This window comes from Kogia breviceps, chromosome 14, assembly GCF_026419965.1.
Source record: "Kogia breviceps isolate mKogBre1 chromosome 14, mKogBre1 haplotype 1, whole genome shotgun sequence".
NCBI classification, from domain to species: domain Eukaryota; kingdom Metazoa; phylum Chordata; class Mammalia; order Artiodactyla; family Physeteridae; genus Kogia; species Kogia breviceps.
In genome coordinates this window covers 84,452,223-84,557,871 of record NC_081323.1, presented here as the reverse complement: position 1 = coordinate 84,557,871, position 105,649 = coordinate 84,452,223, and the positions used below count along the sequence as shown (strand labels likewise).

Genomic DNA, 105,649 nt, shown 5'->3' with positions numbered 1-105,649 from the left:
TTAGACATTGTCTCTTCAAATATTTCTTCTGCATTTTTTTCACTCTTTTCTTCTGAAATTCCAATTACCAGTATGTTAGACCTTGGACGTTTACCAGCATCTCTTGCATGCTCTGTTCTTTCTCTCCTCTTGTATGTCAGTTTTGGTGTTTTCTAATTAACTTGTTATCAAATTCCTTGGAAATACCCCATGAAATCTACTGTGGTCCTTTGCTTTCTTCATATTCTCCAAAAAACCAACTACTTTGTTAGAGTAATCAGCTGCACTTGCACCAGAGCAGGGGGAAGGATAGCAGGTATGTGCCATTTCCAGATCCTGGACATCCCCAGGGACCCTGGGCTTCAGAGCAGGACCCAAAGCAGATCTCCACTGTGGGTCATGGGTCTGCCCTCTTGGTGGTCTCTGGTCACAAGGATGCTTCCAGGTAGCCTCCCAGGGCACAGTTGGCCTAAGCAGGACCCCTTAGGTGGTAGGTGAAGGTCTGGGGGCTCGTGGAGGCTCAAAAATCCCTCCCCATCGCCCAGGGTTGGAGGCTAGTACAGAAGATGGGTCAGGTCTGAGAGCTCCTGGAGGAAAAAGTCCAAGAGCGAGGGAGATTCTGAGAACTTGGAGGCAGATTTAGAGGCAGAGTAGGGTCCCAGGGACCGAGGGATGTTGCTGTCAGGCCAGGACCTCTTGAAATAGAGGACCTGTGGGTAGTGAAAGAAGAATCTATCAGTGGTTTGTGTTTCCTTCACTTTCTAAGGGGAAGGAGATTTCCAGTCACCGACGTAGGACCCAGCAGTTCTGTCCTACCTGTATCAGGCTGTCACTCATCAGCCTGTTGTCTGAGTCACCACCATATTTATTTGAAGGTAGCAACTATTCTTCATGAAGCAGAAGTTTATGTCTTCAAATAAAAGAAAAAAAAATAACAATGGTAGCACCTCTGCCTTCTTGCAAGAATGGCCTTGTTGCTTTCAAATAACTCTACTTCCCCTGCAGAAAACAATAACAAAAAGATAAACGAGAAAAAGTCATTTGGGGAAATCAAGAAACACAGTTCTAAAAACGTATGGATGAAAGAAGAAATAAAAATGGATATGAGATAACATTCTGAACACATAGTTACTTGGGGAATGCAATTAAAGCAGGATGTAGGAAATTTTATAGCCTTAATGCTTCTATTTGAAAAGAAAAAAAGGCTGAAATGGACTGAGCTATATATCTGTTTCAAAAAGTTAGAAAAAGAAGAGCAAAATAATCCAAACAAAATGGAAAGAAATCAATAATAAAGATAAAATGAGTAATTTCATAGAAAACAAACGAAGTAGAAAGCATAGAAAAAGCCAAAATTTGACTCTTTAAAAGACTCAGGACTTCCTTGGTGGTCCAGTGGTTAAGAATCCACCTTCCAATGCAGGGGACACTGGTTCAGTCCTGGTGGGGGAACTAAGATCCCACATGCCACGGGGCAACTAAGCTTGAGCGCTGTAGAACCCGAGCACCGCAACTAGAGAGGAGCCCACGTGCAGCAATGCAGAGCCTGCAGTCCACAACGAAAGATCCCACATGCTGTGATGAAGATAGTGCAACTAAGACCCAATGCAGCCAAATAAATAAATAAATATTAAAAGAAAGAAAAGACTCAGACAATTAATGAACTTTTAACAAGATTTATTAAGAGAGAAAGCATGAGTGGGCCGATACCAGGAATGAAAAAGGAGACATAACTAGAGCTTGTGCAGATATGAAAAGTTATGTCTGTGACAATGCATTTCACTATTTAAACAGAATAGACAAATTTCTAGACAATTATGTGAAAAGTGACTCACAAGGAGCTAGAGTGCATGGTCTTCAGTAGTTGTGGCTCACGGGCTCTAGAGCAAAGACTCAGTAGTTGTGGCGCAAGGGCTTAGCTGCTCCACGGCATGTGAGATCTTCCCTGACCAGGGCTTGAACATGTGTCCCCTGCAGTGGCAGGTGGGTTCTTAACCACTGTGCCACCAGGGAAGTCCCATGTATGCGTCTTTATCTTTAACGTGGGTTTCTTGTAGACGACATATAGGTGGGCAATGTTTTGTTGATCGACTTTGACAGTCTTTAGCTTTTAATTGGTTCTCTTAGACCAAAGTGATTGGCGTTCAAAGTGATTATCAGTATAGTTAGATTAATGTGTACAACATTCCTTACTGTTTTTTTTGCCCTTGTTCTTTGTTCCTGTTTTTGTCTTACACTCTTTTTCTGCTTTTTGTGGTCTTAATTGAGCATTTTATATGAATGCAGCACATATTATAGAAACATAATGGTTATTGATTTTATTTGTTCCAGGGACAGGAGAATGGTGAGGAGGCGGGAACTAACATTTATTGACGTTTCTGTGGGCTGTCTAGATACATAGTTCTATGATTGTTCCCTTTATTTCCCTTTACTTCTTTCATTATCTCTATGATTGGATATTTGCCATTTTAAAGGTAAGGAGACTGAGGTTCAAAGGTTTTAAAATTTCCTTCAGACCAGTGTCTAGCATGTGGCTTAAATCCAGGTCTTTCTGACTCCAAAGCCCATTTTCTGTCTATTGAAATACGTCATCTTTTCCGGACATTGTTTTGGAATTAGAAATTTAGGAATTTGACATGTAAAACTTAAAGACTCTCAGTTTTGTCACTTTTTCATTTAGGCCCTAAGAAAAAATTTAAAGCTCCCCAAAGCAAGGCCCCAGTAAGCAGCTCATCTGAGGAAAAAGAAGCTAGATTAGTGCCAGAGGTCCTGAGCCCACCAGCTCCTCCCGGGGCCTGTCCCATGGTGGGGAAAGAAGGGCCTGCACCCCAGGAGCCACGGCCTCAGGAGGCTGGAAGTGTCCTCTGTGACGATGGAGCCTCCAGTGAGCTGGGCCTGGAGCAACTCGTGGAGGACGTTGGAGCAGAGCTGGGGCAGAGGGAGGCGCCACGGCGCAGCGACGGCGCAGGGGGGCTCGCCGCGGCCGCCTGCGAGGAGTAGCTGGGCCGCGCCTGCTCCCTGCCCTCTCATCCCTTCTGTGGGGGCAGGAGGCAGAGCCTCTCAGAGCGCCCCCAAGAAGCTGATCAACGCTGGGTTGCTCATGGGCTGTGAGGTTGTTGGCTAAGGTCAGAGTCGTGCAGTTTATGTTAATAAACCAGGTTACGGGTTTAGTTGGTTTGGTTCCTCTCAAGCACTTGCTTGCTTTTTCTTCTCTCCCTCCTCCTCCGTGTCACTGTGGCCCATGGTGCTTTCTGGTAGGAGGCCTGTCAGTATGGGGAACTGGGAAGGTGACGACACCAGAGTCCTGGGAGAAGGACATCGAGAAGGGCAGGTCTCCGTTCAAATCTTGCCTCAGCCTCCTATTAGCTACATGGCCTTGGGAAAAGCATTGTAACCATTCTGGGTCTTGTTAATCCTGCGTCAGATGGTACCTCCAGTGCCATATAGGGTGGTTGATGATGCTGGAATTAGGTGATGCACGTAAGGCACTAACACGATACATGCTAGTTATCTTCCTAAGCAAAGTAGAATGGTTAAAGTTCGCTTCCGGACTGACTTACCCGTGTTTGGGGATTTATTGGTCCCTGGCCTGAGGCAGTCACTGACCAAAAGTACTAGGGGAGGGATCTTGGGTGTGAGCTATCTATTATGGTTAATTTATGGCAAGAAGGACAGAAGTTGAAGGTGATGTCAGCTTTCTCCTTAGATGCATTCAGGCAAATTTTACAGGAACTTTTATTTTTGTGGTCAAGGGCTAGGAGGTTGAAGACGGAACTGGAGCAGGTGGCTGTGTGTCTCTCAGGTCCTTGGTGGCCTTCAACACCTGCTGGCTTCTGAGTCGTCTGTGTCTGTCCAGGGTGATTATGAGAAACTGAGATCCCTGTGTGCAGCTGACTCTAAGCAGGTCCTCACTCAGTCCCACTCCTTAGGTCTTTAAGACAGTGTATAGGGTCTCTTCCTGGGGGCCCTGTTGGGGAGGCGGGTGGGGAGGCGCTGCTGGTGAGGTCAAGCTGGAGAGGGCGAGGGAGGCATAGACGATGCCGTCATCCTGGGGGAGAATGGAGGGGGGGGGCCAGGCAGCAGAGGGGGAGCTGTGCCATCTCAGCGCCGCAGCCCCACAGCTGATGCCCTGCCCAAACCACAGTCCCTCTGTTCTTCCACCCCACCTTCTCCAAACATCCCTTTAATTCTTTCAGGCCCTAATCTGAGCTGCTTACCTTGGTGTCCAGCTTGGGGCCTGTATGTTGTCCTAGAAAAAAATCAAGATGTGCCAGGGTTAGGTGGCCTGGCAGCAAGGGTAGAGAAGTGGGCAGGGGGCTCCAGTAGTGAGGTCATCTTTAGGTCAGGAACAGGGTCTGGGGGAGGGTGGGGGAGGCGGGGGAGAGAGGAGGATGCTGAGGGCACGTGTGTAGGGAGGGGGTGTATGTGGGGAAGGACGGCCCAGGTGGAGAGCGGGGATGATGGCGGCAGGACCTACCTTTATTCCCAACGTTCTCGTATTTCTCCTCCGGGTTTTGGAAGGATCCCCTGTGTGGGAACAGGAGGGGGGCGATGTGTCAGAGGCTGGGCAGAAAAGAGTTACCACCTGCATCGGGCTGGTTCTCTCGGTGGCGACTCTGTGACCTGCCTGGACACACGCGGAAGATGCAGGCAGAGGTTGGAGGCTCTCAGCAGGAGGCCACCTGGACGGGGTGAGGGCTCTTTTGCGGTGCAGCCCTGTCCCTGAGTGCTGACTGAGGTGGCTGGTTCCGGAGAAGCGGCTTTACTGCAGGGGCACAGGGAGGAGAAGCAGGAGGGGGAGCTTCTGTTCTCTCTGCCGCAGCGCCTCAGTTACAACTGGAGCATGAGGACCAGGAAGCTCATCTCAGGTCCCCTGGGCGGTGCTCAGGCCTTGGTCCCTAGAGGAGACGCCATCGCCATGGGGAGGGGTCCGAGGAGGGCAGCTGTCAAGAGTCAGGAGGGAGAGAAAAGAGGGAGGGGCTGAGAGAAGGAAAAGCCTGGAAGTGGAAGGAAAGATGGAGAAAGGAAAGAGGTGGGCCATGAGGAGGGTAAGAGCTCAGGAAAGGAAGAGGAGCTGGGGCCCGAGGAGAGGGAGCCAGGCTGGAAGCCAGGCGGGAAGTTGCTCTGCGGAAAGACAGAGGGCGGAGCAGCTGGAGGTCCCGTGTCACAGGGGAAAAGGACAGACTGGATGAGGGGCAAGAAAGAGGACAGAACGTGGAGGTGGTAGGTGTGTTCAGGAAGGATGAGGTGGAGAGAAACCAGGATGAACAGAGGAAAAGGCCGAGAACTGGGGATGAAGGAGGATAGGGGAGCCAGAGAAAGACAGAGGGAGATGTTCCGGGAAAGAGTCAGAGAAAGTGCTGGTCCACTGCTCTCGATTTTTTAAAGAGCTGGAGCCTCCGGAAGTGGAGAGCCTGGCCTGTTAGGGGACTTGGGAGGGTGTGGATGGAGAGTCCAGGAGGGGAGGGGCTGTGAAAGGCTCCCTAGTGCTGTTCTCAGAAGGAAACTTCCTGCTTCACAAAACAGCACCCCTCTCCCCGCCCTTGGAGGAGAAGCGCTCACCTGGCTGGGGTTCTGGCTTTAGTCTGCAGACATGTAGGGGGACCAACAGTGTGTCAGTGTGTCATCCATGGAGGCCTGTCTCCTGACTGCCTTCTCTGGCCCGTCCCACTCTGAGCTCATCCTTGGAGAGACCAGAGCAGCGAAGTAGCTCGGCTGAATCCCGCCTGGGAAGGGCCTGGGACTCTGAGCCTGCACCCAGCAGGCACCCTGAGGCTGCCCACGCCTGTCCTGCCTTGTCCTCAACACCCATCAGGAGAGCGGCTCTTCCCTGCACCCTGCGCCCCTTCACCTTCTGAATACATTGGACTTGCCCACTTCCCCCAACTCCAGTGACCTCTGCTCCACTCAGCCACACCCTGGGCCTTTTTTTTTTTTTTAATTACTCGAGCTGAGACCTCTGACCTAGTAAATGCTAGTATCATTTTTATGCTGCTACGGTCTTTCCTTCCAGCTCTCTTGTTATCATCCCTCTGTACCTGTGCTTAACCTCATTAACTCTTGTCTCTTGATGATCCACTTTCCTTCAGGTTATCCAGGCTCCCTGCTGAGTCCTCTACTCTCCATCTCTGCCCTCTCACTGGCTCCTTGACCTCCTGTGTTCCCCTGTCCTTCTGCCACACTTTCTGACACATCTTCAATCCTGGATGTGTCCTAAGGCAGGGAATGCTATTTGCTTATCCCAATATCCGTTTGCTTCTTCTTATTCAGTTACAGAACCTTGATTTTATTTGGAGTGGCAGCATGCCCCCCTACAGGTAGATGTGGGACATATGTGGGACCTAAATCTTGCCAATATGATATAAAGGGAAGTTGTGGGTAGGACTTCACAGATGCTCTTTAAAAGGAGGACAGACAGCTGGGGAATTGTCTTTTTGTCCTTTCCTCCTTTATCCCTGATTGGATTCAGAAATAATGGCTGGAGTTCTAGCAGCCATCTTGAACTATGAGGTAACCTTTAGGATAGAAGCCAGGATCCAGGACAGTGAGCAGAAAGGTAGAAGCCTGAGTGCTTATAGGTGGTAGCTTCTGCTCTCTGGCTCTACATCCTTTTATATGAGGGGGGAAAAAGTAAACTCTGTGTTATTTAACTTACTGTTCCTTCTGGACTTTGGTGCTAGCAGCTGAACACAACTTCTAACCAGTAATTCCTAAGTGTTTCTAAACCTGCATGCTTGAACACTGCTGGGGGGAAACATAATCCCGTGCAATGATGCTTGTACAGATTTATGGCTTCTCATCTGAGTTGGTCCTCAAATACCATCTTGCATTTCCTTAGTGACTACGTCACATTTTCTCTTTGTCTCTGACCCTCATCCTCACTCCCAGGACACAACCACTGTGGTTTTTGCTCTGCAGAATTAAAAAACAATTTGTATGCAATTGAATTTATAAACATTTTTATTCATGACTTTTTCATACTTAGGCTGGTCATCTTCAATCCATGGTTGTAAAATAGTTTCACATGCTTTCTGCTAGTACTAGGGTTATTTTTTCCTCATTTATATCTTCAATTTTGGTGCAAATTATGAGGTAGGGAGATAACATTATTCTTTCTCAGCTGCTACTCCATTGTTCCAGGACCATGTATTGAACTATTCATCCTTCCCCCTAGATTAGAAATGCTTCCTTTTAACCTACTAAATTCCCTCATATATCTGGATCTGTTTTCATCCTGCTTGTATTTGATTTTTCACTTTTATTCCATCTGTTTATCTATCATATGCCAGAATTACATCATTTTAATTATTGTAACTTATTAATTATAAGTCCTCATGCTCATATAGTGCTTATTCTGCACCAGGATCTATTCTAAATGCCTTTTGTTTGTCATGACAACCCCAGGGAAATACTATTTTTATTCCCATTTTACCTATGAGTAAGTTGAGGCTCAGAGCAGTAGTATCGTAGTGCCAGAGTTTACCCAGCCAGGGTGTGAAGCAGGTTTGGCTGCAGGCATGCCGGATTCTATGCTTTTCAACCTCTGAGTTTTACTATTTCACAGGGCTCATCTCTCATTGCAAATTTTTAAAAAATTATTTCAAATCAATTTTGGTGGGTGTTGTGGCATAAATAAGTAATGCCTTTAGCCCTGTAGTCTCTTTCAGCTGTGAATGCATACATCCAGATTTCTGATGGGCATCTCTACTCACATGCCACACAAATATAAACCATTCCAAACTCAAGAATCATCCTTGGGCTTCCCTGGTGGCGCAGTGATTGAGAATCCGCCTGCCAATGCAGGGGACACGGGTTCGTGCCCCGGTCCGGGAAGATCCCACATGCCGCGGAGCGGCTGGGCCCGTGAGCCATGGCCACTGAGCCTGCGCATCTGGAGCCTGTGCTCCTCAACGGGAGAGGCCACAACAGTGAGAGGCCCGCGTACTGCAAAAAAAAAAAAGAATCATCCTTCTCTCCCAGTCATGGTCCTTGACCTCCTATGCCCCCTATTTTACTTGGGCTCACCATGGCCTCACTCACCCAAGTTGAAAACATGGGACTAAGCCCCGCTCCCTCATCCTTCTATCAATCCAATCACCAAGTCCTATTGGTTTCCCCTCTTAAACTTTCCAGGATCTGGCCCTCTCCCTCCATCCACGCTGCCACGGCATTAGAGTGACCCCAGGCTGGCCCACCTCCTGCCCCTTTACCGCAGACTGTGTATCTGCAAGGCCAAGCTGAGGTTGCCACTTTGCTGCTTCACTTTGCCTCTGGGATCAGAGGCTCTGGGGTGTGATTTCCAAGGTCATCTTCTCTCATCTCCTGCCTCCTCCATAGCCCTGAGCTACTTAGAGTTCCCAGAATGGTTTCCTTCCCCTGGAAGGACAGTGACCTCTACAGCACCCTCACCACTTGCCTGGCTAATTCTTTCTTATTTTTTGAGACTTTTTTCAGGAGTCACTTCCTCTGGGAAGTCCTCCTTGATTACCCCTCCTTCCTCCCAACCTAGCTCTTCCTAAGTGGGTCAGTTAGCCCTTGAGGCAACTGTCCTCCCCGTATCCTCCTGTCTCCCAGTTCCTTGAAAGCAGGGCCTGTGCTTTATTTACTTTCGCATCTCCATTTACAAGCCAGGCCCTGGGAAATAGGTGTCCAACCAGTGCTTGCTGAACAGAGCCACCTTCCTGTCCCTTCTGCTCTCACCTTCCTTTTCCCAGGGCAGAGCGTCCCTCCCGTGAACCAAAAGCGAGGCCTGAGAAATGATTAAGTCAAGCATCCAGAACTGGAAAGTGATCAGGTTTATGAAGAGGGATTGGTCTGGAGCGGTGGTTCCCAAACTTGATGACACACAAATACCACCTGAGCAGATCATTAAAAATGCAGATTCCCAAGCCCAGACCTCAGGCCCATCAGGGATCTGCATTTTGTTTGTTTTTTTCTTTCGTTTGTTTGTTTTGTTTTCATTTCTATGGTCTTATGGGGGATCTGCATTTTTAATGGGCACCTGGATCATTCTGCTGCAGGAGGGTTCTGAGAAACACCTAGTTGGGAATGCTGGGGAGAGGTTGGAGGTCCCAGACCACTTACCTTTGCTTCTCTTCCACCTGAGGTACATGATCAATCCCAAAATCGCGATTTTGAGCATAGCGCCGGCCAATGACAACCCAACTATAGTTTCCATACTTGGGGACCACAATTCTGAACTCCTTTTGCCATCTGTGACCCTGAGGCCAGCTGTGGTGGTGATGGCGGTGGTGGGGCTTTGAATGGTTGTCTTGGTGGCTGGGAAGACATGAGAAATATGCAAATTCTTCACTAAAGGGCTGGGGGTATCTGGGTGAAGCTGTCACATCTTGTTCCCTAGTTTGGGGAATGGGGGCGGGTAGGGAGCAAGTCTCTGAAGCTCTCCCACAGGGAGGGGAGTTAACAAGGGCAGGTGCTGGAAGCTCTGAATCCTCATCACTCTGTTTAAATCCTGACCCTACCACTGATCAGTGCTGTGCTCTCAGAACCTCATTTGATCACCCACCCATAGGTGAACTAAATCACAGGATTAAAAAAATGTTTTTTATTGTGGTAAAAGACACGTAACATGAAGGTTACTATTTTATTTATTTATTTATTTTTTGCGGTACGCGGGCCTCTCACTGTTGTGGCCTCTCCCGTTGCGGGGCACAGGCTCCGGACGCGCAGGCTCAGCGGCCATGGCTCACGGGCCCAGCCGCTCCGCGGCATGTGGGATCTTCCCGGACCGGGGCACGAACCCGCGTCCCCTGCATCGGCAGGCGGATTCTCAATCACTGCGCCACCAGGGAAGCCCAAGGTTACTATTTTAATCATATTTAACTCTACAGTTCAGTGGCATTAAGTACATTCACACTGTTGTACAACTCTCACCACCATCCAGCTCCCGAATTTTTCACCTTTCTAAACTGAGACTCTGTCCCATTTAAATACTAACTCCCCATCACCTTTCCCCGAGCCTGGCATCCACCAATCTGCTTTCTGACTCTGTGAATATGACTGTTCTAAGTACCTCCTATAAGTCGAATCAAACAGTATTCGTCTGCACCTAATGTATATTGGAATGCGTTTCTAAGGTTAACTTATTAAGTCCTACAAACAGATTGCACCTCTTTTAACAGACCATTAAAAGATTACTGAATACCCAGCCAAAAGGAAAAAAACCCAAATTCCAATAAAGTCTTCGGGTTAGTGTGGACCAAATTCACTGTCCACTCTTATTAGAAATTATAATAAAAGTGAAAATACCATCCCTCAACTAAGATTTTATAATTTAAAAATTACTTAATCAAAGAAAAATTACTTAATTATACTAACATGTCAGATAAAATAAAAGTGATAGGAACGCATGTTAAAAACCCTACAAAGCTAAAGCTACATTCAAAGTTGAACTCACAGTATTAAAAACTTTCATTATTTTAGGGCTTCCCTGGTGGTGCAGTGGTTGAGAGTCTGCCTGCCGATGCAGGAGGATCCCACATGCCACGGAGCGGCTGGGCCCGAGGTTCGCGTAACGCAAAACAACAACAACAAAACTTTCATTATTTTAAATGTGAAGATATTTTTTAAATGAATGAAAGATTCAGTATCCAAGAAAAGAGTACCCAAAACGGAGAGGCGTTTCTAAGGAAATGCATAGTTTTCATAGAAAGTAATGAAAACCTAGATAGGATACATTTTTAAGGAAACAGAACAGCAGAAGGACTAAAAAATTCAGGAAGTGGTTATTTAGGGAAAAACAAATAAGAAAACAGACAAGACTCTTGCAAACCTAATAGTGACAAAGAGTCTGTTGAAATCATGAGTGCATGTGTGCTCAATTATAAGTTGAGAAATCTAAAAACCTTTGTGAAGTGGATGATTTTATGAGAGAAAGAAAAATTTAAAAGAATTAATTTAAGAAATAGTAAACTTAATGGATAGACAAAGAAGAAATTGAGAACAGTATTAAAGAACTACCTTTCAGGGCTTCCCTGGTGGCGCAGTGGTTGAGAGTCCGCCTGCCGATGCAGGGGACGCGGGTTCGTGCCCTGGTCCGGGAAGATCCCACACGCCACGGAGCGGCTGGGCCCGTGAGCCATGGCCGCTGAGCCTGTGCGTCCGGAGCCCGTGCTCCGCAACGGGAGGCCCGCGTACCGCAAAAAAAAAAAAAAAAACAAAAAAAAAACTACCTTTCATAGAGATTTCAAGCTCAGAAGCTTTAATGGATGAATTCTTGTGAAAATTTAAGGAGTAGATAATTCCCAGACAGAAGGTTCCAGAACATAGAAATATGGAAAATAAGGCAATTCTAATTCATTTTGTTAAATAGTAACATAAACCTTATGCTAGGGACTTCCCTGGTGGCCTAGTGGTTAAGAATCCGCCTGCCAATGCAGGGTCCATGGGTTCGATCCCTGGTCCAGGAAGAACCCACATGTCACGGAGCAGCTAAGCCCATGCGCCACAACTACTGAGCCCACGCACCGCAACTACTGAAGCCTGTGCGCTTTCAGCCCGCGCTCCACAAGAGAAGCCACCGCAATGAGAAACCCGCTCACCACAACTAGAGAAAGCCTGCGTGCAGCAACAAAGACCCAACACAGCCAAAAGCAAAAAAAAAACCTTATGCTAATCTCCAATCATAATCTGGATTGCTTCCGTACGCACCTTCAGGGATATTAGGGGTTGCCATTCCTGACCCTTTTTCCAGGGTAAGTCATCTTGCTTCTGGGTGTCCCCGCTGGTGGCTTAGTGTTTAACCACTCTGATCTCCTGAGCCAGTTACATTCATCTATCTGTTTCCAGTGTCCCAAATTTTGGTTTTGTCCTCCTAGCTCACAATTTTTTTGTCCTTGTTGGTTTTTGTCTTAAAAATTCCCTTTGCTGGGCTTCCCTGATGGCGCAGTGGTTGAGAATCCGCCTGCCGATGCAGGGGATACGGGTTCGTGCCCCGGTCCGGGAAGATCCCACATGCTGCGGAGCGGCTGGGCCCGTGAGCCATGGCCGCTGAGCCTGCGCATCCGGAGCCTGTGCCCCGCAACAGGAGAGGCCACAACAGTGAGAGGCCCGCATATCACAAAAAAAAAAAAAAAAAAAAAAAAAAAAAAAATTCCCTTTGCTGTCATTTTAGTAGATTTTGGGAGGGAGTGGAGGTAAACGTGCATATAACTCTCTATCTTGGCCAGAATTTATGCTTTACTTTTACAATGAAAAGTATAAAAAGTAAACATTCAAAAGATAATGTTGTACATTAATAATAAAAATAAAGAATGGAGAGGAAATTAGGGAATTAGAAAAGGAAGAAGAGGGATCTAAGGAGACCAGAAATCTGTCAGAAAAGGTCATTTAAGGCAGCGGTCCCCAACCTTTTTGGCACCAGGGACCGATTTCGTGGAAGACAGTGTTTCCTCGGAAGCGGGAAGGGATGGTTTAGTCGGTAATGCTAGCGATGGGGAGAGGCAGATGAAGTTTGCTCGCTCAACCGCCGCTCACCTCCTGCTGTGCGGCCCTGTTCCTAACAGGCTGCGGACCCCTGATTTAAGGGAATATGGAGGAGGTGCAGGAAATAGTAATCCAAGCCTGTCTTGCTTAATTCGGATTGTTAGTCACTACCTGTTCGCTCTTAAACGAGCATAGTGGTCAAGAAGGGGCAGTGGGGCTTCCCTGGTGGCGCAGTGGTTGAGAATCCGCCTGCCGATGCAGGGGACGCGGGTTCGTGCCCCGGTCCGGGAGGATCCCACGTGCCGCGGAGCAACTAAGCCCGTGAGCCATGGCCTCTAGGCCTGCGCGTCCGGAGCCTGTGCTCCGCAACGGGAGAGGCCACAACAGTGAGAGGCCCGCATACCGCAAAAAAAAAAAAAAAAAAAAAAAAGAAGGGGCAGTGGCTTTCCAAGAGGGGAGACAGGGAGAGTGTCTTTCCGGCCAAGAGCAGTAATCCATCATGGACATTGTTTAGAACTGCCAGCACAAGTGATTATAAAGAGCAAACTGTCTTAGTCAATTATTAGTTTTCTAAACAATTACAGACAACAACACCCTTATTGCCATTGCCTGTCAGAGAGAACCCCTCCCCCCTGCTCTGGAGTCAGATACACTGAGGTGCAAGTTCCGACGCCCCACTGAGTGACAGACAGAGATCTGTTAATGCCGCGTGTCCATTATTAGGTTAAAAAGAGGTCACGACACCAAGATGATGAGGTCAGTAGGTGAGGCCGAGCAGCTCATGGTTAAGAAGGGAGGCTCTGGGGTTAAACTGGGGTCAAACCCCACCTGCACCAGGAGTGACTTCGGGCAGGTGTTTGCTGTGCGAGCCTCGGTCTCCCTTCCTGTGACAGGAGGATGGCAGCAGGGCCGACTGTTACCGGGGTCATGGGGAAGGTTAGCCGGGGTTCAGCTGGGTGATGCTGCCAAGGTGTCCAGCCGGGACGCAGGGCACAGTCAGCGGGAGCCGCCGTTACCGCTGCTGCTGCCTCGTCATGACCAGGACAGAGGAGCAAGATGGGGGTGGACAACGGGGACAGTGTGACCAGAACCACACAGGGAGAGGTGGGGGGGAGGCAAGGAGGTAAAGGGGATGGACGCGGGGGAAGAGGAGATGCGAAACAGGTGAGGGGGACACGGGACGCCTCGGGCCACCATGGGTGGCCACCGCACACCTACTGTGTGTGGGGGCTGAGCTCTTGGCCGTGGGGAGACAGACATGGGGTAGCTGAGCCTCCACACGCGGACACGCGACAGAGGGGAGGCAGCCACATCCCAAAGACATCAAGTCACCTGGAGGACGGGGTGAGGGCAGGGGAGGGTGCAGCCCCAGCTTGGAGCGAGGAAGGAGAATAGCTGGGAGCCCCGAGGGCGGAGGCCTGAGGATGAGGGAGGGGCTGGGTCTGGAGGGCAGAGAGGAGGATGGGCCAGGGAGGCCAGCCAGGGCTGGGAAGGTGAAGGTGAGAGGGGTTGCTAGAGGCCTGGGAGGAGTGGAGGGGGCAGGGGCAGGAGTTTGAGAGAAGAGAGGAAGAGGGGGCCTGGGCCAGGCTTGGGAGGTAAGACCCCAGTGGCCTCTAGGAGCCTCAGGCAGGACAGCTGGACTCACTGGGGATGATGGTGAGTGTGGTTCCGGGGATGGACTGCCACATCCTCTTGCCGCTTCTCAGCGTGTCCAGCGCCACCTGGCAGAAGTACGTAGCCTCATCCTCCTTCCGCAGTTTCGAGATCTGGAGGGAGCCGTTCTTCCTGCCCTGTGTCCAGTGCAGGAGGAGCCGGTCCTTGAAATCCTTATGGATGAACAGTGGGGTCGTTTTGTAGATGTACTCCCCATGGAAGTGTTTCCATCTCCAGAATATTCTCACGTTGGGAACCTTGGCTAATTGCCAGGGGTAATAGAAGGAGAAGGGGATGTGGACGGAACCACCGATGGAGGCTGAGAGTTCCTTCGGTTGGTTCATCCCATAGTCAGTGTTTGGACTGGGTTCTGCCCAGTGACCTAGAGGAGGGAGGGAGAGGGAGAGACTTTGAAGGTGACCCCAGACCGTCAGCCACCCTCACCTACAGGGGGAATGTGCGACAGGTGGTAGGACTGGCCCTCTGGCCTGGGTGAGGCCCTCTCCAGGCTTGGGGCGGGGAGGAGGGTGCGGGGTTGGGGGTGGGAGGCCTGGCCGGCTACCCCAGGGGACACTTCTACAGACACCCATCCGTAGCCCCTCCCCGGGGGGGTGGTCCCTGCGGCCCTGGGCAGAGCGGGACTGTCCCGGCCTCTCACCTGCCTGCGGAGATGCCAGGGGCAGCAGCAGGGGCAGCAGCAGGGCCAGACCCATGGCCTTGCCCTCCTCCCAGGATGAGAAGACAAGCAGAGCCTTCAAGGCCGGAGGGGAGGCCTGTGGAGGGGCCGCCTGCGGGGAATCTCAGCACCAGGAGAGCGAGGACCAGGCTCCCTCAGAGGACTGAGGAGGGTAGGGGCCTTCCCCAAACCCGCCCACCCCTGCCATGACTGGCACTTCCTTTATCAATCTGGCTTCTTTTCCTGTATTGCAACAGGGCCTCTCTGTGGTCAGTGCAAAGGGAACCATGATCTAGGGCTCCCTGCCCCCCTCTGCACACTGAGGGGCTGGTCCTGACCTGGGCCAGCTGGGGCCTCTCCTCTCTCCCTCGGCTCCCTGCCTCTGCCACCCCCTTGGCATCTCCTTAGGAGTCAGTCTCTGTGTGTCTCTCTCCTTTTCTCTGCTTCTCTGAGTGTCTCTCTCCTCCCAGGGAAAGGGGCGACAGCAGGACCAGTTCAGGCTCCTTCAGGGAGAGGTCCACGGCCCTGAGTCCCTGCCCAGCTGCAGCCCCTTAGAGAGGAGGAGGAGGAGGGAGCTGCCGGTGGTCAAGCCTCCGCCCGCAGCCCAGGCACCAGGGGCACCCAGCATGCTAGTGGTCTCTCTCTCTCCAGGTAGGCGACACTGCAGTGCCCCCTTCAGTCCCCAGGCAGAACCAAGGCCCACCAGGCCCCTCCCGCGCTGCTCTGCTCCGTGTGTGCAGCCTCACGCCCTCCCTGAGGTGAGGAGGCGAGGGTGAGCGCAGGTTCCCACCTACCCCGAGGGTGGGCCTTCTGGAGGCCACACCTCCACCCGGAGAGGCAGGACTGGGTCTGCAGGGCCCTGTGTCCTCACACTCTGCAACGAGGGCACCGGGGCTCAGACACGCCCTGCCCCACGTCCAGGACTCTGAGGTGGCGGGTCCAGGACTTGAGCTCCAGTCTTGCTGAGCCCACAGAGCCCTCTGCCCCTTCTGGATGCTTCCTCCTGGCTGCACCACAGAATCTCTGGGCCTCACCGTCTGAGTGCAGAGCTCTAGCGGGTGAGCCCGGAGGCTGTACTGAATAACGCCTCTCAGGGGGTTCCATCTGCAGCTGTGCAACCCTGGCTCATCCAGAGCCTTCCCTGGACACAGGGGATGAAGGTCAGAGCAGTCAGGAGCCATCCTGGTGACAGTCCCCGGGACCCTCTCTGATGGAGGCCCTGCCCGCCTGTGACTGGTGGTGGGCGGGGTGAGAGATTGGGGGCTGGGAACTTTGGTGGCCCCCCAGGGCTGGCTGGGATGGAGGCTCTGCTCACCCACTCCCCAGGATGACATTGGCATTGGTTCACAGAATGGACCATGGGGGTGGGAGGACATGATTTGAACTTCCTTTTTCCTTTTCTCAGTTTTTTGTCCCAATCCTAATAGTTTTTTCCCACAGTTTTCTCATGGCCAGCCAGTGGTTCTGGCTTCCTCTATGTGCCTGCACTTGTAGGCCGCAGAGGACAGATTCTGCACTTTCATGGAACCCTCATATCTGAGTCAAGCCCTAAACATGCGTTTTCTCAGTTTCAGCTTTACGACATCCTGTGGTGATGTATCCTTATGTCCATTTTACCCAGGAAGAAACTGAGGCCCAGAGCCTTAATGTCATGGAGAGTCCCAGACTCTCCCATTCCTGTTGGGGGAACGGAGGATGAGCTCCTGTTACCAGTTCAGCCCAAGCATCTTTCACAGTGCACAGGGAGCTGACCTCACTGACTCTGGTTCCCTCCAGGTCTGGATTTGGACCGCACTCAGGTCTGTCTGCCTCGTGAGCTTGGCGCTTACCCGAGGTTGCCCCTCCCCCATCAACCACCCCCGTTAACCTCCCTCACTTCCCCTTCCTTCCACAGCCCATCCGTGGGGGCGGGGTCATTCATCGTGCTTCATTCAGCTGGCCACTTCCCAGGGTCTGGGGAAACAAAGGCAGGCGGAATGTGAGTGTGGCCCCTGAGGCGAGGCAGGACACAGGAGGCAAAGAAAGAGCACGGGGAAGGGGGAGGGACGAAGGGCAAGGTCTTGGTCTCTGCTCTTTCCCATGGGCTGTCCCCGGCGCGCGGGCCTCTGCTGACATCGGCGCTCTGTTTACTTCCTCTTGTTTTCCAGGCAGGGAGGGGCCCAGAGGAGGCTTCTCCTGCCCTGGTTGGGTTCAGGCGTGCAGTGAGCCCTCCAGGAACTAGAGTCCAGCTGGGAAGCGAAGACTGTCAGCTTGCTTCACTATGTGAAGCAAGTAGAGGGAGACCCAGGCCCCACAAAGTTGAAACAGGCAGGGATGACATCTCCCACTCCCCGTGTGTCGGGTGCTTTGCACTCGAGTTGGCTGTGTTTTCTTATTTGCTGTATTCTTGATGCTCTGACATCTGGGGCCTCACTGACCAGGGAGAGACTGTCCCTCCCAGGGCTGCCAGTTCTTAGAAGAGCAATGGACGTGCCCAGGAGCTCGCCTGTCATAGGCAAACCAACCAGTCCAGAGCCCACACTCCCCACCACCTCTTCCGTCTGGCTCTTATGCTCCAGGAGGCCCATGTTCTTCTGCCGTATTCCTCCCAGGGCCAGGTACCAGGCAACGAGGGAGAGCCCCTAATCCCCAGAGCCCGCAGACATTACTCATACCGGCTGATCCTAAACCTGCCTGCTCTCCCTTGCCTTGTCTTTCTCACAGAACCTACAGCAAAGGCTCCTGCCCATGTTTCCCCCTCCCTCCCTCTGCCTCCTGGCTGACCCTGGTGCCTCCCCGCATGGCCCTGCGGGGAGTGCTGCGCATCTTGTTTTTATGGTTTTGTGAATATAAACTGCTTCCTTCTTAACAGCCAATTTTGTGTCTGTGTGTCTCACCATACTTGAATAAAACAAATCCAGGCCATATCTATATCTTTGTTCCTTATCTATTTTATACCTAGTTTATATCTCTTAATCCCTTAATTATGTTTTTACATTTTTTAAGCAAAGTCTTTATTTTCAAGGAAAAAGTACATTTCTGTTTTTGGCATAATTCTTAATTATTTCCAGTGGAACCAAAACCTCCTGAACCCCTTTCAGTGTCATCTAAAACTTGAACTTCCTCTATTTCTGGGTAAAATATCTGTTCACAAATGAGCTGGGCAATTCGATCACCCTTTTTGACTTCAAACTTTTCTTTGCCAAAATTAAACAGTACAACACCCACCTTTCCTCTATAATCTTCATCTATGATACCAGCTCCTACATCTATGAAGTGTCTTGCAGCCAAGCCAAAACGTGGAGCTACTCTCCCATAGCACCCAGGAGGAGGAGCTATCTGAGTGTCGGGTTTCACAGGGCCTTTCCCCGTAGGTGGTACTGTGTCATCACAGGCACCGTACAGGTCACAGCCCGCGGCGCGCTTGGACCCCTTGGTCGGAGTGGTGGCGTGCTCTGAAAGCCGGGCAAAGCGGAGCCGCATGCCGCCCTCCACCGCAGGCCGGGCCCATTTGCTGGGGGAGATGACTTGTGTCTCTTGAGAGCAGGGCATGACAGGGCAGAGTGTCTTAATAGTGTTTTATCATATACATTTGTTTGTGTCTTTTTTAAGATTCCACATATAAGTGATAACACAAGAGTATTTGTCTTTCTCTGTCTGACATTTCATTGAGCGTAATGCTCTCTAGGTCTATCCACACTGTTGCAAACTGCAGAATTTCATTCTTTACATGGCTGAGTAATATTCCATTATACACACACACACACACACACACACACACACACACACACACCCCACATCTTCTTTATCTGTTCATCTGTTGATAGCCACTTGGGTTGCTTCCATGTCTTGGCTATTATGAATATTGCTGCTATGAACATTGGGGTGCATGTATCTTTTCAAGTTAGTATTTTCATGGATATGTACCCATGAGTGGAATTGCTGGATCACATGGTAGTTATTTTTAGTTTTTTGAGGAACCCTCATACTGTTTTCCATAGTGGCTGCAGCAATTTACCAAATCCAGGTTATGTTTAAAAATAGCTCTTAACTCTCCCAACAACCCCAAGAGGTAGGCAGGGTTTAGTTTGATCCTTATTTTTATGCAGGAAGAAACTCAGGTCCCAAGTGAGATTATGAGATTTAACTGAGGTCACATCACATGTAAATGTCCGCTGCGGCATTGGGTCTGAGCCCAGAGCCCGAGCTCCCTACCACTTCCCCACGCAGTGATGAAGGTCAACAGCCCTCTGGCCCTGTTAACAAGCAACGCTTCCCTTTTCTGTGTTGTCTTCCTGCTACACAGGGAGAAGCTTGAGGACTGACTGGGACACTGGCTCAGGGGGCTTTGGGTCCTTGTCACGTGGCACGGTGAGTGGGGCAGTCAGTGCTGACTGGACGTTTATAGAAGAAGGAGAGATCTTTCAAGGATGGGTGTCTGTGTGATGATCCATGTAGCTTTCCAGGCCGTGTGCAGGGGCCTCTGTGTTACCTCATCCCGTCCTCACTGGGACCCTCCAAGGGCGGTACTGTTACTACCCCCACTTTCCAGGTGAGGAACCCGAGGCTTGGGGAAGGGGAGTCATCCGTCCCACAGTCAACTCCAGAGGCTGCGTCTGTAGTTCCTGCTTCTGTCATATTCACAAGGTTCATCTTTGTGGGACCGAGACTTCCTCTCTTGTCAGCCTCCTTTTCGTGCCACCAGGATGCATTTCAGCTCCTGGTCAATCTGACAAATGCTGATTGGGCTTCTAGGAGATGAGAGTAGAGGGCTGAGAACTGAGGATCAAAGCTGACCCCCGAGCTTGCTGAGCTCCCAGGCTGGGAGAAGTGAAGGGTACTCAGAAGAATGGGACCAGGAGATCATTGTCTGCACTTCCCCTCAGAGCAGTGTGCTGGTTAGTGGTCACCAAACCATCTCCAGGAAAGGAGTCCTGCTTTGTAGGCTTTTCCAGTTTCCATGTGTCAAGTTAACTATTGTATGGACTGACTGACTGTGCCCCCCTCACCCCAAATCCGTATGTTGAAGCCCTAACCCCCAGTGTGGCTGTATTTGGAGATGCGCCCCCCTAAGGAAGTGCTTAAGGTTGAATGACGTCATGAGGAGGGGGCCCTGGCCCAATAGGAGTAATGTCCTCATGAGAAGTGACCCCAGAGTGCCCCCTCTGCGTCCTCCACGAGTCTGCACTCAGAGGCCATTGTGAGCACAGGGCAAGAAGGCGGCCGCCTACAAGCCAAGGAGAAGAGGCCTCACAGTGAAACCTACTTTGTTAGCCCCTGGATCTTGGGCTTCCCACCCTCCAGAACTGTGAGAAATAAATTTCTGTTTTTTAGCCCCCCTGTCTGTGCTATTTTGCTCTGGCAGCCTGAGCAGATAATACAACTACCAATGTGAAATCACTGAATGTGAGTCAGGAGGAAATGTACAGCATGTGTTATTGTACAGCCTTCCCACCATGAGGATACAATAGCACAGTAACCTCGAGAGCATACGTAGTAGTGAAATATGGTTTCTGTGGTCAGAGAGAAGGATTTTTTCTCTCTCCTAGTTTCTCTGTCAGGGTGGGCATGGCTGCTGCTGCTGCTTCTGGGTTGCCACTACTGCCATGAGAGTGCAGCTTTGGGACAGGATCTGGCCTCAGGTCAGGGTTGGGTGGGATTACAAATAAAACCAGGATTCTCCTCCTACTCTCTCTGTCCTAAGTCTCTGATCAGAAAAAGAGGGGTTTTGTTGGAGCTTTTTCTTCCTGTGCTTGCTGTGCAGTTCTGGGATTCAGGATGGTCTGAGTCTGAGCTGAGAGATATGGGAGGAAACCAAACCAAACCGAACCATAAACTCACTGCCACACCCTTCCATGAGTTTTGATTTCTCTCTCCAATCTGTCCGCTATTCCTTACTTTTGAGGGTCTTCCAATTGTTGCTTCATGTATTCGTCCAGGGTTTTAGTTGCAATCAGTGGGGGATAGATAGTGTGGAGTGTGTTTAGTCATCTTAACCAGACCTGGGACTCCTACCTTGATATTTTCAATCCCACAAATTAGGCATCATTGTTACTGTTCTATAAGCTCAGTATTACTTTTGATTTATCTGCATGCTTGCTTCTTTCTTCTCACTATTCCCTTTTGCACCTCAGACCTTACTTCTTTCTGTTACTTTTGTTTTGTCTGGAAATGTCTTTATTTTGCTAGAGTTCTTGAAAATAATTTATCTGGCTACATGATTCTCGGTTGACATAGTTTTGTTCTCAACACTTCAAAGATAACATTGCACTATCTTTTGGGTTCCAGTGAGAAGTTAGCTGCATATATTTTGTTAAAGATTTATTATTTTATTTATTTATTTTATTTATTTTTGGCTTCATTGGGTCTTAGTTGTGAAACACGGGATCTTTCGTTGCAGCGCATGGGCTCTTTGTTGCCGCACATGGGCTACTCTCTAGTTGTGGCGTGCGGGTTTTCTCTCTCTAGTTGTGGCGCACAGGCTCCAGGGCACGTGGGCTCTGTAGTTTGCAGCATGCAGGCTCTCTAGTTGAGGCGCGGGAGCTCAGTAGTTGTGGTGCAGGGGCTTAGTTGCCCTGTGGCATGTGGGATCTTAGTTCCCCATCCAGGGATCAAAACCCATGTCCCCTGCATTGGAAGGCAGATTCTTTACCAGTGGACCAGTGGATTCTTTACCAGGGAAGTCCCTAGCTGTCTATGTGTGGCTCTTCTGTAGATACTTGTTTTTTTAAAATTTTGCCTACTATTAACATCTCTTTATCTTTGGTGTTTTACAGTTAGACAAGAATGTTTCTGGTTGTGGACTTCTAAAATTTATTATGATTGGAATTTATTGGGCTTCCTGAATCAATACTGGAAACTTCATTTTCTTATCAAATACTGCTTATTTCCCAGTTTCTCTAGTCTCTCTTTCTGAAGTTGTATTATTAGACACATCAGACACTTTTTAACTCTGTCTTTTCTATTTGACTTTTTTTCCTTCATATTTTCCCTCTCTGTACATCCATGCTGCATTCTGACAACATCTTTGGACCTATCTTAAGCCAACCACAAATTTAATCTCCAGCTGTATTTAATTTGCTGTTTAACTTACCCATTTACTCTTTTATTTCAATTTTTGTATTTTACATTTGTAGAGTTTCTATGTGTGTTTTTCCCCCAAAATCTGCCTGGTCAGTTTTACATTCTCTTGTTTCATCATACTTCCAATATCTTCTTTTATTTCTTTAAACCTATTGATTTATGAACGATGCCATCTAATACTAATATCAGCAGTCTTTGAAGGTCTAACTCTGCAGTTAATTGTTTCTGTAGTTCTTTTGCTCATGATCAGTTGTTTTGTTGTGTTTGATGGTTTTTTAAAAAATAAATTTATTTATTTATTTTTCGCTGTGTTGGGTCTTTGTTGCTGCACACGGGCTTTGTCTAGTTGTGGTGAGCGGGGGCTACTCTTCATTGTGGTGCATGGGCTTCTCATTGCAGTGGTTTCTCTTGTTGCAAAGCACGGGCCCTAGGCGCATGGGCTTCAGTAATTGTGGCACACGGGCTCAGTAGTTGTGGCTCGCGGGCTCTAGAGTGCAGCCTTGGTAGTGGTGGTGTACGGGCTTAGTTGCTCCGCGGCATGTGGGATCTTCCCGGACCAGGGCTCGAACCCATGTTCCCTGCATTCCCAACCACTGCGCCACCAGGGAAGTCCTGTTTGATGGTTTTTTAATTGATATTTCATTTTACTTGGAACTTAATCTGTGGGAATTCTTTGAGGCCTAGGTGTAAGTGCCTTCCTCCAGAGAGGATCTGTGTTTACATCTGCTGGGGACAGGTATACTACCCATGAGGGTCACTTTATTTTTTTTTTATTTTTTTATTTTTCCTAAACTGTTTATTAGAATTTTACAAACATTACGTATATTAGCGGTAGCGGTGGAGCTGGAGAGTATTGCGCCTTCTCCAGGCTGCGCGGCGAGAACCACCGATTGTGTGGTGGAACTTGTGGCCCTTGCCGAGGCCGCGGCTCTTCCGGCCTGCAGACGTCAGCCCCCGCATCTCCCTGTGCTTGTGGACTGGTTTGGTGATCCACTGGGTGTCAGGGCATGAGGGTCACTTTAGATGACATTTTTGGCTTATATTTTTCAAGCCTCACAGGCGTTGTAAATTTTGGCCTACACCCTTGAGAGTGTGAGTGAGGTTTAGGGATGCTCTGAGGGAAGATATTTTTCATGCTTTTCTCTAAGGCTATGGCTGAAGAATCAGTCTCCACTACCTCCCCCTTCATTGCAGTTCTTTTACTTCTGGCTCACTTTCTGAGGGTCAGTGACTTAGGGGTCCTGGCTTTATGCGGAGGTCTCGTCTGATCTCCATCCTGCTCTGGCCCAGGCTTTGTCTCTTGTCACCAGAGATTTGGAGGCTGGCTAAAGCCCAGGCTTTACCTTTGGGCCCCTGGGGACTGGATGATTGATGCAAGGTATCTTCCAGGATACATTCATTTGCAACTTGCCTCTTATTCTTGCGATATTGTGATTGATAAGAAATATATATATTTGGTGATTCGGATGACCAAAACATATTTCTCATATATATGTGGTTTTCCTCCACAGTTCCTGACTCACAGCTCCCAAAACACTTGGAAATTCCTGAGCCATAAGAGCAATAGGAGCCATAAGAGCATCTTTTGTTATAATATTTGGTCTCATCCTCAGTTCTTGAAATTGCTTCAGAGCCATGAATGTGAAATGAGTATATTGTTATTTATAACAACCTCCTTTCCACTGCTACTGGGTTAAGGAGGTGACTTTTTTTTTAATGATTTTTTTAAACATCTTTATTGGAGTATAATTGCTTTACAATGGTGTGTTAGTTTCTGCTTTATAACACAGTGAATCAGTTATACATATACATGTGTTCCCATATCTCTTCCCTTTTGCATCTCCCTCCCTTCCACCCTCCCTATCCCACCCCTCGAGGTGGTCACCAACCACCGAGCTGATCTCCCTGTGCCATGCGGCTGCCTCCCACTAGCTATCCACCCTACGTTTGGTAGTGTATATATAAGGAGGTGACTTCTTAAACGTTCTGTAGCTTAGTTGCACCTGCGCAGCAGGACAGTTACCTCACCCTTTTCTTACCTCCAACCACATTTCCCCAAGCTCCCCGAACCTCATCTTTATCCCATCAATATCCTGAGCCCCACCCCTTCCAGGAGGCAGATTTCCTGTTTCCTCGTTTGGCCGTCTTGTGAATAAACCTTTTCTCTGCAAACTTTGGTGTCCCGTGGTTTGGCCTGCTGTGCATTGGGCGAATGAACCTGGTTTGGTAATGTATTTTTCTACTTTTAAATTGATTTGTCGTTCATTAGGTATTTTGAATTCTAATTCTCTGCTGATTATATATGTTGCAAACATCATCTCTCTGTACGAGGCTAGTTATTTCATTTTATAGTGCTTTTGAACTATAGAAATTTAAATCGAATCTTTTCAGATTTATCTAACTCTGTGTGTCTTATTTAAGAAATCCTGTCCTACTCCTAAGGTCATAAACACAGCCTCCTGCATTTTCTGTTTAAGACTAAAAGTTTGCTTTTCATATTTGAGTTTTAAGTCATATCGAGTGGAATTGGTTTTTGTGTAAGGTGTGACGTTGGAATTTAATTTTTTCCAGATGGATGGCCAGTTGTCCTGGCGATCCTTCCCCGTAGGATTGTAATGCCATCTCTCTAATATATAAAGGTTCCACGTGCGCAAGGATATATTTCCAGGCTCTCTTCTCATTCCTCTATTGGTGCCAAAGCCAGTGTCTTAATTTCAGTAACTTTCTAATTAGTATCAATATGTGTGAGACCTGGTATGCGAGACCCTCATCTAATTTTGGTTCTTCAAAATCTCATTTAGTCTAGGTGTTTTGCTCTTCCATTTGCATTTTACAATTTGCTTGCCAATTTCCATGATAAAACCTGTTGGGATTTTTATTGGTTTGGTATGTCTTTATGGTCTAATTGGAGGAGAACTGACATATTTAATTTATGACATTGAGTCTATTCATGACCATGGTATAAAACAATTTCAGTAGTTTTATATTTTTTCAAAAAGGTCTTACATTTCTTGTATTAGATTTATTCACGTTATTCCTAATAGTGTATTGTTTGTTGTTTTAGATAATTGTATCTTTTTTATTAATTCAGGTCTATTGTGATATAAGTTACATAAAGTAAAATTTATCCTTTTAAGGTGTTACAGCTCAATGAGTTTTAAAGGGTATAGGGCTGTGTAGCCACCATTACAGTCAAGACAAATAATATTCCAGTACCCTGCGTTCCTTCATGCCACTCTGTAGTCAATACTGTCCTCCCATTTCCAACTTTTGGCAATGACCACCCTGAATTCTGTCCCTATACTTTTGCCTTTTCCAGATTGTCATATAAATGGAATTGTACAGTATGTAGCCTTTTGAGTTTGGCTTCTTTCACTTAGCAAAGTACTTTTGAGATTTGTCCACATCTTTATGTGTATTGGTAGCTGATTCCTTTTTACTGCTGAGTCGTATTCATTGTATGGATGTACCATGACTTGTTGACCCGCTCACCAGTTGATCAGCTGAGGGACAATTTTTCCCTCCGTTTTGGATAATTATGAATAAAGTTGCTATGAACGTTAGTGTACAAATTTGTGTGAGAACATGTTTTCATTTCTTTGGGGTAAATACCTAGCAGTGGTATTATTGGGTCATATGGTACATATGTATTTACATGTATGAGAAACTGTCAAAATGTTTTTCAAAGTGGTCATACTATTTTTCATCCCCATCAGTGAAGTGTGAGAGGTTTACTTCCTCTGCATCCTCACCAATTCTTGGTATTGTAGTGGCATCTCACTGTGGTTTTAATCTGCATTTTCCTAATGACTAATAATTTTGAACTTCATTTCATGTCACTATTTGTCATCTGTATCTCTTCTTTGATGAAATATCTGTGCAAATCTTTTGTCCAATTTTTTAAAAAATAAATTTTACTTATTTATTTATTTATGGCTGCGTTGGGTCTTCGTTGCCGTGTGCAGCCTTTCTCTAGTTGCAGTGAGCAGGGGCTAATCTTCACTGCAGAGCACCGGCTCTAGGTGCGTGGGCTTCAGTAGCTTTGGCTCACGGGCTCAGTAGTTGTGGCTCGGGGGCTCAGTAGTTGTGGCACACGGGCTTAGTTGCTCCACAGCATGTGGGATCTTCCCGGACCAGGGCTCGAACCCATGTCCCCTGAATTGGCAGGAGGATTCTTAACCACTGCACCACCAGGGAAGCCCCACCTAGTGTTTTGACATTTGCATACATTATGAAATGATAAGTCTAGTAACCATCTGTCTTCATACAAAATTCTTACAATATTATTGAACATATTCCTTATACTGTGTATTACATCCCCATAATTTATTTTATAACTGTAGATTTGTACTTTTTTTTTTTTTTTTTTTTTTTTTTGCGGTACGCGGGCATCTCACTGTTGTGGCCTCTCCCGTTGCAGAGCACAGGCTCCGGACGCGCAGGCTCGGCGGCCATGGCTCACGGGCCCAGCCGCTCTGCGGCATGTGGGATCTTCCCGGACCGGGGCACGAACCCGTGTCCCCTGCATCGGCAGGCGGACTCGCAACCACTGCGCCACCAGGGAAGCTGTAGATTTGTACTTCTTAATCCCCTGTACCTCTTTTGTCCTCATCCCCAACCTTCTCCCCTCTGATAACCACCCATTTCTTCTGTTTCTGTGAGTCTGTTTTCATTTGTTTTATTTTTTATATTCCACATATAAGTGAGTTCATATGGTGTTAGTTTCTCTCTGGCTTATTTCACTTAGCATAATACGCTCTACATGCACCCACATTGCCACAAATGGCAAGATTTCTTTTTTTTTTTTTTTTTTTTTGTGGTACGCGGGCCTCTCACTGTTGTGGCCTCTCCCATTGCGGAGCGCAGGCTCCGGACGCGCAGGCTCAGCGGCCATGGCTCACGGGCCCAGCCGCTCTGCGGCATGTGGGATCTTCCCGGCCCGGGGCACGAACCCGTGTCCCCTGCATCGGCAGGCGGATTCTCAACCACTGCGCCACCAGGGAAGCCCAAGATTTCATTTTTTTATGCCTAAGTAATATCCCATTGTTTATATATACCACATCTGCTTTATTCATCTCCTGATGGGCACTTAGGTTGCTCCATATCTTGGGTAAATAATGCTGCAGGAACATAGGGGTGCATATACCTTTTCATATTAGTGTTTTTGTTTTCTTCAGATAAATACGCAGAAGTGAAGTTGCTGTATCATATGGCAGTTCTATTTTGAATTTTTTGAGGAATCTCCATACTGTTTTCCATAGTGGCTGCACCAATTTACATTCCCAACAGCAGCGCACTGGTGGGTTTCCTTTTCTCCACATCCTCCAACACTTATTTGTTGTCTTCTTGATGACAGCCATTCTGACAGGTGTGAGGCGGTAGTTCATTATGGTTTCAATTTGCATTTCCCTGATGGTTAGCGATGTTGAGCGTCTTTTCATGTGTCTGTTGGCCTTCTCTATGTCTTCTTTGAAAAAATGTCTATCCAGGTCTTCTGCCCATTTTTAATTGGGTTATTTGTTTTATGGATGTTGAGTTGTATGAGTTCTTTGTATATTTTGGATATTAAGTATTTATCAGATATATTATTTGCAAATATGAGCAATTTCATTTGGGCAGGGTGGTCGCGGTGCCCAGGACCCAGCGCTTCATCTGCTCCCTGGGCTCTTCCCAGCCGTCCCTGGAGGAGCCTGCAGGCCCCTGAAGGCAACTGCCTGGAGCCTCCACGCGGGGTCTGGGGGTCAGTACAGGGCGGTTGTGTCAAAATGTCGGAAGCCGAGAGAGGCCGGATGGGCGGTGGGCTTCCCGGAGGGTTGGCAGTGGGCGCGACGGGACCCCCGGGTGGGGAAGAGTGGCTCCGGGGGGCTGGGGACAGGGGACTGTGTCAGGGTCGGGCCAGGGGGCGAGCCCGAGGGTGGGTGGGGCTGGACTGGGGTCGCCGAGGGGCAGAAGGACGGGCTGAGCGCGTTCTCGCGACCCGCTGCTGGCTTGCAGTGGTGTGGGGAGGGGATAGTCACGGGGGAGGAAGGGTCCTGAGGACGGTCTGGGGAGGGTTGAGCTCGGGTCCGGGCTGCTGGGCCAGCTGCAGTGGGCGGGGGCGGGGCTGAGGGACCCAGCACGAAGGGATTGGGGGTCTTGGACGTGGGTTGGGTCACAACTCTGTCCTCCTCCCGCGACCCCACAGCGTCTCCCAGGATGCTCTCCTCTCCGGCGGGGCTGGCGTCCTCTGCAGAGGGACCTCCAGGGACCCCTTGGGGGCCGCCCGCCATTGGGCCCCTTCGCGGCGGGTGTCAGTGGCGCCACCTAGTGGCGACCCCGCGGCCGGCTCCTGGCTCTGGGCGCCCGGTTCAAGGTTCTTTTCTACAGCACTTTACTTCATTGTCACTGTTGTAATAACAATCATCTGAATCTTGTTCCTTTGTACACGACTTGCTCTTACTTGGAAAGTTCTTAGAATTTTCTTTGTCTTTGATGTTCTTATCTTTCATTATAATGCATCTACATGTTTCTCTTATTTCTTTGGTACAAAGTGGGCCCGTGCAATCAGGCCGTTTCTCTTTTTAAACTAAATAATTAAGTAACTTTAGTAAATTCTGGGAGATTAGTTTCTATTTGTATCAGTCAGCGCAGGAGACAGATGACATTCTCAAATTGAGGGAATGGAGGAGAGTTTAATAAAGGAACCATTTCTAAGGGAACGGGGAGGATTATGGGATGCCGACAAGGGAGGTGGAGCATCTTGGGCTAGCAAGAGTGGAGTCCTCGTTGCCAATATGCTTGAAGGAGCAAAGAGAGGGAACAATTACCAGAAACCGGAATAAGTAGCCCTAGTTGTAGGGGGAAGGCCTTTGGTGGAGGAAAACAGCAGCCCAAGGTGATTCAGCAAGGAGGGGATCTCCTCCCCTTGATCAGCAGGTGTCTCCCATTGGCAGGTCCCAATAGGAAACCAGAGGGCAAAGGCACCTGGGTGACGTGGTCCAAAGGAATCAGCCTCCTGGAGCTGAGTAATATTCCATTGTATATACACACCACATCTTCTTTATCCATTCATCTGTCAATGGACATTTTATTTATTTATTTATTATTTTAAAAGGTGAAGAGGACTCTTTTTTAAAAAAATTTATTTACTTTCTTGACTTTTTTTTTTTTTTGGCTGCGTCGGGTCTTCATTGTGGCCTGCGGGCTTCTCTCTACTTGTGGCATGCGGGTGTTCTTTCTCTAGTTGTGGCTCGCGGGCTCCAGAGAGCATGGACTCTGTAGTTTGCAGCACGTGGGCTCTCTTGTTGAGGCGCGCGAGCTCAATAGTTGTGGCGCCCTGGCTTAGTTGCCCCACGGCATGTGGGATCTTAGTTCCTCCACCAGGGATCAAACCCTTGTCCCCTGCATTGGAAGGTGGATTCTTTACCACTGGACCACCAGGGAAGTCCCCTGTTGATGGACATCTACATTGCTTCCGTGTCTTGACTATTGTAAATAGTGCTGCTGTGAACATTGGGGTGCATGTATCTTTTCGAATTATAGTTTTCTCCGGATATATGCGCAGGGGTGGGATTGCTGATCGTATGGTAACTCTATTTTTTGTTCTTTGAGGAACCTCCATACTGTTTTCCACAGTGGCTACACCAATTTACATTCCCACCAACAGTGTAGGAGGGTTCCCTTTCCTCCACACCCTCTTCGGCATTTATTATTGTAGACTTTGTGATGATGGTCATTCTGACCAGTGTGAGGTGATACCTCATTGTAGTTTTGATTTGCATTTCTCTAATAATTAATGATGCTGAGTATCTTTTCATTTGCTTCTTAGCCATCTGTATGTCTTCTTTGGAGAAATGTCTGTTTATGTCTTCTGCCCATTTTTTGATTGGGTTGTTTGAGGTTTTTTGTTATTGAGTTATATGAGCTGTTTGTATATTTCGGAAATTAAGCCCTTGTCAGTTGCATTGTTTACAAATATTTTCTTCCATTCTGTAAGTTGTCTTTTCATTCTGTTTATGGTTTCCTTTGCTGTGCAAAAAAGCAAAAGCTTCTAAGTTTGATTAGGTCTCATTTGTTTATTTTTGCTTTTATTTCTATTGCCTTGGGAGACTGACCTAAGAAAACATTACCACGATTTATATCAGAGAATGTTTTGCCTATGTTCTCTTCTAGGAGTTTTATGGCATCATGTAAGTTTGCATGGTATCATTTAAGTCTTTAGGCCATTTTGAGTTTATTTTTGTGTATGGTGTGAGGGTGTGTTCTAACTTCATTGATTTCCATGCGGCTGTCCAGCTTCCCCAACACACACCACTTGCTGAAGAGACTGTCTTTTCTCCATTATGTATTCTTGCCTCCTTTGTTGAAGATTAATTGACTGCAGGTGTGTGGGTTTATTTCTGTGCTCGCTAGTCTGTTCCATTGATCCATATGTCTGTTTTGAATACTGTAGCTTTGCAGTGTTGTCTGAAGTCTGGGAGGGTATGTTTATTTGATTGAATCCTCTGTCCCGACTATACATGAGAACAGAGACTGCTTGCTCTTGCTCTCTGTGGCATCCCCTGCACATTGCACAGAGCCTGGCACATAGTAGGTTCTCAGTCAGTATTTTTGAATAAATTAATAGAAGCCAGAGAAAAGCCAGAAGAATGGAAGTCCACAGGACTCTATGTCTGAGCAGTTGAGAATTGGGAACTTTGCTTTACAAGTTTCAAAAAAATATATGCATTTTTGTCTTTTGAGTTGAAAGGCAAAAACTGTGAGTAAATTTTTTAAAGTGTCCTTCGTTCTTATAAAAGAAATCTGGAAGAACCTGAAGGTGACACAGGCATCATTTAAGACCCAAGGTGTGAAGGTGTGGGTGTGACTGTGACAGGTTGTACCTTATTAAGGGAAAAGAACTCTCTCGCATAAGGATGGAGAGTGGGGTTTCGCATATATGTGAGACCATACGATACTTGTCTTCCTCTGTCTGACTTATTTCACTTAGCATAATGCTGTCAAAGTCCATCCAGGTTGTTGCAAATAGCAAGATTTCCTTCTGTTTTATGGATTAATAATATTCCATTATGTATATACACCACATTTTCTTTATTCATCCATTGATGGACACTTAGGTTGTTTCCATAGCTTGGCTGTTGTAAATAGTACTGCATGAACATGGAGGTGACATCTTTTTGAGTTAGTGTTTTCCTTTCCTTCAGATAAATACCCAGGAGTAGAATTGCTGAATCATATCAGTAGTCTCTTATTTGACTGAAGTTTGACTTTTGTTGTTCTTTTAGAAAGTCAGCTGTATTTCCTGGGTTATCACGTATTTGAAATGTTAGTCTTTTGCCTTCACAGCTGTGTAATACTTTAGCTGAGTGTAAAATTCTTTTTTTTTTTTTTCAGGACACCTTTCTCTTTAATGAAATTGTTCAGATGTGCAAGGGATTATAGGCATTTGTGATCACAGTAAGTGTCCTGAGATTGGAACCACACAACAGACCAGAAAAAAAAGATGCTATAGTCTGTGCCCATTCATGCTCTTCATCCTCCTTCAATATTAATAAAATGTAATGGAGAGTCCCTACCTTTTGTTGAACTCATAATTGAGTTTTAGCATTTTAGTGATTATTCTTTATGATTTGTAGGGGCCACATGGCCCATAATGCACAATTAGAGGTAAGATGCCCTTTCCAAGGTCAATTGGCTCTATACAACTTTTGTAAATATGACTGGCACATTACCCTTTTATTATTCAATTAGCTTTGGCAATCAGGAACTTAAGACATAATTGGATCACATCAAGTACAGTTACACTGCACAGGAATCCAAGAAAAGAATGTGATGAGTACACCACAAGTTTAATTCAGGGTTATCTAATTGTTTTATCCTAAAATACAGTTCCTCTCATCTCACTGGAACCCACACACTAAATTAAGGACTTCTGGCTGCCAGAATTCATTTGTGTTCTTGGATTTTCACTTTGAAAACTTCCAAAGGAGACAAGGAATCCTGCTGATAGCAGAGTAAGCCTCAGCTATGGAAGTCACACTGGTGGTAAATATGAAGAAAACCATATTCAGTTTTAATGAATACAAATAGCATAATGCCTGGACCAGGGGAGTCCAGGAAAATGTTCAGCGTAGTTCATGGGTGGAATTCAACAATTTTTTTTTCACACACACACACTGTATTTTATTTTTACAAGAGATAAATAGACTGACACCAAGCATTGTAAATGGATGGCCACAACAAAAGCAACAATGATTGCAATTACCAAACACGAAACACACTCATACTGTGTCATAATATTGACATTCAGTCCAGTCATCCTCCACTGTAACAGCTCCTTTACTTTGCAGTGAAAATTGATTTGTATATTTTTTGCCTCTGAGTCCTTGTGGGATTTTTTTAAAAAATTCAAACAGAAAGTCACAAAAATCATCCTCATCAGTTAACTCAGTCCCATGGAATTAATTTTTTTTTTCATCTTGATCTTTTGTTAGCACTTTTATGAGTTCATCAGTTTTCCATTAGAGTTCTGAAAATGCTTATTCATTCACTTCAGCAGTACAGTCAGTTACCAGAAACATGTACTTGTCAGAGTCTTTTCCATGAATTCCTTGAAGATGTGAGTGTAAAATTCTTGGGCGTTTTTGTTTTGTTTTTTAATAGTTTGTGGACTTTGCAAGCATTGTTCCACTATCTTCTAGTGTTCAATGTTGTTGTTTATTAATCTAAGTCAATCTAAAATTTTCTCTTATAGGTGACTTAAACCTGTGTTTCTTAAATGCCCAAAGGATTCTTTCTTTATTTTTAAATGTCAGTGATTTTACAAGTGATGCCCTGATGTTGGCTCTTTTGTGCCAATTTTTTTTTGGTATGCATGTAATAATACAGATTTCAATCATGTGAAAGAAAAATGGTTTGAATTAGAATAAGCTGAAAGATCCACAATCGTGTGAAGTGTGACATGGATTCAGCTCTGAAGTACAGAAACAAATAAACAAAACCCAGGAGCTTAAACAAATTAGAGAAAAATTGTGTGTCTCACATAAGGATAAGTCTGGAAGAAGGCAGCCCTGGGGGCGGGGGCACAGCAGACCTGTGATCCCGGTAGGAACCCTGGCTGCCTGTATCTTTCCTTTCAACCAGACTTAGCATTTGCTCTGTTTCCTATGGTCACAAGATGTCTGCTCCCTCCCAGCACCAGAGCTGCATCTTAGGGGGTCAGGAAAAGAAAGAGAAAAGGGCAAAAGACATTCACCAGCCAAGTCTCTCTGCCTGTTAAAGAACTTTCCTGAAGCCCAACTCAGAAATGTCATTGGCTTGAAGTATGTCACATGGCAATCCCTAGTTGCAAAATAGTCTGGGAAATGTGGCTTTTTCACCAGCCACTTTTGGTGGGGGCGGTTCACATGCGAACTCTATTTTATTTATTTATTTATTTATTTAACATATTTTTTTGGAGTATAATTACTTTACAATGGTGTGTTAGTTTCTGCTTTATAACAAAGTGAATCAGCTCCACGTATACATATATCCCTATATCTCTTCCCTCTTGCATCTCCCTCCCTCCCACCCTCCTTATCCCACCCCTCTAGGTGGTCACAAAGCACTGAGCTGATCTCCCTGTGCTATTCGGCTAGCTATCAGTTTCCCACTAGCTATCTGTTTTACATATGGTAGTGTATATATGTCCATGCCACTCTCTCACTTTGTCCCAGGTTACCCTTCCCCCTCCCCGTATCCTCAAGTCCATTCTCTAGTAGGTCTGCATCTTTATTCCTGTCCTGTCCCTAGGTTCTTCAGAACCATTGTTTTTTTTTTTTAGATTCCATATATATGTGTTAGCATACGGTATTTGTTTTTCTCCTTCTGACTTACTTCACTCTGTATGACAGACTCCAGGTCTATCCACCTCATTACAAATAACTCAGTTTCATTTCTTTTTATGGCTGAGTAATATTCCATTGTATATATGTGCCACATCTTCTTTATCCATTCATCTGTTGATGGACACTTAGGTTGCTTCCATGTCCTGGCTATCGTAGATAGAGCTGCAATGAACATTTTGGTACATGACTCTTTGAATTATGAAAACCATTCTATTTAGACAATAAAGCTATCAGTTGCAAAATATACACGTGGAACATTTACAAAATTGATTGTATACTGGGCCAAAAAGTGAGTCTCATCAAATCTCAAAAGATTTAAATTATATGAAATGTGTTCTCTGGTCACAAGGTGATTACATTAGAAATCAATAACAAAAAATATTATTAATGGAACATTATATCATGTTCATAGTATCTAATTTGAAACCAAAATGAACTACAAATTCAATATAATCACAATTAAAATCCCAAAAGGAATTTCTTTTTTTGTAATTCCACGGATTGATTAAAAGATTCATATGGAAGCACAAAAGATCAAAAACTGCCAAAGCCCCTTTAAAGAAAAGTGGAGTTAACATGGGTCAAGGACCTAAAAAATGTAGGTCTTGTCCACCAGAAATCCAGAATTATTACAAAATGAGAGTAATGAAGACTGGGTGGTACTGGTGCTGGTAGAGACAAATTCACTAAACAGAATAGAGAGCCCCCAGGCAGATGGACATATGGACACCTGATTTATGACAAAGATGCACAGCAGAGCTATGGAGAAAGGATGAACTCAGCCAGCAGTGCCGGGCCAATCAGGTTCCAAATATCCAAGGCTTAAAAAATTAGTGTTCTCTTGTAAATAATCAGAGAAATTCAAATTAAAACCGCATGAGCCACTAATACACACCCATAATTTTTGCCAAATATTTAAAAATGAAATCAAATGCTAGCAAGAATGTGGAACAACAAGAAACTGCTGGTAAAAGAGTAAACAGGTAAAACCACTTTTTAAAAATTGGCAGAATCCAGTAAGTCAAAGACACACCTACTCTCTGATCAGCAAAACCACTGCCAGATGACACCCTACAGAAACACACGCTCATATGGACTCAAAAGTTACATGCAAACCTGTTATATATAGGATAGATAAACAACAAGATCCTACCATATAGCACAGGGGACTATATTTAGTATCCTGTGATAAACCATAATGGAAAAGAATATGAAAAAGAATGTATATATATATATATGTATAACTGAGTCACTTTGCTGGACAGCAGAAATTAACACAGCATTGTAAACCATCTGTACTTCACTGGATCTTAGTTCCCCAACCAGGGATCGAACCCGTGCCCCCTGCAGTGGAAGCGGAGTCCTAACCTCTAGACTGCCAGGGAATTCCCCCTATGGTAGCAATTTTTATAGCAGTCTTATCCACAGTAGAATGTAAAAATATAGTGTGATACAATCATACAACGAAAGACCATATGACAGTAGAAATGGATGAGCTACAATTACATGAGACAATTTGGATGAATCTTAATGAATCTTAATGAATACTTAAATATAGAATACTGAATAGAGAAGCCAGACACAGTGGAATTCATAGAGTATGTTTTCATTTATATGAAGCTGAAAATCAGGCAAAACTCACATGGATTGTTTAGGAATGCCTAATAAGTTGGCAAAAGGATAAAGAAAAATGAGGGCATAAATACTATGAAAGTTAGAATCATGGGTACACCTAGAATAATGGGAGAGAGAGAGGGAGTTATAACTGTGGAGAGACACGGTACCAGAGGGCTTCTGGACTGAGGGTCATGTTCTCATTCTAATTTTGGATGGACGTTATATGGGTGAGCATTTTATAACAATTTGTTAAATTGTTTTATGCATTTGCTCTACGTTTTGTTATATTTTATAATAAAATTTTAAATTATGTGCACTCAATATATATACATATATACATATATAGTGTATATATGTATATATATATATATACATGCAATAATTATAATTTGTGTTAAAATAATTAGGAGAATGGGAATGAAGATTTCTGGAATTTTTCCAATGCCAGAATAATACTAGGTTCCTTTCTGGCCCCAAGAGGAAAGCATTACTGTGGAGGGATCAGGCGATTTTCCTCTTACCCAGGGGTCACTCTTATCATCACTAATGGTAAACAATCAGATACTTTGCATCCTCCGATGTACTGCGAACAGAATTTAACATCACTTATGCAAATGCTTAAGTTAAATCTATCAAGCCTTTAACTCTAAATTCCAGTTTATGGGAAATACAAGAACTAGAGGACAAACTAAATGCCACCATAAGGAAGCAATCAGAAATATCCAAAGGTGGAACATTTGACAGGACAAATGGCCCTGGCTTTTCCATACATCAGGGTCAAGAAAAGAAAGGACTGGCCTGCATTTTTTTAAAAATCAAGGGACAAAACACCAGATCCTGGAATGGATTTGGCTTTGAAAAAACAATTGTATAAACCCTTGAAGGACAATTGAGCAAATTTGATTATGAACTGGGTATTAGATGCAAAGAATCTACTTTTGGTTGTGTTTAAAGATATTCTGTTTTTTTTTTAAAGGTTTATACTGAAACATTTGGGGGTGGAACATCATGATGTCTGTAATTCACTTGAAAATACTTAAGCATGTGAAAATAAAGTAAAAAGTAACATGTCTGTATGCTGATGGGAATGTGATGGAAATAAGGCTATTGAGAAGCAAGATGATTTAGGAGGGAGAGGGGAAAACTGGTCGAGTGATGTTCTGGAATAGGCAAGAGGGGATGAGGTTTAGAGCTGAAGTGGAAGGACCAGTTGTAGATGGGAGCATGGAAAGTTTTTGCTTCGTTTTGTCCAAGAAAATAGGTTAAGTCATCAGCTGAGTGTGAGGATGAGGAATGTTTCAGGAGAGAGAAGTACGGTGGGATGAGTGCAGTGGCTCTCAAACTTCAGTGTGCATGAGTCGTCTGGAGGGCTTGTTGAAACACAGACTGAACTCCATCCCCAGGATTTCTGATTCAGTAGGTCTGGGGTGGGGCCTGAGAAGTTTTTTGTTTTTTTGCGGTATGTGGGCCTCTCACTGTCGTGGCCTCTCCCGTTGCAGAGCACAGGCTCCGGACGCGCAGGCGCAGCGGCCACGGCTCACGGGCCCAGCCGCTCCGCGGCACGTGGGATCCTCCCGGACCGGGGCACGAACCCGCGTCCCCTGCATCGGCAGGCGGACTCTCAACCACCGCGCCACCAGGGGAGCCCCCGCCTTGAGGTTTTAAAGTGAGACGATTCAGTGTGGTTGCACTTTTTATCCACGCATGTTCAGCTGCAGAGGTGTCGTTGAAAAAGAGGCAGAGGGTTGCATGAGACAGAGATGATCATCACAGAGCTGGCTCCTTATCGTTCTGGACTCAGCCCAAATGAAATGCCTCAGAAGCATCTTCCTCCTCCTCATCATCTGGAACTTTCACATTACGTTTTCTCACAAAATTTTTCATTCTTCGGAGTCGTATGTATATTTATTTTCTTACTTGTTTCTGAGTCTTTTCACCAGAGTTTTTATGCACCACGAAACAGGAATCTTTTTTTCTTGTTGGTCACTGCTATTTTCCTAGAACCTAGAACACTGCCTGGACATCACAGGTGCTTAATAAATATTTATGGATGAAAAGTAGAAAGAAAGAAAAGAAAAAGAGAGAGAGAGAGAGAAAGAGAAAGAAAGAAAAGAAAAGAAAGAAAGAAAGAAAAGGAAGGAAAGAGAGACAAGGAAATACGAATCACTGTACAAGAAACTAAATCACAGTATTAGTTTTGACTATGAAGAGAAAAATATACAATTATAAAAATATATAATTATAAAATATATTAGACGCAGGTTACTATGTCTAAAATTAATGTAAATACATTAGAAAGGTGGGAAGCGGGGGCTAGCTAGTTGCATTTTCTTTTCCTGAAGACAGTGTTTCCCAAATTCCCTGTTTGGACCGTGAATAGGTTGTGGTCGTTGGAACTTGGGCAGTGAAGATGCATACCATTTCCACGCCTGGACGTCCAACATCTCATGCAATCCTTTGTTCTCTCTCTCTCTGTCTCTGTCTCTCTCTCTCTCTCAGCTCATCAGTGGGCTGGGTGCAGAGGACAAGTAGTGACCTCTGGGGAGGCCCTAGGGGGCAGTGGAGACATAGAATGAAAGGGACCTGGGTTCTCGAGTAGCAGCTTGGAGGACAGCAGTGTGGAAGGCTGCTCCCAGAACCTGGCTGGACTTCAGGTGAGTTCAAAATAAACTTTTGTGTCAAACAGCCACTGAAATTCCAGGGCTATTTTTATTACTGCAAAAAAGAGAAATGTCAAAAAAGGGATTCATTAGGAACTACTAGTGTATCAGTCTGTGTCCAATCGGGAGAAAGAGATCACACATTAATTGGAACAGGGAAAGTTAACATAAAGAATTATTAACTGTAGCAGAGTAAAGAGAATTCTAAAGAATACTGCAGCGATGAGGAAGAGAACCTGGATTCTGAAATAAATCTTCAGCTGATTTGCTCTAAAGTGGTATTCACTCCACTATTTATTCCATCTGCTGAATATTCTTAAAGAATATTTCCATTTGCAAGATATCTACTGGGTTATTTGTAGGGTATAAAGAATTCAAAGTAAGATATACACTAATCAAAATAAAATTGACTCCAGGAGAGATCTGAGCTTCTGTTCCCACCTGGCAGCAAAACAGCAGGAAAAAATGGAGTGAAGAAATGCTGGTTGGCACTGCACTCCCCCACCCTAATGTCATTAGTGCAAAGTGTGGACCTGAACTTCCCCCTTCATCTGGAGGCAACAAGGCCATGGGAATTGGTGCTCCACTGACACCAGGGTGGCATCAGCAGGGCCCAAGGGGAGCTGAACATCCCCCCCCCCCCATCACCTGGACCTACATGCTACACCTAAACAGGGTGACTGCCTGCTAAATAGACCTGGGGTCTCACAATATAATACCTAAATTGTCCAGTATACAAGAGAAAATCACTCATCATACCAAGAACCAGGACAATCACAACTTGAGTGAGAAAAGGCAATCACCCAGTGCCAACACCAAGATTATTACTCAGATGTTGGAATTATCTGATGAGGATTTTTAAAGCAGCCATCATGAGTGTCCATCCACAGACGAATGGATAAAGAAGATGTGATATATATACGTAATGGAATATTACTCAGCCATAAAAAAGAATGATATGATGCCATTTGCAGTAACATGGGTGGACCCAGAGATTATCATACTAAGTGAAGTGTCAGAGAAAGACAAATACTGTATGATATCACTTATATATGGAATCAAAAAAAATACAAATGGGGCTTCCCTGGTGGTGCAGTGGTTGACCAATGCAGGGGACGTGGGTTCACGCCCTGGTCCAGGAAGATCCTACATGCCGCGGAGCGGCTGGGCCTGTGAGCCGTGGCCGCTGAGCCTGTGCGTCTGGAGCCTGTGCTCCGCAACGGGAGAGGCCACAACAGTGAGAGGCCCTCATACCGAAAACAAACAAATGAACTTATTTACAAAACAGAAATAGACTCACAGGCATAGAAAACAAATTATGGTTACTAAAGGGGAAAGGGGGAGAGGGATAAATTAACTGGACTTTTCTCAAAAGCATGATAAGCAAGTGCTACAATTAGTCTGATGCCAACTTTACAGTTGAGTTCACAGAGATCATGATCACTGAACAACTGGCTGGCTTTTCTATGTTACCTTCCTACTCTTCAGATACCTTCAAGACTTGTACTTGATTCTGGCTGCTTGGGATATACTTGTATTTAAAATAATCGCTATAGATATTATGTCTGTTTTTCTTTTCTAAATGGGAGATAAGTCACAAGTCCTGTGATAGTTTTCTCTTTTCCGTTAGTATTTTTTTTTTTTTTTTGGTTGTGTTGTGTCTTTGTTGCTGCACGTGGGCTTTCTCTAGTTGCGGCGAGCTGGGGCTACTGTTCGTTGCGGTGCGCGGGCTTCTCATTTTGGTGGCTTCTCTTGTTGCAGAGCATGGGCTCTAGGCACACGGGCTTCAGTAGTTGTGGCATTAAGGCACAGTCGTTGTGGCTCACAGGCTCTAGAGCACAGGCTCAGTAATTGTAGTGCACGGGCTTAGTTGCTGCACGGCATGTGGGATCTTCCCGGACCAGGGCTCGAACCAGTGTCCCCTGAATTGGCAGGCAGATTCTTAACCACTGTGCCACCAAGGAAGCCCTGATTGTGGGTAACTTTTATTTTCACCTTTTTGCTTATGCATGTTTCCTAATGTTGCTACAATTCTTCTGTATTGTTTGGTTTTTAAAATAGTTTTTAAAACGTTAACTGCCTTCATCAACAAACCTCCTCCATCTCTTTGCCCTAGGGATGCAGTTTCATCTAGGGACCCTACACAAAACCCATCATGCTTTCTTTTCTTTCCCATTTTTGCACCTTTTGGGCTCCCGTCTGCCCTGTCCTAAGCTGCGTCTAGTCCTAATGACAAAAGAATTAGATGTCACTATTTTCCTTAACCCCAAGACTCAACTGTTTCCTTTCCCCCTTACCTCCTCTGCCTTCATTTCTCCAAAACAAATAACCTCAAATCCATCCTCTAGAGTTGTATAGTTGAGGAGCTAAATGTGACTATTGACTTAAGAGAAAAACAGAAATGAAACCCACCCCATCCCTTCCTAATTCCTGAATATTTTACTTCTTCTTCTTTAGGGGAGAGGTGGATGGGTGGGGGTGGTCTTCTCCTTTCACAATCTTTTTTTTCCTTTTCTCTGCAAAGAAATACATAATACACCTCCACCACTCCCCTCAAAAATCCTGGATTCAGGTCATACCCACTGTTAATATCTAGCTACTTACTGCATATCTTGCATAACTTGCTTAACTTGTTTCTTCTGTAATGAAATTAATCATATCTACCTTATTTACATTACACAGTGGTTGAGTTGGTAAATATAACCTGCAAAAGCTCTGAAGACATAAAATGCACATTACAAATTCTGAATGAGGCATGATTCTTTGTTCTTTTTCTCCTCCTCTTATTCTTCTACTTCCTGCCTCCTTTGATTACTAGTTAGTTTCTGCTCTTTCTCCTTTCTCCTTTCCTCTTTCTCCCTCCTCACCAATCTCTTTTCTTATTTATTTATTTATAAAAATTGAAGTATAGTTGATTTACAATATTGTGTTAGTTTCCAGTATAGAGCAAAGTGATTCAGTTACACATACATATGTATATATGTATATTCTTTTTTTTCAATTCTTTTCCATTATAGTTTACTACAAGATATTGAATATAGTTCCCTGTGCTATGCAGTAAATCCTTGTTGTTTATTTTATATATGGTAGTGTGCCTCTGTTAATCCCATACTCCCAATTTAGCCCTCCCCGCCCCCTTCCTCTTTGGTAACCATAGTTTGTTTTCTATGTCTGTGAGTCTGTTTCTGTTTTGTAAATAAGTTCATTTGTACTATTTTTTTGATTCCACATATGAGTGGTGTCATATAATATTTGTCTTTCTCTGACTTACTTCACTTAGTATGATAATCTCTAGGTCCATCCATGTTGCTGCAAATGGCATTATTTCATTTTTTTTATGGCTGAGTAGTATTGCATTTATGTATGTATATATACATACATAAATGTATGTATATCTTTATCCGTTCATCTGTTGATGGACACTTAGGTTGCTTCCACGTCTTGGCTATTGTGAATAGTGCTGCTATGAATGTTGGGGTGTATGTATCTTTTCTTTTTTTTTCTCCATGTTTAAAAATACATTTTAATATGAGAAATAAACTACATCAAAATAACAATAGTGGGGCTTCCATGGTGGCGCAGTGGTTAAGAATCCACCTGCCAATGCAGGGGACACTGGTTCGAGCCCTGGTCCGGGAAGATCCCACATGCTGTGGAGCACCTAAGCCCATGTGCCACAACTACTGAGCCTGTGTGCCACAACTACTGAAGCCCACACACCTGGAGCCCGTGCTCCACCACAAGAGAAGGCACCACAATGAGAAGCCTGCGCACCACAATGAAGAGTAGCCCCCGCTCGCCGCAACTAGAGAAAGCCCACACGCAGCAACAAAGACCCAACACAGCCAAAAATAAATAACTAAAAAATAAATTAATTTTTATTAATTTATTAATAAAATTATTAATTTTTATTAATGTGCTATACAGTAGGTCCTTATTAGTTATCTATTTTATATATAGTAGTGTGTATATGTCAATCCCAATCTCCCAATTTACCCCTCCCCCGCTTTCCCTCCTGGTAACCATAGGTTTGTTTTCTACATCTGTGACTCTATTTCTGTAGATAAGTTCATTTGTATCATTTTTTTAGAATCCACATATAAGCGATAGTGCATGATATTTGTCTCTGTCTGACTTACTTCACTTAGTATGAGAATCTCTAGGTCCATCCACATTGCTGCAAATGGCATTATTTCATACTTTTTTTATGGCTGAGTAATATTTCATTGTATATATGTATCACATCTTCTTCATCCATTCATCTGTCGATGGACATTTAGGTTACTTCCATGTCTTGGCTACTGTAAATAGTGCAGCTATGAACATTAGGGTGCGTGTATATTTTCAAACTATGGTTTTCTCCAGATATATGCCCAGGAGTGGGATTGCTGGATCATACAGTAGTTCTATTTTTATTTTTTTAAGGAACCTCCAGACTGTTCTTCACAGTGGCTGCACCAATTTACATTCCTACCAACAGTGTACGAGGGTTCCCTTTTCTCTACATCCTCGTCAGTATTTGTTATTTGTGTTCCTTTTGATGATAGCCATCCTGACAGGTGTGAGTTGGTATCTCACTGCGGTTTTGATTTGCATTTCCCTGATGATTAGTGATGTTTAGCATTGTTTCATATGCCTGTTGGCCATCTGCATTTCCTCTCTGAAAATGTCTCTTCAGTTCTGCCCATTTTTTAATCAGGTTGTTTGGGGGTTTTTTTGATATTGAGCCATATGTGCTGTTTGAAAATTAAGCCCTTGTCAGTCACGTTGTTTGCAAATATTTTCTCGCATTCTATAGGTTGGCTTTTCATTTTGTTTATGGTTTCCTTTGCCGTGCAAAAGCATGTAAGTTTAATTAGGTCCCATTTGTTTACTTTTGCTTTTATTTCCATTACTCGAGGCGACAGATCCAAAAAGTATTGCTGCTATTTATGTCAGAGAATGTTTTGTGAACATTCTCTTCTACGAGTTTTATGGCGTCCTGTCTTATATTTAAGTCTTTAAGCCATTTTGAGTTTATTTTTGTGTATGATGTGAGGGGTTGTTGTAACTACCCACCTCTTTTTGTTTATTCCTTCTGCAAACGTAAATCAACGGCTGGGTCAGGCACGCTACTGGAATGCTTTGAAGAGCTCAACGCTAAAGTGGGAACCCAGCCTACAGACTAGTAGCTGCAGTATGAGGCTGTAATTTCTAGAATAGCACAGAGGACCCTGCAATTAATTCTGGGTACAGGAGAGTCTTCCCAGAGGAAGCGGTGGTTTGAAGAGGGCTTTAAAGAATGAAATAGTTCACAGATAGGCAGAGGAGGGAGGGAGGAGCATCCCAGACAGAAGTGCCACCTGCAGAGAGAGAAAAGCGGATAATCCCAGGAAGGCAGAGGCAGAAGATGCGGCCAGAATGGAAGATTACAGCCAGATCATGAAGTATTTTTTTAAACCTGACTAGCGAGTTCAGACTTACAACCGAATTCAGAGTTTCCTAGCTTTGTTTTCGTTGTGGTCTCGGGAGAGGGCTTACAGGATCACTGAGAGGTCTCCCCGTCAGGCGAGAGGGGGTTGCAGGGTACCAGCTGTGTGGGAATGATTAGCATCTTCTCATCCCAAACACTTCCCAACCCTGACCTACTCACCCTTTACTTCTCTCTTCCTTTGTTTTCCTCCCTCCTCTCTACCCTACTCCCTCTCCTTTCCCTACTTCCCTTCACCACTCTGGGCTCTCGGTGCATTTGGGGCCAGGAAAGCATGATCAATAGCATTAGGAATTCTGTGCAAGTGCACTGGTGCCCACGTGGTGGGTGTGAAGGGGAGGAGGTGAAACGGGTCCCCCACCGAGGATCACAGTTACTCACTTGGTCATGGGGGGAAGTGAAATAAAGCACAGGGAAACAAAAAATGAGAGCAACGGGCATGGCATTTGTGGGAGGGGTTTTCCCACCAAAGAGGCAAGAGGTAAATTCATGTCCACGTTCAAATTCTTTTTCATGCATGAAAAAAAACGTGGGTCTGAATTATGGGTTGTGAGAAAGTAAAGTTTCCTTCGCTGCTGCCAGGGTCCTGAGCAGCCTCTGAGAGTGATTCAGGGCCATCACCCACCACCCCAGGATGTCCCCCAATTGTGACAGGCAGGACCAACTCTAAAATCTCCCTCAGAACATATATTCTCAACAGGAGCAGTATCATCTCCAAGGGGATACAAGTGGTTTGGGGCGGGGGTCAGGGAGTGAAAAGAATCTTGGATATTATTGTACAATGGTTAGTGGCCCTCCAAAGAGCCACAGTACATAACCAAATATATGTTATATCTGTGGTATTAAGATTTTCTGAAAGGTTAGCCATTTAGGAAAATAAAATTGTCCAGAAAGTTTCCTAAGGGGCATGATAATTTTTAAAAAGTTGACAACCACTAATTCAGAGGAAGAAAATCAAATTCCTACATATGCCCCTGTGAGATCAGGCCCATTACCTCCCTGAGCACAGAAAGTTCCAGCCACACTGGCCTCTCTGCCCATTCTCCAGTACATCAGGCACACACATCCGTGCACACACCGAGCCTTGGCATTATGTTACCTCTGCCGCGGAAACTCTCCCAGGTTTCCTCCAGGCTTACCTCCTCACCTCCTTCCAGTCTTCCCTCGACTCTTCTCAGTGTCTCCTCAGAGAGACCCACCATGACTACCCTCTTTAATACTGCAGCACACTCTGGGTCCCATTTGCCCTGATCTACTTTGGCTTTTTTTTTTCCCCAATAGCATTTATCATCATCTTCTTCTTTTCATACATTTAATTCATGCATGCCATGTCCACGTATAAATTAGTAAGATTTTACTAGACATTGCACGTTAAACTTTGTGCATCATTACTGCCTGTATATTTGAACTTTACCACCACCAACAAACGACAGCAACAAAACCTTCTCTGACAGTAATGTCTCCCTGTTAAAAGCATTCATTTGTTAAATGTATCTATTTCAATCGTGCCACAATTTTGGAACCCCGCTTTTGCTTCTCTTTGGTTTTCACGTACTACTAAATTTGAGAAATGGAGGTGGCTTGGGCTTTAAGAGAGCCTGCATAGGTCAGGTGGTCTTGGTCCCCTCTTGGCCACAGAGAACCAAGGAAGTGGACTCTGCAACATTACATGGCACTTGCAGGCTGCTAGGTCCCAGACCCCAAATGCCTCCTACCCCAAGCTTCCTCCAAGATATGTTCTTACAAAGCACATTCCTTCCCCTTTGCTCAGTTATCCCATAATACTCCTGAGTAGGGGTAGGGGTAAAAAAAAAAAGGGAAAGTGGGAAGGATTACCCAGGAGTGCAGCCTGTGATACTGTGATTTATGATAAGAAATATATATTTGGTCTTTGTCCCATTTCTGGCACAGAGCCCCTAAAACCCTTAGAGTTTCCTAAGTGAGGAGAGCAACAAAGGTGTCTTTCGTTATGTTGATGAGGTGACTGTGAGGTTCTGGACTGGTTGTCATTGGAGCCAACCAAGGGATTAGGGGGTTGGAACTTTCAGTCTCACCATCCCCACCGCCTACACCAATGGTCAATGATTTAATCAATCATGACTGTAAGCAAGTCTCCATAAAAACTTAAAAGGATGGGATTTGGAGAACTTCTGGGTTGGAGATTCAGGAAGAATTGTGCACTCAGAGAGAGGAGGGAAGCTCCACTGCCCTTTCCCCATACCTTGCCCTGTGCCTCTCTTCCATCTGGCTGTTCCTGAGTTCCATCCTTTTATGATAAACCAGTGACCTAGCAAGCAAAACTTTCTCAGCGTTTTTGTGAGCCACTCCAGCAAATTAATCAAACCCGATGAGGGGGTTGTTGAAACCTCCAATCTAGAGCCAGTTGACCAGAAACACAGGTGTTAGCCTGGGCTTCGACTGGTCTCTGAAATGGGGGAGGTGGCAGTCTTGTAGACTGAGCCCTTAAACTGTGTAATCTGATGGTATCTCTGGGTAGACAGTGTCAGAATTGAGTGGAGTTTTGTTGAATTCTCAGACTCCCAGCTGGTGCCCCCAAGAATTCCTTGTTAGTGTGGGGACCGCCCCGCAACACACACACCTAGCAGTGGCGTCCAAGAACCCTTTTACAGGCCCAGGTATGAATGCTGCCGTGAAAACTATCACAGCAAATGGGCACCCGCCCTCTTGGGGTTTTGTGGCTGTGATGGTTCATTTTATGTGCCAATTTGGCTAGGTTGTGTGCCCAGTTGTCTGGTCAAACACCAGTCTAGATGTTGCTGTTGAAGGAAACCAGAATATATTGCCCCCAAATATGCCTCTTTGACATAAAAATTACTTCGTGCTAAAGGCGTTTTTACCAGTAGGTGCAAGAGGGATGCTCTGACTCTCCCCTTTTTCTTCCTGAAAGCAGGAGATAAGACCTTCATATGGAAGATGTGTCCACCTCCTACCAGAAGGAACGTAACATTCTTATCATCAAGGATGGGAAGTTAAGACTTGGAAAATTCTGTAAAACGGACCTTATTAAAATAATTCCTGTCTTTCCACAGTTTAGTTACTTTTCCACGGTCACCTCTTTGCTCAACCTGGTATAGAAGCATGTAGGTTTTACCACTTCTTTGGCAGAAACATGAAAAACAAAGCTATGTATTACTTAGAAATCTATCTCAAAATGATAAAGAAGATCAAGGGAGTGACAAACAAAATTTGAAATAATTACTTCTGGGGTAGAGAGGGGGATGGGATAGAGAGACACACAAAGGCTTTCAAAGAGTTGATTGTTGCCATAGACTGAATGTTTGTGTCTCTCCGCATCCCCAACCTGCCAAATTCATAGTAATCCTAGTTTGACGGTATTTGGAGGTGGGGACTTTGGAAAGTGCTTAGGTCATGAGGGTGGACCCCTCATGAATGGCTTGAACACCCTTGAAAATAGACCTGAGTGAAAGACTTGTACTCAGAAATAAAACACTGATGAAAGAAATCAAAGATGACATAAACAGATGGAGAAATATACCATGTTCTTGGATTGCAAGAATCAATATTGTGAAAATGACTATACTACCCAAAGAAATCTACAGATTCAATGCAATTCCTATCAAACTACCAATGGCATTCTTCACAGAATTAGAATAAAAATTTTTACAATTCATATAGAAACACAAAAGACCCCAAATAGCCAAAGCAATCTTGAGAAAGAAAAATGGAGCTGGAGGAATCTGGCTCCCCGACTTAAGCTATACTACAAAGCTACAGTAATCAAGACAGTATGGAACTGGCACAAAAACAAATATAGATCAGTGGTACAGGATAGAAAGCCCAGAGGTAAACCCACGCACATATGGTCACGTAATTTGTGACAAAGGAGGCAAGAACACACAATGGAGAAAAGACAGCCTCTTCAGTAAGTGGTGCTGGGAAAATGGGACAGCTACATGTAAAAGAATGAAATTAGAACACTCCTTAACACCATACACAAAAATAAACTCCAAATGGATTAAAGACATAAATGTAAGACCAAACACTATAAAACTCTTAGAGGAAAACATAGGAAAAACACTCTTTGACATAAACCACAGGAAGATCTTTTTTGACCCACCTCCTAGAGTAATGAGAATAAAAACAAACATAAACAAATGGGACCTAATTAAATTTTAAAGGTTTTGCACAGCAAAGGAAACCGTAAACAAGATGAAAAGACAACCCTCAGAATGGGAGAAAATATTTGCAAATGAAACAATGGACAAAGGATTAATCTCCAAAATATACAAACAGCTCATGGAGCTCAAAATCAAAAAAACAAACAGTCCAATTAAAAAATGGGTGGAAGAGGGAGGGTGACGCAAGAGGGAAGAGATATGGGAACATATGTATATGTATAACTGATTCACTTTGTTGTAAAGGAGAAACTAACACACTATTGTAAAACAGTTGTACTCCAATAAAGATGTTAAAAAAAAAATGGGTGGAAGACCTAAATAGACATTTCACCAAAGAAGACATACAGATAGCCAAGAGGCACATGAAAAGCTGCTCAACATCACTAATTATTAGAGAAATGCAAATCAAAACTACAATGAGGTGTCACCTCACACCGGTCAGAATGGCCATTATCAAAAAATCTAGAAACAATAAATACTGGAAAGGGTGTGGTGATAAGGGAACGCTCTCGCACTGTTGATGGGAATGTAAATTGATACAACTGCTATGGAGAACAGTATGGAGTTTCCTTTAAAAAACTAAAAATAGAACTACCATACTACCCAGCAATCCCACTACTGGGCATATACCCTGAGGAAACCATAGTTCAAAAAGAGTCATGTACCACAGTGTTCATTGCAGCACTATTTACAATAGCCAGGACATGGAAGCAACCTAAGTATCCACTGACAGATGAATGGATAAAGAAGATGTGGCACATATATACAATGGAATATTACTCAGCCATAAAAAGAAACAAAATTGAGTTATTTGTAGTGAGGTGGATGGAACTGGAGTCATACAGAGTGAAGTAAGTCAGAAAGAGAAAAACCAATACTGTATGCTAATGCATATATACAGAATAAAAAGGAAAAAAAAAGGTACTGATGAACCTAGTGGCAGGGCAGGGATAAAGACATACACATAGAGAATGGTCCTGAGGACACGGTGGGGAGGGGGAAGCTGGGGCAAAGTGAGAGTAGCATGGACATATATACACTACCAGATGTAAAATAGATAGCTAGTGGGAAGCAGCAGCATAGCACAGGGAGATCAGCTCGGTGCTTTGTGACCACCCAGAGGGGTGGGATAGGGAGGGTGGGAGGGAGGCTCAAGAGGGAGGGGATATGGGGATATATGTATGCATATGGCTGATACACTTTGTTGTACAACAGAAACTAATACAGTATTGTGAAGCAATTATACTCCAATAAAGATCTATTAAAAAAGAAAAGAAAATAGACCCCAGAGACCTCTCACACCTTCCACCATGTGAGAACACAGGACAGATGTCATCTGTGAAACAGGAAGTGGGCATTCTCCAGACACCAAATCTTCTAGCGCCTTGCTCTTGGACTTCCCAGCCTCCAGAACTGTGAGAAATAAATATTTGTTGTTTATAAACCACCCAGTCTATTCTTTTATAGCCACCTGAATGGTCTATGGCAGTAATATTCTATTTCTTAAGATCTAAGTATCTCTCTCTCTCTCATTCTGTGTGTGTGTGCATACATACACACTGTTATTAATACATAAAAGATTCAATAATTTAAAAAATCTTAGAAAAATAAAGTAGGTCTTGTGACCCAGCAATTTCACCCCAAGGTATTTACCCAACAGAAATGTGTACGTATATTCACCAAAAGACATGAACTGGCTCCTTCATGGAAGCTTTAGTCCTAATACCTCACAATTGGAAACTACCCAAATGCCCATTAGTGGTTGGATGGATAAATAAATTGTGTCACATGCACACAATGAAACGCTATAGAGCAATGAGAATGAACGAACGAAACCTCCACATGGCAACATGAATCAATCACACAACCTTGTTGCTAAACGAGAGGAGTCAATCACACAAGAGTGCATTCTGTGTGATTCCATTTATGTCAAGTACAGAAACAGGCAAAACTACTCAATGCTGTTAGAAGTCCCTTTCTCCATGGGAGAAAGGTTGAGACTGGACAAGAAGGGTGCTTCGGGAGCTGTAATGCTGTTTTTTGATCTGGATGCTTGTGCATGTGCTTTCAGTTTGTGAAAAGGTACTGTGCTGTACCTTTATGATATGTGAACTTTTCCTGTATGTATATTATGCTTGAATAAAGGTTTTGTTAACATCTTTATTGGAGTATAATTGCTTTACAATGGTGTGTTCGTTTCTGCTTTTGAATAAAGTTTAATAACAAAGTCGGGTGAGAGGATGTAGAAGGTCAGGGTGGTGGTGGGTGTGCTGTTTTCTATCACGGGGACAGGATCAGCTCCTCGGATAAGGTGAAAACTGGACGGAGACCCTGAGGGAGTTCACTGTGCAAGTATCTGTACACCCGGAGGAAGAATATTAAGAATATTCTGATGAAGATAATGGACACTAGTGACGATTAGATCAGTTGTGATACCTGAATCCTGGAATGCTAAGTAGCCTTAGAGACTGGGAAATGTGACACTGACATGGGAGAAAACTGATGATTATAAACAGCACAGGCTTCCCTGGTGGCGCAGTGGTTGAGAGTCCGCCTGCCGATGCAGGGAACGCGGGTCCGTGCCCCGGTCCGGGAAGATCCCACGTGCCGCGGAGCGGCTGGGCCCGTGAGCCACGGCCGCTAAGCCTGCGCGTCCGGAGCCTTTGCTCTGCAACGGGAGAGGCCACAACAGTGAGAGGCCCGCATACCACAAAAAAATAAAATAAAATAAAATAAACAGCACAAACTGGATGACACATAGCATTTGTAATAGCCACAATTTAATTTTTCGAGTATGTAAATACACATAAAATGAAAAGAAAGAAAAAACAAAGAATACGCTGGTGAGGGCTCACTGAGCTTGTTTTAGACAATGAGCTCCTTGAAGATGAGGACCTGGTCCGCCTTGATATTCCAGTGTCTATCTCAGTACCTAGCACGTTGCTAACCTAAAAATTGAATAATTTTCTTCTGTATTATTCCAGCTGCTCCCAGGATTTCCTTCTGGCTTTTAGAGACTTTTTGTTTTGGCCTCGTGGTCTCTTACTTTGCTCTTTGCCCTTCCTTCTTTTGAAAAGGAGGGAACAAATTGTGAGGCGTGAAATAACATGTTTTCGTCCATCCCAGTGGCAGAGCTGGCCTCCTCCTTTCTGTCTAAGCTGTTGCCAAATGATCCCAACACCCCGTCTCTCAGCCTAGCAGAGCCTCCTGATTGGAAACCACACATTTTAAAATTTACCCCCAACTCGACCCCTCCCAGTGCACACACCTTGTCCCATGGAACCTAAGGGGCTCATCTCTAGTGAAGCACTTACACACATCACTGTGACGCTTTGTTTGCCTGCCTCGCTCACTTACAAGCTGAGCTGTTCTGGGGTCAAAGCACATGACTCTGACTCTTACCCTATAGTCTTTTTAAAAATTAATTTTTAAAAATTTAATTGCACTGTAGTCTTTGAAAAGTGCTGGTTGAAGGGGTGAGTCAAGGTTAAGAGAATCAAGAAAGGCAGACTTGGGGTTGGGAAGTTTGTTGATGGCTCTTCAATAGGGTAAGAATTGGTACTAGGAAAATAAGAGGCAGGGACGTCTAGTTTCAAAGCAAACAACAACCATCCCCCAAAAAATCAGAATCAGAAAGAAAAAGAATGCTAACCGAGGCAGCAAAGATGCCAAACCCGCAGAAACCAGCCATAAGTTAACCGCTGTATTAGTCAGGGTTCTCCAGAGAATAAGGCGAAGGGGGGGTGGAGGGAGAGAGAGAATATTTATTTTAAGGAATTAGCTCACAAAATGTGGGGACTGGCAAGTCTCGAATCTGTAGGGTAGGTCAGCAGACTGGAGATTCAGGCAAGAGCTGATATTGCAGTTTGAGTGTGAAATCCACAGGGCAACAGGCTGGAACTCAGGAGGGTTTCTATGTTATTAAAGTCTTGATGAGAATTCCTTCTTTTCCGGAGACCTCAGTCTTTTCCCTTAAGATCTTCAACCGGTTGGATGAAGTCCATCCACATTATGGAGGCTAATGTGCTTTGTTCAAAATGAAATAACTCATCCTACCTTAGAAGTACCTTCACAGTGTAGGGGAGGCATTTTTTTTTTACCTCTACCCTCTTAGGGTTTTCAGCTGGGTCTGCAAATGGACATAAGACAGAGTAGCAGGAGAAAAGCATACAGACTTACTTAGTACAAGTTTTACGTGACGTGGGAGCCCTCACAAGAAAATGAAGACCCAAAGAAATGGCCAGATCTATGTGCTTTTATACCAGATAGAACAAAAAGAGGTGATTGTAGAAAAGTAACTGAACTGTGGGGAGCTAAGGAAAGAAAGGAATTATTTTAATAAGGTCTGTTTTACAGAATTCACTAGGTCTGGGTCTTGTGAGTGGAAACTTTGCTTCATTTTTCTTCATAGAGCTTCTCACCACTTAATATTCTTATTTCTTATCTGACTCACCCTCTTCCTCACAACTTGAAAACAATAAAAAAAAAAGATGTCTTCTTTTTATTCACTGCTGTATCTTCAATTCCAAGAAGAGTGTCTGGTACATAGAATGTGCTCAAGAACACCGGTTGAATGAAAGAATGAAACACTTTGCTCCCTAAATGAGTAGTATGATGCAAGCTGTTTGTGAAAATGAAACAATTCTAACGATGGCTGATGAGCAATGTCCTGTAAAAGTTTCCTCTGTGTTAAGTAAAATGAGAACAGGGAATTTCTGAGGTAAAATTAAATGTAGCTTAAAAAAAAAAAAAAAGTAGTTGGCCAATGGAGCAATGGAAAAAGCATCCGCCTCAGCATCAGCAGACTTAGACTGGAATCTGGCTCTGCCACTTGGCAGCTGTGTGCCACAAGCAAGGCTCAGTCTCTCTTGTTTCCACTTCCTCATCTGTATAGTATCTGGGGATACTATTACAGGGTGGTTAATGAGTGGGTTAGGCCAGTGTACAGATGAAAATGCTCAGAACCAGTATGTGAAAAAAAAAAAAAAATGATACCACAAACTTTCATCAATTTCTAAGGCGAGGGAAGGCTTTGCAAATCAAGCATCCCCACAGAACTTTCTCTACGTCCTCCTGCAATTTAAATTTTATTTTATAATCATACCTCATCTTTAAAAAAGACACCCATCTTCTCTAATTCGTTTTCTCCTCAAGCAACAACACTTTGTTTTATGTTGTTGAAATATGTAAAATTCACCCTTTCAAGCTTTACAATTCAGTGGTTTTCATTACATTCACAAGGTTGTGCAACCATCATCACTCTATAATTCCAGAACATTTTCATCACCCAAAAAGAATCTTCACACCCATTAGAGTCACTCCCCATTTCCCCCTCCACTCAGCTCCTGGCAACCACTAATCTGCTTTGTCTCTTTGGGTTTGCCCAGTGTAGACATCTCACATAAATCCAACCAGACAATATGTGGCCTTGTGTGTCTGATTTCTTTCACTTAGCATAATGTTTTCAAGGTTTATCCATGTTGTAGCATAGATCAGTACTTGATTCCTTTTTATGGCTGGATAATATTCCACTGTATGGACATGCCACGTTTCATTTATCCAGTCTTCAGTTTATGGATATTTAGGTTGTTTCCATTTCGGGGCTATTATCAATAATGCTGTTATAAGCATTTGTGTACAAGTTTGGTGTGAATGTATGTTTTCAATCCTCTTATGTATTTAGGAGTGGAATTTTTAGGTCATATTTAACTTTCCTACATTTAATTTTCATTTATAAATATAGTAACTCCATATTTAACTTTAAGAGGAACCTTGCCAATTTGTTTCCCACAGCAACTGCACCATTTTACATTCTTGCCAGCATTGTATGAGGGCTCCAATTTCTCCACATCCTCATCAAGTATTTACTGTTTTATTACTTCTTATCATTTTCCCTCACGCACATTAATATTGCAGCAGGCCTGAAAACTATTTAAATTAAAACAAAAAATTTCTATGACACTCATATATTTAAAAATGACTCCAAGGTCATTTTCTAATTATTCCTGGCAGAGAATATTCAGTATTGCAGCTGCCTTGGCTAGCGAGGGATCAATGCACCATCACACCGTTTCTTACAGAATCCCAGGACAAAAAACCACTTCGGGAACAAATTCCTGTCTTAGAGAGCTGCCCGGAGTAGGCACAAGAGTAACATTTGAGGGTATATGCCTAGTAGTGGGATTGCGGGGTCATATGGTAGTTCTATTTGTAGTTTTTTAAGGAACCTCCATACTGTACCCTGAGAAAACCATAATTCAAAAAGAGTCATGTACCAAAATGTTCATTGCAGCTCTATTTACGATAGCCAGGACATGGAAGCAACCTAAGTGTCCATCAACAGATGAATGGATAAAGAAGATGTGGCACATATATACAATGGAATATTACTCAGCCATAAAAAGAAATGAAACTGAGTTATTTGTAGTGAGGTGGATGGACTTGGAGTCTGTCATACAGAGTGAAGTAAGTCAGAAGGAGAAAAACAAATACCGTATGCTAACACATATATATGGAATCTAAGGAAAAAAATGTCATGAAGAGATTAGTGGTAGGACTGGAATAAAACACAGACCTACTAGAGCATGGACTTGAGGATATGGGGAGGGGGAAGGGTAAGCTGTGACGATGTGAGAGAGTGGCAGGGACATATACACACTACCAAAAGTAAATTAGATAGCTAGTGGGAAGCTGCCGCATAGCACAGGGAGTTCACCTCTGTGCTTTGTGACCACCTAGAGGGGTGGGATAGGGAGGGTGGGAGGGAGGGTGACGCAAGAGGGAAGAGATATGGGAACATATGTATATGTATAACTGATTCACTTTGTTGTAAAGGAGAAACTAACACACTATTGTAAAACAGTTATACTCAAAAGATGTTAAAAATAAAAAAAAAATTAAAAAAAAAAAGTAACATTTGAATAGCTCTTCATCTGCATTTCACGTTTTTTTACTCTCACTGTCCCACTGCGGGCGGTCTAGCCCTAGGTGGAACCCGGGCCGCCTGTGTGGGTTTGCAGGCGCAAACCCTTAGCCCAACCTCCTCCCTCCGGCCCCGCCCCACCAGGCCCGCCCCTCCGCCGACATGCCCCCCCATCTCGGCGCTTTGGGGCTGAGGGAAGAGGAGATGAATGTTAAAGAGGGTCTGCGGCCAATCCGCGTGCGTCTCCGGGAAGCGGCGCTCCACACTGGCAGAGTAAGTCTGATGACGTAGCCACTCTCCAATCCGCATTCTGGGGGCGGGACTCAAGTCGGGCGGTGCAAGGCAGGAAGAGGAGACCGCCGGGTGGAATCACGTCACCTGGGACTAGAGCCGGAAGCTACGTCTGGCAGTGAGCGCCCCCCAGCACCTAAGGCTGCGATGGTGAGTGAGGACGCATGCGCGGGACTACGCGCCGGGGGTTCAGTGTCCCTGCCCCCCCATCTGTTTGGTCGCCCAGTCCTGAGCCTGCACTCCGCCCTCACCTCCTATCCGTCCCGGGACCGAGAGGGAATGGAGATGGAGGGGTGGCGACGTAGGGGGTTGAGCAGGGGTCGGTGGGAGGGTGTATAGAGGCTGGGGAGTAATCTGAGGGGGAGCGGCGGGCCACAGGTGGAATTGGAGACCGGGCTGAGGGGAGTTGTCCGTGGGGTAGCCAAGGTGGGGTGTGGAAGGCCGGTGGAGCCCAGGGGCAGAGAGTAAGGACTGACGGAGGCTCAGGAAGATCAGTGTTGAAGGCCATGTAGAGGGAAGAGGGTCTGGAAGGGCCCTGGCTGGGGAGAGAGGCCTGGGGGGCCATTGTCAAGAGAGAGACTCGGGTTTGCCAAGGGCTGTCCTCCTAGCCTGCTGCTCACGGATTGCATCTTTACCCACTAGACTTCTGCACTGACCCAGGGGCTGGAGCGAATCCCAGACCAGCTCGGCTACCTGGTGCTGAGTGAAGGCGCAGTGCTGGCGGTGCGTTCTGGAAAAGGGAGGGGGGGCTCCTCCAATGATGCCTTCTAACGTTGCCCAGTTTAGCCTGATTTGTCTCTGTTCTTGACCTTTACCTGGTATCATGCCTGGCATATAGGAATTAAATTCAGGAATTAAATCAATTAATCTAGCTCTGGAATCTTAGTCCCGTAACTGTTTTGAGGTAAAAGAGGTTTACTGACTTTACCAAAGTCAGACTAGTTACAGGTTTGTTGATAACTGACATTACCTGAGTTATTCTTGAGTATGTCTTCATTTGGTATTTATTGAAGAGACTTGGTATTTTGTTCTGCAGTACAATATAGTGTCAGCTCTCTAGAAGTTTTCCATCTAGCTAGAGAGACAAGGCTTAAGGTTAAAAGTTCAAAGTATTGCACGTGGTAAAGATAACTGAAGGAGTCCAGAGAGTGAAGGATTCAGCCCTTCGTGTTATAACTTGTGTTTTGGCAAGGAAACTTTCTTGGAAGAGGCAAGAATTCAGCTGGCCTTAAAAGATGGATGGTTGTGAACAGGCAGAAAAGAAAGAGCATATTCAGGGCTGGGAGGTGGACATATTTGCAGGAGTGTGACATCAGCCTGTCTGAATTGCTGGTGGGTTTATGTTGAAAAGATTTGGAAATGTTTGGGGGAAGAAGAGGATATGGTAAGGAAAGATCTGATTGTGGAGGACTTTCAAGGCTGGGTTAACACCTGTGGATTAATCTTGGGGGGTAATAGGAGCTTTGAAGGGTTTTTGAACAGAAACATGAGCTGATGAAGTGATTGAGTGGAATTGTTCTATTAGGTGTAAAGATGAGCCGGAAGGGGTGGGATTCAGAAGCAGGGATGCTGTTGCTGAAATCTAGGTATGAAACAGCTGGTGGCAATGAGAAGGAGCAAGGAGAGAAGAGATTTTTTTTTTTAATTTTTTAAAATTTATTTTTGGGTGTGTTGGGTCTTCGTTTCTGTGCAAGGGCTTTCTCCAGTTGCAGTGAGCGGGGACTACTCTTCATCGCGGTGCGCGGGCCTCTCACTATCGCGGCCTCTCTTGTCGCGGAGCACAGGCTCCGGACGCGCAGGCTCAGTAGTTGTGGCTCACGGGCCTAGTAGCTCCGCGGCATGTGGGATCTTCCCAAACCAGGGCTCGAACCCGTGTCCCCTGCACTGGCAGGCAGATTCTCAACCACTGTGCCACCAGGGAAGCCCAGAGAAGAGATTTTTAAAGGAAGAATCAATACGTCTTCGTAATGACTAGAGATAAGTAATAGAGGAGATAACTTTTCCATGCTGTAAGACTTTGAACTCAAGCCTAGAATGATGGTGCCCTAACAAACAGGGACTTCAGAAAGGAAGTTGATTGGGGAGGGGGAGAGGTAAGGGGAATTTTGGTGGCTCAACTTTAAACACATGAGTTTGAACTATAATGCTAGGAGTTATTCTAAGCATCTGCTAATATGCTCTCGTAACCCTCACAACAAGCCCATAAGATAGGTATTGTTGTCCCCAATTTACAGATGAGGTAACTGAGGTACAGAATGTCCAAGAGAGCAAAGAGTGCTGAATTTGACTCAGTGGGAGGCCCATATTGAGGAGGTAGGAAGAGGAAGTTGAGAGCATCACGAGAAAAGAGGAAGCCTAGGTGGCTGTGACATCATTACCCAAGCGCTAGGTAGTAGGAAGGGGTTCAGGGACAAAGGGGATGTTTATGTTTCAGATTCTGCAGACAGGGCAACAAACGGGAAGACTGAGGAAAAGACGGCGCCTGGAACAAGTCTGTGGTGGGTGGGCACTGGTGTTTGAGAATGTGGTTCTATCAAATTAAGTGGGAACAGGGAGAGAAATCAAGAGTCAGGGATTAAGGAAAACAGCGTCAGGAAAGAAATGGATGAGAGTCACTGCTTCCCAGGAGGAAGCCCGGTAATTTTAAGGATGACCAATAGGATGGCATCAACAGAGGCAACAACATCACAGGGCAGTTTTTAGGTGGGTCTTTCCAAAACCGGGGGTTACTTTGGGGTATTGGAAAGTGGTTACAAGTGCTAGAGCCAAAGTGTCCTTGGAATTTTCTCCCCGTTCTGTCCCCTAATTCCTGCCATGTCCCTCCTCTGTCTGCGTGCAGTCATCTGGGGATCTAGAGAATGACGAGCAGGCAGCCAGCGCCATCTCTGAGCTGGTCAGCACGGCCTGCGGTTTCCGGCTGCACCACAGCATGAACGTGCCCTTCAAGCGCCTGTCGGGTGAGCCCCTGGCCCTGGTGACGGTGTTGGGGGGGGTGCTGCTCCCCGAGGCTTCTCTGCTCAGGGAAGAGCACCTGTCTCCTACCAGCCGCCCACCACCTCCCCGGGTTCCCTGGTTCTGGCCACGCTGTTCCCCTTGGTATTCACCCCTGCACCAGAATTATGAGAAAGCAAGAGAAGGAAGGGGATTTAATGTGGAGCCCTCCCATCTTCACATCTCTGAGCTTGGAACTGTCCAATTTCTTTGGCTTTGGAGCCCAGCCAGTTTATGTGTGACCCCCAGGGAGGCCTTCGCACCCCACTAACTCTCTGCTGCCTTCCCTCTCCCGGGGCGGGGGAAGGTGTGTCTCCCCTCCAGTGGTCTTTGGAGAACACACGCTGCTGGTGACCGTGTCGGGACAGAGGGTGTTTGTGGTGAAGAGGCCGAACCGAGGCCGGGAGCCCCTTGACGTGTGAGCCTGCCAGAGGCCGAGGGGCAGAGGTGGATGGGGCCGGGAGCCTCTGTGACGAGGAAGACGCAGACCTCTCCCCGCCTCTCTCTTGACTGCCGTTAGAACTAAGGCTGTCTGCTCACCCACTTCCCCACCCCTACCGGGAAGGGCAGAGGCTTGGGGAGTCTGTACGATGTTAAGGAGAGTGAGGGCGAGGGGGCCTCCCTCTCCTCATCTTCCCTCCTAATAAACGTGAGTCTGATGTTTCCCAGGCCCAGGGATTTGTCGTGTGTATTGGGGGAGGAGGGTCACACCCCATGTGTCTTCCAGCTTCTAGGGCCTCAGCCCAGAGGAGTGGAGCAAGGCCACCTCTAGACATCTAAAACTTGGACTCAGAAGAAAAAACAATGGGTGGGAAGGGAGCTGAGGGGAGCTGTTTGGTGTACATGCTGAAGGGAATCTTGCTGAGCCCCCTGGGTCTCTGCTCCTGCCACCAACACACAAAGAACAGTCATTCTTCTCCCTCCTGAACAGGCATTTAATAGTCTTCTTTCAGTTGGAAGCAGTAGTTGGAGAATAAGTTACAGGAACAGACAAACCAAAAAAAACCCCCCAAAAACCAAAAAACCCCACATAAAGTGCTTCAGACTGCAAACGTAAACATGAGGGCGAGGGGAGGCCACCGAGCTCTCTCCCCTGACCTGAGACAGGAGGGTCATGTCATTGTCGGGTCCCTTTACCATCACCACCCTCTGATCTCAGCCCTGCGGGTGGGAGGGAGGGAGGGAATGTCAGAGGCTGGGAAGACAACTTAAAGGAACGAGGAAAACACTTTGTAAACTTAGAACCAGGGTGCAAGGCAGGGGGCAAGGGAGCTCCTGGAGCCCTTGCCTTGGCCGAGGGGTGGGGCCAGCCCCCCCAGGAGGTCCGGGAAATACTGTTGCTTTCACGCCCCAGCCACCCCTGTCCGTTTCACAGCTTCTTCCCTCGTCCCTCTTCAGCAGACACAGACAGGCTGCCCTGCAGGGCCTCCTCACCCTCTGGGAGGCATCCCAGGGGAGGCACAGCCTGGAGGGAGCACCGCTCCAGGGGCTGTTGATTTCCGGGAGTGTGAGAGGGAGGAGAGCTGGACGGTGCTACTTGACGGGCTCCACCACCAGGACCTTGCACTCGCGCTTGGCGATCTTGTCCAGAGAGAGCACAGCCTTGTCCGGGGGCAGGTAGAGGGGGCGGCCGACAGGGGAGGCCACGGGGGGCGTGATGGCCCTGCGCTCCATCACGCTGCCCGACCTGGGGGAAGGCAGAGGCTATGAGCTCTGGTTGGCCCCAGGGCCCCTTCCTGCTCCCTCTCCAACTCCGGCCTCTACCAAAGTCCACTGGCCCCCCTCCCGCGGTTCCGTACCTCATGAGGTGGCTGCGGGAGGGCTGTTGGTGGGAGAAGGACTGAGAGCGGCCCAGGCTCGCCTGGTGCCTCTCGACCAAGTCCCGGACGGCAGGGCTGCTGGGGCTGCTCTTGCGAGAGAGAGGCCGGGCCTCGGGCGGAGGGTGGGACACGCTGGCGGTGAACTGCAGCTTCAGTTTCATGTGCTGGCTCAGCTGGGGTAGGGAGACATGGATCAGCCACCCAGCTCGGCTTCCAGGCCCCCGACCTCCTTTCAGGTCATCTTCCCCACTTGACAGGCCGAAGTCGGATCTAAAGTCCGCCTTCCCTCCGCGCGGCTTTGTAGCGCCACTCATTATGCTTCAGCCACAGAAGCCAGCGGCCCTGACTCCTTTCACCTGACGCTCTGCCTCACCCAGCACACAGCCCGGCCCCCACCAGCCCACCTCGAAGAGCCCCGTCCTCAGAGCCTGGAAGGCCACACTGAAGGTGAGCGCGCTGCCCTTCCGGGAAAAGCCGAGGTTGTTGAGGGGTGTATGGCAGACGATGGAGTCCAGGGCTGCCTGCATGGCCCGGCGCTCCTCCTCACACAGCTGCTTTCCTGGGGGGCAGAAACGGGGGCTGGGAAACACATCTGTGTGGTGTTCCTCAGTTCGCAGAGAGCGTTCATGAGCACAGTCTTGTCTGATCCTCAGAGCCACTCTGTGGAGTAAACTGAGTATATGCTATTGTTTGCTGAATTTTATAAATGACGATAGCTAATACTTACTGTGTGTTAAGACCTATTCTAACCACTTCACATAATATTAACTCACTAAGTCGCTGTAACAGCCCCAAGAGGTATTATTTTCTCCGTTTGCGAGATGAGAAATCTGAGGCTCAGAGAGGTTAAGTAACCTACCAAAGGTCACACAGCTAAGAAGTGGGAGAGGTACAAGTCAAACATACCAGGGAGCCCAGCTCCAGTGTCAAGGCCCTTAAAATCACTCTGCCCCGCGGCCTCTCCAAACTCTCCACTGTGACACCATGGAGACCACCCCGGTTCAGAGCCGAAGCAGCCGGCCGCAGTCACCCATCTCTGTGACTGCTTCCCTTCCCCTCCCCTCCTTCGGGACAAGGTTAGGCCTGGCAGCCACCTACCAGCCTGGGCGTGCTCCGGCGTCCACACGAGCCTCACAGCAAGGAAGTCTTGGAGATTGTTGAGCAGCGTATAGGTGACAGTGAAACGCTCGTAGGTCCGAACAGGGGACTCACAAGAAGCAGTCATCACAAAGCACGGGCGGTCCAGGCGGATGCTGGGCAGCCTAGAAGCAGTGAGAGAGAGAGGGACGTAGGATGTGTGTGTTTCGAAACAAAGACGAACAGGATGGTACCCAGGTGGGGCCAGGGTGGGGTGTCCCAAAAACTCACCGGTAGTGGGTATAGATGCTCTGGGTAAAGGGCAGCTTCGGCGTGGACCACTGAACCACAGCGATCAGGGGAACTTCTAGGCCCTGCCAGAGGGACAAAGGGAAACATGACATGTATCAGAGGTTCCCTCTCCCCTTAGTCAACCCCCTGGCCTCCTCCTCCCACTGCATTGTCTCACCCTTTCTCCCGAACACACCAGTCCCTTATACTCACCTCCTTGGCCCCTGGAGGGGGCTGCTCACCCCCTCTGAGCTGGAACAGGAAGTTGTGTTCCTCCAGAGCACTAAGCAAGCAGGGGAAGCAGCCAGAGGTACCAGGGAGCCGGCAGAAGGAGCCCATGGAGACTTCCCCAGATTGGTGACTAGTTCAGAAGAAAGGGACCAGAGCTGGATCTCTCCACACCAGAGCTCTCGGCCCTGCCCCCATCCCCACCACTGTGCGGCCCTGCCCCTCCCCAGGACCTCACCAGACATTGTCCACCAGCAGCACAGAGCCATCGGGCATGACAGGCAGATAACTGGCATTGAAGTTTGGGAGAATGCGGATATCCCAGATGGAAATTTCCTCCTGGGAGGAGCTGTTCAGCACTGTCGGAGGTAACCAGCTCAGCTCAGAGTATCTGGACCCCTTGGACCCCACCTTTTCCCCCCTAAAATGGATCTATCCCCACCAGAGTAACTGACACCCAGTCAGTGCCCTTGCTGCTACCCAAAGCCTGCGCCGCCAATCTGCTCACCCTTGAGCACGGTCAAGTGTTTTCCAGCCACAGTGAACTGGCGGCATTTCAGAACTGGAGGGGGCAGCAGAGTCAGCAGGGTGCTCACTGCAGGAGAGGGCGGAGGCAAGAGATGACGGGCTGGGTGAGCCTCATTCCAACCCACAGTTCTCATCTTGCTCTTCTCTCCAGCTTGGGCACTTGCCAGTGTCACCCCTCCACTGTCCCCCACATTCCAGACTCCAGCATTTCCTCTCTGCATTCTCCTCCCCACCTTGGGCCTTGAAAGCGCTCTGCTCGCCCCGGAAGGTCTCCCCAGGAGATCGGGTCTGCAGCAAGCGTAGGTAGCCTTGATCTCTGACCTCTGGTGCCTCAACCTCCCGCTTCCACACGGTCACTACAATCTGAGCACAGGGGACACAGGACGGCAGTCGAGAGGAGAGAGACCTAGCCAGCCTCAGAAAGGGCGTCTGAATTAGGACAACAGCTCCACCCCGTGCCAGCCTTACCTTGGCCTTAGGTGTCCCTGGGGGCAGTCTATCCAGCGAAACGGTGAGTGGGAAGATGACCTCATCTGTGGACACAATTGGTTCCTCCACAGGCAGCTGGGTTGTGAAAAGGGTGAAGAGGTCAGAAGAGTCAAGGCCGCCCGCAGCGCCAGCGTTCCCTTTAAGATCTGCAGTACGTGGTTCTCGCCCTCCCCTCTCCTCACCCGTCATCGGCCTCCCGCTTCCCTCCAGCGTCCCTCTCCCCTCCGGTCTTTGGAGCCCAGCAGACCGCCCCTCCGCCCTGTGCCGTGTCGCCCCGAGCTCCTCACCGTGGTCGCTCCCCCTGAGGTAGCAGGGCCCGGGCCGTGGGTGAGGAGGGGGCTGCAGCCTCGAAACAACCCCCCACCACCAGGGTCCCCGCCCCCCGGGGGTTCGGGATCCTGGTCGCCGGAGCCACCGCCCACGGGCGCCCCTCCGGCGCTGACCGAGGCCAGGGCGGCCAGGGCGGTCGCCAGTTCTGCCCAGGCCACTCGGGAGCCCAAGCCCGGGCCGCCTCCGGCGCCGGACCCCACGCCGCCCCGGCAGCGCAGCACCAGAAGGAAGCGGACGGTCTCCCCCAGGTAGAGGTGATTGCGCCGGGGCAGCGCCCGGTACCGGCCCGGGTCCCCAGCCAGCTCCGCGCGTGGCGGCAGCGGCACGGCCGGGAAGTACATCGAGTAGTCGCACTGGGACTCCATGGGCGGCGAGGGCGGCGCGGGCCGGGTAACGAGGTGGGCCGTGGCCGGCGGAGGGCGAGGAGGCCGCTGGCGTGGGCCCGGGGAGCCCCGAGCCCCGACCGGTGCTGCGCGCGGCCGGACCGGCCCGACAGACCAGCCGGGGCCGGGAACCGGGGCAACGAGCCCGGAACCGAGACCCCGTGGGGCCGGAACCGGGGTGCTGGGCCGAATGACTGGAGAGACACGGGAAGCGGAAGGGAAGGGGCGTGGCCTCGGAGGCGCCGGAATTTGTGGGCGACCGGATTTTGGACAAGGGGAGCGGCGTGTGCCTGTGGTTAGGCACGAAGGGTTTTGGTGAGACTGCAGACAGACCCCTTCTTAGAGAAGAACTATGAAGAGAACTCCCTCCAACCCCGTTTCTCCCAGGAAGATGCTCCATCCCTTTCCCTTCCGCCCTATATAGAGCAGGTCAAAGTTTCAAATTATTTATTCATTCAGCAAACATTTCATAGTGAAATGAGTATAGCCCAGTAGCAAATATTTCATAGAGAGGTGGACGCATTATTCCTGTCCCTTGTGTCCCAAACAATCTCTGCCGTACCCCATGGTTTGCTCCTCCGGGGGGCTTTGAGAGTGCTGTTTGGGCGGGGGGGGGGGGGCGCGAGGTGCTGGAAAGGGAAAGGGGCAAGATGCGAGGGAGGGGGAGGATGCTTCTAGGACTAGGATTCCTTGGCACAGGCTGGAGGACGTGGGGCCCACATCCGTGCAAAGTTCCACTGGTCCTTTGGGGAGCAGACGTGGTCTCTGGGGGAAGCAGAAAGGGCATCTGGCTGGCTCACACTCGTCACTGTGCCCCTGTGGCTCAGCTGCTTTTCAGCCTAAGACTGAGTGGTCTGATGCCTAGGGGGAGGGTAGCCTTGAAGTCTTGAGGGGCACAGAGACTGTTTGGGGGAACTGCTTGGCATCTAGCTTGTCCTTGTACTGTAGCTCGGGGGTGGCCAGGCGCTCACACTCCTCCCGGTCTTGGAGGCTCAGGCCACTCCGAAGCACGTAACCCAAAACCTTACCTGACCCAAACTGGAAAGGGCGGAACTGCCGGTCAGTGATGTACTTGGGGTCTAAAGCCTCACCCCCCACCAGACAGTGTTTAGCCAGGGCCTCTCGGCGAGCCCGGAGCTCCGCCACAGCACTGTCCAGCCGGCTCTGGCCGTATTGCTTTATCCGGGCCCACAAGCTGCGGTTGAAGTGAACGTAGAGAGCCCAGTCCAGGTTGTTCCAGGCTCGGGCCCGTGCAGACAGCTGCCTGTCCTCAGCAGTCAGTCCACCATCGCCGACGGCACTTCCGCCCTGCCCACCTCCAGCCTGAGCATTGTGCATGAAGCCCACCACATCATCTAGACCCCAGCACAGGGCATCTGCCAGCAGGACCAATGACTCGTCAAAGTACTCGGCCACCAAGACCAGGTCAAAGACAGAGTCCAGCCAGGCCAGGTGCCACTGGATGAAGGATGAAGACCCCAAATCTAAAGAGGCAGAGCTGGATGTCTGGCTGTGACCATCGGCGACAGTGGGAACGGGATGGAAGAGAGCACTGGGATCCGAGGCGTGGGCTCGCGGGCCACCACCAGAAGGAAGCTGCGGCGGGTTGGGATCTCTGGGGGGACGAGGACTCCCTCTCTTGGTCCTCATCTCTGGGGGAAAGGGGAGGCCAAAGTCAAACCACAGCAAGTTGCGTGCGTAGTGGTCCCCACGGGCCCCGGGATGGTAGAAGGCTCGGGGATTGTCCAGGAAGGCCGCCAAGGATGGTGATTTGCGGAAAGCCGATGATGTGGATTTATAGTAGGAGAAGGCAGAGCGGGCCAGAGCCGCTGGGTCTCGGACAATGGAAAAGAAGAAGCTGTCAGAAGGCATGACCTGAAGTACCTGCAGAGAAGAGGAAACAGACATAGAGAGAACTAGGCCAGGACGAAACTAAGAGCAAACCCAGTGCCCAGGCTGATACCCCAGCCTCCTCCAACCTCCTTCTGACGGCTCTGCTGGGAACCCCCAGCTTCCTTCACCAGCTACATAGATCTTGGGTAAGGCACTTAACATCTCTGAGACTCAGTTTGCTTATCTGCAAAACGGGGATCCATCATACCTTCCTTCCCAAGTGATTATGGAGGTTACATGGGATAAGGATAGGAAGGAACCTGGAACATGGAAAGCTCCTGGAGAACATTAACTTCCTTGGGCCTTTCTGTCTGCCTTGGTCAGTAACACTTCTAGGAGTCAAGCTTTGTGTTCACTTCTCCAACAAAAACCTAAGTGCCTACCCTGGGACTCTTTGTCACAACTCCAAGATAGGAGCTGGCCTCAGGCCTCCTCAGGAGGATCAGTGGCAGCATATAGGGAGGAGACAGAGCTGTCGTTAATGCTGCCTCAGGTAGAGGCGTCAGGTGGGCAGGCCAAGCCCAGGATGGCCGAAGGACAGGGCACTCCTGGGGCTCCTTGGCATCTTGAAGAGCAAGAGACACCCCTGGAATGGGCACTGGGGAGCCGTGGCCACTCGGTAGTGTGCTGCTCTGAGGCCTGGGATGTGTGCTCCCACTTCTCGGTGAGAAGGAAGGTGGGAATTGGGCTGAGCCACACCCTAGCGTGGTCCTGCAGGCAGATCCATGCCAGAACCCAGCTCTGGGGCTCCCGGAAGGGTTTCTGCCTCTGAACGTGACCTCTTGTCGTTGAACCTGACTCCCTGTCAAGTCTTCCAGTCTGCTCTGCTGATGTGGGCGTGCCTGCAGGGCGAGCCTGTGAGCTGTATGTCTCTTCGAAGGCATAGGGGAACAGTGCAGAGAACGGTCTGTGGCATCAGATGGACCTGGAGTAAAATCCCAATTCAGCCATTTACCAACCGTGTGACTTTGGGCAGGTTATCGAACTTCTCAGAGCCTTCTCAGAGCCTCCATCAATAAATCTGGGTTAACACTTACCTTGAAGGATGTGGAGTGTGAGGAACCTGGGAGGTAGTGAGGGGTGGTGACGATCCTCCTAAACTCCAGAGGAAACTGCCTCAGTGATTGTTGTCCCCGCCTCACTCCCAGCCGTGCCCCCTCACTTCCCATTAGATCACGTTCATGCTGCTCAGCTGCTTTCTCCAGCTCCAGCTCCAACAGGACTGCCTTTGCAGCCACCACGGAAGTTCTACCACCTACACACGCACACACACCACTGCCACCATGTCTTTAAGATGTTTTGCCCCCAAGAACACCTGATATTTTCTTTACTACAAAGTCATGTCCACCCTTTCCTATAAAACCTACCTCTCCAGAAAGCCCCACCTCTTTTGATGAACAGTCTCCCCACAGTTCCGAATACGAACACACATACACACACACACACAGCCCAAAGAAGGCACTTTGACTTTGGAGCAGCTGGGCCTGGGTTCAAATGCTAGCTCTGTGGCTTTCCGTTAACAGAGGCCTGTCACTTAGCCTCTCTGAGATTCAACCTCCTCGTCTGTGTAGTGGAGACACTTGTAATGCCTTCCTGGCCGGATGATGGTACGACGACGACCCAGCACCCAAGAAGTATTCAGTGAAAGTTCGCTCTTTCCCCGTATGTGTTCATTTGCCCGTTGATTTTCTTCCTCCAGGAGGTAGGGGTGTGTGGTGTGTGTGTGTGTGTGTGTGTGTGTGTGTGTGTGTGTGTGTGTGTGTGTGTGTGTGTGTGTGTGTGTGTGTGTGTGTCTCATCTTCCCCTTTAGAACTGAGGCTCCGGGGTTTGGGGGTGGGGCCGGGACGGGACTGGGGCTTGACATGTAGCTGATCCTCAAAATCTGGCAGACGGGGCTTCCCTGGTGGCGCAGTGGTTGAGTGTCCGCCTGCCGATGCAGGGGACGCGGGTTCGCGCCCCGGTCCGGGAAGTTCCCACGTGCCGCAGAGCGGCTGGGCCCGTGAGCCGTGGCCGCTGAGCCTGCGTGTCCGGATCCTGTGCTCCGCAATGGGAGAGGCCACAACAGTGAGAGGCTCGTGTAACTCAAAAAAAAAAAAAAAAAAATCTGGCAGACGTGGTGAGGGGAGTGAGATGCAGAGGAGTCAGAAGGCAGTGACTGCGCAGGGCCCTAGTAGTGCCAGTGGAAGGGGCCAGGAAGGGCCAGGTACCTGGAGGGAGGGTTGTTGGGGTATGGTCAGAGCTGGCGGGACACTGATGCCAGCAGAATAAATTGGTCAAGGAGAGAGACTGCAGTAAACTCTAGATGGGAGAGGGCAGAACTTCAGCTGCCAGAACATTCTGAGGGAGGGACAGCTGAGGAGGGGGCAGCAGGACTCACCTTTGTGGCCCCCATGCCCGACTCTTGGGTGAGGGGATGCCTGGGGAGCTTCCAGGCCTGGGGTCTCCTCCCCTGGTGGTCTCGACTACAGGCATGAGCCCATCACCTCTCGCCAGTCCTGCCCGCCCCCTCGACACTCCTCACCTCTTTCAGGTTGAACCTCATGTGATGACAGAGGATGTGGAAGGGGGGCTGGGTGCCTCCACCCTGAGGGCGGTAGCCTTTGACCCGAGAGGCCTGGAAAAGCTTTGGGTAGCCGAACTGGTAGCGGGCGGGGAGGGCGAAGCGCAGCCCGTGTCTGTCCCCGTAGCGGTGAAGTAGACTCAGCACGGAGCTGCTCCCGGATTTATGCGTCTTCAGGAACACTAGTCGCTGCCGTGGCAGGCAGGATGGAACAGCTGGTCCCGGGGTTGAGGCCCAGGACTGTCGGAGCTGCAGCCCAGGTAGCCTGGGGAGAGATGGGAGGGGAAGTGTCCTGTCCCTCACCAGCAGGGGGATGGGTGCCTTGAGGAGCAAGGATGAGGTCGTGGAGCGTCCTCTGAGTCCCCAAGAGTCACAGCCCCGGGTGGGATGGGGAGGAGCAAGTGGGGGGGGGCATCTGTGGGGTGTTGGGACAAGATGGGGACTCACCTCCTCTGGAAGGGACCCCCCCAGAGCTGGAGGGCAAATCCGATGGTCATGAAGACTCCCAGAGCCACCCCCAGGCTCCGAGGCCCCCAGAGGCGCATGGTCCTGGTAGGAGACAGAGGGCCCATGTGGCACAGGGAAGGGTGATGCTAGAGAGGGACAGGGCAAGGGCCAGGCACAGAGGCAGAGACAGCTCGAGACAGCCGTGCAGCCGCGGAAGGCGCCGGTTCGAGTTCGGGGGTTCATTCCCCAGGTCTGCTCGCAGCCCCGGTTGAGTCTGCCCCCTGAGTTAGCAGATTTTTGCCTCTGTCAGCGTCTAGAAGGGAAATGAGGGGGAAGGAGGAGAGTCTAAGGAGCGGGTAGAGCCTTCTCTCCTGCCGCTGCTGCGGCTGAGACCTCATTCCGGGCAGGGGGGCAGCGGAGGGGGGAGCCCGCTCTACACCCAGATCTTCTAGGTGCCCCACGACTGCTTCTCTGCTGTCAGCCTGCAGCCCTCCAACCCCCACTGACAGCTCCTCACTGAGCCCCAGGGATTTGGAAGGGAAGGGGAGGAAGATCAGACCAGTCAGCTCATACCAGTGAAACGGACATCACCAGGCCCCTGACCACCTCCTCTGGCCCTCTGTGACAAGTCGGGCTGAAGAGCCCCATTCTGAGCCTGAGAGGAGAAGCCATAAGGAGGGAATGAGGGCCACACAGGGCACCAGCTTAGGAACCCAGGGAGGTGAAACCACAGGAGCAACTTTGTAAAGAATAAGAGTCTGACCAGCTCATCTAAGCTCAGGTATGCTTTCCCTCTCGGCGCCAGGCAGAGCCCAGTGTGTGAGGGGGCCTGGGGGCGGGGGTGTAGGGTTGTTTAGGAAGCCCAAATCCCGGATCCCCCAGACCCCCATTCCCACTTTCCAACCCCAGCAGTGCACCCAGAGGGGATTGAGAGGGTGGGGCTGGAGAGAGACTCTGCGACACAAAGAGACAAAACCCGAACGAACGCCGGGCTTCAGGATTCCTTCCCAGGCCCCAGCTTCCCAATCTCCTGGGAGTCCAGACCTGCCCCTTCAATTCCAACCCGCAGCCCCTCCACCAAGCCCCAACGGCCCCCTTCCAGGACGAGCCCAGAGCGACCCCAGGCAGGGAGCCCACACTTGCCACCTAGAGACCCGCCCCCTCTGGCATCATCCCCCAATTTCCTCCCCCAGCCCAGCCTCCAGGATCCAGCCCCGCACTGGACTCCCTCCTGTGTCCAGATTTCTTCTATTCCTTCCATCCATCCCTGTCCCCTCCCATTGCCCCCCATTCCAGCCCGTAGTTCCCTCCAGCTTTGGTGACTGCTCAGTCTGTGGCCAGCCCTGGGTCGGCTCCCTCTGGGGTTCTATGAAACCCCCCAAGTCTCCTCCCATAAACTCTAGAGTCCCTCCACTGGCCGAGGCCTCGGCTTCGCAAGCCCACTCACCAGGCCACCTGAGGAGCAGCAGGGAAATCGGGGTCTGGCCCTCCCGCCTGCTCCAGCCACCGCCCGGTTCCTCGCTCGGCTCAACTTTCCCCATAAACTTTCTCAGCGCCCAGGCTCCTCCCCCTCCCTCCCTTTGTCCCACCAGTCTCAGCAGCTGATTCGGCTTTGATCGCGTATCTGGGTCTCTCCCTCCCTGCACCTTTCCCTCTCCTTCAGGGCACCCAGCCTGCTATTGGAAGACACCACTTCTACCCTCCTTTGGCACTTAGGAATCAATTATACTTTTTCTTTCAGCTTTCTGCAGAACAAAAGACTCATTCAGGCGACCAAAGGAAAGAAGGAAAGAAGAAAGGAGACTAACAGACAAGAGTTGAAAGCAGACATTGTCAAGGACATGACAAGGTAGCCAGAGGCTGACACAGAGAACTGGGGCCCCGACCCTGAAGGCAGGGTCAGTGGTGTGGTAATATTAACGGTGGCTCGGGTCCAAAAGAGTTTTGCAGTCCCCTCCCCGCAATTTCCCCCGTTTTGCAGACGAAGGTGCTCAGACCCAGAGGGTGGACAGCTTGCCCAAACTCAATCTCAGGGGACAGGTTCCAAGATAAGGAGGCAGAAATGAACTGCTGGTCACAGAGGCTCTGGGCTAAAGGTACAGAAAGTCACACATAGGGTCCAATAAATTAGCCATTTATTTATAGAGTAAACATCGAGTCGAACACTGAAACATGAAATGGGGAAGCTTGTGAAGGATGTGGTGGATGGCAGTGGCCATGAGATATGCTTTTTTTCCCCTTCTTTCTTTTTTCTAGTTTAAGAAAGTGATACTGAAAAAACTCGATAGAACCCAGACCCATAGATCCTGACATCCTAGTCCCCTGCCCTGCACCCCACAAGCACCCAGCTTTGTCTGTTTCTGAGACCGGGTGCCCCCACCCATCCCTACCTTCAACTTCCTTCAACCCCCCCCCCCCCGCAACTCTAAAAGTCCTCCCTTTTTCTGTTGGGGCTCACCACCAGACCAGAGGGGCCCCCCCCGGGTTAGAGAGACCACACCTTGCTAAATAAATACCCCCAGCCCCTCCTCCCCAGATACAAAATGAAAAAATAAATACTGTGAACATCCACGCCCAACCCAACCCACCAATGGAAATCTTCTGGATTTGGGGCCCCAGCCATTCACCCAAAAAGTCCCTTCTCTGCCCTCTCTGCAGCCCCCTTCGACTCCTCCCCAGACCCAGCAGAGGGGGGAGGAGGGGACGGGCCACGAACCCTTCTGATGCCAGGGCACCCCTCCCCAGTTATCGAGGTCCAAGCAGGGCCAGGGCTGAGAGGAAGAGAATGAGGAGGGGTTGGGTGTGAAAACTGACAGACGTCCCTCCAGTCCTGCTCCTGTCTTGGCTGTGGCGGATAATGACACCTCCTCCTTTGCCCCCAGCACCATCCCTTCGAGGAGGGCGAGGAGGCCGGGCCGGGGGGGCCACAGCTGCTGCCCCAGCCATCCAGTCATCTGCATAGTGCTGTCCCTGTCCAGAGCCGCTTGCGTCCTCTGCAGGGAGGGGGAGGACCGGAAACAGACAGGGATGGGAAAGAGAGGTAGCGGGAGACAGGGAGAGAGAAAGAGCCACAGGCAGAAAGAAGGAGAACTCGAGATAAAAACAGTGACAGGTGGAGGGGTGGCGGAGCAGGCAGGGTGAGACGAGGGAGAATGCGAACGACAGGAAGGTGAGGAGAGAGATCAGCCACATGAGAATGAGAGAAGGCAACGAGAGACAGGAAGAGACAACGAGACAGACAAAAAAAGAGAGACAGATGGAGAGAGAGGATAAACAGGAAAAGACAGAGAAAACAGACGTACACATAGGCAGCGAGCAGACGGGAAGGGGGGAGGAGAGACAAAGAGAGACAGAGACAGACAGTGGGAGAGAGAAAAAAATGGATGTCAGTGCCTTGCTTCCCTGGCAAATTCTACTTTGGGGAGCCAGCCCCATGGCGCCCGCACCCCACTTCCCCACCTCCCGGGATTGCCCGCCCTCCCCAGTCTCCCCCAACCCATTGCCCACTCTTAGGAGCTTCCCACCGTTCTGTCAGAGTGTTTTGGTGTCTCCCCCAGGGATCCATGAACTCAAGGATAGAGACCCTGTCATTGGTGCTCTACCCACTACCTTTGAGTAAAGCGCTCAATACGTGCGTGTAAAATGTGAGTCAATGAATGGATGGTAACGGAGAGACGCCAGGGGAGGGACTACAGAAAGCAGGGGGCGGGGCTACGGGTTGGCCCGGGTCCAATCGCGGAAAGCTGGGCGGAGCGAGGCCCTCGCGGCGGCCCAGGGCCTCACCCCAGTCCTCCAGCTCCAGGTCGCGTCCCAGGGCGGCCGCCTTCATCCTGGTCGTGGCCGCCCGGAGCTGCAGCCGCCGCCTGCGCGTCTGGAGGTCGGGGCTCGAGGCTTCCGCATCCAGCTCTGGGTTGTCGATCTGCCCGGCCTGGGGACCCCCGACCACGGGCGACAAGTACCTGCGAGGAGAGCAGCCCCGGAGGCTCCCGCCCCGCCCCGCCCACGGAGTACGCCTCGCCCGCCCGCCGCCGCCGCCGCCGCCGCCGCCGCCTGGCTCTCACCGGCCCCGCCCAGCTCCGGTCCAGCAGGGCGCCGCCTCCTGGGAGAGGTCCGCAGCCATGCGGGAGTCCCCGCACACTGTCAGGGGCAGCCCGGCCCAGAAGCCCCTCACCCGGCCCAGCCGCTCGCGGAGCTCCCACACCTGGACGCAAAGAGAGCCCGGGAGGAGCTGGTGCGCGCGCCACCCCCGCCCCCCGCCGCGCCTGCGCCCCCGCCTGCCGACCGCCACTCACCAGCCGGGGCAGGCTGGCGCCCGCAGCCGTCGTGGGCCGCTCCTCCTCCGCCGCCGCCGCCGACCAGAGCCGGCCCACCTCCTCCCGGGGGGCTGGGGCACGGCGGGCGCGGGCCGGCGCCGGCTGGGGGCTCCCGCATTCCTGGAACACCTGCGGTACCGGGAAGAGACCCCACAGACAGTCGTCCGGCGGTAAAAACCACACTCCAATACTCCAATCGCCCCCGACTCCCTAGTTTATCCAGAGGCTATACAGTGCCTCCCTGACACCCCGCACTGTACCCCCAGCCCTGCACCCTTCTCTCTCCGGTCCTCCCGCCAACTCCCACTCTTCTTGTGGCCCCGGTACCTGGGCTGACAGCCCCACGCTGTTTTCCTGCAGATGCATCAAACCCTCCGCGATCTTCACCCCGATGGACTGTGCTGCTAGCTCAAAGGAAAAGGGGCCCTGGATCTTCTCGGCCAGGAACAGGAGACCATCTTGAAAGAGGGAAAGAAAGAGAAAGGGTGAAATGAAGGGACATCCAGGGAGATACTCACTGAAGTAGGATGTTCCCGCAAATCCTGACCCCGGCCTTGGAGGGAAGCAGCAGGTCTTAGATGGGGGAAACTGACATGAGAAGAGCCACTCGTCATCCTCTCCCCTCAGTACCGCTTAACACTCCCTCCCTGGCCCACCCCGCCCACCCCCACACAGACAGCCCTCCCAGGCTTTCCTGAATCCCCTCACCCAGATAGGCCCCCCAGTCAGGATCCAGTCCCTGGCTGCCGATACAGCCGTGGGCCACGTTGAGGCAAAAGCCCCGGCAGGGTGGCAGCGAGGGGACCCCCCGACAAAGGGGGCAGCCTGTCAGACGCATCACAGCCCGCTTGCAGCCTTCGGACAGCGGCATCTGGGAGCAGAGAGCAGGCCTGTGTCATCCACGCTTGGCTGCCCTCAGCCAAGCTTGGTGCTGGGCACAGAGAGAAATCAAATACCCCACCCCACCTTTCCCAGGCTCTCAGCGTAGAGCTGGATGTGAACATCTAGGACTGATGACCCCGTGTGGCAGCAGGAGTGACCCCAGGACTGCCACAAATCAGAGGAGGGAGGCTCCTAGGGGCCAGGTTGCAGATGCTGCTTCTTGAGAGAGCTGGGGCAGTGAGGGATCTGAGAAAAGGTTCAAGGACAAGAGTGAGCCCATCGTGGTTGGGGAGAGGAGAATGAGGATGCAGGAGGTAAGGATGGGAGGTCAGGGAGAGAATGAGCGGTCGAGAGAGGGCCTTGAAGGCCAAGCCAGGAATCTGGCCTCCAGTAGCAGGGAAGAGGGAGCCACTGAGTGGTCCTGGAGAAAACCAGGAGGGCCAGTACTCCAATCTCAGAGATGCTATGGAGATGAGCAGGCCCCTAGAGGCTGGCAGGGGGAAAGAGTCATCAGAGGGTCAGAGGTGGGTGGAGATCATGGGTCATGACACAAGGGAGACTCCAGCCTTCCTGATTTACCCTGGGATGCCAGGGCTTCAAGGCTGATATGGGAAGGCCCCAGGCCTCTCCTGCCAGCTGGCACCAGACTCTTCTTCATGGGACCTCTCCTACTTCTTGTCTCCCTCCCTGGGCCCTGCCCATACTCAGGCTCCCTCTAACCTTAAGCGTTTCGCTGACCACATCTCTTCCGGTCTCCAGGCCCTGGATAAAGGCCCGGGCAGCCACCAGGGCCCGGGTTATCTGGGGGAGGGGAAAGAAGGTGAGAAAAACCACAGGACTGTTGAGGGTCAGTCAACACTGAGACCAAGAGACTGCACCAAGGGGATAAGCAGGGGGGTGAGGTTTATAGGGTTATCTTGGGGTGGTTAGGAGTGTCAGGTGGTCCCGGGAGGCAGGTTCAAGAGGATCAAAGGAATCACAGTGGAGAAGGACCAAGGGGAACTGGGCTTGGGAAGAGGTGGCGGGATTACATTTTACAGGGCTTGGAGATAGAGGGGCTTGTATCAGAACAAACACTGAACCCGAAGCCAGGAGACCTGGGTGTGAAACATAGCTCTACCACTTATTGGCTGTGAGACGTTAACCTCTGGGAAGTTCAGTTTCCTCATCTGTAAAATAGGAATGCTAATACTTACCTTCTAGAGTTATGATGATAATTAAATGAGAGACTCTAAATGAAAATCCTTCTTAAATATTAAGTGTCTAATTCACAGTTAGTTGAACCAGAGGAAGCCAAGGTATTGGGATTAGGGAGGAGTTGGCAGAAAGGTGGGGTGGAGGGAGGCAAGAGCAGGTGAGTGGGTCAGCAACGTGTGTAAACTAGGACACAGAAAGGGGGGCCCTCCAATTAAAGGAGACCAAGGAGCACTGGGTCAGGCAGAGGCGACTGGGGCTCAAGATAGGGGTCACCAGGTCAGACATGCCTGCCATGCAGGATAGAGGGATCACCAGGTCCGGGGTGACTGGGGCATGGAAAGGGGGTCCTTGGGCTGGAGGTGAGTAGTACATACTTCAGAGGTCACTAGGTCAAAGGTGGCTGAAGCTCAGGCCTTGGGGCCCCTCACCTGCAGGCGGAGGCGGCGGGGTGAGTCCCCAAAAGGCTTCAGAGAGTCATCAGCAGAAGAGGCCAGGCGCGTGAGGCAGAACAGGTAGTCAGGGGAGAAGATGTACTGTGGGTGCAGCAGGGGGAACATTTTCTCCAGGAGCTGAGCCCAGAAATCCACCAAGGCATCATCTAACCCCTCACCGGACCTCTCATAGTAGTCCCGTAGCCGAGAGAACAGGCCACTGAACAAGGGCGTGTGCTGGGCATACAGGCGGCCGAAGGAGCGGTGGAAGAGCAGGGACAGGGAGTGCTCGGCTGATGAGAGCATCTCCCGAAAAACCTCTGTGGCAAGTGCAGAGAAAGGGGTGTGAGGTGGGGTAAGGCCAGAGAAGGACGGAGAAGTGAAAGGGCAGAGGCAGGAAGAGATGGGCATGGGGAGAGAAAAGAAAAGTGAGTCAGAAATTAAGCAACTCTTAGCGGTCTGGGCAAATTGGGGCTGGGGGTGGAGGGCAGGACCTTGAGAGAGCCTAGGGTGGGGATGTGGGGGCTAAGCCAGGGCCGGAGTGCCTTAGGGATAGAGTCAGGAGCGGGGACGGGATACTTGCTCGGGTCATGAACACAGAGAGGAGGTGCGAGGCCAGGTTTGGGGACGCCAGGTCCTCACCATCAAATCTTCTGTGCCGGGCAGCCAGCGTGTGAACCAAGAAGGAGCCGCTCTCTTCCACCAGGCCTCGGAAGGTGGCCTCAGTCTCCCAGGTCAGCTTCTGCTCTATCTCACTGGAACAGCAAGTGTACTCCTGAGGACAGATCCGGAGGTGCTCACCTGGACAGAGGAGACACGAAGGAATGGTGGGAAGTCGTGTCGTGAAATTCCTTCCTTCTCCTGCTGATCTCTGGGGGCCATCCTTTCTCTTCGAACTGTCTGGTTTCTTTTCTATTGTCTGCCACCTCATTCCCACCTGGCTCTACCCCCTTCTTATTGTCCCCTCACCCATCCCAAGTCCACTGCCACTAGCCATAGGATCAAATAAGGATGGGCCGATTTAGTGATCAGAGGGTCCTAGGTAGCCTGCCTGACATCGCACACCCCAGGCCTCTAAGGACTTACAGGATGGCTTCAATGGGAAGACTGGGGTTTGGAGGGGTGGGATTACCTAGTAAGAAAGAAAGTATTGTCATAGAAGGGGCTCGTGGAAATAGAGAGGGGAACAAATTGGGCTGTGAATAAAGAAACACAGAGGGGGGTGCTGATTACTAGAAAGGGATTCCTGGGGTGGGGGTGGAGTAGAGAGCTATTATGTGAACAGGAGTGTTATTGTGATCCTGGTAAAGAAGTTCCGGAGGAGAAGAGACATTATTACTATAAGACGAAAAGATTATTATAACGGCCACTCTGAAAGGGAAGAGTGTTATTGTGAGATGGGGGGACCGGCCCCCGCCCCCTCCCTCGCCCCCAATTCTCTAGTCTTCCTCTTTCTCCTCACCTGAGATCAGGGCGGGAGGGAGTAGGCTTAAGCTATATCCCCGGGCCCCCAGGATCTGCCGGGTCTCAGTGCAACTCCGGGTGACCTTTGCCTCGATGCCGGGTCCAGGACCAGGACCGGGGCACAGAGGCAACAGCAGAAGCAGAAGAGATCGCAGCACGTACATAGCTGCTGCCACCTTGGGACGGCAAAGTGTGTCCTAAGGAGGAAAGAAGAGCCGCCCGAACTCAGGAAGCCGGTTCTCTGCCGCGGGATCGCCCCGCCGGCCAGAGAAAGAGCGCGACCTCCGAAAACTGAACACGGAGTACGATCGCTGGACTAGGCGGCATCTGCCGAGACAATGGGAGCGGGAGCCGGACAGGAGGCGGGGTCCGGGGCGGGGCCCTGCCAATGATGGTAAGGAGCCGGCCTCAGGGGCGGGGTCAAGGGAGAAATTAAGCCAATGTACTGGGGAAGCTCGGCAGCGGGGCGGGACTCGGCAGGACTAAGGAGGCTGGGGGGAAGGGCGTGGCCTTCTTCAGAGGCGTGGCTATTTGGTTCGCAAGGCGGGGCCTGGGTGGAACCTAGCCTGTGGCAGTTGAGAAGCCAGATTAAAGGAGCTCTTACTAGTGCAGTGTGAAGCCCGGCCAATGGAGGGGGAACTTGGGGGCAGAGGCGGGGCTGGGAGGAGACGAGTTAAAGCAGGTGGCCAGCGCGCCGGAGCCCACGTGACACGGCGGCACGCTGGAGAGCTCGTGGCCGCACGAGGCTGCCGGAGCGCTGTGACTGGAACGTGGTGAGCACGAGCTCGCACACGCCCAAGCCTCGCGACAATTTGCCCGCCCTGAGACGAGCCGTTGGGCTCGCGCCTGCGCACCGCACGCCTCGCGCCTTCCCGCGTTTTTCTGGATTCTTCTGCCACCAGAAGAGAAGCGGTGGGCGCCCGTGCCGGAGTGTGGGGCTGGCGTGGGGAGGGTGACCACAGAGACCCGAGGGACCCGCGGTGGTGACTTTTCCTCAACGCTGCTCGGCCAGAAGTCGCTGTTCCGGGTTCAGACAGTGAGGCTCCTCTTTGACCCAGGCGGTCGCCCTCCCCCGCACTCTGGCCCTGAGAGAGGACTCTCCCTTCTCCATCCCCCTCTCCACCCCCTTCTTCCACAGAGGCCAGGAATCCCAGACCCAAAGGCTGATAGTCGCTCTCCTGAGCGGTTAGACGGCTCCTCCGCCCAAATAGCGTAGCCCAGCGTTGAGTAGAGATCCCCTCTTCTGGAAAAATGGAGGATGCGAGCTTTCCGTGACTCCTTCAGCGTTTCCGGCCTGGTTGTGATGGCGCCTCTAGCCCCAAATCGTTAAGCGCGTCGCAGTCGGGTCTTTGAGGAGTCCTGTTCTAGCCTTGTAGAAATGGAAGTCTAGGTGTTTCTGTTGTGGGGGGGTGTTGGGGGGGTCTTGTTTCTCGTTTGCACTCTGTGAGCTGGTTTCCTTTCACTGGTAGTTGACTCCGAATCCTGGGGAGAGGGGTGTGTTTTAAGCTGCCCTGGTGTGTGCCTTCCTCGGTGCTTGGGGAGTGACTCCAAACCGGAGGTCGGCGTTGGGGCCGTGGTGTCTTTAACGCCCTGATGCCTCAGGTCGGGACTGTCTCCGTCTTTTTTTTTTTTTTTTTTTTTTTTTCAGTTGAAGTAATAGATGATTTACAATGTTGTGCTAGTCTCTGCTGTACAGCAGAGTGACTCAGTTATACACACACATACGTTTTTTAAAATATTCTTTTGTATTATGGTTTATCCCAGGAGAAACCATAAAAGCTGTGCTTTTCTTTTTTAATTTGACGTGTGTTCTCCGTCTTATTTTTTGTGTTTCCCCCACTCCCCGAGTTCCAAAGCAGTTCCCTTGGAAACGGGGGGTGGTCGGGGCTGCGGATGGAGACGTGGTGGGGCAGGAAGCCTTCCCCCTTCTCTCCCTCCCGCAGTTGGACCACCATGCCCACCCTGCGGTCGTCCTCCCCCCAGCTCCATAGCTCCTCCTCCCCGAGCAGCGGGTCCTCCCCGCTGCGCAGGGCGGTGGGGCCTGGGCCGAGGAGCCTGTCTGCGTCTTCTAGTTCGTCTGTCGCTGTGCCCTGCGATGACGGGGACTCGGACCAGACTTCGGAGAGGTGAGTGGGGTTGGTGAGACATCGTTGTTGTCCGCAGCTTTTCCCGTTTTCATTTAACAGACGGGTAAAGTGGCAACACGTGTGTGACTATGAAAAGCCAGGAGACGCTAATACTGGTTCAGAACAGGCTGGATTTCGGCTGTCCTACGTGTTGGAGGCGTCCAGAATAATCCATCCTGTTCTGAATCCATCATCCAACTTGTCTGAACCTCTCTTGAACACTTTTGTATGTTCACGGACCGCCTCCGGTGGGGGCCCACAGATGGGGGAAAGGGAAAAGAGTTATTTGGTACCTGAAAACTAGTGTATACTTTTTAGTTGGTGTCCTGTAGTTCTTTTGTTTGGGGTTTTATAAACGAGTGCTTAGCTGTTAGCATTTATGAGCTTATTTTGTGAAGATTATATGAGTATGTCTTGGGTTTTAAAAAAACCTTTCCAGTAGAAAATTAATCAAGGTCGATTTATCCCCTGGTAATTTTTTTTTATTGCGATATAGTTGATATACAATATTATATAAGTTTCAGGTATACCACATAATGATTCACAGTTTTTTAAGGTTATACTTCAGCTATATGAATATCCCACGGTAATTTAAATTGGTTTCTTCTGAATCATTTCTATTTGTCAGTGCTGCCGTTTGGCACCAGGTTATATCTATTTTGTAAATTTAACCTTAATCAACAAGACGTGAATTTGTTTTCAAGGAGTAAAATTTAACACCAGGCACATATTAATCTCTGATTTGTGTTTTAGTAATACATGACCTCCTGAGCCATTTTTCTCTACTCAGCAGTGATCCCCTCACTGCTTAAGTGAATATCTTTTTTTTAATGTGAATATCTTTTGATTCTCTTATTCAGAGAGGCTATTAAGAAAGGGTTGTCCTTCACCTACCTCAGTTCTTCATTCTTCATCTCCAATGTTTTATTCAAGTGAAAGTTTTCCCTTAAGACATTGTCCCTACTTCCTAGCAACAGTAAGCTCATCTCTTCTTAAAATCTGAATATATTTTTCTCATGGAGAGGGTTGTAAAGTTAGGGACAAAAAGAAACTATAATTCAATTACCCTTATATATATAGGGGCTAGGGTGTTGTATCTAAGCAGAACCACACTCCCTCATAGGGATAGTGAATCTTTGTCAGCTGGTGAAGGCAGTGACTTCGAAGACAACTTGAGACGAAATGTAAAGAAGAGAGCAGCAAAACGACCACTCAAAACAACCCCAGTGAGTCAGTTTTGTTTTGTTTTTGAACCTGGTCTGGGAAGCAGCAAAAGAAAACCTAGAAGAGGTCAGCTGATATGCTTGATGAAAGGACAAGGCTTAAAAAGTGTTAAGGGACAGAAGTAGGAAGAAGGCAGATTTTGAAGAGCAAAGAATAAGAGAAGAGGGTATTAGGGTATAGAGGAACAGGAATGGGGCTTAGGGACTTTTAAAAGGACAAGAGGCTAGAAATAATAAAGTTTACAATATAAAAATCAGTTATTTCTAATCTGAGTCAGTAACTCTAACTCTGCTGTGGAATTGGCAGCTTAAGCCTACCTGTGTGATGAGACCTAGCATTAATGTCACTTTCACTTTTTAAAGATATTCGTGATCTTTTTATGCTTACTAGGTGGCAAAACGTCCAAAGAAGGGGTCCCGAATGGTACGTGCTTATGGTCAGAAAGAGTCAGAGCCACCAGCCAGTGATCTCTTTGATGCTGTGAAAGCTGCCAAAAGTGACATGCAGGTAAAACAGAGTGTCTCACCTCTGTTTCTTGATACCATCTCACCCCTTGTTGGGTGGAAAGATAAGTACAAGTGCCTACAAACTTGATTTAATGTAGACATTTTAGTGAATGTAACCTGTATCGGGAAAGGCAGATAAGACCACGGAATGAATCCTTGTACATCAGAGGGAACGTTCCTTTCCTAATAGTATCATAGAACGGGATAGATTTTTGCCTTGATTGATTGATGGAGGAGACAAGGAAAGGCATTGGATAATGTAGAGAAGAAGCTTGGATTTGTGTGGCAACTTGTTCACCCTTGTCATGTTTTTTGTTTGTTTTTTGTTTTTTGTGGTACGCGGGCCTCTCACTGTTGTGGCCTCTTCCGTTGCGGAGCACAGGCTCCGGACGCGCAGGCTCAGCGGCCATGGTTCACGGGCCCAGCCGCTCCGCGGCATGTGGGATCTTCCCGGACCGGGGCACGAACCCGTGTCCCCTGCATCGGCAGGCGGACTCTCAACCACCGCGCCACCAGGGAAGCCCCACACTGTCACTTTTTAGCTCCACTTTGACAGTTAAACCTAATTTTTTCCCCTCCCCACATATCTTTTTTCTCTTCTTACATTTCTTTTTCAATAATTTTATTGTAATTCTAGTACCATCTAAAAACATGTAAGGCATATATGTGCTTAAAATTTTTTTTTCAGTGATCACCCAGGCCTCTAGCCCCAGCTCAAGAAATGAAACCTTAATGGTGCTGTAGAGACCCTTGTGTATCTTCCCTCCACCTTACTCCCCCAGTTCCCTCACCACCCACAGATAACTACTAGAATGAATTTTCTGTTAACCATTCCCTTGTCTTTCATCATAATTTTATCACCAATGAATGTGTTTTCCTTAATTTAAGTGAATGAGTTGTTCTTCAGTTTTCTGTGACTTAGATTATTTCAGTTGTTTGAGATTGACCCTTATTGATATATAGTGTGGATTTTTATAGTTTTTAGAAAAAATTAAAAATTTTCAAACATACGGAGTTTTTCTATTTTTATTTTTGTTACTGGTTTTTATGTGTTGGAATTCTTTGGGGCCTGGGTTGAAGATGGGTTGTTAAGAGAAGAAACCTACGTTTGCTTCTGGTGGTTGAGTGAGGACACTCCAGAGTCACTTTTAATTAAATTATCTGATTGTGGTTATTTTGATTGTAGAAGTAATGTGGATCTGGACTGCAAATCCAGATATGGGAACTGGCTTATGGTTTTGAATTCTCAAACAATTCATTTTTCCCTCTACCCCACACTAAGGTCATAACAAGCTAGTTTTCTTGCTGTCCCCATCTTACCTATAGGTTTATTTCTCATTCTTGCTTTCATGAGGGTGTAACTCTTTGCAGGAGCCTCCTTTTGGACTACTCTTTTTGGAAGCCCTTTAGGCTCTATCTCCTATGCTCTACATTCCATGCAGCCATCTGGACAGAAAGTTAGTTTCCTAAGTTTCTGTCTATAGTTAAGAGACCCCTCAGAGCAAAAGTCAGCTTGCTTATCTCTCAGAATTGCTACCTTCACTTCATTTTTGGCTTTTATGGAATTTTACCTGTCATTCTGGTTTAGCAATACATTTTAAAAGATGTTTTAATATTTTAATCAGAAGTTTAGATGCTTCAGTTAGAAAGCTTATGCAGAATTTCTAGTCTGTCATGTTGCCAGAAGTAGAAATCATCCACATTGTTTTCCTAGTCTTTGGTAGATGAGTGGCTGGATAGCTACAAGCAAGACCAGGATGCAGGATTCCTGGAGCTCGTTAACTTTTTCATCCGGTCATGTGGATGTAAAGGTGAGGAAACTCCTACCCTTTTCTAATCCCCAGCCTTTGCTCCTATATTGTAAAACTTTTTCTCCTTTTAGATGTGTAGGATTAGGCATTTCTAAATAAATGGAGAGGGAAAAGCATAAGAAAAGTTTCACTTATTTAACTAGTGCCGACTACATTGTTGATTGGTAAATAGGGAAGAGATCCAGTAAGGAAATGTATTGGTTTGGAGACAAGACCCTTTGGAGAAAAAAAAATAATCATGCTAATGTGATGGTATGATGTTTACAGATTTGGAAATGGACCATCAGACTTTTACTCTTCTTTTCTCTAAATGAAATAATCTTTTATTTTCTTATTCCTTATTTCTCAGCCACTTCATTGCATATTTCTCCACTGAAGCTGTGGGGCCCCAGGTCCCCAGAGGTCGTGACCTAACTTTAGTCTTATAAGACTGCAGGTTGTATTATAAGAATCTGGCATAGTTTTCTTTGTTTTTTGATTGTTTGGAATATTTTTTTCAACCATACTTTTCCACTGTTTGATTCCCTTGGGTTTTCTAGAGAGGTTGCCTTATAGCAGGTATTCAGTTAGATGGCAGCAGATTTATGACTAGGATTCAGGTCTTCTGATTCCCCACGTAAGCTCTTTTCAGTATATTTCCTAGCTCATCTTCAAATGTATATGTTAAATGGTCATGGTGTCCTGTTATTTGCCTTCTAAGTACCTCATCTCATCCATTCCTCAGGCACTGTGACCCCTGAGATGTTCAAGAAGATGTCCAACTCGGAGATCATCCAGCACCTAACAGAACAGTTTAATGAGGTGGAGGAAGACAGTCCAGGATCCTCTGGCCACTCTTTTTTCAAAATACAAAGCCCATTATCCTCTTCTTTCTGACTCTGGGAAATAGGATAGCTTTTAGAAAGAGGAGTTTAATCTCTTGGGAGCAAAAGGGACCTATACACATTATCTGAATAGTCCTGTAGAGTTGAGAATGAGGTATAAGAAATACATTTTTACTATACTATTGGGTTTTGACATCCAGTCCCTGTGACTTCATAGACCTAGTAATAACTTTTCCATCCTTTTCATAAACTCTTTTATAGGACTCAGGAGACTATCCTCTGACAGCTCCAGGCCCATCCTGGAAGAAGTTCCAGGGCAGCTTCTGTGAATTTGTGAGGACGTTGGTCTGTCGGTGCCAGTACAGCCTCCTCTATGATGGCTTCCCTATGGACAACCTCATCTCTCTGCTCACTGGCCTCTCAGACTCCCAAGTCCGTGCCTTCCGTCACACTAGCACCCTGGCTGGTAAGCAGTTACTTTTATTCTGTAAATGTTCTCTTGGGGGTTAGTAGAACTTTCCTCTGTTCTCCAATCCTGGATCTTCCTTCCTACCTGCATTCTAGCTCTTTACTTCAGGGTCATGCTTCCTTTATCCCAAACCTCCATCCAGTTTCTCATTAGTGGAATTGTAAACAAGGAGTGGATTACAGTGATGGTTTCCAGCCTTAACGTGTTTCTTATAGCTCACCACTGGGAATATGCTAAGCATTAAAGGAAGCCCAAAAGAGTCAGGGAGAGAAAAAATCCACTCCAGAACAGTGAGTCTTAGGATTTTAGGGTCACCCTGCTCTAGCTTTTCTTTTTCACTGCCCCTTTTTTCCTTCTTTTTTGAACCTACCCTCCCTCCCTCTGACTTAAGTAATGATCTCGTTATCTTGTTTTTACTGACTCAAAGCCATGAAGCTGATGACCTCCCTGGTAAGGGTTGCCCTCCAACTGAGTCTACACAAGGACAACAATCAACGTCAGTATGAGGCTGAACGAAACAAGGGGCCAGGACAGAGAGCACCTGAGCGACTGGAGAGCCTGTTGGAGAAACACAAAGAGGTAAGAAGTGTTCCCCGCCTCTTCCCTCCTCTCCTGGCTTTCATCACAGCTGCTGCAGCCCACCTTATCAGTCCCCAAGCTTCTCTCTGCTAAGGCACAGTCCCCCAGGCAAGCTTTCAGATCATGAATAATGGAGTCTGGCAGTAGTTTAATAGAACCCTCCAGTCAGAGGTTATTGCATGCTCACTTTGTTTCTGGGATGTGGGCTCAATAGAGCATTTCTAGTTTAGAGTAAATTTTAGAGTTCTCTATAATTCCACTTTTGCTCAGTTTCCATTGTCTGCATTCATGATCACAAGTGTTTAAATGTTGTGCCTGCATCTTGTGCAGGGGGTTAAGCATTGACTTTCTTGTCAGGTGTGCAGTATGCAGGTTACCACAGGAGTGCGGGAGGCAAAATTTTCAAGGAAAGGATACGGGACAAGCCTTTCAATCTCTCCTGCGTTTAAATTCTATTCCTGTTAGCTACTAGCTCCATGGCCTTATGTAATCTCTAAGCTTCAGTTTCCTTTCCTTTAAAAAGGGGATAATTCTTTTTGTGAAGATTAAATGAGATGAATAAATTGCCTAGCTGGGCACATAGTAGGTACTTGCTTTGTTTCCTGTTAAACTTGAAGAAGACCACTGGAGGACATAAACCCCAACAAAACCTTTTACACTGATTAAACCTTCAAACAGCTGTGTCTATCATGAGACTAACACTGATTTTCCCCTCATTCCCCCTAAGTATCTGAGACCTCCCCCACCATGAGGTTGGCAGGACTCATCATGTCTTACTGTGCCAGTTGACTTGTTTTCCAGCTCTCACCAGAGATATCTTCCATGCTAAATCATTAGAGAAACGTCTATACTTTCTTAATTCTCTTTTGCTATTTTCACTCTCAGTATGTCTTAAACCTTATATGTACTGGGTCTGTGTCAAATCTTAAATTATATACACTAGGATGACTCCTATTATTTGGACTTCTCTGGGCTGTTGCTTCATCAGTTCTGCTTTCTGTCTTTAATCTCTCTCTCCACTTATAAATGTATATAAGCCCTTGAATCTTCTTTCATTCTCCTCTATGAGCCACCCCATTTCTATCCTTCCTTTTAGTATTTCCTTACTTCCTTAATATCCAACTGAATCCTTTCACTACCTAGCTTCTATCCCCATTTTTTTCTTTCAAGTTATTTTCTCCAAACTAGTGACTTCTTAATCCCTATAGCCAATGACCTTTTTTCAGTCTCCCTTTTCAACTTACATAGAATTTGGTACTGATGACCCACTTTTCCTCCTTCCCTCCCTCTCTCTCCTTTTCCTTTAAGTATGAAAATTTTCAAACATTCAGAAAAATAGATAACACTGGTAGAATGAACACCACATACAAATAATCTAGATTTAACTAGATTATTCAATTTAAATCTAGATTTAACTAGATTTAATCTAGATTTAACTAATTTACTATATTTGCTTCATCTATCTTTTTTTTTTTTTTTTTACTATTTTGTACTAAATTATGGGCATATTGGTATTTCAACCTAAAGACTTAAGTATGTCGTCTAAAAAACATGTTACTACATAATCCTAATACCATTTTCATATCCAAAAATATTAACAATGATTCCCTATTTTATAATCCCAATTCATATTTAAAATTTTCCACTTGTCCCCAAAATACCTTTTATATCAGGTTAATTCCAACCAAGATTTATTTAAGGACTATGCATTACATTTGGTTGCTGTGTTTCTTAAGTCTCTTTTATACAGAACCTCTGCTCCCCCCTCAATTTTCCCCCAATATATTGATTTATTGAAGAGTTGGGGCAGTTGTCTTAAAGAATGTTCCCTTGTAATTCTGCTTCCTTGTTATCTGTCATTCATCTAATCTAGGGTTTCTCAACAATGGCATTTAGGGAGCTGTCCTGGCATTACAGGATGTTTAGCAGCATCTCTGGCCTCTATCCACTAGATGGCAGTAGTACCTTCCCAGGTTATGACAACCAAAAATGTCTACAAACGTTGCTGAATGTCCCCTGGGAGCCACCAGTTGAGAACCACTGATATAATCTCTTCCTTCTCTTTTTTTGTTAGTTCCGCTTCTTTTGTCAAACAAACTGCATTTATTAAAAATTTTTTCCCAATTGTTGTTAGTCAAAAACATGTATAACTACCAGCTAGGGCCTCTGAATAGCCAAAGATAGTCAAAATAATGAGACACAGAAGGGATATTATTTTTTCCAAACACAAATCTCTGAGGCATTAGTTGACTATACGGCTTCTTCCAGAATTAGAAGGTTTAACCTTTTTCTATTCTGACAACTTATTGGCTACATTTTCTTTTTCGCTGTTTTTGACTGATGAGTTTAATTACTTTCATTTGCAAACTCCACCCTTCTCATCAACTTTGTATTTTAGATGTATCTATTGACTGCCTGATTTCACTGACCTATCCACTGTCACAAGTGGATGAGTAGGTGATAGTCTTTTCCAAGGTATCTAATCCATAGAAAGAGAGAGGAAGTTAGAGGCCTGTAACTTTCATACCTTACTATAGATGTATGTTTCTCATGTGGGGGAAAAATGATTTGGGGAGATAGAAGTATTATGAACGTGTGGGAAATAAAGCCAAATGTCCTGAAAATTAAAAAAAAAAATTAGAAGATCTAAAAGGGAACAAAGGGGGGGCTTCCCTGGTGGCGCAGTGGTTGAGAGTCCACCTGCCGATGCAGGGGACACGGGTTCGTTCCCAGGTCTGGGAGGATCCCGCATGCCGCAGAGCGGCTGGGCTCGTGAGCCGTGGCCGCTGGGCCTGCGCGTCTGGAGCCTGTGCTCCACAACGGGAGAGGCCACAACGGTGAGAGGCCCGCATACTGCAAAAAAAAAAAAAAAAAAAAAAGAGGGAACAAAGGATACCAGAGGTTCAGACTGTGTTCTCTTAGTAATAGGAAGTAGGTGGGTGTCATGCTTTTCTTATATTTTTGTGGTCTTATATTATTGGGGAACATGAGAGATTGACCTGTTACTCCCTGTCCTCCAGCTCCAAGAGCATCAAGAGGAGATTGAGGGAATGATGAATGTCCTCTTCAGGGGTGTCTTTGTACATCGGTACAGGTGAGTTACTGGGATCCTCTCATTGAAGCAGCTGGTCCTCAGTTATGGAGTCTGTAGAAGTGGCAGGGTCTCCTCCTAACCCTGAGTTATCTGGTTACTCCCACAGCTAATGCAGCTGGGGCAAAAACTCTTAACAACAAATGTTCCAAATTAGGTTTAGTTTATTCCCGCCTACAAAGGATCGTGTAAACTCTTCTGGGAGAGACGATAAGAGGGTAAGGCATTGCTGAGTATTCTTCTGCTCCAGCTTTGCCTGAGACCTCCCCTCCCCCATCTTCCTGGGGCTTGAGCCTTGAGAGGACAAGAGCAGAGAGCCAAAAAGCAGGGCCTTTCTGAGGGTGTACAGCTCGGCAAGCCTTTTCCTAGCCCACTTCACTGTGCCTTACACTGTGCTAAAGGCAGGGGAGTTTTACACTGGGTAAAGAACTTCTTCCTCAGTATTTGTGTCTTACTCTTACCTAGATTTCAACCTCTGCCTTTCCAGAACCCTTTAGCTGATGTAATCTTTTCTTGAAGTGGAAGGAAAACAGACACGTGGATATATTGCACAACACGGAATATAGCTTATATTTTATAATAACTATAAGTATAACCTTTAAAAATTGTGCATCACTATGTTGTACCTGAAACTTATATTGTATATCAACTGTACCTCAATTAGACACACACACACGCAGTTTGGGCAACAGCTAAATTAAATTCTGAAATTGATTTTTAAAAGGGGCATGGAGGATAAGTTCAACTATTTTATAGGCTGGTTACAGAAAGAAAGTGTTCACTTTTTAAAATATTCACATTGGGAGGAGGAAATGAAAGGCCTAGTACCTGGTATTTAGTCAAGAAAATAGATTCTTCTGTGACAAAGATATCTGCTGGGATGGAAAGTGAGATTGGAGAGAACGTAATAAGGGTCAGTTTCTCTCTGCCTAGGGATGTCCTTCCTGAGATCCGTGCTATCTGCATTGAGGAGATTGGGTCTTGGATGCAAAGCTACAGTACCTCTTTCCTCACTGACAGCTATTTAAAGTATATTGGCTGGACCCTGCATGATAAGGTGAGAGTTGAGTCAGTCCTCGTCCCCGCCCTAGGGTGCTTCAGCTTTTCCTGGCACTGCCACTTCGGTGTTTCACTGGTGGTCAGTGATCAACTCATCAAGACACTGAACCTCGAAACTCGCTCAGCGTTTGGGAGGGTAGGATAAGTTAGGAGAGAGAAAGATGTATCTAGGAGATTAAATGCCTGAAAACCACAGTCGAGTGGAGAAAGACTTTCCCCATGGAAAGGCGAAAAAGTTATTGACCGGGTGGTAATGCAAGTGCTAGGGTGGTAGCCAAAAGAGCCTTTTTTTTTTTTTTTTTTTTTTTTTTTTTTTTTGTGGTACGCGGGCCCCTCACTGTTGTGGCCTCTCCCATTGCAGAGCACAGGCTCTGGACGTGCAGGCTCAGCAGCCATGGCTCACGGGCCCAGCTGCTCCGCGGCATGCGGGATCTTCCCGGACCGGGGCAAGAACCCATGTCCCCTGCATCGGCAGGCGGACTCTCAACCACTGTGCCACCAGGGAAGCCCCAAAAGATCCTTTTAATCATAATTGCTAAATTCTGCTGTGATCCTTTTGGATTTTAAGTGAGAAGACAGCTGTTCGTTGTCTCTGAGACATCTCAAAGAGTCCTCGATACAGAGGACACCCAGGCCCAGAATGAGTAATCCGAGAGGGAAGTATGGAGGCCCAGTGAGGGTGAGTAGAGGAGGAGTCAGCCACATTTCCCTTCTCCTCAATAGCATCGAGAAGTCCGTCTGAAGTGCTTGAAGGCTCTAAAAGGGCTGTACGGCAACCGAGACTGGACTGCACGCCTGGAGCTCTTTACCAGCCGCTTTAAGGTAAAATCGGGACAGTGCTCCTGTGCTTGGCTCTGTCTGTGGTTCCCATTTCCCCACCTCATTTATCTGTCTATTACTTTTATATATCCATAGATATCCCAGTGTCTGCTTCTACACTCTGTCTTTAGGAATCTCTCAGATTCTAAGAAAGTGGTGTTTAGGGATGGATATAATGAGCTGTTGAGCAATGTTCTCCTTTTTACAGGACCGGTTGGTTTCCATGGTCATGGACCGAGAGTATGACGTGGCAGTGGAGGCCGTCAGGTTACTAACACTTATCCTTAAGTGAGTCCTGGGAATTGGAGAGGCAAGCATCTCAGACTTAACCTTTTCAGCATCAGACAGGCCCTTCCAGAGTCCTATCCCTCCACGGATCGTAGGTTGACTCTTGTTTATATACACGTTGAAAGAGGTCACTCCCGAGTTGCAGGATCTCCAGGGGGCAAATTTCCTATCTTCTCTAACTCTTCATATCCCTCTGTTTTCCACTCTTACATTGGGAATTTCTTTGTCAGTTAATCCTTGTTAGTTTTTCCCTTTTTGTTTCTAGCCTTAGTTGTGCTAGAGGACGGCATCCGTATCCACCTGCTTGTTCTGCTTTTCTCCTGGCAGGAACATGGAAGGGGTGCTGACAGAGGCAGACTGTGAGAGCATCTACCCTGTTGTGTATGCCTCTAACAGAGCCCTGGCCTCTGCTGTAGGGGAGTTTCTGTACTGGAAGTGAGTGGACCTCTTTCCGTTTGTTCCTTTAACACCGTCATCTGTTGTTTTCTCTCCATCATCTGCTGGTGTTCTTTCTAAGGGCTCCCCATAACTATAAAGTCTCCCTTGGTATCTCCTTCTCTTCTCGATGCCTTGGGGCTTTCCTTAGCTCTGCGCCTCTTTTTCCTTTAATCCTCTCTTTGGACTGTTTCTTCCTTCCATGGTAACTGTTGCACTGCTTACTTCCTTCCATGCTATGCCCTTTTCCTGTGTCCCCTCTACCAGGCTCTTCTACCCTGAGTGCGAGACAAGAACGGTGGGTGAGAGAGAACGACGCCGAAGTCCGCGCTCCCAGAGGACTTTCTTCCACCTTCTGCTGTCCTTTTTTGTGGAGAGTGAGGTGATGTATGGAAAGGAGCTGTTGGGCTCTCATGCATAAGACCTTCAGGTAGAGAAGGATGGGAGCTGGCACTGCAGGAAGGAGAGAAATGGTTCATTAGTAGCCAATTCCTAGAGTTTTAATATGTGGCTTCAGTAACTTAACTTCTGTCTTCTTCCACAGCTCCATTACCACGCTGCATACTTAGTAGATAGCCTGTGGGACTGTGCGGGGCCTCAGCTGAAGGACTGGGAGAGTCTGACAAGCTTGCTGCTGGAGAAGGACCAGGGTGTGTGCCACCTGGTAGCCAGGGGAGGGGACCTCTCATCTCCTAGTAGGAAACCAGGAGAGATTTGTCTCCTGACTTGTGAAAGGCATAGGTGTCATGGGCGGTGGGGCGATGGGGCGATGGGGTCCTTGGAGGTGGAGGGGGGCCACCCTGTGATTCTGTTTTCCATCCTCCCGCCACCTCAGACCTGGGCGACGTACAGGAGAGCACACTGACAGAAATCCTTGTGTCCAGCGTCCGGCAAGCTTCCGAGGGTCACCCGCCTGTGGGGCGGGTCACGGGGAGGAAGGTATGGCACGAGGGGCAGGGTAGGTTGGTTAGCGCTATTAAATCCAGGCAGGTATTGTCCATCCTAACCCTCAAGTCTTAGGTTCAGGTGCTCCTTCCTCTGCCCCTCAAAGAATTCCATTTCCAGAGAAGGAAATTGAAGGGAGCTGCTGAGTTTTCCTTCCTGGGAAGATAAGAGGAATACATGTACACACACTGTTACCCCCACCCCCAAATGATTGTAATTCCAGGGCCTAACCCCCAAAGAACGTAAGATGCAAGCCGACGACAAGGTGAAGCTGACTGAGCACCTCATCCCCCTGCTCCCCCAGCTCCTGGCCAAGGTAGAGGGGCCCCACTGCTCAGCCTCTGGGAATGAGTGGGTGGAAGGAACTGGCCTCCAGATGAGCAGTATAGCAGGTAATAAGTAGGCTTCCCTCTCAATCACCACAGTTCTCAGCTGATGCAGAGAAGGTTGCTCCCCTGCTACAGCTCCTCAACTACTTTGACCTCAACATCTACTGCACCAGGCGCTTGGAGAAAGTGAGGAGAGAGGAGGAGGACACATTCCCTATACTTTGCTACTTTCGTCCTAGGCCAAAGGTTCTACCGCCAGTATCCGGTTTTTCTCAAGAACCTGGATTCTAGAAAAACCAATAAGCCCTCCCTTTCTGAGGCATCTTATCCTTGAAGTTTAAAGCTTTCGACCCTGTTTCTTTTCTCCCCACCTCTAGTCCCCTCCGGAGGAGTCGTCCTCCCTGCCCCCCCACAGCACGGTCTTCTCCCACCTTTTTCTCTCTCAGCACCTGGAGCTGCTCCTGCAGCAGCTCCAAGAGGTGGTGGTGAAGCACGCGGAACCAGCGGTGCTCGAGGCTGCTGCTCACGCCCTCTATCTGCTCTGTAATCCGGAGTTCACGTTCTTCAGCCGGGTGGACTTTGCCCGCAGCCAACTTGTGGATCTGCTAACTGACCGCTTCCAGCAGGAGCTTGAAGAGCTGCTGCAGGTTGGAAGTGGGGCTGCATGACGGGACACCCCAGACTTGCGTGGGAGAGGCTCTAAGATGGGGGTGTGGATCTGTGAGTTCTTGGGAAAATCCCACTGTGGACCTTCTTTCTTCCTCAGTCGTCCTTCCTAGATGAGGATGAGGTGTACAGTCTGGCAGCCACTCTGAAGCGCCTCTCTGCCTTCTACAAGTGAGCAGCTCCCCTCCTGCTCCCTCTTCTGTTTCTACCGCTGTCTGAGGGGTTGATTCCCCTCATTCTCTTCCAGTGTAACGTTTTTCTCTCCCCGCCCCCCAAAGTGCCCATGACCTAACCCGCTGGGAGCTCTATGAGCCCTGCTACCGACTCCTCCAGAAGGCTGTGGACACAGGAGAGGTTCCTCACCAGGCAAGTAGACAAGTTAGAGACGTGGAGGCAGGAGAGGAGTTTTAAGGGCCGTGTTCTAAGTGGCCACCTCACACGCAGTTCGAGTCCCAGGGCCGTGGAGCGGATGAGAGAGAGAGAGAGACGTTGATCATGTGTGTCGTTCCTTCCATCCCAGTCTTGGAAGGTGAATGTACTTTACAGCACCTGAAAACAGCCATTCTCTCTGGTTTCTGGGGAGTCAAGGATAATATTTAGGGGGTCTAGGAGACTTTAAATAAATTAGGGAGAGGTAGCATTCCTACTCAGGATAGAATCCTCTGAAGACTTCCAGAATCAGTTTTTTTCTACTGGAAGAGGAATTGGGTTTCTCCTAGTCTCATTTTCTCTCTTCTTGTCTGCTTTTTTCTTTTTTCCCTCCTTTGTGTGTATCTGCCTATCTGTCTCTCTCTCCCCACCTGCCCCTTACTCCTGACCCTCATTTTGTAACATTTGGTTGTTACAGGTGATCCTACCAGCCTTGACTCTTGTCTATTTTTCCATTCTCTGGACACTAACCCACGTTTCTGGATCAGGTGCTTCCCAGGTGAAAATGGGTCTGAGTAGGGGGAACGGGAATGGAGGAGCCCGTGTCTTCCTTCATTTCTCCCCGCTGAAGCCATTGTCCCCACAGAAGCAGCTGTTGAGTTTGAAGGGCAGGATGGTGGCCTTCTGTGAACTCTGCCAAAACTGCCTCTCAGATGTGGATCCTGAGATTCAGGAGCAGGTGAGTGTTTACTCAGTGAGCGTATGTCAGGATGCGAGGCATCCCCCTCAACCCCAACCCTCTGGTCTGAGGAAACGCCGTTCTGAAGTGAAATTGGCGGTGTAATTTCTGCCTTGGTCAATATCCTGTCCTTTTTAAGCATTCTTTTTTTTCCCTGACAGGCTTTTGTATTGTTAAGTGATCTGCTGCTCATCTTCGGCCCTCAGATGATTGCCGGGGGACGAGAGTTCCTTAGGCCCCTTGTCTTTATTCCTGAAGCCACTCTCCAGTCTGAGCTGGCCAGCTTCCTCATGGACCATGTCTTCATCCAGCCTGGAGGACTGGGCAGTGGTACAGGGGCTCTATACCTGGGGCTCAGGCTTATAGGGCAGGAGGTCTGAATCTGTGATTCTGATGTTTCCGTTCTGCACTTGATGTGAACCAGGTCATTCCCAGGAGGATCATTTACAGATAGAGCAGCTGCACCAGCGGCGCCGCCTCCTGGCTGGGTTCTGCAAGCTGTTGCTTTATGGGGTGCTGGAGATGGACGCAGCCTCGGATGTTTTCAAACACTACAACAAGGTACAGCAGGGCACCAAGCTGAGCACGGCCATGGCTGCAGATGCTGTAGCATTACAGATAGGAGGGTTGGGGAGATGATAGTATCAGGCTTAAAAAGGAGAAGCAGGGGGGAAGGCCAATAGTTTAGAATAAAGGGACAAAGAAAAGAGACTTAGTAGTAAATAGTTAATGGAGAAAAAACCGTGAGGAGGAAGAAATTCATTGGAAGGAAAGTATCTTATTCTTCTTGTCCAGACTTTTTTTTTTTTTAATGTGAATCTAGTCTATGGAATGGGGTAATGTAAGAAAGGGAAATAAGAATGGAAGAGGGTTCAATCCTCACAAGATACCTAGATATATACCTTATTTCCTCAACCCACCATTGTGTTGATTTCTCTTTATTGAGTACGTACTATCCCAGACACTAAGGACACCTCAGTGAACAAAATAGTCAACGGTTCCTCCTTCCTGGAGCTTCTGTTCTAGTGGGGAGAGACAAATAGCAAAGGCTTCGGTGCTGGATGATACTGGGCTCTGGCAGGCTTACTATCCTTCTCCAAGAAATGGGCTCAGGGCAGAGTTTATTCTCTTATTTGCCTAAACTGATTTCTTTGGGGCTTTGTACCTGTTGGTTAGAGGTGTGGTCTAGTATGAGTTGTTTTATGCTTAGGTTCACATTTCCCTACCTAAGCCTGTTTTGGAAGGAGATACGGTTAGGGCTGTGAAGAAAGAAACAAAACAAATAGTTTTTTTCCTGTGGTCAAACAGTATCTTCTCCACTTCTTTTCCATCAGTTCTACAATGACTATGGTGACATTATCAAGGAAACGTTAACTAGAGCAAGGCAGATTGACCGAAGTCACTGTTCCCGAATCCTGCTGCTGAGCCTCAAGCAGGTACGCCCTTCTGCCTACAGTGCCTCAGACCTGATGTGCCCTCCCTGCAGCCCACCCACAGCCGTCTAGAACATGAGATCCTTCAGAGCAGGAAGTTTCTGATTTACTTTGGCTTTTATTCCACATGACAGTCACCTTCACAGTTAGTAGAGCCATAAAAAGTATATTTTTAACTGTCTGGGCAGTTTCCATCCCAACCCCATAGAAACTCCACGTCAGGACATGGGAGCACCAACAGTAAAGTGATACGGAATTCCTAATTCTTTTTCTAGTCTGTTCTCTCGCAACCCCTTCAGTTACTACAGACATTTTTATTGTTACAGAGCAGGGTGAAGCCTCTCTCTGTTGCAAGGGGGTCAGGAATAGGGTCAGTGTCCTAGGAGGAAAGAAAGAGTAAATAGCAGATGGTGTCCCAAGCCCTTTTGGATTTCTGGGCAGAGAAGGGAATGCTATACTTGCTTGTTTCTATCTTGTTCCTCCCTTTCCCAAATGTGCCATGTCTCCTGGACACAGTTATACACAGAACTACTGCAGGAACAGGGGCCCCAGGGCCTGAATGAGCTTCCAGCCTTCATGGAGATGAGGGACCTGGCCAGGAGGTTTGCCTTGAGCTTTGGACCCCAGCAGCTACAGAACCGTGACCTTGTGGTCATGCTACACAAGTAAGGAAGTATTGGTTGGAAAGTAAGGTATTTGAATCTTCCTAAGAGGGCTGACCCAGAGGCTGGGTACAGGGAGGGCTGGGAGTGAGCTCTCAGAGGGGGAGGGTAAGCATGTTGAGGAGTCGCTGTAGAGTTGGTGAGCAGGAATCCTTTTGAGATAGGCTGGGTCCAGGGGAAGAAGCACTTGGACAGGATGCCTCATCCCTGGGAGGGAAGTGGGAAGGGACTATCTTCCTAAAATGATTTTGCTCAACCAAGGGAAGGCATCAGGTTCTCCTTGTCTGAGCTTCCTCCAGCTGGCTCCTCCAGTCAGCCCCCAAATCTGGCATTCCTGGAGCTCCTTTCAGAGTTCTCCCCCCGACTCTTCCATCAGGACAAGCAGCTGCTGTAAGTTAGGGCGTGGGTGGATAAAGATGGGGGTTAGAGAAGAAGGGTGTGGAGAGGGCCTGTGACCACTTCAGCCTCTCCATCCCTTTCTTAGACTGGCCTACCTGGAAAAGTGTCTGCAGCGTGTCTCCCAGGCACCTGGCCGTCCCTGGGGTCCAGTCACCACCTACTGCCAGTCGCTCAGCCCTGTAGAGAGTACAGCAGAGGCCAGCCCTCAGGGCTACCCCCGCTCCAAGAAGAGGCGCATTGAAGGTAAAGTGCTGTGAGTGCAGGTATCAGGGTGCTCAGTGCTACTTCCTTGATTGCCCTACCTAGATAAGCAGCGTATTGGTTTTTGCCTCCTTCAGACTCTTGCGTTTGGTCAAATAAGTATTTCATTGATTACCTACTATCATAAGGGTACTCATTTTCTTCAAGGTTTATCTAGCCAACTAAAAACTGTGAACTTCTGTGAAAAATTAAATAGAAACTAATCATAAAACCAGAGATTGAACTAAGAAATCTGTACATTTAGGATGCCTCTCTGTGACATCTTATTTTCCAATTTTTAAAGATTTTTATATAACTTTCATGATTTTTTAATCTTCAGATCACTACCTGTCTTAATAATTTACCTTTTTTCTTTAAACTGATTTTTTTTTAAACATAGTCTCATCTTAAGTGGTAATATCCTAGGAATCACAAGTTTGAGGTGTTTGTGCTTTTTAGTGTACATTTAAAAATATTAGTTGTCATTTCTTAGACATTTTGTATAAATGGAATCATATGGTATGTGGCCTTGTGTGTCTTTTTACTAAGCATCATGTTTTCAAGGTTCATCCATGCTTAGCATTTATCAGTACCTCATAACTTTTCATGACCAAATAACATTCCATTTGAGTGGATATACCATATTTTATTTATCCATTCGTCAGTTAATTGACATTTAGGTTGTTTCCACTTTCTGACTGTTAGGCATAATGCTGCTGTGAACATTCATGTGTAGGTTTTTGTGTGATGTAGGTTTTCACTTCTCTTGAGATATATCTAATAAGAACTGAAATTGCTGGATCATATGGTAACTATGTGTAACTTTATGAGGAACTACCAAATTGTTTTCCAAAGTGCCTGCATCATTTTACAATCCCAGCAGCAATGTACAAGGGCCCCAGTTTCTCTACATTCGTGCCAACACTTGTTATTGTCTTTTTTATTTTATCCATTTCCTAGTGGCTGTGAATTGGTATCTCATTCATTGTAGTTTAAATTTGCACTTCCCTAAGGACTAATGCTGTTGAGCATCTTTTCACATGCTTATTGGCTATTTGTATATCTTCCTCAGAGAAATGTCTGTTCAAATCCTTTGCTCATTTAAAATGGGTTGTCCTTTTCTTGTTGAGTTCTTTACATATTCTAGACAAAAGTCTTATCAGGTGTATGGTACAGAAAAATTTTCTTCCATTCTGTGGGTTGTCTTTTAATTTTCTTGATGGTGTCCTTTGAAATACAGAAGTTCTTAATTTTGGTGAAATTCAACTTATCTATTTTTGTTGTTGTTTGTGCTTTTGATGTCTTAAGAAGCTATTGCCTCAAGTCACAAAGATTTATTCCTGTGTTTTCTTCTAAGAGTTTTCTAGTTACAGCTGATCCATTTAGGTCTGTGATCCATTTTGAGTTAATTTTTGTGTGTGTTGTGAGGTAGGGTATGAATTCCTTTTAATGTCTTTTGTATACCACCTAAGGACTTACTATATGCAAGATACTGTGTTAGGTGTTTTAGAGGCCATGAAGGATTCTCAAGTAGCTTACCATCTAATAGAAAAGAAAGAAAATACATTTATAGAAAATCTGAGTTATGAAGTCACCAGTAAGTAATAAATTCCCAGGGATTTGACAGATGAATGCTATAGAATTCAGGGAAGAAAGGTATCATTTTAAGTTTAGTTGATCTATGAAGGCTTTATCAAGAAGATGGATTTAAGCTGGATCTTGAAAAATGCATAAGATTTATATAAGTTGAACAGAGGAGGAGTGAGTATCATGGGCTAGCAGAAGAGTACAAGCAGAACATAGAAAGGTAAGAGTTTGCCAAAGCACATAGATGTGTAGATTGGCTTGCCTAAAACAGAGTTTGTAAAGGTAGGAGAAAACTGAAAAGGTCGGTTCCATTGTTCATTCAGCAGACACTTACTGAGCACCCTGTGCTCCATTGTGCTGGGAATACTGCAGTGAACTTTCTTTCAAACAGTGTCAGATAGTGATGCATGCTGTGGAAGAGGATGGGGAAATACTGGGGAGGTGGGGATTGCACTCTATAAAGAGTGATCGGGGAAGGCCTTGGAGAGAACGTGAATGCAGGGGAGAAAACTGAAGGAAGTGAGAGAGGGGGTGCCTTGTGTATATCAGAATAGCAGACTAGAGGGTGCAGCCGGTCCAGAGGCCATGGTGGGAATGTCTCTGGCACGTTCAAGGAACAGCAGAGAAGGCCGGTATTGCTGAATGGAGACTGTGTAGGATATGAGACCAAAGGGGTCGTAGGAGTGCAGAGCGTACGACCCAGAATAAAGACTCCAGCTTTTACTCAGAGTGAGATGGGTAAACATTGGAGGATTTGAGCACAGGACTGACAGGATTTGCTGTAAATTTTAAGGCGTTCCTTCTGGCTGCTGTGGGGGCCCAGACAGGAGATGAGAGTGCATGAGCCAGGGGAGCAACGGACGTGGTGAGAAGCGGCCAGATTCTGGACATACTTCCAAGGTATCACTAATAGGACTTCATAATAAGAAAGAATGTAAGATGTAAGAAAGAAAGGAGTTGAGGATGACTCCAAGGACTTCGGCCTAATAATTGCAAGGATGGAGTTGATAGCAACTGAGATGGGGAAGGCTGTGAATGAGAAATGAGACCAGGGCTTTGGTATGAGCCATGTTACTACAGGTGGAGATGTTGGACAGACAGGAATCTGGAGTGAGGGGGGCAGGCAGAAGCTTGAGATAGATGTGGGAGTTGGTACTTGAAGTCATGAACCTGAATGGCTAAGGAAGCCAGTGAAGATGGAGATAGGGAGAGGTCCCAGGGCTGAATGCATGGACATTACACCAGTGATGATAGGTTGGAGAGATTAGGAGTCACGTGGGGGCCCAAGGTGTATTCTCTGGGAACACAAGCTCACGGACATGGCGCTTCCCTGTTTCGGTAGCCCTCTGCTTAAACCAGAAGCAGCTCACTCTCCGGTTGCCGGTTTCAGTGCACAAACAAGGCTGTGGGGAGGGAGGATAATGGGGGTATGAACATTTACAGTTGACAAATACTAATATGGGTTTGACTTACGTTTTAAAAATAGCATTACCGGGCTTCCCTGGTGGCGCAGTGGTTGAGAATCCGCCTGCCGATGCAGGAGACACGGGTTCGTGCCCTGGTCCGGGAAGATCCCACATGCCGCGGAGCAACTAAGCCCGTGAGCCATGGCCGCTAGGCCTGCGCGTCCGGAGCCTGTGCTCTGCAACGGGAGAGGCCACAACAGTGAGAGGCCCGCATACCGCAAAAAAAAAAAAAAAAAAAAAAAAAAAAAAAAAAAGCATTACCTAGGTTTTCTAAGACATTTTGGGGTTCTTTCTCCTCCTCCGCCTTCCTAGAGCTCTGCAGGAAAGAGTCCATAATATTTTGAGCCCCAGGTCTTCCATTTACCCTTCCTATTAGAACTGTGCTGACACTGCAGTTATCTCATTTTTTCTAGCTTCTAAAAAATCCAGTCTCCCATTTTTCTGTTTCTCCTTAACCCTCATGTTTCCTCCCTCATTTCAGGCCATTCTAAGCTTTTTCTCACTACAGAAATCTTGAATGAATAGGATCTCAGATGTCCTCATTGATTAACTGAGACCTCTCAATCCTAGGGACTCCAACCCTCTTTCACATCCGTGTTTGTACGTTTCTGTTTATCTGTGGAATGTGTGTCTCTTTCCTTCTTGTTTTCTAAGCTGTGTAATGAGCTTTTCTTGGACAAGTCCTTGGTACAATTCTGTAAACCCTACTTTTTGTAGTATCTAGGGCTGTACTCGTTTTTAGTCGTGTCATAATGAGACTATCTAGATTTTCCATTCTCTTTTATAACTTTTCCTTACCAAATTCTGAGCAGGTCTTGAAAAACTAAAAGTGTCTGTGGTGGTACCTGGTCTACAGTTGACATGTGCCTCTGCTGCTTTGCAGGCCCCTCCAGGCGGCACAGAGAGGGCATCTCTGCATCACAGGAGGAAAGCCTACAGCTGAACAGTATCCCACCCACACCCACCCTTACCTCAACGGCTGTGAAAAGTAGGCAGCCCCTGGGGGGGTTGGAAGAGATGGAAGAAGGCGGCGGCTCAGAACTGGCATTTACCCAAGGGTGCGGCCCCAGGAGAGCCCGGCTGTGATGTCCCGGTTTGGTGTCTCGTCATTTCTGTTGTGTTGTTCCCTCCCACAGCACCTCCTCATTCTCGGGTTCTTCTCCAGTCCTTTCCTCTTACTTTAGCTTTACATTTTCTCTTTTTCCCTCCAGTCTGAGCTTTTTACTGGCTTTCATGCTGGCCACTTTACCTCTTTTTACCCTTATTTTTAACCCTTGTCACTGATCCACCTTCATTCCCAACAGCCAGCCCCTTTTAGGTGCCCAGAGGTTAAGGTCCTTGAGTCCACAGCATTTCCAGACTCCACTCAACTCTTTGGGTCCTGGTCTGGGCAACCGGCTGACCCGGTGAGCTTTTCTCATCATCTTCTGTCTTCACTTCAGATGTCACCCATTGTAAGGGGATTCTTTCCTTCTCATTGCTTCTATGCTGGTGCTTTGTGGGCTTGTTTTAACCACAGAACACTTCCAGTGTAACGTGGAACCCTAGTATGTAAAACAGATATAAGTAGAGCTGCTTTGATTGAAGCTGGAGTGGGACTCGGGAGCCCTGGTCTGCTTACTCCCCACCCTGTTCCCCTGGGGTGCCTCTGGGAAACTCTCAGGGGTCCTTGAAAACCTCTACTCTTTGCCACTGTTTCCAGGCTCAGCCTGATGGAAGAGGATGAAGAAGAATTAGAAATTCAGGATGACTCAAGTGAAGAGTGGCAAGGTACAGGCAAGGTGAGTGGATCCAACGGTCCCTTCTCCCTCTAGAACTGGAAGCAGATGTGAGGGAGAGAAACCATTGTAGTTCTCCTCTGTCCTGATGATGCCTTGTCCTTGGAAGCTGCCCAAGACATTTTGAAAGAATCACAGAGTAAAGGAGGAAGGGTTTGTAAGTTGCTGTCGACTTTGCCTGGACTTTAAGGAAATAGGGGGAAAAAATTTTAAATACCAAAAAGGACTGGAATAGGATTCCCACACTCTCAATCCCCTTATAGGTATTTTGCCTCTTAATCTCCTAAGAATTAAAGGGAGTCCTAGAGCTAGATAGAGATGGAAGGTCACCCAGTCCAACCTTGCAGCCCGTTCTCTTCGTAACACATGCACACAGGCACAGCCAACCTTCCTTCCTCTCTCCTTAGAGAGCTGCCCCAGTCCTCCTTCCTCCAGTCACTCCATTTTCTACCCTTGCCTGCCTGCTTCCTCAGAAGGATATGCTGCCAGTTCAGTAGGAAAAGCATGGAATTCGAGTTGAGGAGACCTAAAAGTCTTCCGTTTTACCACTTTATCAAGTTAGCTCCTTAACCCCTCTCAACCCCCTCATCTTTAAAATGGACATTTTACACAAAATACAAAGTGAAGGCGCCTTATAAACAGAAAAGGATTGTGTGTCTGCTGCTGTTCTGCTCCCTTCTCTGCTCTTTGAAGGTGGAGAAAAGGACACAGTAGAAGAGGGGAGTGGAGGTCTTGTGCTCAAAGGGAAAACCAGATAACATGTTCAACCCAGAGACTAGACAGCAAGGCCTCTATTAGTCTTTCCTCAAGTCCCCTCAGGAAAAACCCCATTCTCTCGTTCCAAAGCTGAACAAATTTAAGGGTCTCAGTTGGCAGGCCAGGAGAGGAAGCGCTTCTCTGATGACTCTGACGCCGCTGCCCACTCTGACTTTGCTCCTCTTCCCTCCCTGGCTGCTTCAGGGACCTACCCCAGCCTTCAAGCTTGTCACAAGAGACTGGAAAGGGCCCTTTTGTTGTTTGCAGGTGATGGAAGTGGGGAGGGACCGCTCTGATTTTTGATCCCATTCTCTCTAGCAGTCTTCCGCCAGTGAGCATGGGCTGGACCTCTTAGATTCTACAGAGCTGAACGCTGAGGTGAGTGTCCCCAAAACAGACTGTGGAAGGCAGGTTAAGAGGAGTTGTGCATCCTTGGGAGATGCTGGCAGGTAGTACATGTGCCTGTCAAGTAGGTGGAAAGAAAGGCCACAGCCCCTGGCCTGCTGTCTCAGCTGCCCTGGGAGCATCCTGGGCGAGGGGTGGTACAGGAAGGGAATGAGAGTTGTCCTCTGGAGGACCTTGCAGTCATTTCTTTGTCCTTTGGTCTGTTGTTAGGTCTCTGTATCTTACTTTCATCTTTCTCATTGTAGGATTTCTGACATGACCCTATGTCCCTCCCCACCTCCACTCCCCACCTCTACAACATGACCACTTGGAAAAGGCCAATGGGAAATGGAGTGAAAGAAATCATTACTTCCCCACCCCTGGTCTCTGAGGGGAAGGAGACGTGGGCTGTGCCTTTCTAACCTGACCTTTCTCTGATGCTGCTAGGATAGAGCAGTCATAAGCCCCCTGTCCTTCCTGGTGCACCGTGGCTGTCTGTCTGTCTGTTTGAGCAGAGTGCCTATTTTCTGCTGTTTGGAGGGGTGGGAGCTTCGCCTCAGTATTGGAGAGGGGCACTGCCTGTGTTGAATGGAAGGGGCCTATTAGTTTTTCTGTATTTGGGGAACGTCTCTCCTAGCCTCTTTTGTGCCTTGCTGATTTAGCTCAATAAACATGTTTGAGTCAATTCCAGGCTGTGGCTTGAGAGATTGTTAAACTGATGGAGGTCAGGTTCTTTCCTGGAGTCTTACACAGCTCTGCCTAGCCCTGTGGTCCCACGTACAGGTGCGTTGCTCCCCTGCACGCATGTGTGCGCGCGCACACACACACACACCACACTAGGTGCTTTGTATGCTGGCTCTTAGGGATGTATTGCTTAGTACGTGGGAGACTGGCTGCCTTTGAGTAGTTTATCTAGTGGAGACAGTTTAGGCTGAAGAGGGAAGGTAAGAGTAGCATCCCGAACGGCTGAAGGGTGGACCTACCCGTCTTACCTCCACTGAGAACAGGCCAGTCCACATATCTTGGCAGCCTTTACTCAAGGGTTCTTTCCAGGGATAATTTCATGCCCTCATCCCAGAGACACCTGTCATAGCTTGAACTTTTATAGAATCTCAGTATCTGAGAGTTGGGAAGAAACTCAGAAGTTATTCTGAATGACCAGCCCCAAATCCTCAACACCACAGTCTCCTTCATCCTTTCCTTCCCTAGCTAGTTCCTCCCCAAGTCCTGGCAGGTTATTCGCCAGAACGTCTCTGATCTCTCTCTTCTCTCGGTGCTTGCTATCATCTCTCACCCAGACTGCCACAAAATAGCCTCTGGATGCTGGACTCCTTGGAACTCTGACTTGTTCTTGTTCTGCTTCCTGGAACAGCATAGCGCCTCTGTTGTCTCCTTTCCCTCTGACAAGCAATCAAAAATACATGAAAACACTGTCGTCTCTGTCTGCTTTCACTGTTTCCTTCTGTGGTTTAAGGAACTCTTCAGCCTCCCCTTTTAAATACGACTTCGAGTTCTTCCCTGTCCTGGGCATCTGCTGTAATTTCAAGTTCTCACTGTGTGGTGTCCCAGGCTGGACACAGTCAGCCAGCTAGTCTAGGGGTTTCTGCAGGAGGATCCATGATTTCCTGTGATTAGGTCACTCGGCCAAACAAGCTCATTTCTTCCTCCTTCCCCCTCCCTCCCTGCCAAATAAAAGCTAGAAGTTGGGTTTGTGAGTCTCATTTTAGAAAGGCAGCCTACCAGTGCCCTGGGGATCTTTAGCCTGTATTCCCTGGAATAGTTCCAGAGAGCGGAGCTTTTCCGTGGGATCTGGGAGCAGAGTGGGAAAACTAAGGTAAAGATATAGAGGGTAGATATGGGAACATATGTATATGTATAACTGATTCACTTTGTTGTAAAGCAGAAACTAACACACCATTGTGAAACAGTTATACTCTAATAAAGATGTTAAAAAAATGAAGTGGAAAAAAAAAAAGATATAGAGGGTAGAGGTCACTAGGGATCCAGGAGGGGGAAGAGGAGTCCCAAGTTAAATGCCTGCCAAGCTGGTACTTCACAAGATCAAAAGAGAAAGTTGGAAGCTCTGTAAATGTGGAGATCTTTATGCAGCTGCCAGACCACAGTATGGTAGATTGAGCCCCAAACTTCGAATCTGTGCAAGTTTTATAACGTGTTCCCCAAATTCTTTGCCACTCTTAGTATATTGAGAGTTTGGGTCTAAGTCCTTTCTCCTTGAATATGGGCTCTGTGAGTGCTAGATTAACGTATGGTGGAGTGATGCTGGGCCACTTTCCAAGCCCAGACCTTGAAGAAACTGGCAGCTTCCACGTCCTGTTTCTTGAGATGTTCAGTCTTGGCGCCCAAGCAGCCACACGGAAAGGCCGCATGTAGGTGTCCCTCCAGCACACCTAGCTGAGGTCCCAGCCTATGTTGAGCATCAGCCACAAGACGTGGTTCAGATGTGAATCAGATGATTCCTACACCCAGCTTTTGAGTCTTCCAGCTGAGGTCCCAGGCATCAGAGAGCAGAGACAAGCCATCTGTCCTGTACCTTCTCCAGATTCCTGACCAATAGAATCCATGAGCATGATAAAACAATGGTGTTTACACCACTAGTTTTGCGTGGTTTGTTACGTAGCACTAGTAACTGAAAAAGAACCTCAGAGTCATAAGATGTCAGAAGTTTGGACATATTTGTTTAAAAATTATTTCTGTATTAAATAAAGATGTAATGGATGAATTTATGGTGAAATAAATGTTTTTAAATATCTTATTGGTTAACAGTACAAAAAACACTTTTTTGCTCTAAAAGAAACGTTGTACTGAGCAAAGTGAGAAATATTTTTATCGCGATTGCACCCCTCCTACCGTCTCGTTGTGGCTTCTTCTTTGTCTTTGGATGTAGGATATCTTTTTTGGTAGGTTCCAGCATTTTTTGTCAGTGGTTGTTTCGCAGTTAGTTGTGGTTTTGGTGTTTTCGTAAGAAGAGGGGACCTCACGTCCTTCTACTCTGCCTATTTGGAGAAACAGTTTTAAAATCATGGCTTAACATTTTCTGAAGTTCTAGTTGAAAGTTCATTAAAAACTATCAAAATAAACTGAAAAGAGTATGTCTCAAACATGTAAATCCAAGTGGAATAGGTGCTTCTTTGGCTGCATTTATTACTTTTTAAATAAATGAGTCAAAACCCACTGAGATTCTTCATTTGGAAGACTTGTCAACAGGTCAGAAAATGATTTCCAAGTTCAAATAACAGCATTCTTAAAGGGGGTACCTACTGTTTGGGACCACAAAACCACAACATCCTGTAGCACATAAGTTGCAGTTGGTCATGATCTTGAATTTGCCTCTATGACCTTCGGATTCTGATCTTGTTAGAGGTGAACCATGGCATGAGGATCCCAGTGAGGGTACCAGTGTCACTTAAAAATACAACGAAGTTAACTTTTACTACTGTTATCTTTAAAAATTAGAAATATTAATTTTTCCCGCATGACGCCAGTGGATATTTTGTACCACGTGTGGTGCAAATGCCCCACCTTGACAACTACAGCTCTGAAGCGTTTTGTGCCAGTAAGCCCTGTGCTGGCAGAGGCAGGGCTGTGGGCTTCGTGAGCAGCAACTCCAACTGGTCAGGCCAAGGCCAGGATGGAACCATAGCTGAGGCCAGTTCCGGCAGGAGAGGTGGAGGCCCCTGCACAGGCTGAACCTTCCCCATGTTGATAAGTGACAGCAAGGAATGCTTTTCAGGGAACTGGCATTGCTGTGCAGATGGCCTGTTAATCTTACTGTTGAATCATTGCTTTTAAATCATTTAAAATATTTTTCAGTAAGACTTTTTCTTCCCTTGTGATCATGAGCTCTGCCAGAAGGTGAGTTGTTGTTCTCTCCTAAATTATAAAGTGAACAGGGTTTTTCCAGATTGCTGAGAAAAGTCTTCACTTTGTCCTTTGAACTCCAGTCAACACTGACCCTGGGAGTTACAGGATGAAAGAAGAATTTGTGCTTGGATGACATGAGAGGTTGCGGGGGTGAGGTATTTTCACATGAAAACATTTTGAAGTCTTACTTGAGCTCTATAGTTCCTTCCCAGGGGATAGGGTGGAACATTGTGATCCTGGAAAGGGTCCACAGAACAAGTCACTCTTTAGCACAGATTCACTGAAAACCCTGTGTGTTTAGTGGGGATGGCTGAGAAATAGGCACTGAAGAGTGTGGTCAGGAAGAAGCAGAGAAATAGTGAGAAAACCAGCAAACTCACCAAAGATGAACCTGTGGACCTCAGGAAACTAGAGAACAGGAGCTCAGAATCCTGGGGAAACCTGCAGGAAAATATATTTAATTCAGCAGATTAGACCCAGTGATGGGGCTAAGTGTGCAGTAGAAGCTGAAAAGTTAAAGCATCTTGTGTTGGTGCTGTAGCCGCTCACATCAGGAGGGGGAGGCATGCCGAGCTGGGAACTCGGCACAGGTTCTCTGCTGATGTGGCAGGGGCTGCTGCTTTTGTGACAAAAACCTTGTAATTCAATTTAAATTTTCCAT

General features: G+C 47.7%; 7 protein-coding genes and 1 long non-coding RNA gene across 17 annotated transcripts; 3 read left to right on the top strand and 5 right to left on the bottom strand.

Annotated features, from left to right (window-relative positions):
• Positions 1-555: 555 nt before the first annotated feature.
• LOC131740860 (paired immunoglobulin-like type 2 receptor alpha) lies at positions 556-14,917 on the bottom strand. Of its 5 annotated transcripts, XM_059037195.2 has the most exons (7): positions 14,735-14,915; positions 14,069-14,458; positions 9,064-9,258; positions 5,542-5,572; positions 4,457-4,506; positions 4,197-4,228; positions 3,694-4,027 (listed from the first exon to the last, which is right to left on the bottom strand). In XM_059037195.2, exons 1-7 carry the CDS (start codon positions 14,787-14,789, stop codon positions 3,905-3,907), a joined length of 876 nt encoding a protein of 291 aa, XP_058893178.1. In that variant the 5' UTR covers positions 14,790-14,915; the 3' UTR covers positions 3,694-3,904. The 5 variants fall into 5 exon arrangements, with proteins under 5 accessions (XP_066868809.1, XP_058893178.1, XP_066868807.1 ...); XM_067012708.1 differs by lacking the exons at positions 3,694-4,027; positions 5,542-5,572 and adding an exon at positions 556-978; XM_067012706.1 differs by lacking the exon at positions 5,542-5,572 and having other exon boundaries at positions 3,698-4,027.
• A 2,856-nt stretch (positions 14,918-17,773) lies between these two features.
• On the bottom strand, positions 17,774-18,283 carry LOC131740864 (deoxyuridine 5'-triphosphate nucleotidohydrolase, mitochondrial-like). The gene has a single exon (XM_059037209.2). The coding sequence runs from the start codon at positions 18,281-18,283 to the stop codon at positions 17,789-17,791; it is 495 nt and encodes a 164-aa protein (XP_058893192.1). The 3' UTR covers positions 17,774-17,788.
• A 36,373-nt stretch (positions 18,284-54,656) lies between these two features.
• LAMTOR4 (late endosomal/lysosomal adaptor, MAPK and MTOR activator 4) lies at positions 54,657-58,459 on the top strand. Of its 3 annotated transcripts, none has more exons than XM_059037097.2 (4): positions 54,657-54,948; positions 55,441-55,521; positions 57,638-57,755; positions 58,114-58,459. In XM_059037097.2, the coding sequence occupies exons 1-4, from the start codon at positions 54,946-54,948 to the stop codon at positions 58,209-58,211; spliced, it is 300 nt and encodes a 99-aa protein (XP_058893080.1). In that variant the 5' UTR covers positions 54,657-54,945; the 3' UTR covers positions 58,212-58,459. The 3 variants fall into 3 exon arrangements, with proteins under 3 accessions (XP_058893080.1, XP_066868199.1, XP_066868198.1); XM_067012097.1 differs by lacking the exon at positions 54,657-54,948 and adding an exon at positions 54,959-55,091; XM_067012098.1 differs by lacking the exon at positions 55,441-55,521 and having other exon boundaries at positions 54,833-54,948.
• A 241-nt stretch (positions 58,460-58,700) lies between these two features.
• On the bottom strand, positions 58,701-63,145 carry TRAPPC14 (trafficking protein particle complex subunit 14). Its single transcript, XM_059037092.2, has 11 exons — positions 62,510-63,145; positions 62,202-62,297; positions 61,967-62,096; positions 61,714-61,800; positions 61,444-61,564; positions 61,191-61,338; positions 60,978-61,060; positions 60,708-60,871; positions 60,014-60,168; positions 59,589-59,782; positions 58,701-59,476 (listed from the first exon to the last, which is right to left on the bottom strand). The coding sequence occupies exons 1-11, from the start codon at positions 62,915-62,917 to the stop codon at positions 59,323-59,325; spliced, it is 1,740 nt and encodes a 579-aa protein (XP_058893075.1). The 5' UTR covers positions 62,918-63,145; the 3' UTR covers positions 58,701-59,322.
• A 220-nt stretch (positions 63,146-63,365) lies between these two features.
• On the bottom strand, positions 63,366-69,417 carry GAL3ST4 (galactose-3-O-sulfotransferase 4). 4 transcript variants are annotated; one of them, XM_067012096.1, is made up of 5 exons: positions 69,283-69,392; positions 68,409-68,490; positions 67,836-68,148; positions 67,350-67,653; positions 63,366-64,819 (listed from the first exon to the last, which is right to left on the bottom strand). In XM_067012096.1, exons 3-5 carry the CDS (start codon positions 67,958-67,960, stop codon positions 63,797-63,799), a joined length of 1,452 nt encoding a protein of 483 aa, XP_066868197.1. In that variant the 5' UTR covers positions 67,961-68,148; positions 68,409-68,490; positions 69,283-69,392; the 3' UTR covers positions 63,366-63,796. The 4 variants fall into 4 exon arrangements, with proteins under 4 accessions (XP_066868197.1, XP_058893074.1, XP_066868196.1 ...); XM_059037091.2 differs by lacking the exon at positions 68,409-68,490 and having other exon boundaries at positions 69,283-69,417; XM_067012095.1 differs by having other exon boundaries at positions 67,350-68,148.
• On the top strand, positions 63,558-74,272 carry LOC131740820 (uncharacterized). Its single transcript, XR_010836322.1, has 3 exons — positions 63,558-68,616; positions 69,577-71,479; positions 71,632-74,272. It is a non-coding gene; the product is annotated as an uncharacterized lncRNA (long non-coding RNA).
• GPC2 (glypican 2) lies at positions 70,263-76,301 on the bottom strand. Its single transcript, XM_059037094.2, has 10 exons — positions 76,121-76,301; positions 75,301-75,459; positions 74,656-74,978; positions 73,751-73,831; positions 72,857-73,019; positions 72,476-72,606; positions 72,128-72,277; positions 71,897-72,036; positions 71,619-71,794; positions 70,263-70,828 (listed from the first exon to the last, which is right to left on the bottom strand). Exons 1-10 carry the CDS (start codon positions 76,284-76,286, stop codon positions 70,581-70,583), a joined length of 1,737 nt encoding a protein of 578 aa, XP_058893077.1. The 5' UTR covers positions 76,287-76,301; the 3' UTR covers positions 70,263-70,580.
• Positions 76,302-76,827: 526 nt separating this feature from the next.
• STAG3 (STAG3 cohesin complex component) lies at positions 76,828-103,854 on the top strand. The gene is made up of 34 exons (XM_059038656.2): positions 76,828-77,034; positions 78,066-78,248; positions 79,372-79,474; positions 79,863-79,979; positions 81,693-81,789; positions 82,514-82,590; positions 82,875-83,079; positions 83,510-83,661; positions 86,682-86,755; positions 87,686-87,809; positions 88,535-88,633; positions 88,839-88,918; positions 89,246-89,353; positions 89,621-89,735; positions 89,898-90,003; positions 90,189-90,292; positions 90,522-90,614; positions 90,724-90,813; positions 91,074-91,274; positions 91,394-91,464; positions 91,572-91,659; positions 92,141-92,221; positions 92,309-92,401; positions 92,563-92,731; positions 92,826-92,962; positions 93,736-93,837; positions 94,351-94,499; positions 94,758-94,886; positions 94,981-95,138; positions 99,072-99,246; positions 99,493-99,594; positions 99,891-99,969; positions 101,041-101,100; positions 101,373-103,854. The coding sequence occupies exons 2-34, from the start codon at positions 78,076-78,078 to the stop codon at positions 101,379-101,381; spliced, it is 3,720 nt and encodes a 1,239-aa protein (XP_058894639.2). The 5' UTR covers positions 76,828-77,034; positions 78,066-78,075; the 3' UTR covers positions 101,382-103,854.
• The last annotated feature ends 1,795 nt before the right edge of the window (positions 103,855-105,649 follow it).

Excerpts from the sequence above, each read along its gene's own strand:
- STAG3 (XM_059038656.2), top strand. The coding sequence starts at position 78,076 with ATGCCCACCCTGCGGTCGTCCTCCCCCCAGCTCCATAGCTCCTCCTCC. Across the intron at positions 89,354-89,620 it reads GGGGAGTTTCTGTACTGGAA|GCTCTTCTACCCTGAGTGCG; the intron begins GTGAGTGGACCT and ends CCCCTCTACCAG. Across the intron at positions 90,814-91,073 it reads GCACCAGGCGCTTGGAGAAA|CACCTGGAGCTGCTCCTGCA; the intron begins GTGAGGAGAGAG and ends TTTCTCTCTCAG.
- LOC131740864 (XM_059037209.2), bottom strand. The coding sequence starts at position 18,283 with ATGCCCTGCTCTCAAGAGACACAAGTCATCTCCCCCAGCAAATGGGCC.
- GAL3ST4 (XM_067012095.1), bottom strand. The coding sequence starts at position 68,078 with ATGAACCCCCGAACTCGAACCGGCGCCTTCCGCGGCTGCACGGCTGTC. Across the intron at positions 64,820-67,349 it reads TGAGGTTCAACCTGAAAGAG|GTACTTCAGGTCATGCCTTC; the intron begins GTGAGGAGTGTC and ends TCTTCTCTGCAG.
- TRAPPC14 (XM_059037092.2), bottom strand. The coding sequence starts at position 62,917 with ATGGAGTCCCAGTGCGACTACTCGATGTACTTCCCGGCCGTGCCGCTG. Across the intron at positions 62,298-62,509 it reads CCTCAGGGGGAGCGACCACG|CTGCCTGTGGAGGAACCAAT; the intron begins GTGAGGAGCTCG and ends TTCACAACCCAG. Across the intron at positions 59,477-59,588 it reads TCCCGCAGCCACCTCATGAG|GTCGGGCAGCGTGATGGAGC; the intron begins GTACGGAACCGC and ends GCCTTCCCCCAG.
- LAMTOR4 (XM_067012097.1), top strand. The coding sequence starts at position 54,963 with ATGCGCGGGACTACGCGCCGGGGGTTCAGTGTCCCTGCCCCCCCATCT. Across the intron at positions 55,092-55,440 it reads GAGGGAATGGAGATGGAGGG|ACTTCTGCACTGACCCAGGG; the intron begins GTGGCGACGTAG and ends TTTACCCACTAG. Across the intron at positions 57,756-58,113 it reads GCCCTTCAAGCGCCTGTCGG|TGGTCTTTGGAGAACACACG; the intron begins GTGAGCCCCTGG and ends TCTCCCCTCCAG.
- LOC131740860 (XM_059037195.2), bottom strand. The coding sequence starts at position 14,789 with ATGGGTCTGGCCCTGCTGCTGCCCCTGCTGCTGCCCCTGGCATCTCCG. Across the intron at positions 9,259-14,068 it reads CACACTCACCATCATCCCCA|CCACCAAGACAACCATTCAA; the intron begins GTGAGTCCAGCT and ends ATGTCTTCCCAG. Across the intron at positions 4,028-4,196 it reads GCCCCAAGCTGGACACCAAG|GATGACGGCATCGTCTATGC; the intron begins GTAAGCAGCTCA and ends ATTCTCCCCCAG.
- GPC2 (XM_059037094.2), bottom strand. The coding sequence starts at position 76,286 with ATGTACGTGCTGCGATCTCTTCTGCTTCTGCTGTTGCCTCTGTGCCCC. Across the intron at positions 74,979-75,300 it reads CCGGCACAGAAGATTTGATG|AGGTTTTTCGGGAGATGCTC; the intron begins GTGAGGACCTGG and ends CACTTGCCACAG. Across the intron at positions 72,037-72,127 it reads GCGCCAGCCTGCCCCGGCTG|GTGTGGGAGCTCCGCGAGCG; the intron begins GTGAGTGGCGGT and ends CTTTGCGTCCAG.